Below are 133,016 nucleotides of genomic sequence, written 5' to 3' on the forward strand. Positions count from 1 at the left end.
GGGAGCAGCGTCGTCTCCGTGGCCAGCCGGGCCGATGCGCCGGGGAGCCTGGGTCCTGCTCTGTGCAGCGGGAACCGTAACCAGGGCCCCAGGGCGATGTCGGGGGCCCTTCCCCGTGTTGCCGCCTGCCTCAGAGTTCGGGGCAAAGCTGAGCACCCATGAGGAAAACCTCCGTGAGCCACAGTCACTCTCAGACTTCTGTGGGCTCCAGAACGAGGCGTTCGGGGCCTCACCTTCCCCCGCCCCCAAGCCTGAACCTCTGAGGGGAGGGGGGAGGCCTGGTTTTTTAAACGGCTTTACAGGTGTATTTCAGCCACAAAGTCGGCTCGAGTTTAAAAGAGCAGCCGCGTGGCCCGAGGCCGCTTCCCTTCTGCATCTGCAGCCAACGGAGTGCTCTCGAAGGGCTGTTCTGCCCCTCCGTGCGGTCGCCGAACTGCACTGAACCGGGAGCGGGCGAACCCCAGGGCACGCGCCAGCTCCGACCTGAGGCTGGGGACACCCAGGGAGCGACCCCACCCCCCGGGCCCGCAGCATCCCCTGGAGGAGGAGGCTGGTGTGAGAGGGCGAGACCCAGCGCGTGAACTCCACGCGGCCGTTATTGCCTCCGCAGACCTGCGCTGCTCCTGTTCCCGGGCCTGGGGCTCCCACGCCCTGAGTGGGAGCGGCTCCTGCCCCCTGCAAAGTACAGCAGCCAAAGGGCTGTGGGTGCAAAGGGACAGAGCAGGTGTTCTCGGTGGGGCGGCCTCGAAGGGGAAGGTGGAGCCCTGAAGCATGAGCCTGCAGAAGTAGCAGTCGTTCAGTAAATACGTGCTGATTTATTTATAGGGACAAGATGGTTTTAGGGGGGATAAATTCGAGAGGAGACGCAAGCATTTTATTCATCTGCAATGTCCCTTCCCTGGCAGCAAGGGCAGCCAGTTCTAGGACAAGCTAAAACCATCCTCTACTTAAAAAAAAAAGTTACCCCTAGTAGTCCCGAGGCAGAGATTAAATTAAAAAGAAAACACCCTCAATGATTCCTAATTATTTCTGAATACACAGGCTTGAGGAGTTTCTACTGGGTTCAGGAGGACGCTGTGACTTCTGCGTAGTGCTGGGGGGAGAAGGGTGGGAGCAGGGCCTATGCAGGCTGGCCTCAGCCAACAGACGCCAAAATGATGTCTACTGGCAGCTCCTCCGAACTTCTGGCTGTCACCTGCATTGTTACTGTATCCAAAAGCAGCAGCCGGGAGCGCACCAGGATGTCATGACCACCCCGGAACACACCTAGAAGGGAAGAGGCAATAATTACAGGAGTGTAAGGCAGAAGGGGCTGCAGAGGCTAGGCTGAGGGTGGCGTTTGCAGCCACTGATCCGGGCAGCTCTCGTGCAGTGAAATGGGAGTGGCCTGGAACCAGGAGAGCTGGGCTGAATCCCTGAGGCTCATGTGCCTTACTCCGCTTCTCTCAGCTGCAGTATCATCTACAAAGTGGAGGAGATAATACTAACCGTATTTCAAGCTTCTGCCAAGCTCAAATACATTAATAGACATACAAGCCTCGTCCCTGATGTCAGAGGCTCTCACACGTTGGCTGGATCTAAGAGCACGATGAAGGGACAGCCCCCACCATGACAAAACTGCAGAGCAGGTGTCTGCAAGACCCAAGGACTGAGGGGCTTCAGTGGGCTTGGGGGCTGTCAGCTGTGAGCAGGGCACCGAAGCAGAGCTCCCTTCCCAACCCTGTTTATAAACACTCAGCAAAAAGCATCTCCCATTTCCTTCTGTTCACTGTTTTACGTGTGATAACTGTATTGCCCCTCCCCTTAAATAAAGAGTCATTATCTCTTAGAGAAACATCCAGAAACAGAAACATTTATATACAAAATGCTTTATCTAGAATTTGCTTTAAAATAATCTAAGGGAGGGGCTGGCCCTGTGGCCGAGTGGTTAAGTTCACCTGCTCCACTTCAGTGGCCTAGGGTTCACCAGTTCGGATCCTGCATGCAGACCTATACACTGCTCAAGCCATGCTGTGGCGGCATCCCACACAGAAGAACTAGAATGACTTACAACTAGGATATACAACTATGTACTGGGGCTTTGGGGAGGGAAAACAAAAAAGAGGAAGATTGGCAACAGATGTTAGCTCAGGGCCAATCTTACTCACCCTCCCCTCCCCCCCAAAAAAATCTAAGGGAGAGAATGGGTGGGGATATAGATGCTATTAGGTGTTTTAGCTGGAAGATGGGCACTCAGAGGTTCATTGTACTATTCAATTTTTGTGTATGTTTGAAAATTTCCAAGATGAATGCTTAAAATTCCATTCCTATTAGAAAAGACCAACAACCCAGTAGAAAATTAGATGAGGGATATGAAAACAATTCATAGAAAAGGAAACACAATGGCACTTAACGTTTGACAAGATGCTTAACTTCATTCAATATACAAGAAATGTAAAATAAATCTACACTAAGACACCATTTTTCACTAAGGCTGATAAAGATCATAAAATCTGATAATACAGTGTGTTGTCCAGAGTGGAGAGGAAAGGCATACAATTCCTATGGAAGGCAAGTGGAAATATTTATCGAAATGAGAAATGCACTTTGACCTGGTAATGCCTTGGGAAACTTATCCTATAGATATTCTCAGTGCACACGTGAAAAATAAAGTATGTGTGTATATATGTATATGTGATGTCTGGGATCATTCACTGTAGCCCTGTCTGTAACAGCAAAAGACTGGAACAGTCTAAGTGTTCCTTGATACGGCCGGTTCTGTAATCTATGGAACATCCACATAGTGGGATACGAGGCAGCTATACACAGGAACGAGGATTCAGTTTGGGATGAGGAAGAAGTTCTGGAGAGGATGGTGGTGACAAGTGCACAACAGCGTGAATGTACTTAATGCCACTGAACTGTACAAATGGTTAAAATGGTAAATTTTATGTTATGTATATTTTACCACAGTCAAAAGAAAGAAAGAATGAGGAAAGTCTATGTACTGATAGGGCAGATCTCCAAGATGCACTGTTGAGTGAAAAGCCAGGTCCAGAGCAATGTACATACCATGTGTACATAAACATTTGAGTTAAAAAAGGGAAATGTGTCTGTATTCACTTTTCTAGCCACAAAATCCCTGGAGGACAGAGCGGCATTGCCTGTAATAGTGACACTGGCCGCCCGTGGAAGGGAACGGATGACTGGCAGCAAGGGTTGGGAGGGGGACATTTCACTGTGGGTCTTTTTGCCCCTGGTGAGCCATCGGCACTGTGAGTTGGGATCCCTGTGTCCCCAGTGGGCGTGCGTTCCCAGGATGCAGTGGCATCTGCACTGCGAGCTGCCTAGGCCCCTCCACTCAGAAATGCCACTTACCAGCCAGGAGCAGCGTGTGGGTGTTCTTGTTATCCGGCACTTTGTCCGACCTCTCACAAGGGTGCATTCCCAGGAATTTCACAATATTGCCCACAGCCTCTGCACGGAGAAATCCCAGTATCATTAACCCACAGATCTTGTCTCCCTTTGTGCCACCACCACTCCCCATCCCCTAACCCTGCTCTGAGGGGCTTTTAATGAAGTGGCGTCTGAAGTATGCATTCTAGACATTGGCCCTGGATCCTTGGGGGCAGGGGGCGGGGAGGAGAGAAAGGGGAGAGGCACGCCAACAGTAGCCAAGGATTTTACCTTCAAGTGTCTTGATGGTTGACAAGGTGAATGTTTCCTCCTTCTCAAACTCATCTCCTACCTCATCCCAGGCTGCTTCGAAGTTCAGCTTCATGACCTTCTGGATGTGGTCAGCTACAGCGACTTCCAGGTCTTCCAGCTGGGGAGAGGGAGGGGGCCGTTAGGCACGCACTTCCAGGGGAGAAACTCCCTGCTTGTGCACCTCTGGGCCTCTGCTCTGTACTCGCTGCTCATCCTTTCCTGCAACACATTCAGCAGCTGCTTGCTCGGTGCTGAGCACTGTGCTAGGCTCTGGGGACACACAGCAACTTGACTGGGTCCCTGTCCTCAAGGTGGTCACAGCCAAGTGGCGTCCCTTCAACGGAAAACACCCTGACCCAGTAGCCACCTTAGGGTGTCAGCTGCAAGATTGCACCCCCTCTAGAGCCCCTAGAGTCAGCGCCTCAAGGATCCAGGGCCTGTAGAGAGCACTCACAGAGGTCTGCCTCCTGTGGCTCAGTCACTCCTATGACTCAGCAGGTCCTCCCCCTACCTTAGCTGTGTCCTCTGGGCCTACCTGTCCTGGACGCCCACCTCCATCCTAGCTGTGTCGTCCCTGAACTTGACACATAATTCTTCCCCCTACTTCGGACTGAGTGTACCCAAAGCTTCCCCATCCATTTCCCCAACACATCTTCCCTGAGCCCCTGCTCTTGTGGATGTGCCAGGTGCACATAAGCAGGATGTGGCTCCTACACAGCAGCACTGCCTCAGACCCGCCTCTCCCAAGGAGCTCACCTGGTCCTGGGGCAGTTCCTGCCCTTAGGGTCATTGCTGACTCAGGGAGGCCCCTCCTCGACAGTGGCGCTAGGATGACACAACCGTGCGTGTCAGTTATATTCCACAGTGACTGTCCCTCTAGTCATGAGGAGTTCTAGCAATCTCCAACCCCAGGCCAAGCATAACAGTCTGCACTCAGATGGCACTGAGCCACTGCCCCATCGTCAAACCCCAGAACGATCCTGCACTCGGTTCCATCCAAGCTCAGACAGGTGGAATTTGAAGGGCTATTTCACTGCATCAAAGGACCACCCAGCAGACACAAACTGATCCAATTACTCTAGAAAGCAAGCTGACAAAATGAATCAAAGAGTCTTAAAATCATGCTTATCCTTTGACCCAATTATTCCACTTCCAGGAATCTATCCTAAGGAGATAATCTGAAATGCAAATAAAAATTTGCACCCAAAGGGATGTTTAATGTAGCATTTATAGTGAAAATTTGGAATCCCAAATGCCTAACGTTAAAGGAAGACAGAGTCTAGTGAGTTATGACATATTTATGTAATAGAGGATTTCAAACTCATTAAAAAGTGTGTTTATAAAGTATTTATAATGACACAAGAAAATACTTACACCATGGTACTAAGTGAAAACAGCAAGATGTATAATGTATAGAATGACCTCAGCTATACAACTCCCTCACTCCAAAACCTCCCAAAGACTATGGGGTAATGTCCTCCTGTTTGTTTATGCTTTGTTTTTCTATTTCCCAAGTTTTGTTCTGCACATGAGCATGTATTTTTTAAGTTAAAAAAAAGTTTCAAAGAGAGCTGTAAAGCCCAAAACAGCAAGAAAGCGCTTCACGTCTCGTCAGCTCCTGGAGGGAGTTGCTCTGCAGCCTCAGGCACAGAACTGAGCCTCCTGACACTAGCTTCTTACCACATATTCATCCTCATAGCCATCATCATCGGTCTCCCCAGTGGTGGGGTCGCAGTCCTTGACAGTGAACTTCATCATGCAGCTGAACGTGCAGGCCACTGCAGGGAAGACAGGCTGGGTGGTCAGGATGTCCCCAGCCACTGTGGGGACGAGCTCCTCCTAGGGCAGGTGGCCATAGCCTGCTCTCTGGGTGTCTGCTATGTTATCGGTAGCAGCAACACGCCATCCAACTCCACAAATCTGGACAGGGATGCCACCACGTAGAAGGCAGGAGAGTGAAACCACGGGTATGAGGAGTCTCCTCGTGGGGAAGGAAGAAAGAGGGAAGCAGAGATGCTGTGGGATGGCTATGTCCACATAGTAGTCACAGGCCCACTGTCCAAGGTCTGGGAAAAGCAGCTGGTGGTTTCCTTGGGAGGAGTGGATTTGGGATGGTTCAGTATCGTGCCTTTGTGCTTTCATGGTACAATGAGCACTGGTCTGAGGCCCAGAGAGACCTGGGTTCTGCCTCCTACCAGCCGTGTGAACTTAGACAAGTCATTCCACCTGAGTCTGTTTCCTCATCTGGGAACAGGGACAGCATTACTTATCCCCATAGGCCTTCAGTGAGAATGAAATCAGATAATGCATGAGAAGTACCCAGGACTTAGCCATCATGCTGCTTCTCAGGACTGAAATAAGAGTTGAAGCTCTCATAGGAGACCAACGGCTAGTGCACAAGCTGCCCACCTCATCCTGATCCCGAGGGCTCCCACAAGGCCAGGGTAGTGTCTGGAGAAGGGCTCACCAGCTGTGGGGTCTTCCTTGGGCAGTGCCACCAGTGTGTAGCAGGTCCCAGGCTGGTTGTAGGGAAGGCTCCGGGCAGGCACGTAACAGAGCACCTCGTAGGCCTCAGTGGGCTCCATCTGCACCGTGACATTCTCCAAGGTCTGGTCGTTGAGTGTGTTCGTACAGTCAAACTGGACCACAGCGGAGAGGGGTTGCTTAGACACCACTCTAGGTCCAAGCCCTGCTGCCAGGAGGTCCTACCTCTCACCCTGTGGGCCAAAATGACCCCATCCCAGTCCCCCAGCCCAGGCTCCCTGTCTCCATGCTGACACTCAGGAGCCAGAGAGGTCCTAGGTCAAGGGTGAAAGAGACATACCGGCTGGTGACAGATCCTGTCATCAAATTGGGCTCCCAACCAATTCAGTATGGGGGAACCATGACCCTACAGGACCCATCACCCTGGGACCACTGCCTGGGCCCAAGCCCCAGCAGGGCCTCAGCCCTCCCTGCTCACCTGGAACACCATGTGGTCAGTGAAGGTGTGTTTGGTGCAGCGGACAACGTACTCTGTCTCTGACTCAGTGAGGGCCACAGGCTCAGGCGACGACTTGAAGAGGGGCCCCAGCCCACAGAATTCTGGCACTGCCGCCAACTGCTCTGAAACCCACAGGCCACATGTCCACTCAGCTTTTCAATTCCCAAACCAACTTGTGATGGTTTCTAATAAATGTTCATGCCCAATTCTCAAGGTCTTTCACTCTAGTGAGATGGATGGATGTCTATACGACTGGGTTACTCGCTATTTCCTAAATATATCAGTGCATTTTCTCGTCTCCCTAACTTTAAATTGTACCACCCACCACAAATACTCTTCTCCCCTCCATCCCATGAAAGACCTCAGAAGCAATAAACTGACTGGGAGACCCCACTGTCCTAGGCCTAATCCATTTGGAGACTCCCTCAACTTTAGCTCAGCAAGGATTCTTAAAAGGAGGTAGAAATTAGGAAGGACTAAGACGATGAGATGAATGCTGTCACAGCTAAAGAATCAGGCAAAAGAACAAACTGGTCCTATACATTTGTCAGTTAAGACAAATGCCAATAAGGAAATGTTTCAGAGTGTTGCAGAAAACCCAACTCAGGTGGTCTGTGGGCATCTGGTAAAGCCTATCCCTACACCCTGTAGCCAGGTTCCAGCACTGGGCTGGGCCCTCTGACCCGTCCAGGGGAATGAGGTATCTGGCAGCTGTCTGCACACATGGTGTCTGCCTATGATGGCTAGAGCTGCTGTCCCCTTCCCTGTTCCACGGCAGGGCAAGATTCCTCAAGCTAAAGGCACAGATCACCTGTGTCAGAATTATCTGGGGGTGGGGGCTTGTTAAAAATTCAGATTCCTGGACCCATCCCAAATCTGCTCTCTCAGAATCTCTGGAGTCGGGACGCAGGAATCTGCATTTCTAACAAGTTTCTTTAGATGACTCTTACGTATCCCGATATTTGAAGACCACTATGCTAAGATTTTCAACTTGTTTTCCCAATGAAATTGAACTCTGTAAGGACAGGAATTTTGCCCTGAGGGCAGGGATCTGCTATTCCGCCCTGTACTTAGTAGGTACTCAACTCATGTTTCAGGGATAGAGACAAGGGAGGCATTACTGTTATTATTTTGTTTTCTCCCCCTACAAAATGTCAGCCAATGTGACTGCGTCAGCCATTTGCTGCCTGAAGGACTGTATCTGATGAACATGCCAGCAAAAAGAGCCCAGAAAGAACCAGCTTAGATATCAGGAGGAACCTTTGGGCCTCCATGATCATCGGTCATCAGAGTGCTTTTCTACGGGAATTTATTTCACTGGTCGTCAGGTCTCTAGACCTAACACTTACTACCTGGGGGGTTCTGCTAGTAGCTATCAGCTAATGCCTCTGAGCTTCAGACTCTTCGTCAATAAAACAGATACAATAGTCTTGCTCACAAGGTTGTTCTGAAGATAAATGAGGCAGTAAGTGTCAAGATCTAGCAAAGTTCGTAGCATTTAACATGTGATGATAAATGAGGCTTTAGAAGACAGTTTAAAAATAGAACTGAAACCCTGTACGAGGCTTAGGAGGAGTCTCCCATGGAAAGTGTGGCAGAATGATGGCCCCCAAGATGTCCACGAGCTAAGCTCCAACTCTGTGAATATGTTATGTCACATGGTAAAAGGGACTTTGCAGATATGATTAAGTTGGATCTTGAGATGGGAGATTACCCTGGACTGTTTGGGTGGGCCCAATGTAATCACAAGGGTCCTTATGAGAGGAGGCAGAAGGGTCATGAAGAGGCTACACTGCTTTGAAGATGGAGGAAGGGGTCACTAGGCAAAGAATGCAGGCAGCCTCCGGAAGCTAGAAAAGGCAAGGAAACGATTCTCCCATAAGCCTCCAGAGGGAGCACAGCACTGACAACACAGGGAAACCCACTTTGGACTTAGGACCTCAGAACTGTAAGATAACCAATTTGCGTTGTGTTAAGCCATGAAGTTTGTGGCGATTTGTGATAACAGCAAGAGGGGAACAAATACAGAAGGAAAAGTTTCAAATTAGAGTGATCCAAGTTAGCTCAGGATCCTAGTTTTGCTGAATCTGAAAGATAATACGTTGACAGAAGACAAGATTCTGGAATGGAATGGAAAAGGGGGGATTTACTCCAATTCAACAATAACTGGGAGCCTACTGTGAGGAAGAAAGGCACTGTGCTAGGTGCTGTGAGAGAACAACAAAAGAACATGTGAAGAACCACACAGAACTATTTACAAGAAGATGGAAGAGCTGAGTAGAAGTGATGAGCTTAGGAGATCGGGGGGGGGGGGGGGGGCGCTTCACGAAGGAAGAGGCTAGTCCTTAAAGGTAGGAAGTCAATGGATAAAATGGTCTGGCAGTGAGATACACAGCCCCTCCCCTTAAAAAACACAAGACCAGAGGAACGGATGAATCCCTAGACAAAACCTTATAAGGCAGCGTGGACTAAACACATCTGGAATCCGAAAAAAAGTACAGTGTCTTTGGACCCAACTGTGCTGAATCAGACATTCTGAACTGGCCTGGGCTCCAGCGACCTGAGCCCTGAAAACCAAGGCCAGGTGGCACTCTGAGCCAGTTTGATCTGGATCTTAATTCCAGACCCTCCACTTTCCTGCTGTGCAACCTTGGGCACGTCACTTTCTCTGAACTTCCAATTCCTCAGACACCAAATGGACCTCATACCTCCACCTGAGGGTCAAATGTGCCATCTAAAAGTCTTCTCAGGGCCCAGCACTCAGCACAGACCCCACAAATGACAGTTCTTACTCTTCCTTCCCCTGAGGAGAGCAGCTACCCCCCAAAGCTGAGGAGCCCAAGTCCAGGTCCTGAGAACCCCACTGCGCACTGCCACTCACCCTGGAAGATCTCCTGCCGGGTGGCTGCCACTTTCTCAGGCTGCTTGGCTGCTGTGATGGGGGTGCTTTCTGCAGGAGCAAATACACATGGTGATCAACAACTCCAGTTACGGGGCAGCATGGTGTTGACCACAGTGCTACTACTTAGGGATTATAATTTCCAACCCTCCTGAGAGTGTGAAGTACAGAATATATGAGAAAGAGAGCAAATCTTTGTGTGTATGTGTCTCAATTTCCTGGAGCCAGAGGCAGAAAGGATTATTCCCTCCTCCCAGCACAACCCCATCCCTCCTGATTGGGTTTAGTGGCTTCGTGGCCAATGCAGACCCCGCAACGGAGGCCTGGACCTGAGGGCCTCTGAAAGGAACACAGGTGTTACTTACCTGTTCTCTGCTCTGCCATAGGAGTGGTGGCCAGGGGCACAGACTTGAGGTCAAAAGGTTTTTCTGACGGTTCTAGAGTGTACTGCTGCAGAGCCCTCTCCAGACCAGGGATGGATACGGTCAGACCTAAAGGCCAGTAGGAGAGAGGTCACTCTGCCTGGCACACATGACAGAACGAGCACCAGGGATCCCCCATGGAAGACTGAGGCATGAGGTCTAGGCTGTATGACCCTGGGAAAACCACCTAACCCTCTGAGCCTCCACTTTCTCATCTACGTCCTCCTTCATAGAACTGGTGTGGGGAGTAAAGTATACACAAGAGTGACTCAAAAAGGGTAAAGTACTATGCAAATACGGCAGAGGTCTTTATGAACGACTAGCATTTCAATTCACTGGGCTGTTCCCACCCACAATGGTGTAAACTGCATGACCCTAGGTCTCCCGAGGTCACAGTGATGCCATGAAATTGCCGTCCAAGTCCAGCCAACAGCATCTTGCCTCAGATTTTCCCTGCCAACAGAGGGTGTGCCTGCTCTGAATTGATGAGAAGAGCCACAGGTCCGATAGGCACCCAGATCAAAGACAGCCAGGGAGACTCACCATTTAGGATATAGCCTGCATTGAGGGCCTTCTGCTTCTGTTCCAGGACATTGAGATAAAAGGTGGCTCGGTCCCTTACTTCATTGTCATCATCCATCACACACCTGCAGCCAGAAGACAAGGTAATCTTGACTGGGGCCCCACAGGGGTGGCAGAAAGGATCCTGCAGGGCTTCATCAGAAGGTGGTGAAAGGAAGCAGGTCTTCTGAAGCCGAGAGTTCAGTCCCTGGATGTGGTATCCGGGCATCAAACACACAGGGGGCCCAGAAGACTCGAAATAATTAACTAGGAGGTAGCCATATTCATATTCCCTGGACTCTTTCCCTAAAGCCTACACAGTGAGGGAGGGAATCTCCTGTATCCAACAGCATACATCAAAAAAAGAATTTAATATGACCCAACAACTCCACTCCGAGATACATCCCCAAGAGAACTGAAAACATGTCACACAAAAACTTGTACATGAATGTTCATAGCAGCATTGTTTGCAAGAGCCAAAAAGTGGACAACAACCTAAATGTCCATCAACTGATGAACGGATACATCAAACATGCAATAAAAGGTTATTTGTCAATAAGAAAGAATGAAGTACTAGTACATGCTGCAACATGGATGAAACTGAAAACACTGTGAAGAAGCCAGACACACAAAAGGCCAGACATCGTATGACTGCAATTATAGGAAACGTCTAGAATGCGCAAATCCATAGAGACACAAAGTAGATGAGCCTAGGCCTGGGGGGAGGAGGTTTGAGGGGAGGGAGAAGTGACTACTAAAGAATGTAGGGTTTCTTTTTGGGGTGATAATGTTTTAAGCTTAGATTGTGGTGATGATTGTACAACTCTATGAATATACTAAAAATCACTGTATTACACATTTTAAATGAGTAAATTAGGGGCCGGCCCCATGGCCGAGTGGTTAAGTTCGCGTGTTCCACTTTGGCAGCCCAGGGTTTCACCAGTTCGGATGCTGGGGTGCGGACATGGCACTGCTCATCAGGCCATGCTGAGGCGGTGTCCCACATGCCACAACTAGAAGGACCCACAACTAAAATATACAACTATGTGCTGGGGGGATTTGGGGAGGAAAAAAAAAAAGACTAGCAATAGTTGTCAGCTCAGGTGCCAATCTTTAAAACTAAATAAATAAATGAGTGAATTATATGGTTTGTGAATAATATCTCAATAAAGCTATTTTTTTTAAAAAAAAATAACCAAATTAATAATGGTCATGCCTGGGTGGAGGGATTTTTGCATGACTTTGTTTTTCATGCTTTTCTATGCTATTTTTATTTTATTTTTTGCTGAGGAAGATTCGCCCTGATCCAACATTGGCTGCCAACCTTCCTCTTTTTGTATGTGAGCTGCTGCTACAGCATGGTCTCTGACAGATGAGTGGTATAGTTCCACGCCCAGGAACCAAACCTGGGCCTCCAAAGTGGAACGCACCAAATTTAACCACTAGGCCACTGGGGCTGGCCCAGTGCTTTCTATTTTTTACTTAAAATTCACAATTGTATAACTTTTCTCCCCCTTTTTAGTTAAAAAGAAACTCACCCGGGCCCTATGGCCCAGACTCACCTCTTCAGCAACACCAAGATACTGGGTAACATCTCTTCATTCTGTGCTCCAAACTTGGCCAGAGCACTCACAGCACCTGTGTTTATGAACCACATATGATTTACCTGATGGATGGGACAGCTCACCGCCTGGCACTTCCAGCGCTTCGAATGGGTCTCCAAGCAGAAGAGCCCCAGAGCCAAGCAGTCCCTAGCCAGGAAGCCTGAGCCCACTGCCAACATGAGCGGCTCTCACATCACCAATGGTGGATCTTGGCACCACCCAGCCTCAACTTCCTCATCTGCTTCATGGAAAAGGCAGTCCCATTCAGGGACTGTTTTCAGCATTAAATATGATGAGGCCACAGAAGCTGGCCACAAGGTCAGGCTTCTCAGCTTCTGTATACAAATGGCCTCAATTCGCAGTTAAGTTTTAGGTTAACACAAATGAGAAAATGAACTAATACTTAATGAATATCAATTACTGAAAGAGGAAAATATATCCAGCGGACAAGAGAAGAACAGTAAATTAAAAGTAAAATTAAGAATATGATCGTTGCACACAGAATTGTACACTCATTTAAAAAAGTGAATTTTATGGTACGTGAATTATATCTCAATAAGGCTATTATTAAAGAGAAAAAGCTAAATAAAAAAAAAGCTTAACACCAACATATTTAAAAAAAAAAAATCAACAAATTAGAGAGGCTAAGAACCATTCAACTAGACAACATCTAAGCATTGGAGGTCCTTCCTACAATATTATAAAAAATTAACCCTGTGAGGCAAGAACACCAAGTGCCCTCGTCCCCACTGGAGGCTCCGGCCCCTCTGCTGGGGCAGTCTAATCAAGAATTAGCTAAGAGCCCAAGTTCAGCCCTGCTCAGACCTACCTGCTCGGACCTCTTCGTGCTCCAAGACCACTCGGTTATAGATGAAGCGGATGTACTTGGAGGGGTTGTTGGTCTTGGGCCCCTCCTGGCCCAGGAGATGCAGGATGCGAGTGGCCAGCACAGTGAACTCGCAGTCTTCAATGAATTCGCACAGGTGTGACAGCCCTGTCTCCTTGCTCTCCGAGTTCTCCTCAATGATGCTGATGATGCAGTCCACAATGGCCCGCTTGTACTCAAAGCCGCCCTGCAGCGGGAGGGATCAAGCTGAGCAAGGAGGCTGCTCTTGCCAGAAGTGAGCCATGAGGCCCAGAGCTTAACCAGGACCAGGCACAGTGGTCCAAATACAGAACCTAGAGGCAAGGAACCTAGCTCTCTGGGCCTCAATCTCCTTTTTGTGTAAAACAAAAGCCTTAGACTACACGCTCACTGGACGCTACTCAGACCTCAAGGTCAAGTGGGGCACTTTCAGTAGCTGGTTTGATAGAAAACATTTTGGGTCTTATTTTTCTTCCTAACTTTGAGATAAAAGGCAGAACGGGTGGTGTAGATGCTATGGAAAACAGTATGGTAGCTCCTTAAAAACTTTTAAAAAATAGAATTACTATGTGATTTGGCAATTCTACTTCTGGGTATATACCCCAAAGAATTGAAAGCAGAGTCTCAAATAGATATTTGCACACCCACGTTCATAGCAGCATTATTCACAATAGCCAAAACATGGAAGCAACCCAACTGTCCATTGATGGATTAATTCATAAAGGCAATGTGGTCTATACATACAATGGAATATTATTCAGCATTCAAAAGGAAAGAAATTCTGACTCATGTTACAAGATGGATGAACTTTGAGGGCATTACGCTAAGTGAAATAAGCCAGACATAAAAAGACAAATAGTATATGATTCCACTTATATAAAATATCTAGAGTAGTCAAATTCATAGAGACAGAAGGTAGAATGGAGGCTGCCAGATACTGGGGGTAGAAGGAACTATTTCTGTCCAAGGGACAGGAAGTTTCAGTTTTGCAGGATGAGAAAGTTCCGGAGATCAGCTGCACAACAACATGAATATACTTGTGCTGTGTGTATTTTACCATATGCTGTTTGTACACTGTGTGAATTCCTTGTGTGTGAGTTACATTTCAGTGAGGCTGCTGTGTGAGCAGGTACTCTGAGAACCTTCCAACACTACTCTCACTATCAGTTCTACGGCTAGCAAACCAGCCTGGGGGAGACCAAGAAGTTCAGAGTAACTGCGAGGCTTTGCTGGCAGCTGCTGTGACTAGAGGATGACGCCCCACTGTGGGAGTGACAAACCTCTTCCAGCAGACAAGGTGCCATGTTCAAGTGCGGCACTCTAAGGAGTCAAAGTCTTTCTTACACTTAAGGAACCATGTGTTGTTCTGGGAGCCAGGGAGGTTGAGAGAAAACCATGGGCTTTGGAGCCAGACAGATCTTGGCTCAGATACTCCAAGATCAGGTCACCTTGGTCAGATGACCACAGGCAGGTCACTTCACCTCTCTGAGTCTCAGATATCTGATTTCTAAAGGGAGAAAATAGTGTCTGATGACAAGGCCAGTCACTAGGATCACACACTGTACACTGTGAAGTGTCTCCGAAGTGCCAGGCCCATTAGCTGAAGGCTCCCTAGACGTTAGCGCCCTCTTCCCTTCTGACACTCCTGGGAAACCCAAAGACACACAAGGCAACGGTTCCTCTACTGCCTCAGTCCAAGGGCCACTCTGGGGTTGGGGCAAAGGGGTACCAAATATCTGGGGACCAAAGCTAGCCCTTGAGCACTCTGCTTCTGCTCCTCTGAATTAACCGGTTTTGTTGAGACATCTAAGAAAGGTGGCATAAGTGAATCAGGAACAAAAATAGAACCAATGTCACAGTATTAGCACCAGCTTCACAAGAAACCACCCCTAGAGCTCTTGGAATGGCCCAGAATATTTGTATGCTAGACAACACCAGTACAGAGCACGTGTTTTCCCATCTTCCCCACAAACATTGCCTCGGGGCATCTGCTGTGTCTGTAAAGCCAGGGAAGTGAGTCATTATCATAATTACTAGCAATTGCTGCACGTTTTTACTGTTGGTCTGTGAGGAGTTTAAAGGGCTGCTGGCACCACGGAATCCAGCCAGTTAACAGGCTGATTTGGGCACACCCAAGAAGAACAGGCTCTCGGCTCCAAGTTGAGCACGGAGCCAGGAGCCAGGTCACTCCTTGTATCAGGAGACCTGGCATGTCCTGAATGCCCCCTACTCTTACCTCTTCCCGAAGCATAGTGAACAGGAAGTTCATAAGGACGGCGTGTTTGCGAGGATACTTCTGACACAGAGCACTGATGGCCTGGACAACCACCACCTGAGTCAAACAGACATGTGTGAGGAGCAGACCCCTGCCACCAGGATCAAGTCATTTGGTTCACTAAGTGCCAAAGGAGTCCTTTCCAAGGCAAGGCCAGGCCCTGGATGTGACACAAGGGCAAGGAGATGAGAGGAACTCCATCACCACCCTCAGGGAGCACGCAGCCCCAGAGCCATGTGGGGCAGGGTGGCATGGAGAGCAGTCCGAACAGCCCCAGGTCCAGACTCTGAGTCCCCAAAACTCTGCTTTTCTACTCAGACCTCAAGGTAAGTCTGAGAGCCCCACTCCGGATGGGGCTCCTTGTCCTGCTTCTCTCCCCTCCCCCTATTCCCATGCTTCCCACCCACCAGCTTTTCTGACTCTTCTTTCATCACGCCTGCCTCTGGGTATTCTGTCCTTGGCCATCTTCTCTTCTCACACAGTCTCTTTGGCAATCTTATCTCTTCCCATGGTTTTAATCACTTCTTCTATGCCACTGACGCCCAAATCTTTCTTGTCTGAGCTCAAGTGTTTCAAATGTCTACCAGACAGCTCCACCTGCTGCCCACAGGCACCTCAAACTCAACACGTCTGCAATTACCTTCCCTCTTTCCTTATCCAAGACCTGACCCTCTCCCTCCTTCCCAAAACTCATTACCACCATCAACCCAAACTAGAAAACGGCATCATCTCTGACAAAATTCACTCCCTTGGCCTTCATACACGCCTGCTAGTTGGCTCTGTTCCTTGAAGAGCTCTCAAACCATCCCTCCTTGCCCACTTCTGCAGCCTGCTTTAGGTGCCATCATCTCTTTTCTGAACTCCTGCGATAATGTCTCACCCTAGCTGATCCTCCAAGCTGCTCCAGAAGGATCTTTCGAATATGCAAATCTCACTGTGTCATTTCAGTATACAAAGCATTCTTAAAAACCCATAGGCAGAATTTATTTCTGCCTGCTTTGCATAATCCACACTATAGAACTTACCATACTATATAATTACTCATATTACTGTCTGCCCTGATTAAAACTCTCCAATAACATACTACATAATCCCATTTATGTAACAATTGTGACACAACCTAATTACATAATTGAGAACACAGTAGTGGTTGCCAGGGGTTAGGGATGGGAAGGAGGGAAGAGGTGTGGCTATATAGGATAACAACACAAGAAAGTCTTCTGGCTATGGTACAGCTGAGTATCTTGACTGTGGTAGAAGTTTTGCAAGACTACACAATGTGACAAAATTGCATAGAGCTTCATACACACACAGAGGCACCTGCATAACTGGTGAATAAACTATGGATTGTGCCAATGCTGGTTGACATTATACTGTGGTTGTGTGGGTACTGGAGGAGAGAGTTGGGGAAGGGGGTGCACAAGACTTCTCAGTACATTTCTCTTTTTTTTTTTTTCCCTGCTTTTTCTTCCCAAATCCCCCAAGTATACAGTGTATATTTTAGTTGTGGGTCCCTCCAGTTGTGGCATGTGGGACACCGCCTCAATGTGACCTAATGAGTGGTGCCATGTCCGCTCCCAGGATCCGAACTGGCGAAACCCTGGACCCCCGAAGCGGAGCACGCGAACTTAACCACTCGGCCACGGGGCCGGCCCCAGTACATTTCTTCTCTTTTTCTTTTTCTTTTAAAGATTGGCACCTGAGATAGCATCTGTTGCCAATCTTTTTTTTTCCCCTTTCTTCTCCCCAAAGCCCCCAGTACACAGTTGTGTATTCTAGTGGCAGCTCCTTCTGACTGTGCTATGTGGGATGCCACCTCAGCACGGCCTGACAAGCTGTACCATGTCTGCACCCAGAATCCAAACCAGCAAAACCCTGGGCCACCAAAGCACAGCAAGTGAACTTAACCATTCGGCCACGGGGCCAGCCCCAGTACATTTCTTTGTAACCTCCTGTGAACTATTTCAAAACAAAAGTTAAAAGAGGGCCAGGTCAGGTGGCCTAGTGGTTAAGTTCAGCATGATCCACTTCAGCGGCCCAGGTTCAGCTCCTCGACATGGACCTATACCACTGTGTTATCAGCCATGCTGTGCTGGTGGCCCACATCCTAAAATACAGAGGAAGATTGGCACAGATGTTAGCTCAGGGCGAATCTTCCTCAGCAAAAAAATAAATAAAACAAAACTAAAAAAAATTAAAAACTAAAGATACTTCCGAAAAAACTCTACAATACCTTCCTTAAAATCAAAACTCTCTATCATGACCCACAAAGTCTTACATGACCTAGCGCCTCCCTACTCTCTGGCTTCATCACCTACGACTAGCCCCAAAGCTCCCAACCCCCTCACAGGCTGCCTCTCTCCCTCCTGTCCACAACAACTTGGTGCCTGCCTTTCATCCTGGATCTTCCCCCAGCCAGCCCTCTCACATTCCCAGACCATGCTTCTCCTTGGGAACCTCCACTGCATTTCCACTTCTCTGCTCTGCCAGTGTCTGAAACGATCTCATCGGAGCACTTATTTACTTGTTTACTGTTTACCTCCCCTCATTAGAAAGTAAGCTCCAGGACAGCAGATCCCTGTCTTGCTCACTCCTATGTTCCCCTCTCCAAACACTCTACATAGTATACAACAAGTGCACCAAAACACTTCAGGAATTAATACAGGAATCCAAATGGCCTGGAAGCTACTGGTCTTGCAGTATACAGGAATAATATGGACAAAGGCCTACAGGCAGGACTGTGTGCATCTCCCAAGACCAAACCCTGTGAAGGGCCACATGCCAGCCTTCTCCATGAGTCCTCCGGCATGACCAGCCCCTCAGGTCAATCCGGCACGGAGGGCAGGCACAGAGGCTCTTCCTTACTCCGGGAACTGAGGGTACCTTGAATTCATCCGAGATCTCTGACATAAAGGAGGAGATCTGCTTCATGAGGCGGTCAATGCTGCTCTCGCTGCCCGTCTTGAGGAGGGTGGTGATGGCCAGTGTGGCAATACTGCGATTCGAATCTGTAACCAGGTTCTCCAGGTCCAGATTACAGGCTGTCACTGCTGATGGATGCTTCATGGCAACCTATTTTAGGAAGAAAGAGATAAAGAGAATAGGGATGAGAGATTAAAAAAAGGACTGTCATTCCACTGGATGGGTTTGGCCTAGTCAGAGGTCCTTCAGATGAGCTCATCTCACCATCTGGAAGAAAATAAGTGACCAGGGCTACACCTTTCACAGTCCAGGTCAGGGGCTAGGAAACACCTCTAGCGGGATCAGACCACCTCCCCCAAGCCTCTCCAAAGGCCAGGCCCCCATTCCACCCACCCTTGGACTCTTACCTTATTGAGGGTGCGGACCGCGGCATAGCGGAGAGCAGCCTTGGGTGAGCTGCAGAAGAGCTGAAGCACTGTGGGGAGACAGATGCCACAGGTCAGGCTGTTTCACTGCCTGGCAGGTGGAAAAACCCAGGGAGGCCTCCAGGGAAGGGCAGGAACAGGGCCTCAAGGGCGTACAAGGGCTCTGAGGCTGCTCAGACTCAAACCCTCTGCTCAGTTCATTTCCCTGCTGGCACTCCCACCCCAACCAAGGAAGAGAGCTCTTTTCTCCCTGGTGCCAGGAGCAAAGAGGCCTTAATATGCTCATGAGAACCCAGTGGTTCTCACAACAGCTGCTGTTTGCTGAGCACCTGCTGTGTACCAGGCACTGTGTGGAGGAGCGGCCGTGCCTCGTCTCAATGACCCCTCACAACCCCACGACAGCTACTGTTCTTATCCCTGTTTGACAGACAAAGACTGAAGCACAAAGGGGTAAAGCAACACAAGTGACTCTGGGTTAGCAGCCAGCGAGTGGCAGGAGCAGGACTGAAGTCCAGGACTGCTGGCATCTAAAGCCTGAGTCCTTGACTCCCATGACGTGAAACTCTACTCCTCTCTTCGGGGGCATGTGCAGAAGCCAGAACTTCCTCAGTCCTGCCTTAAACAGGTGCCTCAGTTCCTCTCCTACATCAGCACACGGCAGGCAGCACGTCCCTCCCTGTGCTTTGGTTGTCAGGAAGCTCAGGGCTCCATTCTGCACTCCCTATGTCGTGAACAGGACTGTTGTTCTCTGCAGGATCCATGTTCCTTTCTTCATAACTTGGCTTTTGTTCCCTTAGACTTTTTCAGCACCTATTTGTTTTCCTTAAATAAGATAACCCTTATTTTGAACGCTCTGTCTTACTTATATCTTTTCTTATTCTGGAAACATGGGGACTATAATAAGAACAAATAAACACCCAAACCAGTGAATGGATTCATTTAGCTCTTTTGTGTTTGTCTCTGAAGAGGAAGGGAGACATCTCTCCTCAAACACAAGCCCCATCTCTCTGCCTGACCAGTTTTATAGTATTATTATGGACAATATTTGAAAAGCAGGAGGTCCAATCCTTCCTAAAAATCTGCAACTTGAGCTCTCCTGACATAAAATCTTGGCTTTCAATGGGTTTTCTTCTCTAGAATGCTCTCCCCCTCTCCCACTCTTTGAATCTGGGTTTAGAACCCAGAAGAATCTCCTCTTTTCTAACTTCTCAATGTACCCGCTTTCCAGTCCCAACTCCTTCACACATCCTCACATGCTTGCTATTCTAATACACAGTGAGATCTCAACACCCAGGGCAGGGTCCTGCACAAACCAGGCCCGATTACCCACACACTGGATCCCAACAACTTAACCCTGGTGGATCCTTCTGAATAACCAGAGAGAACACTTATGCTGTGTTCACCACGGTGTGAGGCACCGTTCTCAGCCATTTGTATAGATCACACAAGTTTACTGCCTACCCTGACCCTGCGTAACAGGCACAATTACCATGCACATTCTAGAGAAGAAGGTGGAGCACAGAGAGGGTAGATGACTTGTCCAGGCTCACCCAGCTGGTAAGTGGTAGAGCCGGGACTCCAACCTGGGCTATCGGGCTCCAGCGTGCAGGCTCCAAATGACTCCTATGTATTGCTGTCTCCTTGCCCTGAGATGGCTCAGGCCCTAGAGAGCACGTGCTGGCCATAAATCCTGGGTTCTTCCACCAGGCCCTCTTGCCATAGCTAGCCAGCCTGATAGGCCGCAGAATAGCTTTGAACTTCACCTCTGCCACTCGCCTCAGCCTCATCAGTGGTTAAGATGGAACTAAAAGTACCCTATCCCCCAATACGTAACCCATGGGAGAAGCCCTGGTCCAGTGCTGGGCAGAGAGTAGGGCTTACCAGGTACTGATGTCTTCTCTTACCATGAGACTGTGGCTTATTTGAGGGCATTTTCTTTCTTTCCCTCAACCCCCGGCCCAGGGCCCAGTTCCCAGCAGGCACAAACATGTGAGGCTGGGGTGAAGGAATGTCTGGTAACCTGACACAGCTGGGGCCAGCTCTTTGGCACTGCAGCCTGGCAGATTGACGATGGCCGAGGCGGCTTCATACACCACCATCTCATGCTTGTTGCGCAAGCAGCTCTCGATGAAGTCAAACAGTGGGCTGTCACGGCTACAAAAGAACAAGGGCGGCAAAAAGCAGCTGGGGATGGCCCAGCATGGTAAGCTGAATGAGGCAGCATCCTGCCAGAGGAGACAAAAGCTGTTACCTGCCATCCTCCTCTTCCAGCTGCTTGCTGGCCACCCGGATCATCATGCAATAGGCAAAGGGAGACTTGAGGCCATGCCGGGTGAACTTGCTGATCATCTTATTGACGGCCAGGCGGTCATTCTTACGCACATGGTACAGGAGCCCCAGGGCATGGTACTACAGGACAGGAGACAGCAGCAGAGCACAGGAATGTGAAGCTCAGGTCTTCCAGCTGTATGGCCCTGGGTGGCCACCCCATCTCTCTGGGCTTCAGCCTTCTCATTGCTAAGATGGGCATCGTAGCAGCTACCTAACAGAGTGGCTGTGACAATTCCCCCAGATGCTCTGTATGGAGAGCCCCCAGCACAAAGCTCAACAAACCACATGAGTGTGTCTGCAGTTCTCGTTCTCACCCCTTGATTTCAGCAACGGCCTCAATGGGCATCATGAGTACAGATGTGGAGGGGAACAGATGCCACAGAGAGAAACAGTGGGAGGAGACCAAGCGTCTTTTGACAAGAAAGGGAAAGTGTGAGCCAGGCCCCAAGCACGGACATGTGTTGTAAGGTGCTGTGCAGCACACCTCAGACATGAGACCTTACAACGTAGGGTAAGCCTTACGGAGGGCAGACCTTACATAGGGTAAACCCTACAACACCCTGATGGTAGATATTCTTATCCCCACTGACCTGCCCAAGGACTCGCGGCTGGTACTGGCAAAGCTAGGTCTGGAGGGCCTAAAGTCCAGGGACTGCCCTTCTGGAGATGCAAGGTGCGCAGACTTATTTCTTGTCCCCTCTGCTTTTTGGTTTCCTTGCCAGAGTGGCATTCAAAGGCTATGACATGGAAGCTGTGTGGGCCTTCTATGTGGGAAGCTCCTGTTACCCTAGGAAGTGTTCTGAGGGGCCACAGCTGGCCCTAGAGGCAAGAATCAGTACAAAGGCTGAGGAGAGAGGGGGCAGGTAAACACAAAGGAAGCACCTCCAGGGCTGTGGCAGATGAGTCAGATGTTATAGATGCCGCTGCATTTGACCTTCACGGCTTTGTGAGGCAGGGACTTTCACTCACATTTTACAGACAAGGAAATCAAGACTTGGAGAGATCAAAGGAATTCCTGGCCTAGGTCACTAAAGAAGAGTTATGTAGATGAAAGTCCGCCAAGATTATGTCCATGCATCACCAACAAAGCCAGCTTGGCAAAGGCCCTCTGCTTTCCTCAGTGAGGTTTGCTACATGGCATACCCCAAAACAATACTCAGCTGGTTATCAAAATACATGAATATCTTGGCACCAGCTGGTAAGCAGTCTCTAACCCAATCTCTCCCAGCTCCCACCTCCCACCCATCCCAAGTGGTACCCTGAATGCTTTTCTAAAACTCCCAAGTCTCCCCACAATCCAATGACAAAGGATTAAAGCCTGCTTTGGCTAGAGGCACCAGGATCTCCGTGGTGACTGTCCATTCTGGCCAGTGCCATGCTATCTGCCTAAGTATTGTAAATAACACTGCTCCACTCACATCTCACCTGGACCATGATGTTATCACTGGATGCTGCCTCCTGGGCCTCATTCACCCAGCGCTTGACCATGTCAAAGCTGCACTTCAGCAGGTGCTATGGGCAACAGGGCACATTAAGGACCAGGCAGGCAGAAGGCTCTCCCATCACACCTCCTGGGCTCAGCTCTCAGTTCAGCCCAGCTCTGGGTCTTCCCTCTCTATTGGCCTGGTCTTCTGACACAGTGCACAAACTCAGGACGGCTCCCACCCTCACTCTCCCCACCCTGGCAGAAGATTTCCTACCAGGCCCAAACTCCAACAACCTGTCACCCCAAGGGATGGGTCAAGGCCCCTCCTCAACCAACCCAGAGGTCCCCAGGTGCTTGTCACTGACAAGGCGGGTGGGACTCTCAGATGTGGGGATACAAAAACACTTCTCTTTTCTACTGGAAAGCAACTCATATTTTCTTCAGTTTCCCAATCCACCCCCTGCCCCTGGCCCCACAGGGCCCCAGCCACAGCTACACACCAGGGAAGACACCAGGGCGGAGCTGGAGACACTGGGCACCTTGTCCACGATAGCCTGTTTCATGTAGCGCTCAATAGCCTGCAGCATGGTGCTCTGTGGGGACAAGGCGGGGTGGGCAGGAGGAGGCCCAACTGGTCCTCAGCAGCCCTCAGGAGGGCAGGTGATGGGGTGTGGAGGAAGGAAGCAAATGTGTTTTCTGTATTCCTGCACCGCCCCCCACCCCATCTCCTGGCTCAGTGCTTTGCCCAGGAGACGAGACCACCTAAAGCGTGCAAAGGATGAGCCTGAGCCTCGATGAGAAGCGGGGAAAGAGAGGGCTGGCTTGGCGGGGCAGCAGACTCACGTCAGTGATCTGGCAGAGGGCTCGTACGGCCGGGCCCCGGTAGTTGTCTTCTTTCCCGGTCATGTCCTTTGTCAGGCTGCAGGGCAGGGGAGAAAGCCTTGTCCACACACAGTAGCTTGCCCTGCCCTGCCCAAGCCCAAATCCCCACCCAGCCCTCTCCAGCTCCCGTCACCTCATCACCTGCCTGGATCACTACACCATTGTCCTAACAAGCATTTTCTCTGTATTCTTAATCCTTCCAAGCCAAACTCCAGACAGCAGCCAAAGGAATTTTTATAAAACTCAAAACTGACCAGGTCATTCCTCTGCCTTGACTAAAACATCCCTTAGGCTTCTGACTGCCATTTCCCTCAAGTGCAAACTCCTTAACAGAGAAGTCCCCAAACTCTCTCCTCTCCCAGCCTTTGCACATGCTGTTTCCTCAGCCTGGAGCACGCCTCGCCCCTCACCTCCACCTCTGTCCTGCCATTTCTCATTCACCCCTCAGGACACCACTCCAACAGTTCTTGGAGGCCTTTCCTGATCAAATGCAAGCTGGGGGCCTTCTGGTCTGCTCTCACAGCCCATCATACTTCCTGTGATAATCCATATGATACCCGATCTTAAGGGCCGACTGCCTGGTTATTTCTCTGTAAATTTTCGGGCTGCAGAGGCCATGTCTCTCGTTTGCTGCTCTGTTCCCAGAAGTACACATAACGACTGGTAGACACTCAATAAATATTTTCTCAATGGACCTACAAACAAATATATAACATCCCCCTGCCCAAAAAAATGTGGCAGGAAGAAATAAGAGAACTGAGTCCCAGTTCTTAAGGGCAGAGACTATACCTCAGTCACCTCTGCACCCTGAGTCACTCAGCCTGATGCAGAAACCAACACTGGGTAAGCAAGCCTATTTGAACACTTCTATATTCTTTATGTCTGCTTTTCTTGTGTTCTCTCCGGGTACCCACTAAAGTCTTCATGAAAGTTCCAGGCTGGCTCAGTTGACTAAGAGGCATCAAGTGAAGGAAGGGTTTGTACCTGAGCAAAGGCCAGAGAATTAAAGGGGAAACAGCACACTCTGGAGGCTGTCATGCCATGGGCTGGGCAGCAGTAAGTGAATGATGAGAGAGAGAGAGAGGAAAGGACGCCTGGCAATATGTCAAACAAAGTCTCTCATCGCCAGGTACACATGAGAAAAAATGGCCTCTGTATCAATGGAACCCATCAGAGGAGCCATCCACAGACCCAAGATGCACCTGCTGGTGACGATGATGACATCCTCTGCGATGCAAGACATCTCCTTGATGGTCAAGTAGCACATGCGACGAAGGGTGGGCTGGGAAAGAAATGGGAAAAGCCCTATGACCCCTGGCTCAGCATGAGGGCGAGGGGAAGGAAAAGAAAACTCCACTCTTGGGGCTGGCCCTGTGGCATAGTGGTTAAATCCAGTGTGCTCCACTCTGGCAGCCCAGGTTTGCAAGTTCGGATCTCGGGCACGGACCTACACCACTTGTCAGTCATACTGTGGCAGCAACTCACATACAAAAGAGAGGAAGACCGGCACAGATGTTAGCTCAGTGACAATCTTCCTCAAGCCAAAAAAAAGAGGAAGACTGGCAACATATGTTAGTTCAGAGAATTCTCCTCACTAACAAAAGAAAACTCCAACCTACACAAAGGCAGTCCACACTGATAGGTGAGGTGACTTTCCCTTGGCCCTCCCACCACCCTGTCACAGCTGCCCCCTCTTGAGGAAAGCTAGGGGTGGCACACTTACATCATTGGACTGAAAGAGCTTGGTCATGGCAAAGAAGGCCTCCGTTGCTTCAGTGGTCCCTAGGTGCTCCCCCTATTGTAATCAAGAAAGAAGTCTCAGCCTGGGACAGAGGGGCCAGAAGGCCCTTCCTGCCAGATCAGTCCAGGCCAGATCTTCGGACCCTGCGGAGGGTCCATTAAAGGCAACATATCAGAGTTGGACGCTGAGGAGACCCAGAGGGGAGCCAGTGATTATAACCATACAGTGGCTGTCGAACAGCCTAATGGCTGTTTGACTTATACAACCCCCAACATGCCCCGACACCGTTTTCCCACCCCCAAGCCTCACTCTGTTACCTGGTTGATGAGGTAAAGGATCTTGGTGAGGATGTGGGCACATTTCCGAGGGTTGATGGGAGTTTCGTTAAATACACGGGCCTGAGAAGAAGCAACCAAGAATATTACCCTCCATCCCAGCTTATTTCCCTTCCATTGACTCCCTTCAAGCACACACAAGCTCTGAGAAGACTCAGAATAAATAAAGACACTTGCCTGGACAAGCTTATTGTCATAAGGAAAGAGTTTTGAGTTTTTCTCCTTAATTTATCTATTAACAACTCCTGCAATCTTCCCTAAGCATTACTTAGGAGTGTGCTGACTTATTGACTAACAGATACTAGTAAACACTTGTTAGCTAGAAAGAGAAATGAACAACAACAACAGAAGTGTAAGTACAAGGAACACTCTCCAGGAACAAAGTTTTCCTGTCTTTCTAAAAACAGGCTTCTCCTCTAGTGTTTTTTAAACCAGCACTTTGAATGTATTAGTATTCTGATCACATCAATCATGAATATTTATGATGGAAGATACAGGGGAGCAAATGACACTTGCCTCCTGGAGTACTGCACTCTTCTCAAGGTGCTGGAATGGGTTGGAGCCTCCACCTACAATCAGAGAACAGAAAACATTAAATAGAGGTTGTGACCCTGAGTTTCAGAAAGATGTCCCTATCATCTACCTACTCAAGTTGCAACTCCTCTGGAATGGCAATCAAAGCTTTACAATCTGCCTACAGATACCACTGCTGTCCCACAAGGGAGCTCCACTCTACCCAAAACCACTTATTCAGTCACCCAGGAGCCCTGCTACAGTCCTTCTGTGCCTCTCATAGCATCCTGTCTTGCATTCATTTATGCAACTGGTACTTAACTGAGTCCCTACTATGTGCAGGGACCACCATCTCCCCCACACCTGGGACTCCTTCACAGAACGTGTCACATTTGTAATTAGTTACAGGTGATTATCTGATGGATGTCCGTCTCCTCCATTATGCCTGTTACCATTCTAATATTTCCAGCCCAGGCACTGAGTGTCTCACTTGTTCTACCGCAGTATCAGAACATAGTACAGTTCCTGGCACGCAGTAAGCGATCAATACATGTTTGCTGAGAAAATGAATGAAAGAGTCACGGTTCTCAGCCACAGGACACTGGCTCCGAAAACTGCGCCCCAGTCTGGCCAACACCAACGCAGCCCCGGCGAATCCCAAGAGGTCGGACGGAGAAAGTAAAGGAACATCTGGCTCAGTTCCCTCCCTTGATAGATGGGGAAACTGAGGCCCAAAGAGGCACGTGACCCGCCCAAGGTCACCCAGCGAATCGGGGCCCGAGCTTACGAATGGGGCGTGGGGGGGAGAGCTGGAGAGCACGCTCGGGCTCTCCGAGGTCTGCCACTGACCAGTGGTGGACCTTAGGACAAGCCCCTGTCCCTCACTGGGCCTCGGCCCCGGGTCAGGACAGAAGCCCCAAAGGAGGGCTCCCACGGAGGGTGCCGAGAGCCTGCGCGGGGTTCCGGCCTCCCCCAGGCCAACGTACAGGCCTGGGCACCCTCACCCGATTCCTCGTCCTTCTTGTCGAATTTCTTCAGCATGGTGGTGCCAGCGGGGGCGCAACGCAGTAGCTCTGTACTGGACCGCGACAGCCAGCTACAGCAGTCGAGCGGCGACTCCACACAGCCCACTTCCGGCCGGCCACGTCGCCCTGCGCTTTGCGCAAGCGCACCCCGCGCCCTGCGCATGCGCACATTCCGGCCGCGCAGCCGCGTCCGGCGTTAACCCTGTCCCCGCCGGGCAGGGGCGGGGGAGGCTGGGGGCCGGGGCCGGGGCCGGGGCCGGGGTCTTGGGAGGAAGGTGAGCGCCCAGACTCGGCGCTGATCGGCGCCGCGGCGCCGCGCCTCGCGCTCTCCTTATCGTACAGTGTGAGGAGCAGTCGTCGCTGCCTCGCTGCGTTGTGGCGGGAGTTTAAACCGGCCTTCGGAGGTGAGGCCCGCAGCACACCGGCCTGGAGCAGACGCCCAGTTAGTTCATGTTACCTGTTGTTTGTATTGTCATTACTGTCACCTTCTCACGTGTGAGAAGCTGGCTGCTCCTCACTTTCAGTCCCCTTCCCCTGCCTGGTTTTCTTCCTAGCTCGAATCACCGCCTAACACATTATGTTTTTACTTTATTGCTTTTTACTGTCTTTATTCACTGCGGTGGATAACATTGGCATATAGCAGGTGCTCAGTAAATTCTTGGTATAATTCATATCTGTCTACGCCCTAGCACATCTGCTCCTGGTGCAAATTGTTTTGTATTTTATTAACTTCAGAGCTAACTAGAGTAAAAGATCAGCGTAGAAACTTCAGTGTTGCTGTTTAAGGGCTTTGGGTGTTTATGGAGCGCCGTAGTAGACCCGCCGCCTAGCGCTGGGGAGCGAAGGGACAGGAAGGGGAAAGAGAAACATCACGCGGGGTTTATCTTCCTAGGGACCTACGCGGGACACTTCGAGGCCAAGGTAAGGACGGTGTGTGCAGACTTGCCAAATTGCATCGGCTACGGCCAAGCCGAGTCAGGACGGCCCAGCGCTGCCACGCGTGGCACCAGCTTGCCTGGGGAGGGGACAGCCCGAAGCCTAGCGGGGAGGAGAAGGAGCCCTGGTGAGCCGGAGGTGGAGAGGAGCGGCAGGAGGCTGGGGCAGAGGCTGGCGAGTGAAGAAGGAGGGGCTGACAGCAAAGTGAGAGGAGAGGTGACGGCGGAGGGGCCAGCCTTTAGCGTCAGGCTTTGCAGAGGCTGAGTCTGGTGGCTGGGGGGAAGTAGGGAGGGGGAGGGAGATCTTGCGCCAAGGTGAAATCGTCGAGAGCCAGAAAGATGGTCAAAATCTTTACCGGAAACCCCACCCCTTATCTGGAGGAAATCAGCCAAAAGAAGAAAGTAAAATTGCCCACTGCAGCAGTTTGCTGCAAGATAACTGACAACACTCGAAATGCCCAGCAATAAGGAGATGATTAAGGGAATTATGGCACATCCATTGGATGAAATATTCCACACCCTTTATAAAGGGATAAATGAATTACTGACGACTTGTGAGGCGGTATGCAAGCTTCTTATAACAAATGAGACATTAAACAAGAAAAGCAGAGTGTAGAAGTACTCATAATTGAGATGAAATAAGTATGTCTCATGGTTAAAAACCAGAAGAGAACCCCAGAGACTTGAATTGTTGTGCTAAGATGATGAAATACAGATGAATTGTGTTGGGTTAATAACCTGTTATGATGTTAATTCTATAAAACTCTATACCAAGGACAATTTTGACAATACCTTGCTAAGAATGAGAATTGTGGGTTGTGACTCCAGGTCTAAGTATGGGCTTATCTATATAATTGTAGGGCTTTTATTATTTTTTAAATGTAATATATATTCTTCATGATAATCACTAAGTCCTTTTTAAAAACACAGAACACTGAAAGTTCAGGAAAAATAAGGGATATCTGAACACAATTGGGAGGTTTTACCAAGATCCATATCCTGGTTGTGATAGTATTTATTAATTTTACAAGTATTTAAAGATTGAGGGGCCGGCCCTGTGGCCAAGTGGTTAAGTTTGCACACTCTGCTTCAGCAGCCAAGGGTTTCGCATGTTTGGAACCTGGGCGCAGACATGGCACCGCTCATCAGGCCATGCTGAGGTGGCATCCCACATAGCAGAGCTAGAAGGACCTACAGCTAGAATATACAACTATGTACTGGGGGGCTTTGGGGAGAAGAAGAAATAAATAAAATAAAAGATTGGCAACAGATGTTAGCTCAGGTGCTAATCTTTAAAAAAAAAGTTGAAATATAATCCGCATACCATAAAATTCACCCCTTTAAAGTATACAATTCAGTGGTTCTTAGTATATTCAAAAAGTTGTGTACCCTTTATCGCTAATTCCAGAACATTTTCGTCACCCCCCAAAAGAAACCCATATCCATTAGCAATCATTCTCCTTTCCTTACTCCCCTCCCTGATGCCCCCAAAACTGAATCTACTTTCTGTCTCTATGGATCTGCCTATTCTGGATTTTTCGTATAAATGGAATCATACAGTATGTGGCCTATTGTGTGTCTGGCTTCTTTCACTTAGCATGATGTTTTCAAGGTCTGTCCATGTTGTAGCATGAATCAGTATTTCATTCCTTTTTATTGCTGAATAATATTCCATTTTATGGATGCACCACATTTTGTTTATTGTTTATCCATTCATCTGTTGAGGGACATTTGGATTCCCACTTTTGGCTCCTGTGAACAATGCTGCTATGAACATTCGTGTACAGGTTTTTGTGTAAGCTGTTTTCATTTCTCTTGGGCATATACCTAGGAGTAAAAATGCTGGGTCATATGATAACTATATTTAACTTTTGAGAAACTGCATCTGCACCACTTTACATTCCTACCAGCAATAAGGGTTCCAATTTCTCCACGTCCTCGCTCACACTTGTCATTGTCTTTTTGGTTGTAGCCATGCTACTGGGTGTGATGTAGTATGTCATTGTGGTTTTAATTCGCATTTCCCTGATGGTTAAAGATGTCGAGCATCTTTTCAGGTGCTTACTGGCCATTTGTGTATCTTTGAAGAAGTGTCTATTCACATCCTTTGCTCATTTTAAAATTGGGTTATTTATCTTTTTACCATAGAGTTGTAAGATTTCTTTATGTATTCTGGATGCTAGACCCTTATCAGATATATGATTTGAAAATATTCTCTCCCCTTCTGTGGGTTGTCTTTTCACTTTCTTTATAGTGCCCTTTGAAGCACAGGAGTTTTTTATTTTGATGAGGTCCAATTTATTTATTTTTCTTTGTTGCTGGTGCTTTTGGTGTTGTGTAAGAAATCATTGCTTAAGCCAAGGTCATGAAGATTTATCTCTATATTTTTTCCTAAGAGATTTATAGTTTTACCTCTTACACTTAGGTCTTCGGCCTGTTTTGAGTTGGTTTTGTACGTGGTATGAGGTAGGGGTCCAGCTTCATTCTTTTGCTTGTGGATATCCTGTTGTCCCAGCACCATTTGTAGAAAAGACTATTCTTTCCCCTATTAAATTGTGTCATCACCTTTGTCAAAAATCAAGTGACCATAATGTTTGGGTTTATTTCTGGACTCTCAATTATATTCCATGAATCTATATACCATAGTTTTGCAAGATGTTACCATTGGGGGAAACTGGGTAAAGGGTACAGCATCTCTCTGTATTATTTCTTACAACTGCTCATGAGTCTACAATTATCTCAAAATTTTAATTTAAAAAAAGCAGAAATTATTTTTATGGTACCTTCTCACCATCACTACTACCATCGCCGCCCTCACCCCACAACTAAAAGAGCTGTTCTATTCTAAGCATTTTTCATCTGAAGTACCCACTCTTGCCCTCCAGGTGGCACCAAGTCTTTTACCTCTAGTTTTTCAGAAGCCAGAGCAGGAAGAGAGTCTGCTGGGGCCTCTTGCCAAGAGCAGGGCCCCTTGCCAGGTTCTGGCTGTCCGCCAGAATGACTCAGGGCAGTTTCAGAGTCCTGGGCCTGCCCTGAGGGTCCCCTCCATATAACGGAGACTCAGGACTGCCTTTGCTTTAGGGGCAGCTTTGAGCCTCGTAAAATGAGTTCTCCAGGCACAGAAGCAGTCCTCTATTTCTTTGCTCACATCTACCTTTGAAAGCATTCATTCATTCCTGCAGCACTTACTGAGCACTATTACATAATTCTCATGAACATGTTACACTATTACATAATTACATATTTCTATTACATAATTCTTATGAACATAGCAAATACCTGTACTCTATGCATGTAAGCTATATTATTAATAAGAATGAGGCTTTTTTAGGATCAGATGATGAATATTGCCCCCCCCACCTTTGCAAACTGTAAAGGGCTACACTGTAATAAGGTATGATCATTATTGGGGCAGGGAGGTCACAATAAAAGTGCTGGCATTTGTCGCGTACTCACCAGGAGATGGACACAATGTATTTTAACCTTAACCCACCCAAAGAAAGTTCAAAGTAAACATCACTGTGCTTTTACAGTCATGAAAACTGAATCTCAGAGAAGTTACATACGTTGTCAAAGGACACACGGCTTCTGAATGACAGAGCTGGCATTCAAAACTAGGTTTCCAAGTTTGCAAAGGCCTCTGCTTCTCCTGAACCCCAAGCCATTAACTGAAATGAAATCTTGGGGTAAAGCCACCTTCAGGAAGGTTTGAGCTGGAGCACACGGTGGTTAGAAGATGACCTAGGGAATTGGGTCACCCCCTAAATATGCTTTCTTTACGCCTTTTCTTCTGAACATCATAACGCAATTCTACTTGTAAATGATTCCTGAATTCAGCACGTCGTTTCCCAGGTATTTTAATATATTTCTTTTTTTTTCCGATTAGAAAAACAAAAGCATTTATTTAGGGGGAGGGACCTTTTGAACAATACAGCAAAGTAAAAAGAAAAGGAGAAAATCAGCCATTCTTTTTTTTAATTACATTTTCATTTACAGTTGATGCATACAAAAGGATACATGTGATGCACATGTAAATTTTAGGGCATGAGAATGCAATGACACCCATGAACTCACCTCCCGAATGCAGACCTAGAACATTACCAGATACAGAGGCCCCCTGTATTATTATGCCCTGCCCAACCCCAGAGGTAACTTTTAGTTTATTGAAACTTGTGAAAAAAAATCAAGTATGTATGTATGCTTAAACAATGGACTGTATAGTTTTTGCTTGTTTTTGAGCTTTATAAAAATGGTGTCACAGGTAGCGTTCAAGGAATTTCTGTACTCAGCATTATCTAAGGTTCATTTTGAGGTTATGTAGCTGTAGTTCATCCTTTTCACTACTGCATAATATTCCATTGCGAATTACCACAATATATTTACCTGTTTTCTTCTTGTTGGGCATCTAAGTTGTTTCCAGTTTTTTTATTACAAAAAAATGCTGCTATGAACATTCTTGTGCCTGTCTTCTGATGCAGATATGCAGGAATGCCTCTTGGATATGCACAAGGAGAGGAATTGCTAGGATATTCAACCTTACGAGATAATGCCAACTGTTTCCCAGAATTTTTGTACTAATTTATATTCCCACCATGGACCCATATCCTCTCCAACTAGGTATTGTTAAACTTATTTTTTGCCAATCTAGTGGCTATAAATGGAATCTCATTGGGGTCTAATTTGCTTTTCCCTGAAATTGAAAATCTTTTATCTGTTTATTGGATAATCATGCTACTTCTCTGAAATGCCCATTCATGCCTTTTTTTTTTTTTTTAAGATTTTATTTTTTTTCTTTTTCTCCTCAAAGCCCCCTGGTACGTAGTTGTATGTTCCTCGTTGTGGGTCCTTCTATTTGTGGCATGTGGGACGCTGCCTCAGCATGGTTTGATAAGCAGTGCCATGTCCGCGCTCAGGATTCAAACCAACGAAACATTGGCCACCTGCAGCAGAGTGCGCGAACTTAACCACTCGGCCATGGGGCCAGCCCCCCTTTTGTTGTTTTTTGGTAGCCAATATGTAGGAGTTCTCTATTGTCAGTGCTGTCTTCTTTCAGTTTGTGATTTGTCTTTTCATTTTCTTAATAGTATATTTTGATAAATGGAAGTTTAAAATTTTAATGTTGTTGAATTATCAGTATTTTCTTTTGTGGATAGCATTTTTTGTCTTTTTAAAGAGATGTTTCTCTGTCCCAAGGTTGGAAAGATGTTCTGTATCAGTTCCGTCCAATAGAAGTTTCCGCAGTGATGGAAATGTTCCCTATCTGTGCTGTCCAGTACAGTAGCCATCAGCCACATGTGGCTGCCAAACGCTTGACCTGTGGCTAGTGTGACTTAGGGACTGCATTTTAAATTTTATTTAATTTTAATTACTTTAAAATTAAATTTAAATAGCCACATATGGCTAGTGCCTACAGTTTTATGTTTTCTTCTAAAGATTTAAAATTTTGCTTTTCACACTTAAGTTCTGACTTCGTCTGAAATTTTTTTATATGGTGTGAAGGAGCCAGCTGATTTTTCCCGTGTGAATAATCAATCGCCCCAGCACAATTTGTTGGATAATCCTTTCCTTCCACGCTGATCTGCAGTGCTGCTTTAGTCCTATATCAAACTTCCATTTATGTTCTGTTCGTATGTCATCCGTGAAAGGCCCACTTCAATGCATCTATTTCTGCGCTGCCTATTCTGTAGCACTGTCAGTCTGTCCATCCCCGTGTCAATGCCACTGTCTCATCATAGTCTTAGAATAAGGCTTGATATCAGTATCTACTAGGGTGAGTCCTTCCATCTTATTCTTCTTAGAGTGTGTCTTGCCTCTTCTTGGCTTTTCCTCCTCCACATAAATCCTCCAAATAAAACTTGTTCCATAAACAAATTGTGGGATTTTAATTAGAACTGCATTAAATCTACAGATCAACTTAAGCAATCTTTAGCATAGTGATCATTATATAAATATAACTTTGTGCTTTTTTAAAGTAGACAGCTCCCATGGATTGGAGGCCTGCTGGGCGCCAGGCACTGTGTGATGTGTTGCACGTACGCTCTCTTTTAATTCTCACACAACCCTAAGTGGTGGGCGTTGCTCTTGTTAGCCCCATTTTCTGAGTTGACTGAGAGTTACAGAATGGGATTACTTGCCAGAAGTTACCCAGGGGATGCGGAATAGCCAAAGTTTGAACCCAAGTCCATTTGACTCCAAAGCTCTTGTTTTAATGTACCCAAGTGTCTTTAAACCATCCCTTATCTCAGACACTCAGTTGTTTCCATGCGTAAATGATATTGTGATGAACATCCTTGGTATACGTTTTGTCCTTGTTTCCCATTGTTTCCCTAGGCTACAATCCTAGCAGAGGAGTCCCTTGTCAAAAGATGTGCTGTATACTGTCTTCCAGAAAATTCATGCCAGTTCCACTTCACCAGCTTGTTTTAGTGTCAGCATTTGCCAATCATTGCCCCTAGTGAACAACCAGGAAGAGAAACTGACATTTCTACAGCCACTTCTTTGGGCCAGACCCAGTACTAACTCATTCTCTTATATTATCTAATTTGATCCTGACTACAATGCTGGGAAACTAAAGCTCAGAGACCTACATTCATTTGCCCAAGATCACACAGCAAGCTAGGGATGCAAAGCAAGCGAGAGGGTTACACACATTCTTAAAACCTTCCAAAGGATTCCCCTTGCTCTCCGAATAACGTCCAAACTCATCCTCATGGACCATGAGGCCCTAATGCCCTGCATCCTGCCTTCCTCTCCCGCCACGCTCCCCTCAGCCATACTGGTATTCTTTCTGTTCCTCCAACTCCCCACAAGCCTGCCCACTGCAGGGCCTTTGCCCATCCATTCTCCCCCTCTTTTACATGGCTGTTGCTCTCCTGCTCTGGCTCAGCTGAAAGGCTGCCTCCTCAGGGAGGCAATCCTGACCTCCATAACTAAAGTACCACCCCCTCTCTTTTCCACGATCATGTTTTGTTTTCTTCATGGTAATTTATCACTGTCCAAATTGATGATTTGTTTGCTTGTTGTATTAGTCAGAGTTCTCCAGAGAAACAGAGACAATAGGATGTGTGTGTGCGCATGTGTGTGGAGAGAGAGATTTGTTATGTGGAAATGGCTCACAGGATTTTGGAAGAGGGCAAGGCCCAGGATCTGCAGGGCGAGTCAGCAATCTGGAGACACAAGAGAGCCGATGATTTAGTCCCAGTCTGAGTCCAAAGGTCCGAGAACCAGGGAGCCAATGGTGTAGTTCCCATCTGAAGACTGGCAGGCTCAGGAGTCAGGAAGAGCTGATGTTTCAGTTTGAGTCCAAAGGCAGGAAGACAGCTGATGTCTCAGATTGAAGGCAGTCAGGCAGGTGTTGTTCCTTCTTATTCAGCCCTTTTGTTTTATTCGGGCCTTCAACTGATTGGATGAGGCCCACCCACATTGGGGAGGGCAATCTGCTTTACTCAGTCTACTGATAAAATGTTAATCTCATCCAAATACACTCTCACAGAAACACCCAGAATAATATTTGACCGGACATCTGGGCACCCCATGACCCAGTCAAGTTGACACATGAAATTAACCATCACACTTGCTTATTGTCATCTTTCCACCTTTAGCTACTAAGGCAGCTCCTTGTCTGCCATATCCCTGGCACCTGGCACATAGTAGGTACAATGTAAATAGCAGTTGAATGAATGAATGACAAAGCCCAGATTTTAGCCCTGGTCTGGGCAACTCCACATTTATCTTTTTTTCTGCAATAGGAAATTCCTTCATGTTGATCACTGATGGTTTACTAAAAAGAAAACATAATATAATAGCTAAAGTCAAATCAATGTTCATGTGCAAATCCATGATTTTCTTGTCACGTGATGAAAGAGCCCTTGACTGGGAGTCTGAGGGCAGTATTTGGCTTCTTGTGGATCCTCAGTTCCCAAGCAACAAAATTAACACCCATCCTGCTCTCCTCTGAGTGTGTGACCGTGGGCCGAATAGGCACGCAACAAAGCTTCAGGGTTACTGAGGGATGGTTTTCCTGTCACTGCAAAGTAGGAGGAGAAGCAGCCACCTACAGGTTCTCTCCACCCTCCAGGGGGAGTCATGGGGCTGAATAGTTATTAGTGACTCATCAGGGGCTGGTGACAATGAATAGAAAGAGTCTAGAACATCTCCACGCTCTAGCAGACTGAAGAATAACGAGGACCCAATAAACTCAAAGGTGGTGTCTGTGATGAGTCCAGAGGCCTGTGCTCACCCCTCGGGGAGCTTCTTCATACAAACCATTACACCTGGGCCCGGTAAACACTGGCTTGTGCCCGGGCCTGGGGATTTTGTAGTCAGAAGGCCCTCAGAACAAGTCTGCCTTTACATAAACAGCTAAAATACACATGCACGATATGGTGGAGTGTCCATGAATCACACATGTGAATAAAGCAGGAACATATTCCATGTGCAAGGACCCAGTCCCAGCACCCCCCAGAGGGTGTTCATGGTGCAGTTTGTGAAGGGCCTTTGACTTGGAAACCCCCAGCAATTTTAGCCATAGGGGTGTTTTGTTTTCTCTTTCAAAAAATGTCATTAGAGGCTGGCCTGGTGGCGTAGTGGTTAAGTTCAGCATGTTCCACTTCAGCGGCCCAGGTTCATGGGGTCGGGTCCCAGGTGCAGACCTATGCCACTAATCAAGCCATGCTGTGGCAGTGACCCACATACAAAATAGAGGAAGACTGGCACAGATATTAGCTCAGGGCCAATCTCCTTCACCAAAAAAAAAGTCATTAGGGATCTACTATACATTGTGCTTTGCTCAGAAGAGTCCTGAGCAAGAGTTGATGCATGGGGGAGGAAGGACATGGAGCTGGACTGCCCAAGGGGCAGATTAAACATGTATCTTCACCCTGGCCACGCAGGACACTGCAGGGAGAGAGAGAGAATATTTGAAATAATTAAATATTTGATATTTACACCCAAGGAAGACTCAAAGTAGTCATCAAGGGGAAACAAAGCAGAATGTTGCTGGTTGATATTAGTCTTGTTTTTATTTTGCTTCGGAATTGGGCAAGCCAGCAAAGCATTCTGGTAAATGTGCGAGCTCAGGAGCCATTCAGCTGGGATTCTAGTCCCAGCCCTGCCAGAGGTGCCAGAGGTGCCAGAGGTGCCAGAGGTATTTAAATGTGATCAGTTCCTTTCCAGCTTCAAAATGAAGAGAATGCAACCCACCATCTGACTGCACCCCCTTCCATTTCTCTCTCCCTCACAGGAAAGAACATAGACAACCCATTAAAATTATATAGGTGACTCCTTTAAAAAGTTGCCCTTATTCTTCCTTGCTGCAAGTCTCGCCACCACTCCCCAACCCCACCCCCACCCCCGCCTCCACTGGATCTGCTCTGCCCAAGGTCCCCAGCCTTTGTTCTGTGATGACTCTGGAGGACTTTTGTTTCAGTTCTCCTCTTGCCCAATCTTTCAGCTGTATTTGAAACCAATAACCACTCCCTTCCTGGAACTCACAAAATGAAATGGTGTGTTACTTATGTATTGCCACGTAAAAGTCATTCCAAAAAATAGCTGCTTAAAACAACAGTGAGGTACCACCTCATTCATGCCCTTCCAGATGGCCACTGTCAAGAAACCCCAGAAAACAAGTGTTGGCAAGGATGTGGAGAAATGTGGAACACTTGTACATTGCTATTGGAAATGTAAAATGGTGCAGCCACTGTGGAAAATAGCATTGCAGTTCCTCAAAAGATTAAACAGATAGGGGCCAGCCCCACAGCCTAGTGGTTAAGTTCCAGGCATTCCACTTCAGTGGCCCAGGTTCAGTTCTGGGTGCAGACCTGGACCATGCTGTGGCGGTGACCCACATGCAAAATAGAGGAAGATCTGCAAAATGTCAGCCCAGCAAAAAAATAAATAAAAAAGAGGGCTGGCCCATGGCCAAGTGGTTCAGTTCATGCACTCTGCGTTGATGGCCCAGGGTTCACCAGTTCGGATCCTGGGCACGGACCTAGCACTGTTCATCAAGCCATGCTGTGGCAGCATCCCAAATAGAAGAACTAGAATGACCTACAACTAGGATATACAACTAGGTGTTGGGGCTTTGGGGAGGAAAAAAAAGAGGAAGATTGGCAACAGATGTTAGCTCAGGGCCAATCTTCCTCACCAAAAAGCATACTTAAAAGAAAAAAAACAGATTAAACAGAATTACCATATGATCCAGCAATTCCACCTCTGGGCATATAACCCAAAGAATTGAAAGCAAGGGCTCAAAGAGATATTTATACACCATGTTCATAGCAGTATTATTCATAATAGCCAAAGCAACTCAAGTGTCCATAGACAGGTGAATGGATAAACAAAGTGTGGTCTGTGCATACAATGGAATATTATTCAGCCTTGAGAAGGAAGGAAGTTCTGATTCATGCTATAACATGGATGAACCTTAAAGACATTATGCTACGTGAAATAAGCCAGTCACAAAAAGACAAATGCTGTCTTATCTCACTCATAGGTAAATATCTACCTACATGCTGACCGCTCCTAAACCCAGATCCACTGCCCAGACTGAGCGCCAGACCCAGTGCAGCCTAATAAGTGCCTTTCAGCTCCACACTCCCTAACCTGGCTCATTGCCGTCTCCAGTCCGCCCATCAGCTCCCTCTGCGGAGCGTCTCACCTCTGCTAATGGCACCACCCAGTTGCATAACCCGGAAACTGGGGGCCATCCTTGACATCTTCTTTCCCCTCATTCTCCACATTCAATCATCTACATTCTTCTTTGTCTCTTCAGCAAATACATACAGAGTTCCTCCTTAGGGACCAGGCTGTATGCTTGGCTTCTGGGGATCAGCAACAAACAGGACAGGCAAGATATCTGCCCTAATAATGTGCACAGTCTAGCTGAGGCAATAGTTTAAAACTTGTTTCCTTAGCTTTAAAATTAATTTAAGACAAAGTTGGGTAAGTGAGGACTAAATGAATTAATATAATGTAACATGCTTGGAACAGTGACTGGCACACTGTAAGTGTACGCAACAAATACTAGTTGTTGTTGTTAGAGTAAGAAAACCCATAAAGGAAGAACAAAAAGAGGATTCTGTGGAGAGAAGGAGAGAGCAGACCTCTCCCTGGGGTGGGCAGGGAAGGCTTCTCTGCAGAGGCCGCGTAATGGCTGAAACCGGAAGGATGAGAAGGGACCAGTCAGGCAGGCAGAGAGAACAACCAGCGCAAAGGCAAAAGGATGGTCTGGACGAAGGTGGAGGAAGTGAGAGAGAGGAGGAGGGAGAGAGAGAAAAGAGGACCCACGTCAGATATGTTTCCGAAATAGAATTCACATGATTTGCTGTGGGCAGGTGAAGCAGGGGAAATGGAGGGATCAGAGAGGATGCTGTATTTCTGGCTTTAGCCAATATCATTTATTGAAATGTGGACACCTGGGACACTCCCTAGTATGGCGGAGGGATGGAAAACAAGGTTCCCAGCGGAGATGTTCAGGAGATGTTCAATAGCCCATTTCCTGCCCGGTCGCTTGAGTCCACCCTGGCCCTCCTTCGCCCAGTCCGGGCTGCCAGCCTGCCTGCCTGGACTTCTGCAGTCCTCCACCCTGATCCGTTCCTCTGCAGTCCTCCCTCCCTCTGCAGCGAGGCTGGCCTTGCCCACACAGACCCTCTCCGCTCACTCCCCGGCAAGCAAATGACTGCTTAGTCCAAGAGTTCCATAGGTGTTTATTGACTTACAGATTTATAAGCTGTTGGAGCCAGAAGGGGCCTTCACAGCCATCTGCTTCCAATTTTCAATCAAGTGGTCTTTCTGCTCCCGTGTCCCTCACCCCCTGCCCTGTCCTTATGAAAGTCAGCGTGGCCTGGTGAGGGGGCCGGGGCTTTAGGGCCAAGTAGAACCGCATTCAGTTCAGGTAAGTTACTTAAACTCTGGGGGCCCTAGATGTTTTGTCTGTAAAAAAAAAGGTTCTTTTTCAATTGGTGTGTTGGGGGTCCCTAGGACCACCCTTAGGTTCAATGATTTGCTAGAAAGACTCCACTCAGAAAAGCTGTTATACTCATGGTTATAGTTTATTATAGCAAAAGAATAAAGATTAAAGTCAGGAAAGGACCGAGTGCCTCAGGCAGAGTCCAGGAGAGACCAGATGTGAGGTTCCAGCAGTCCTCGCCCAGAGGAGTCCTTCAGACAGTGTGTGATGCTCCCAGCAACAATGTGTGACAACATGTACAAAATGTGGCCAACCGGGGAAGCTCATGTGAGCCTTGGTGTTCAGGCTTTTTCTTGAGGGTCAGTCACGGAGGGTTGGAGCACCTGCATGGCTGACCACAGGTACTCAGTCTTCACTACTACCCCATCAGCCAAGTCAGGCTAAAACAGTGTGGCACAAGGCCCCAGGCAAACAGAAACAGGCGTTCTCTATAAATCCCATTGCGGGTGTTAGCCCAAGGCCCCAGGTATACAAAGACTCTCTTATCAGGCGGGATATTCTAAAAGTTTATAGGTTATCTCCCAGGAGCCAGTCAAGGGCCCATCCCTTCTCTGGAATGTGCAGCGTTTGAGCACTCCAAGCCTGCTGAGTTGTCCTTTTGCTGCATACTTGGTCTGAACAGTTATTGTGTGTATCAGCCAGAGTCCAGTCAGGAGAATCGAAACCGCTGTCATTCTATGAAACAGACAGAGTTAACAAGAGTTGGTTGCACAAGTGATAGAAGAGTTGGGAGCTAAGCAGCAGACAGCAAAGGAACCCAGAAAGCAGCAGCAGCAACAGGAAGCCTCTGCTGCCCCCAGGACCAGACGTGGTGTCACCAGAGCCCAGAGGCTAGAGTCGTCTCTAGGAACTGATGTGTGGGGGCACCTGGTGGACACTGGGACCACAGAGAGAGGAGCTGTCTGGCGGGGAGCTGGAACTACAGAGGAGGGTCAGCAACCATCCCACCCCCCAGCAGAGGGAGAGAGGGAGAAATACCCTTCCTCCTTCCCTCTTGCTTCTACCTGCCAAGCTTCCACTTGCATCTCCCATTGGCTGAGCCCAGCCATGAGCCAATGGGCAAGCCTGGGAAATGTAGTTTCCACAAGGGCAGGGGCTCCCCAGGAATGATTCAGACACCATTTACTTGGGACCTGTTCTAATGTTCCTGACACATTCACCCACACCGCTCCACCTAGCCCTGCCTGAGAACTGCCGTGCAAGCAGATGTGACCATCTACATTGTATGGATGAGGACACTTAGGGACTCAGGTGAAGAGAAACAGTTTGTGGGGAGTAGAGAGGGGGCGAGAAGAGTAGGGAAAGGAGGCAGGACTGCAGGCTCCGTCCTGTCTCAGAATGCCCAGCAGGGTTCTGCAAAACCTTTGGGGGCGGGAAGGCTCCCTGTGCCGGAGCCCGGCAGAGGTGGGAAGAGTGAAGTTCAGCACATTCTTTATTACTTTAACACAGCAAGGAATTTCCTCCTGCTGGAGCCTCCTTTCCTTCCTCAGTCAAACTGCCCCCACCCACATCTCCCCCTGGGAAGACCCAGGTTCATTCACAGCAGAAATTATTTGTGCTGAATCTTTTCTTTCTTTCTCCCCCCGTGCTTGCAAAGATGACTTGTGGCTACAATTTGTTTCATGTCTCAAGGACCCATTCACTTCTGTTTTTCATGCTATTTTCACGCTGGTGGTCAGTGAGGTCGGCCCAGGGCTGCTGCTACACAGGCAGGTAATTACTCGTGCTCACAATCCAGGCAGCTGGGAACTTCCCATAAATGGTTTTAAACACACCTTTGAATGATGCCAACTTCACACATTTGTCCGGGCCTTTGAGGATCAGAAAGCCCTTTTTTTCCCACCCCCCCCACATTTAGCCCAGCACCCTGGCCAACTTTCCTGTGCTCCCAGATAAGAAACAGAGATAAAAGTTATCATCTGTGTTCAAAGATTCTGTTCAAATTTTTAAATTTTTCTTTTTAAGATTTTATTTTTCCTTTTTCTCCCCAAAGCCCCCTGGTACATAGTTGTGTATTCTTTTAGTTGTAGGTCCTTCTAGTTGTGGCATGTGGGATGCCGCCTCAACATGGCCTGATGAGTGGTGCCATGTCAGCGCTCAGGATTCAAACCGGTGAAACCCTGGGCCGCCAAAGCAGAGTGCGTGGACTTAACCACTCGGCCACGGGCCGGCCCCAAAGATTCTGTTTAATTATAGTTAACCTTTTAGGTGTGAAAATGCTATGATGGTTACATAGGAGAATTGAAATTACCTCCAAATCTTTGAGGAAAACACACGCACCCACTTGTAAAGTGAATATGGCAACTTCTTCACAATTTTTGGATCTTTTAACTCTTCTGTTTATTTGACTTTTTTATTAGAAAAAGTTTGGCTGTAAAAGAATCCCCTCTTCCCCCTCAAACTTTTTTATGTATTTCTTTTTCATTGTAAAATTAATTTTTTTCTAGCCTCAAATAACCAATCATAGCTTCTAATCTACTTGAGATAAACTGTGACATAACTCTGAATTTTAATTTGCTTAATTCCATCCAAGAGGGGAAAAAAAAGGCAGAAGAAATAAGCCTTTCTATTTCAACTTGGACTTGGAGGCAGTATAGATAGGATTTTTTTGATCAAGGAGAGTGGCCCTGAGCTAACATCTGTGCATGTCCTCCTCCATTTTATGTGGGACACCACCACAGAGCGGTCTGACGAGCAGTGCTAGGTCCACGCCAGGGATCCATACCTGCAAACCCCGGACTGCCGAAGTGGAGCCCACGAACTTAACCACTACGCCACTGGGTTGGCCCCTTGTTTTGAGCTTCACGGTTAAGCACCTGCCTTATTCTCTCTCTCTCCCAAAGAGCACTGGTCCTGTGGAAAAGGGGGCCAGGAGGTCAGGTGGGTGTGTGCCTGCCCAGGGTCCAGGGACAGGGGTATGGCCCCCAAACCTCAGGGGCCAGGGAGAGGGCAGCGGAGTTGGCTTCAGGGTCTGCAGGGAGCTTAGTCATGTTAGCCTGGCTGTTGCGTCCTTCACAAGCTGTGTGACCAAGGACAAGCTGTAAAACGACCCCGCTAACACCTCACAGGATGGCCTTAAAGATCACATGAGAACATGACTGGGGTCACTTTGCCAACTTCCCCGAGCCTTCAAACAGCAGCTAGAACACAGCTGACGCTCAGCTCTAAAGCCGCTCCCTGGGTCTCCCGTATCCGGGGTGGCAGCCGTGCCCTCTCTGGCTCCCGGAGACCTTTGTCTTGACCTCTCTGGACACTGATCTTCACCTCCTGCACTTGGGCTGCTGTGCTGGGACTTGGGCATGATCTCTGACCTCAAGGAACAGCCTGTGATGTCTTTGCGCAGTGAATCTCCACGACTTCTTTCTGCACCTCTCCATCCCTGCCACACGAACACACAACTGGCCTCACACGAGTAGCACAGAGACTAGCGTGTAGGGGAGCTCAATACATCTTTGAATCAGTTATTGACCTAGTCTCTCGGATTGACTTCAATTTGTGCAGGATGCCATGCAAAGTGGGAAAGATACGGATAGTTATGTTGCAACCCTTTGCCTTGGGCTCACAGTCTAGTGGGGGAAGAGGGTCGACTCATACACAACCATTTATAATGGAAGATAAAGCGATGTTTCAGCCACCGATTGCCATGTAAGAAGCCATGCCAAACTTCTAAAAAAAATAATTGATTTCTTATTCCTCATAGTTCTGCAATCTGGCCTGAGCTCAGCTGGGCGGTTCTTCCGTTTACCTGGTATCTGCTGGGGCTGGAATGTCCAAGAGGGCTTCTTCAACTCACATTTCCAGCACTTCAGCTGGAATGGCTGGAACAGTGGGGGCTGGCTGGGCTCACCTATCTCTCCATGTGGTCTCTTCATCAGGGTAGCTGGGCCTCTTTACCAGGTAACTCAGGACGTCAAGAGACAGTGTCCCAAGAGGACAAACCTCAGCATTCAAGCACTTGTCAAGCCTCTGCTTGTGTCACTCTTGCTAATGTCTCATTGGCCAAAGCAAGTCACATGGCCAATCCCAGAGTTAATATGTGAGGGACTATAAAAGAGCATGGGGGCCGGCCCGGTGGTGCAGCAGTTAAGTTTGCGTGTTCTACTTCTCGGCGGCCTGGGGTTCGCTGGTTCAGATCCCGGGTGCGGACATGGCACCACTTGGCAAGCCATGCTGTGGTAGGCATCCCACATATAAAGTAGAGGAAGATGGGCATGGATGTTAGCTCAGGGCCAGTCTTCCTCAGCAAAAAGAGGAGCATTGCAGTAGTTAGCTCAGGGCTAATCTTCCTCAAAAAAAAAAAAAAAAAGAACATGAATACTGGATGCTCTGTTTCATTGGAGAGCACCAATGTATCAATCTACCATAACTAGGATAAGCACTGCATAAAGGAATAAATAAACTGCCATGGATCACCCAGGAGGAAGCTATTCATTTTGCTGTAAAGATGTCATACAGGCTTTCACTCATCCATTCATTTAACAAGTATTTCTTTTTTTTTACTGAGGTAAAATTGGTATATAATATTATATAAGCTTCAGGTGTACAACATTTTAGTTCGACATCTGTATACGCTATAAGGTGATCACCCCTAAAAGTCTGTCACCCTCCGTCACCATACAATCGACTCCCTTTGCCGATGTCACTCACCCCCTGACGAGTATTTTCTGAGTGTGGGGATGCAGTATGGACAAGACAGATGAGCTTCTGCTTCTGTGGGGTGTCAAATAATAAATTCGCAAAGAAGATAATTTCAGGTGATGGTAAGTGCTATAAAGAAAACAAAATAGCATAATAGGGTACAGAGTGGCTAGGAAGTGAGGTGTGGCTCTTTAGCTAAGGAGGGCAGGAGAGGCCTTCCTGGAAGGTAGGGCCTAGTGAAGATCTAAATGATGAGAGGAAGCGGGCCAGCCATGTGGGGATTCGGGGAAGAATGTTCTAGAAAGAGGGAACAAGAGCAAGGGAAGGAGGCAGGAATGCATCTTGACATGTTTTACAGACAGAAAGAAGGCCAGAGTGGCTGCAGTGTAAGAAAAGATGGGAGAGAGAGGGAGGGAAGGTCAGAGGGAGCAGGCAGGGACCTTGTTGGACATGTGGATGCAGCCTCGAAGCATTAATTGAGTGTCAGGAGCTGTGACCCATAGTTTCTTGCCCATGAACTCGCCCCTCTGCATTTCCAGAACCATTCTGAGAAGGCAGCTAGACCTGGGGACGGCCAAAAGGGGAGGGACTCAGAAGGAAGTTAAAAAGTATTCTAGCATTTGAGGTCTAATATCTGTGTCCGGGAAACTGGGAGTCAGAGACCTCCCACGACCACCATGTACACACAAACAGACATGCTGTCTTGACATAGTCTGAGGGCCCCTGTGACCCACTTCTAATTATAACCAGCCTTTGTTTTCACATGCGTCATCCAGTGTAGCCCTCACATTGAGCCAGGAAGAGGCAATCTAAGGAAGCAAACAGTTGAGCAATGTTTGTGCTAAGCCCTGTGCTGAGCATCATCCTATGCGCTATCTCATTTAATCTCCCCCACAACCCTGTCAAGAGGTTTTATTACTGTCTCCATCTCGCTGTGGAGGATATAGTCTCAGAGTTGACGCAAGAAATGGCACAATTGCAATTTCAGCTGACGTCCTTTGATTCCGCATCACAGGCTTGTCCACTCCCAGCGGCTCTGGCTGTCTCATAGCAGGGCTTGCCATGGGCGAGTGGCCAGGTTGCACATTCTCCAAGAGCCTCATCTCCATACAAGGGTGTGCATGAGTCAGAGACACATTGGCAGGATTAAAAGAAGATGCTTATCATATTACCTTGAATTGGTCTTCCTTTATCAAACCAGAACACCTGGAGTACACTATGAGTAGATAGATAGATAGGATATTATACATATATGTGTAAAATTTTCCCTTTGTATTTATTGTACTTTTTCAAATGAAAAATTGTATCTATTGCTTTAAATTTAGATGTTCTTTACCTGAAAATGTTGCTAGAGATTAAAGAAAAGATACTGAGCATATTTGAAATGTTCCTAATACACTATTAAAAAACAAATTTATCCTGTTTGCTGACTTTTCAAAATATCTGCTCATTCCAAAAAGAAAATATATGTATCTTCATCCATATCTATAAAATTCTGTAGCCGTCTTTAGAATAGCACTATTATAAATGCAATGTTTGTGTGTTGAAAGTGTTAATTATTTCAAGTAAACATTTAGAATATACTACAGCATATGGCCGAGTGGTTAAGTTCACGTGCTCCACTTCAGGGGCCAGGGTTTGCTGGTTTGGATCCTGGGCATGGACCTACACGCTGCTCATCAAGCTATGCTGTGGCGGCCTCCTGCGTAGACGATAGAAGGACCCACAACTAGGATATACAACTATGTACTGGGGCGCTTTGGGGAGAAAAAAAAATGAGGAAGATTGGCAACAGATTTAGTTTAAGGCAAATCTCAAAAAAATAAAATAAAGTATACTACAAATTTTAAACTTGATTTGATATTTCTTCATATTCAAAAACCAAATTAGAAGTGGCCCAAGTCTCTCTCAACCCCTGAGAAGCCCCCTGCTCCAGCTGACTTGAGCCATATCAAGTCTAGGATTGACTTTGTTTTTAAAATTGCAGAGAAAAGCGACCCCCTTGCATGATGTTCAATTTGCAGTCCACGTTTAGACACGGCAAAAAACATCCTTGGGGGCAGACATGGCAAAAACATCCTTGGGGGCAGATAACAGTCACTAGCCTGGCTGAGGCTGCCAAGGAGGTCCTGTGCCTCCTTCCCCAGAATCAGCCTGCTTCAGATCCTCTCCGCTTATGTCCCTTACACAGTGGCTGTCACATGTCCCAGTGACCCCGCTGGCCCCCAGGGCTGAGGCTGTACCTGAGCGTGAGCCTGCGTCCTAAGTAACTCCCCGCCGAGCCGAGCTGGGTCACAGTTCTTTCTCGATAGAATCTCTGATTCGCTTTCCCAAGGTCAGGAGCTTGAGCTCATGTGTTTCAGGGACAACCCAATCAGCTTGTATTTAAAACAGAGACTTTTTATAATTTGGAAAAGAAGGTAGAGCTTCTGGGAATAGGGAAAACACAAGTTAAAAGCTTTCCCCCCAATCTTGGTTTGTATATTTGCAGTATAACAATAAAGGAAATAAAAATTAGAAAACCCTCAATGATCTCAGCATGCTTCCCTTCTAATCCTCATCCCTAGAGGGGTATATTCTCACAAAGCTGTAGCTTTTTTTTTTTTGTAGCACAACTTTGTAGCACAATACAAATTTGTGTTCTGTCTTTTCTCCTGATGTCATTGATTCCAAAAAAGAGAACCTAGCTTTTTAGAGGGAAGGAGTTACTTTTTATTCCCAAGATGGTGTAATATTACATAAAGTTTAGGGAAATTGAAAAAATTTATTCATAAGCCTGCTCTCCTTGCTAAACAACTTTTTTTTTCTTCTGAGGAAGATTAGCCCTGAGCTAACATCTCTGCCAATCTTCCTCCACTTTATATGTGGGTTGCTGCCACAGCATGGCTGATGAGTGGTATAGGTCCGTGCCTGGGATCCCAACCTTCAAACCTGGGCCGCCAAAGCGGAGTGCGGAACTTAACCGCTACACCATGGAGCAGCCCCAAGAAATTTAACTTTTGCCTTTCCTATCTATACTTTGTTCACCGCATCCGTATTTTGCATATTTTACATAATAGAACTATTCTGGTTATTGCCCACAGCATTCACAGGTTTAAAAAAAAGAATACATACTCCTACACTCTAAAAAACTCTAGAGATCTGTGTTGAGTTCTCCTTACCAGTCCTCATCCGTGTGCGTATTTCACTTTTACAATTGTAATCGAAGCATGAGTCCAATGTAATCTTTTTGTTCTGTTATTTTATATTATAAAACATTCAATATTTCCTTATAGTCTTTGTCATTTTTTCTCTTAAATTTTCTTTAAGACTTGAAAGAATTATAAAGGTAATTTATGCTAATTTGGTACAAGCAAAATAATCCAAAAGTTTGTAAAAGAAAAATTCTATCTGCCCCACATCCTACTCGAATTCTGTCTGCGGAAGTAATAAATATTAACAGCCTGGAGGGCTCAATCTATATTTTTCCCCCTCTATCTTTCAGATAGAAACTAAATATAAACAAATATACACTGTTTGGGACAAAAATAGTATACTATGCACATTTCTTGACAACTCACTTTTTTTTTTTTTAACATGACATGCATATTCCTCCAGGTCAATAGATACCGATTTAACTTCTTCTTTTAAATAGGTTTATAATATTCTACGGTAAGAATCTACTGTGATTTATTCAGCTATTTTCCTAATGACAAACATTCCTATTGTTTCCAGTTTTTTGCCTCTAAAAACAATGCTGCGCTAAAACATCCATCTGCATATATTCTTCCATACGGTACTTTTATTTCTGTGGAAATGATTCTCCAAAATGGGATTTACAAAACCAACAAACATGTATATTTGTACTTTTAAATGTTTAAATCAACTTTATTGAGATATAATGTACATACAACAAAATGCTCCCATTTTCAGTGTATCACTCAAAGAGCTCCGGCACATGTGCACGCCAGTGTCCTTTCCCCTGAAGCTTTACAAGCACCGGGTGGTCTCATTCCGTCCACTCTTTGCCGGTCTCACACACGAGTGTCAGTGTCTCCTCCTTGCCTAGTTTGTGCTTCCCTGACCGCAGAGGTCGTGCTGCTGGGCTTTCCTCTTTTACGAGTTGTCTGTACATTCCATTTACCCCTTTTTCTATGGGATTTTAATTCCTAGAAACTGTTTTCTGGGGATATTAACCTTTGTTGTAGATATTATAATGTTTTCCTGCCATATCCTTTGTCCTCTGGCTTTTTAATAATGTTTTTGTCATAGAACTTTACGAATTTTCAGTGGTCAAACATGACTATCTGCCTTCACGGCTTCTAGATTCCCTGGTAAGCATAACGGATACGTATTTCGTGTCCTGTTTCTTCACTTAGGATATAAGTATTTCCCATTTGTTACAGTTCTCAAAATTATAATTGTTAACGGCTGCATAATATCCCACCCAGAGATGGCCCATAAATTATTTAAAATTATTCTCTTGCATACTTAAGTTGTCCTGATTTTTCATTTTTTATTGAAACGTCTTTGTGCACATGCCTTTTTCTCCTTATTCAATTAATTAATTTCAATAATTTCCCAGGAGTAATGTCTTTGGTTTTGAAGATTTCATGTAATTTAAAAAATATTTCAGTAATCTAAAGAAATACCAGCACAGGGGCCGGCCGGGTGGCGCAGCGGTTAAGTGTGCACATTCCACTTCGGCAGCCCGGGGTTTGCCGGTTCAGATCCCGGGTGCGGATGTGGCACCACTTGGCAAGCCATGCTGTGGTAGGCGTCCCACACATAAAGTAAAGGAAGATGGGCGTGGATGTTAGCTCAGGGCCAGTCTTCCTCAGCAAAAAGAGCAGGATTGGCAGCAGATGTCAGCTCAGGGCTAGTCTTCCTCAAAAAAAAATCAAAAAAAAAAAGAAAGAAAGAAAGAAATACCAGCACAGCATCATTAATGCTTTCATAGTTGAGTGTAAAACAGGGCCAGTAACAGACCTAGAGGTTCAAGGGATGACAAATCAACCCCAAATATGCCTAGAACCCACTGCCATCTGGTTCGTAGTGGAAAAGAAGCTGACGTTGGATGTTACCTGCTCTATGCTTTCGCATATCTCTCCCCTCCCATCTCCTCTTTACGCTGAGGAAACAAGCCCAGAGCTGAGCCGGTAGGGCCGAGATTGAATCCCACTCTGACTCTGCCTTGAATGCCTGGTCTCCACACTGTGCCTGTGAGTCAAGGAAAACTTGTAGAGCACAGAGCATGGCACAGTTTACACAAGCCCTTTTACGTCCTTTTCCACTGCGGTTCTTAGTCAGGTGAATGCCTTCTCACTCTTCAAGATGCAGATGAAGGGTCTCCTCCTCCAAGCCATCTTCCCCCACTCTTGGGATGGTCTTACCATTCACCACACTGTGTTTTAATCCATCATTTATGTCAGTCTCCCTGACTAAACCCAGCTCCGCTGCTCACTTTGGATCTCTCAGGAGAAGGGCAGGAAGCGCCTTTGTAGGGTGAGCATGGTGAGGCCACCAGCATGGTGAGACCAGTGTAGGGGTAGTATGGGGTGCGTGATGTTGTTGGTAAGCTTGGCTGGGGCCAGGTCGCCAGAGCCCTGGTTGCCATGCAAGAGGCGGGACTCACTCCCATGGCCAGTGTGGAGCTGATTGGAGGGGCTTAAATGTGAATAGACTTGGGTACGTGGTGCTTGTGTGCAGGCTGACAGAATGAGGGCCCAGCAGAGGCAGCTGGGACAAAGGAAAAGGATGAGTCTAGATTCTAGAGAAAAACTGGATTTTGAAGCAATAAGTCTTGGCCACTGTAGTGACTGCTGCTATTCAGGACTACCTGGATTGATTTCTCCCTTAAGAACTTTACAGGCCATGCAGGGCGGGGTGTACATGTGTATCGGGCGGGATATGGCAAAGCAAGGTGAGTGCTTCAGAGCTACGCCGTCTCTGGGGCTGGTCCATCTGGACTGAAATCCTGATGAGTGACCACGTGTAAGTTACCTGACCTCTTTATGTCTCAGATATTTTCAGCTTTAAAGTGAGAGTATGTATCTCATCACGTTGTTGGGAGGAGTAAGAGCTAAGGAATATAAAATGCTTGGTACATATGAGCACTCAATGAATATAATTGTAGCTATTATTGTCATGAGAATATTACCGGTTAGCCCAGAGAAAGGAGCGCTCACGTGGGCCTGGGGCAGCCACAAGACTTCATAAGAGTGGCTTAGGGGATGGGCAGGGGGCCCAGATCCCAAAGGCACAGACACAGAAAATCTTCCTTTGGGGAGAGTAGGGGGTGATCCTTATAGGGGAGAGTAGAGGAAAATGGATTTTCCAAATGCTGTAAGCACTATAAACTCAAGACGTAAATCTTTTCTTTTCCTCTTTGTAATCTGGCATGTGGTCAGCTCCCAAGTATCTGTTAAATAAACGAATGCTTCCAAAATATTTTTAAAATATTTTCAAAATTTTGTTAAAATTATTTTTTATTAAAAAACACTCATTGCAAAAATTTTACCCATTCATTAAAGAACCTTTGTAACACAGACATTGTCAAAACTGTCTAGTGAATTGAATTATAGTCACTCCACTGGCTTTGAGAGAATGATGTGGAAACTTAGGCAACATTTTCAAATTACTTATATTTACTATAAAATTGTTCAACGTAAGATTGTCCAATATAAAAATACCTAATCTATCCAAGCTTCCTATTAAAACAACCGCACACCCAGGCAAATTTCTGTGGGGCAGGGACAGAGGCCCTACACTGTGCCTTAAGTTCTAGGGGGGGTGTCACGCCCTCCCCACAGCTGCCTAGGTGCTCAGTGCGGACTGCAATCAGGGGTAAGGGCTCCCCCATCAGAGGGAGGGCCAGAGCCTACAGCCTGAGACTCCCTCCACCTTCAAGAATTAGAGAACAGGAGGGCAGCATACGACCCTGCCACCATGGGCACAAATGCCATCCAGCTCTGCAAGCTTAAGGCTCTAGAACTCTGGAGTGGGGAGTGGCTTTCTAAGATTGATTTCCAGGGGTACTGCCTCCCATCGCCTGATCTACTGGGCTACATGCAAATGAGCAAACCCTCGCATGTTGGTCCCAGGTACGACTGGTGCAAATCGGGCTCTGCTGTAGGTCTTGTGAATATGCAAATAGGCCAGGCCAATATGTTGATATTAATATGATATGTTGACCCTTCCTGGGATAGGGCGTGTGTTGGTAATTGATAAGATACAGTGCCCAGACCTGGGACTTAGAGTCATAGTTCATATACCCACCCATTCTATACACACAAACAAAAAGGAAGAAAATTACAATTTCTCAGAATCCCACCACTGCTAACATTTTGTTGAGGTTATGCCTGTGCTGAGTATGTATATATATGTGTTATGTTTTATATATCTGTGCAGATGTATTTTGAAAAAGTTAAAACAAAAACAATAAAAATGAGATAATATTATCCATACTATTGCATACCTTATTTTTCTCTTAAATGTAATAATAGATATATTTCTGAGTTTGGCATTTATTAACTAGATGGTCTTGAGCAAGTTACTTAACGCCCTCTGCTTCAGTGTTCTCATCTAGACAAATAAAAAAACGAGCATTTCATCACAGGGAGTTATGTTGTCAGGGTGAGATAAGATAACACAGACAGAGTGCTTCGTTAGGGTCCAGTAAATGTTAGTTATTACTATGAAGTGGTTAAATATTCTCCAGAATTTTAAATGGCTGTGTAGCATTCCTTTGTACTGATACACTGACATATGTTAAATGTATATTTATATGATATAAATATATTTACATGTTATTTATATTATATATTATTTATACATATGATATATATCTGGCCTATGTATTGAAATACTGATATAGTGGCATATGTATATACTGGCATACATTTATTTATACATATGCCTTAATATCAATACATATGTATTGTATATAAAACTAATTCCTTATCTTTAGACATTTAGATTGTGTCTTCTTTTTCAGTATTATAAACAATTGTCTTAGTCCATTTGGGCTGCTATAACAAATTATTACAGACTGAGTGGCTTACACAACAAACGTTTATTTCTCACAGTTCTAGAGGCTGGAAGTCCAAGGTCAAGGTGCGAGCAGATCCGGTGTCTGGTGATTGCCTGCTTCCTGGTTTGCAGGTGGCGGTCTTCTCAGTATGTCCTCACATGGCAGAAAAGGAGCAAGCTAGACCTGGCCTCTTCTTATAAGGACATGAATCCCCTTTTATGAGAGCTCCACCCTCATGAGCTAATTACCTCCGAAAGGCTCCCCTTCCAAATACCATCCCAGTGGGGATTAGTTTCAACATATGAATTTTGAGGGGACGCAAACATTCGGTCCATATCAACAATCCTTCAGTGACCATCTTTACAACAGCACGGTTGTGCACATCATTGAATATTTCATTAGGATAAATTCCCAGAAGTGAAGTTGATGAGTTAAATAAAATAACATCTTAAATATTTTTCCAGTTGTTACATATTTTATTTTAAATACCAAAGTGTTAATTCAGGCCCGAATTTGGTGAATCAGGAAGAGCACCATCGGTGAGTTCCATTCATTTCTGAAACTTTCAGAAGGGGAGTCCTGTAGCGTATATGATTTCAAGACATCCGCTTGGGAGCAGGGTGATGTGCTTAGTTTCTCGTCATCGCTGTATAATATTCCTCCACTACATCTGTGTTACTGCCTCCTTTTAGTTGCTTCTATGTTTAACTATGCATTATTAATATCCAGATTCTACTCAACATCTTAGGCTTAACATTTGTGGGCTAAAAGTGGAGAGAATAATTATTATTTCCCTTGGATAATTTTCTTTGTGAAAATCCTAATACCATAACAAACGCTAAAATTATTGGATAAGTCAGCCTCAGAACTCTTAACTTTGGTGTGTTAAATTTTTTTCATTTATCTCTCCAGAAATCTTTAAAGACTGCCCCAGGTGCCCCAATGAGAAGAAAATCATCAACTGAAATTTTAGGAAAACTTCCTCTCTTGAAGGTTATCTCTATCCTGCTGTGCTCTGTACCCAAGTTTAGTCCCCAAACCCTGGAACTGAAAGCACTCTTAGAGATACCAGTCCAGCCCTCTCATTTTACAGAAGAGGAAGCAGGTCCAGAGAGGGGCAGGGGCTCGTCCACGCTCACCCACTTAGCTGGTGGCAGAGGTGGACTAGAACCTCTGTCTTCTGACGCCAAGTTCACTGACCTTTCTGCTTGAGCACAGTTTCCTAAGGCATGACCTTGGCCAGCCCCTGCCTCTGCTTGCCCTCCTTCCACTCGGTCCATACAATTACTGAGCAGACAGTCCTGTGCGAGCCCAGATGACTCAGACTTGAGGCCTGGGAGGGGGCAGGGCAGGGTGGTGCAGGAGTGGCTGGTTACTCACAGGAGGGAGTGACACTCTCAGATGGGGAATTGGAGAAGGCCTGTGGCACTGGGCCAGTAGGATTAGGCGAGGAGCAGCCTAGAAGCTGTACAATAAGGACTAGTAGAAAAGAAGTCTGGAAAGGCAGAATGGAGGGGCCGGCCTGCCAGCCAAAGGGGTGTGGATTTTTAGTTCTGCAAAGCTGTGGAGCCACTGAAGGGTCTGTTTGCTTTGTGGGAGAAAATATAACATAAAATTTGCCCTTTTCACCACTTTAAAGCGTATAACTCAGTGGCATTAATTACAGTGTTGTATGACCATCGCCACTATCCATTTCCAAAACTTTTCCACCACCCTAAACAGAAACTCTGTACTCATTAAGCAATAACTCCTTATTCTCTCTTGCTCCCAGCCCTTGGTAACCTCTAATCTATTTTGTGCCTCTATGAATTTGCCTATTAAAGATATTTCATATAAGTGGAATCATACAGTATTTGTCCTTTTGTACCTGGCTTATTTCACCTGGAAATGTTTTAAAGATTCATCCATGTAGAATATCTCAAAAATTCATTCCATTTTTTTTTTTCGGGTGCTAAATATATCATGTTACTGTTTGCTTTTATTTTGATAATATATACATGACATAACATTAAACATTTTAACCATTTTTAAATGGACAGTTCAGTGGTATTAAATACTTTCACCTTGTTGTTCAGCCATCACCATTGGCCATCTCCAGAACTTTTTCATCACCCCCAATGGACACTCTGCCCCATTAAACACACCTCCCCATTCCCCTCCCCCACCCCTAGCAACTGCCATTCCACTTTCTGTCACTGTAACTTTGACTATTCTAGATACATCAAACAAGTAGAATCATACATTTGTCCTTATGTATCTCTCCTATTTTATTTAGCATAATGTTTTCACGGTTCACCCATGTTGTAGCACGTATCAGAATTTAATTCCTTTTCAAGGCTGAATAATATTCCACTGTACGTATAGACCACATTTCGTTTATCCAGTCATCCTTCCATGGGCCCTTGTGTTGCTTCCCCCTCCTGACTATTGTGAAGAAGCCTTCAGTGAACATTGGCATACAACTATCTGCTTGAGTCCCTGTTTTCAGTTCTTTGGCGTCTATACCTAGGGTGAAATTTCTGGCTAATATGGTAATTCTATGTTTAACTTTTTGAGGAACCGTCAAACTCTTTTTCCCAGTGGCTGCACCGTTTACATTCCCACCAGTACCGTACAAGGACCAATGGAGGGTTTCGAGTAAGGCTGGAATAAGATAACCTTTCCCAGGCCATCTCCCTCCTGGCCTGCTGTGGTATTCTTCAGGGTTAGGAAACCGCGTCTGTCTACACTGCCTGCTTCTGGGCTACTGCGGTGCCACCTCGGAGGGTCTCTTTTCTTTTTGGTATCAGTACTTAATTTTGTAACGATTACCTCTCTCCTTAATCCTAATACATCCCCACAGTATGAAAATTCTGAACAAAGCAACTAGATCTTTCTTATTCCAACATATTTCTGCTTTGTTATATATTTTCTCTTCTCCTTGAAGACTTTCTTATTAGAGGCTATTGGTTTCGGGGAAAGGGTTGGTTTCGTGGCTCTGTGACCATGAGCAAGTCACTGAAATCTTCTGAGCTTGTCACCTTGTGCAGGATGTTGGCAGATGTGATGCGTGAGTTATTTTTTCAGAAGGCTGTCTTGCTACCTGGAAAAAAAGGACATGGTTATATAGCATATCTTCACAATACTTCTGATATTCTCAAACTTGCTGTTGAGATTTTAAAACTGAGATCTTAATTATATTTAAAGTTTTATGTCCAGGGGTGGTTTATGTCTTAAAACATTTTTAAATGATATATAGAACCATTCAAGTTCATATTCCACATGCATTTGAAATATTATCTTTTATTCATTTTTAAATAACAATATTTGTCTTGTCTTGAATTTTCCTCCTATAGTAGATGCTGATAAAACCATCAAGGCAGCTTTTATTTGTCACAATTTATATTTATGGGAGTAATCTTTTAAATTTGTTCAAGATCAGTAAATACCATGTAATTTTACCTCTATGCCTATATATTTACCTTCTTTATAGTAATATAAATATATAAATATATTTTATTTATATTTTTATATTTTATATTATATTTATATTTTATAAACTTATAAATATAGAATAGGAATACATTCTTTCTGGTAATACAAGGTAAGAAAGCAGTGTTTTCTTGTTGGTGTTGTTTTCTAGATGCACCAGCAGTTATTGATTTGACTTCAGTTTGATAAATTTATAATAGGAAGAGGTGATAAAATTACTGTACTTAGAAAATATTATATGTAAAGAAGTATATATATTAGAATATTAAAATAAAGTACAAGAATAAAGCATTAAATATTTTATATATTGGCATTTCCTGATGTAAAAATTTCCTTACACCAGTTAATGCACAATTTTTATAAAGATTTGTATAATACAATAGCTTCCAAGATTTATATGAATTGCTTGTCCTAGATTGGAAAGTCCTAAGATATTATGTTTATGGACCCTGCTGACTCACTTGGATCTATTTCTCAGAAACACAGCTCCAGAACACAGGCTGATTATCTCAGAGCCTGCCGAATAAAGTGAAATATCTAGAAGCAAACAATGTTTATAGTTACTCTGATTCAGCACAATTTAGATTCTCTTTTGGCAAAGGAAACTAAATAATGCCCTGCTACTTCTCAGCCACAGCCAACAGAGAGAGCTTGGAGCTCCTTGTCCAAATGATCATCACAGCAAAGGCAGCCCCTGGAGAGAAGGGGGGGCGGGGGCAGTGTGGACACACCACACTAGATGGCCCTCTCTGGCAGCACCCTGTCTTCAGGTCACCCCCAAGTGGCATTTTTGTTTGCAACATCAGGACTGATTTGTACTGTTGTTGTTTTAATTTGAAACAAAATGAAAGAAACAAAAATTCAGATAGACACCTAAAAAAGACGGAAATTCTGACACGTGTGAAAATTAACAAAGGGAAACCTCATTTAAAATGGAGTCAGGAGGCCAAAAGGGAGAGCTCTCCTGCAGTACCACTTGAGGTCGATTATAGGAAAGAGAGTCAGTTACAGACCCCAACAGAAAGAAGTCAACAGGAAAGAATCATCAATTACAGGAAGAAAATGTACATTGCATCCCAAATAGACTACCTCAGCAACCGAGCCAATGAGAAGCCATCACTACCCTGAACTCTTGCTTTTCTCCAATGGACTTTTGTTCAAAACAACCCCTCCCAATTCCCTATAAAATAATGTTCTTCTTTGATTGTTGGATTTGCCTCTCGTCTGCCATAGCACGCATATCTTGAATTGCAATTCTTTGGCTATTCCTGAATCACCCCATTTTGCTGGTAAAATAATTGGCTGTTTCATTTTTAAGGTTCACATATATGGAGTCAGAAGTGGGATCTGAAGGAGGCGACTGCCAAGATAAAATGACCCCCAGAATCTAGCAAGTTACCTGCACTGAGCTCCTTGTGCTCATCGCTTCTGTGAGTGGCCACCCACTTTTGGTTTGGCGAGTCTCCTCACAGATTTTGACCCCCGCTTCCTTTGCATTCTGAGCTCTCTGACTTACTCAGGACCAAGAGAGGCTTTGTTCTCTCAGGGGATGGACTTTGTCCTCCCAGTTCAAGGCTCTGTCCTTGGGTTCAAGGTGTCATCCCTGGTGAGTACTCAGTAGTTTTCTGAAGGTGGCACAGTTCCTTTTGGGGCTTGGGCTTGCCAAAAACTCAGGTGTTTTCTTTGACTTTCAGATTCCAGCAACTTTCTTTTGTTTTTAGATTCCTTCAGGGATTAGGGCTAGGACTCTAGTAACTTTCTTGGTTTTCAGAGGAAATCTCATAAATGGGATCCCAGTGATCTAAATGTTCTGAGGGAAACCCTTCTTCAGGGACCCTGGCTGGGTTTATATCTGAGAACTTTGGGCCCCTACTTGGGCATTTAACTAAGTCGGCCAAACTGACCAAGAGTGGTTTGAAATTACAATGGCTATTATGGGGAACTTTAGATCTCCCCAAACTTTTTTTAAAAACCAAATTGGAAGACTTTAGCTCTAAAATTAAGCAAAATGAATGGTATGTTTATTTTATTTGGTACCTGGAGGCTTCCAAAAGTGCGCAATACTCTAAAATTGCCTTGTTACGAGTCCCATATCTAAAGTAGCCAAAAAACTAAAAAACTCAAGGAAACAAAAGGGCTTCTGAGGCCTCTCTTTCCTCTCCCCTGTTTTTTGTTTTTGTTTTTGTCTTATGCTCAGACTCCACCTCTGGTGCCGTCTTCTTCCTTCCCTTCTGCATCACCTCTATTGCTGAAACTTTGGCCACCTGAGCAAGTAAACAACTTAGTCCATCCACCAGAGACACAATTTGGATCCAACTATTCACTTGAATTTTGTACCTGAGAAATGGCTGAAGTTTTTGAAACAAAAGCTGTAAGGTCTCTGTGTCTGTCTATATGTTATGTCTGTCTATTTTCATACGTGACATTTTTCTACCTCCAGATTGTATTGCTAAGATTGATTTGTAAAAGAGCTCTATTTAATTAGCTTGCAATTAAGCACTTATAAATTAAGTATTCCTAAACCTCAGAAATATAATGGAAATTAACCCAATTGTTTTCAAGTTTACATGCTCTAGGATTAATCTTTAGTAAATAACATTTAGCTTAAGATTGTTGTTTTAATTGAAACAGTCATGTCTTTAGAGTTATCAATGCTGAATATAATGCAGACATACAACTTTCAATCTGCCTGAGTTTACTAAGCTCACGTTATCTCTGTTAGAAAATTTGTCAGCAAGAAAGTGACTTAACATGATGGTTGGTTGTTTAATGTCAAATCCAAGCATGATTGTTAAAAGCAAGTAACATAAATAAATATAAATAAGATCAAAGCTTATACTAGGTTAAACTAAATAATTGATCATTGAATAGCTAGATAACTTTTAAATAAGATGAACATTAATTACTGAACACAGGCTTATCTACTTTTGGCTTCCTATTCCAGAGAAACTAAAGATATTTGAATTTATTGGTGAACATGTTTTATGCAACACTGAGAAATTTTCTATAAGAAAAGGCACATTTCTAGAAATATATAAAAGATAGTTATAAGTTCTCCAAGCCACAAAATGCTAATATAGTTCACAATTGCTTACTTAGTTTTTCCCCAGAAATTAAGGATTCTAAGAGTTAGGAATTCTAATCAGGGCTTGTCCCAGTGGCCTAGTGGTCAAATTTGGCACACTCTGCTTCAGTGACCCAGGTTCAGTTCCCAGGCATGGACCTATACCACCTGTCTATCAGTGGCCATGCTGTGACAGCAGCTTCATACAAAATAGAGGAAGATTGGAAACAGATGTTACTCAAGGTGACTCTTCCTCAGCAAAAAAAAAAAAAAAAAAAAAAAACCAATCCTAAGTAATATGTGTGATAATAAGGGAAACGTCTACATATCTAAAGGCCTGCCCTGGAAAAGGAATTTTAATGTGTGGTCAAGCTGGCTAAAATTAAAATGAATTTATTAAAATGAGTTTTAACAATAAAATAAGCTGATGCAGGGGGCTGGCCCCATGGCCAAGTAGTTAAGTTCAGGTGCTCCGCTTTGATGGCCCAGGGTTTCACTGGTTCGTATCCTGGGTGCGGACATGGCACCGCTCATCAAGTATGCTAATGTGGCATCCCACAGAGCACAACCAGAAGGACCTACAATTAGAATATACAACTATGTACTGGGGGGCTTTGGGGAGAAGAAGAAGGGGGAAAAAAAAGAAGATTGGCAGGGGCTGGCCCCGTGGCCGAGTGGTTAAGTTTGCGCGCTCTGCTGCAGGTGGCCCAGTGTTTAGTCGGTTCGAATCCTGGGCGCGGACATGGCACTGCTCGTCAGACCACGCTGAGGCAGCGTCCCACATGCCACAACTAGAGGAACCCACAACGAAGAATACACAACTATGTACCGGGGGGCTTTGGGGAGAAAAAGGAAAAAATAAAATCTTAAAAAAAAAAAAAAAAGAAGATTGGCAACAGATGTTAGCTCAGGTGTCAATCAAAAAAAAAAGCTGATGCAAAATTAAATTTTGTCCTTATTTTCTGTTGAAAAGACAAGGTTTTCTTGGGCTATTGGTCTGCTTTTAACAACAGATTGTAAAAGCTTCTTTACCTTTAAGTAATATGCCTAGAAAACAGAAATTCTATATTTTATCAAAATTATTTTCTGTGCTTTCTGTTAAAGGCTAAGTCTTTTCTATTAAGAGGAACTAAGGCTTTTCACAGCTATGTAACCTTCTATATTTGTCTTTGAAATACTTCTGTCACTTTGGTTAAATGGATAATTAAATATTGTTTATAATTTTCTGTGATTCTACTTCACTAAATGTCCAAAACTTTTTGATATTTTTTATATACTTCTCCCAAATGAAATTCTAAATAAAGTCTTTTTGACCTGAAAGTAGCTTTGGGAATTTCCAGAGGGCTCCTGGGACTTCTCAAAGGATTTTGCTCTTTCCTCTTTTTTTTTTTAAGATTTTTTTTTCCTTTTTCTCCCAAAGCCCCCCAGTACATAGTTGTGTATTTTTTAGTTGTGGATCCCTTTAGGTGTGGGATGTGGGACACTGCCTCAGCATGGCCTGACGAGCAGTGCCATGTCCACGCCCAGGATTGTTTTACTCTAGTGTTTTTGCAAATATATTTTATCTTCCAGGAAATTCATGGGAAAGATCTTGACAAATACTCTAGAATGCAGGTGTGTGATAACTTGAAGATCATCATACTGAACTAGATTTAAAGGACCCCTTTTCTCCTCTCCTTTGAGAGAAATGTATCTTTACAAGGTTAAGCATTTATCTTTTTCTCCCTACCTGATCCCTCCAGAATTTAGAAGTTCTTAAGTGTGCTTTCCAAGGTAATATATGTATTTGCATAAATTCAATGAGAATCTGTTCTTATAACAGGACACAATTGGAAATACTGGCTACATTACCAAGTCTTTGACTAGAATGTCATATCCTAGAAAGACGTACATAGACTCAGAAATGACCAGAAAGCTTTGAGGAACTCTTGGCAATAAGGAACAGCAAAGCAATCTTTAAAAATCTTACGTGGTTAATCATTATTTTTGCTGTATTTGTAAAAGTAGTCAACCCAAGTTTAATAGAAATTAGTTAGTTTTACTATGATTATCTTTAATAAAAATGGGAGTTGGGCCAGCCCGGTGGCTCAGCAGTTAAGTGTGCATGTTCTGCTTCAGCAACCCGGGGTTCACCAGTTTGGATCCCGGGTATGGACATGGCACCGCTTGACAAGCCATGCTGTGGTAGGCGTCCCACATATAAAGTAGAGGAAGATGGGCATGGATGTTAGCTCAGGGCCAGTCTTCTTCAGCAAAAAAAAAGAGGAGGATTGGCGGCAGATGTTAACTCAGGGCTAATCTTCCTCAAAAAATGGGGGAGTTAATTGTGGAGGGAGAAATTATGTTTGCACCTTTATAGATATTAAATTATAGTCTTATTAATTGTCTTTAAGATTTTGTTATATACCTGTTAGCTGGACTGGATCCTAAATTCTTCCAGTTTCCTTAAATGTCTGGCTATGATACACCAAACTAACATTTCTCACTTTTACTACCCATGAAATCTCCTTGGAAGGACTGTACTAGGTCCTCCTCAGTACCCAGAGGGCAGCCAAACTTCAGAGCCTTGAGCTTTGGGTACACATCTCACAGTTAAACCAGGCTCTACCTAACATTTAGTCCTGAACAAACACTGGAAACCTCAAATCAAATTGACCAGAAAGAGAAGCAGCTGACATCTGAGGCAGACAGCTTTCCCAAGATGCCTGGAACAGGCCTGTATACTTTTCTTTTACTGCTATCTCTCACTTTGTTTCTTCTCTCCCTTCTAAGGAAGGATAATGCCCTTGTCCATATTTTCCAATCCCTGTCTGATTACTGAATCAGAAACCTCAGTCTGTTCAGGGCAATAATAACTCCTTAGTTCATCCTATAAGTGATTTCACCGGAATTCCAGATGCCACTGTATGTTTAAATTGTTCTGCAGGTCCATTTTATAAAGTTAGGGTACTAAGCCTGCCTGATTTCATTCCTTGCTTTAATTTAACCCAAGCTTGGGCGAGAAAGACAAGATCTTATGAATCTTATGATAAATTCTGTAGGATTAATTATGATAAATTCTGTAGGATGGCCAATGTAAATCAGATCATTTGTATAATTGTTGATATACCCATATGTTTAGGCAATCTCTCCTTATGTAACAACAGAATGTCTGAGTATGGTTAAATAGTGGTGATGCCTTTAAGCCAGTGAATGAGTCCATAGATACTGTCACCTATGCAGGAGGCTTATGTACATCCCCTGGTTACATTTTCATATGTGGAGGCTCCGACAATAGCCTTTATGCCTGGGCATCTCACTGCCTTGACAGCTGGAGAGTACGAGGACAGTGTGCCCTTGCCATATTCCTCACCCTGTTCTCCCTTCATAACCAGTCAGAAGCCCCTCATTGGTCAGTTATACTAAATCCCTGTAATCTCCTCAAACAAGAACTTGCAGGAGGCATGTATGATTCTCGGTTTGCCTCCACAAGGAGAGCTTTCTTTCCATAGATCCAAGAAAATGATCAGGAATCTTCCCCCAACACTAGAAGAGTTGGCCGATTCCAAAGCCAAAGCAGTTGTGACCCAACAATGGTCGCTTACCTCTTTGGCCGGGGTAGTTTAGAAAACTGTGTAGCTCTTGATTACCCACCTGCTGAGCAGGGAGGTGTCTGTGCAGCAACAAACACCTCCTGTTGCACATGGATAAACAAACACCTCTGGGGAAGTAGAGACCCAATTACATAGAATTAGACAGCAAGTGTGTTGGCTGCAACAAATTTCACTCAATAAGCCACTACCTTTTGCTTTATTCAGCTGGTTACCCTTAGGTCTGGGCTCCTGGTTTGGAACTATCTTACAAATTGGGCTCATTATATTGCTTTTAATCCTGCTTTGTGTACTTGTTGTTAAATTCTATACCTATTGCCTGTTGAAACTTTGTAAACATGATATACCTAATGTGATAATTCAACAGTTTGAAATGGTTTCCAACACTTACAACCTCAGACAACTACAGACTTTGAATAAGAGATGCCTGAGGGTTCTCCCTCCTAACTTCCTTGTTACTCAAATGCGGCCCAAATGGTTTCTACCCACTATGTACTTTCCTTCCACCATGGAACATGACAACCAGGAAAGGTCCTTCCTGGCACCAAGGGACAAAACCATTATGTGCAGAGAATCTGACTCTTGATCAGTGATGCTTTCAGAGAAAGATCTTGATCAAAAAGGGAGAATGTGAAAATTAATAAAGTGAAACCTCATTTAAAATAGAATCAGGAGGCCAGAAGGGAGAGCTCTCCTGCAGTACCACTTGAGGTCAATTACAGGAAAGATAGTCAATTACAGACCCCAACAGAAAGAAGTCAACAGGAAAGAATCATCAATTACAGGAAGAAAATGTACATTGCACCCCAAACAGAAGTCCATTAGCTCGCAACTCAGCCAGTAAGAAGACATCACCACCCTAAACTCTTGCTTTTCTCCAATGGACTTTTGTTCAAAACAACCCCTCCCAATTCCCTCCTTCTTCCCTATAAAATAACCTTCCTCTGCTTTGATTGTTGGATTTTCCTATGGTCTGCCATAGCACATGTATCTTAAATTGCAATTCGTGGGCTATTCCTGAATAAACGCATTTTGCTGGTAAAGTAACTGGCTGTTTAATCTTGAAAGTTGATGCATGTTACAACATGGATGAACCTTGAGGACATTGTGCCAAGTGAAATAAGCCAGTCTGAAAAGGACAAATACTGTATGATTCCACTTATACGAGGTATCTAGAATAGTCGAACTCATAGAGACAGAAAGTAGGATGGTGAGTGCCAGGAGCTGGGGGAAGGAGAGAATGGAGAGTTAGTGTTTCTTGGGGACAGATTTTCAGCTGGGGAAGATGAAAAAGTTCTGTAGCTGGATGGTGGGTGTTGGTTGCACAACAACGTGAATGTACTTAATGCTGCTGAACTGTACGCTTGAAAATAGTTGAGATTGTAAATTTTATGTTAGGTATATTTTACCACAATAAAAAACAATTCAGAGAATCTACCCCAAATCCACATAGCTTTGTACATTTAGGCCTTGGCTTGTTAAACAGAAATCTGCTTAGTCTTCCTTTACTGAACACTGAGGTTTTTTTTAAAAATTTTATAGATCATCGTAAATGTAAGGAAGTAGAGATTTTTTTTAGATGATTAATCCTTCCAGATTAAAGTTACAGTCAGGGCCAGTTCCAGGGGCCTAGTGGTTAACTTTGGCACGCTCTGCTTCAGCATCCCAGGTTTGGTTCCTGGGCACAGACCTACACTACTTGGCTGTCAGTGACCATGCTGTGGCAGCAGCTCACATACAAAAAGAGGAAGATTGGCAACAGATTCGCTCAGGGAGAATCTTCCTCAGCAAAAAGAAAGAAAGAAAGTTATAGTCAGACTTGGCTCAGATGCAGTGGATTCCATGGTGTCAGTCTTCAGGGCCATAACTCCACTGTGTAACACAAAGTGGCAAGGTAATCCTAGCCTGCATACAGACCACATGGAATTAAACTAGAAGTCAATAGCAGAAAGAGAGCTGGAAAGCCCCTCCCAAATACTTAGAGATTAAACAGTACACTAATTTTTTTTTTATTGCAGTAACATTGGTTTATCACATTATATGAATTTCAGGTGTACCTCGTAATATATGTCAAATTCTGCGTAGAATTTGTTCATGTTCACCACCCAAAGACTAATTACTATCTGTCACCACACACATATAAACAACACACTTCTAAATAACACATGGGTCAAAGAAGAAATCTCAAGAGAAATTTAAAAATATTTTGAATATTCAAAGAACTCTTAAAACTCAACAGTAAGAAAAGGAACAACCTGATTAAAAAATGAGCAAAACACCTGAATAGACACCTCACCAATGAAGATGTAGAGATGGCATATAAGCATATGAAAAGAGGCTCTACATCATATGCCATCACCAGGGAATTATAAATTAGAAAACAAAGAGATACCAATACACAAGTATCAGAATGGCCAAAATTCAAAACACTGACGTTAAATGCTGACAAGGATGTGGAGCAACATGCATTCATTGCTGGTGGGAATGCAAAATGGTAGACGCTCTGGAAGACAGTTTGGCAATTTCTTATAAAACTAAACATATTCTTACCAAATGATCTAGCAATCATACTCCTTGGTATTTACCCAAAGGAGTTGAAAACTTATGTCCACATAAAAACCTGCACGTGGATATTTATGGCAGCTTTATTCATAATTGCCCAAACTTGGAAGCAACCAAGATGTCCCTCACTAAGTGAATGCCTGTGGTACACCCAGGCAATGGAATATTATTCAGCACTAAAAAGAAATGAGCTACCAAGCCGCAAATACACAAAGGAAACATATATATATATATATAACTGAGTGAAAGAAGCCAATCCGAAAATGCTACGAACTATATGATTCCAACTATATGACATTCTGGCAAAAGCAAAACCATGGAGACAGCAAATGAGCAGTGCTTGCCAGGGTTTCTGGCAGAGGGATGTGGGAACTCTGTACTCTGCTCAGTTTTGCTATGAACCTAAAACTGCTGTAAAAAAAAAAATGTCTGGAATTAGATAGTGGTGATGGTTGCATGGCTCGGTGATGGTTGCATGGCTCTGTGAAGGTACTGAATTGTACACTGTAAAAGGGTAGCTTTTAAGGTATGTCAGTTATATCTCAAAGCTGTTATAAAAAAGATAACTATAAGGTTGTTTTGTAGATTAAAGAAGATCATGCAGCATTTTATACATCTATTATAACACTTAGTAAATATTGTTTTATAACTGCTTGTCCCTTTCCACATATGGACATAAACCTCTCCATTTTTTCATCTTTGTATTCTCAGTGCTTAGCAGTACCTTACACTTAGAAGTTGCTCAGTAAAGGTTTAATGAAGGAATTGGAGGTGAGAGATAAAGTGGAGAGAAGGATTACAGATGACTCCAGGGTTTCTAGTCTGGACAAATAGATGGATTGTGACCAACAGGGACTTCAATATGGGAAGCGGGTTTCATTTTGTTTGTTTATATGTTGAGTAAAGCACACTATATTTCAAACAAATTGTATTTGAGTAGTCTGTGGAATGTCCTGGTTAATTTATCCAAATAGTAATGATACTGACCCTGATATAAGGTTCCCTATATTAAACCCAGCATATATGGGGTTAAAACCAAAACACTCATTCCCTGCTTATTCCCTGGCTTCCTGCCTCCAGAATCCACTATCTTCCATGGAGACACACACCACCAAGGACAAGCACCTGAATTCATTATCTCCTCCCTGCAAAGAGATACAGCCTGTTGGGAAAGCTGCTGACCAGCAAGGTCATGGGTTCCCTCCTCTCTCAAGTAGTCTCAAGGCCAAAGACAGGCTGGTGGGAAAGCTTCAACCAGCAAGGCCATATGCTCCCCCTCCCCTACGTAAAACGCCAAATAAAAACCCTTCCTTTTAGCTTTTTGGGGAGCTTGAGATTTCAGCATTAGCTCCCCTCTCTCCTTGCTCAGCGCTGTGCAATAATGAAATTCCTACTTTCTTCCACTACCCCCGGTGTCAGAGATTGGCTTGCTGCACAACTGGTGAGCAAACTCACTTCAGGTTCGATATCAGTAATATGGTTTGTATACAGGTTTCAAGCTCAAGAAAGAGGTAAAGCCACAAAACATGCAGTCAGTCACAGGTTGCAAACCAGTGGTCTGTGGGCCAAATCCATACTACTAATGGGTTTCATTGGCCAGAGCAATTTTTTTAATTGGCAATTTTAGAGGAGTTTTAGCTTCCTGGGAAAATTGAGCAGGAGGTACAGGGAGTTCCCCTACACTCCCTGCCTCCCCACACACACAGCCTCCCCCACTATCAACATTCTCCCCCAGAGTGGCGCACTTGTTACAGTCGATAAGCCTACGTTGACACATTATTATCACCTGAGTCTATAATTTACATTAGGGTTCACTCTTGGCATTGTACATTCAGTGGGTTTGGAGAAATTTATAATGACATGTATCCACCACTATGGTATCCTACAGAGTAGTTTCACTCCCCTAAAAATCCTCTGTGCAATTTTTCAAATAAGTTGCCAACAGTTGAACACTGGGAGATTTGTCATAAAAAACAAGAATTTCAACTGTTGAAAAATGAGACATCTGGCAACCCTAATCCCATATTCTCCATGGGCAACAACTAGCTGGAGCTAAACAGGGGCTGCTCCCTTTGAGCAGGCGGGCTTGCATGCCAGGGTTTGTTTCATTTTCATTCTACCTGTCCCCTAGTTATCTTAGTTGGCTCCTTTCATCCAGGTAGGTGGTATTTGAAACAGGAAGATTAGGGAGTAGAGAGAGAAAGCAGCCAAAGACCAACCCTTCAGGACACCAACGATTAAAGATGAAGAGGTGAAGGCAGGCAGTGGTAGGTCTGTGTTTGATGATCCTTCCACCTCTGGGCCCTTTTCCCGTTTCCCTAATGCTTAGCTTAGCTTCTTGCCTTGTTGCTTCATCAAGAATCTAATCATAGTTGATCCTGGAAGGGTTTATAAAGAATCTAATCGTAGTTGATCTTGCACTTGGAATTCCTTTCCACAATTCTTTTATTCCTTTTTCCCACAAGAAGGTCATTAGAAATCAGAAATTAGGGGGCCGGTCCAGTGGCAGAGTTCACACGTTCTGCTTTGGCGGCCTAGGGTTCACCAGTTCGGATCCCGGGTGCAGACATGGCACTGCTTGGCAAAGCCATGCTGTGGCAGATGTCCCACATATAAAGTGGAGGAAGATGGGCATGGATGTTAGCTCAGGGCCAGTCTTCCTCAGCAAAAAAAGAGGAGGACTGACAGCAGATGTTAGCTCAGGGCTGATCTTCCTCAAAAAAAAAAAAAAAAAATCAGAAATTAACAGTAGCTTTATTCTTCCCATTTATTCTGGTAAAACTCTCAGACTGGATAGTAAGAGTGAATGACATAGCAAGTCTTGAGGTATTTTGCCAAAATGATTAACTGGCCAAAAATGTTGGAGAACCACTGCTTTGTCACATAGAGTAAAAATGACCTGGAATAATTACTCTTTGTAAGGTCATGTGGGTTGTTTTATGACATTCTAATAATAGCTAACATATGGATAGCATATTACAGTGTAAAAAGTGCTTCTCACATACATTTTCCTAAACTTATAACCCCCTGGTAAGGTAAGTATCAATTTTCCCTTTGTATGGTAGTTCCATTTAAAAACTGTTTGTATTAACATTGATTCTGGAGATTCTAGACTCTGTTTACTGCATCATTGCAAAAGCCAGCAGATTACTCAACAGTGTTCTTGCCATATTCAAGGGAGAAAGCAATCTCATGTTTTACTTCTTTTTTTTTTTTAGGAAGATCAGCCCTGAGCTAACATCTGCTGCCAATCCTCCTCTTTTTGCTGAGGAAGACTGGCCCTGAGCTAACATCCATGCTCATCTTCCTCTACTTTATATGTGGGACTCCTGCCACAGCATGGCTTGACAAGCCGTGCCATCTCCACACCCAGGATCTGAACCGGCGAACCCCAGGATGCCGAAGCGGAACGTGCAAACTTAACCGCTGCACCACCGGGCTGGCCCCTCATGTTTTACTTTTAAGAGCAATAGTGTATTTCTTGAGGATATTTTCTTCCACCATAGTTATCACACAAATTACTCCGACAGCTGACCCTCAAGGTGTGTCAGAGTCCAAAGGCAGATACCAAAATTGTATTAGGTAAGAGGCCCTGAAATGCTGCCCCCATGTACTTCCCTTCTCCTCTTCCACCATTAAATACTCCTCTGGATTTCATTGGCTTTCCCACGTTTGCTCCGCTTGCACGTCATCCACTCCATTTTTGCCGACTCTACCTACCACTGTGCACTATCCTTGTGATTGTTGTACTTCCTCTGCTCTTATTTACTTCATATTTATTTTTAAATTAATCACATTTTATTATTATTTTAAGAGGAAACTTTTGGAAGCAACCTAAGTGTTGACAAATGAATGGATAAAGAAAATGTGGTATACATATACAATGGAATATTATTCAGCCATAAAAAGAAGGAAATCTTGCCATTCACAACAACATGGATGGACCTTGAGGGCATTATGCTAAGTGAAATAAATCAGACTGAGAAAGACAAATACTGTATTATCTCATTTATGTGTAGAATTTAAAAAAAACAAAAACAAAAAATCGAACTCATGGATACTGAGAAGAACAGATTGATGGTTGCCAGAGGCAGGGCGTGGAGAGTGCGTGAAATGGGTGAAGGGAGTCAAAAGGTACAAATTTCCAGCTATAAAATGAATCAGTCCTGTGGATGTACTGTGCAGCCTGGTGACTATAGTTAACAATTCTATATTGTATATTTGAAAGTTGCTAAGAGAGTAGATCTTAAAAGTTCTCATCACAAGAAAGAAAATTTGTAACTGTGTGGTGATGGATGTTAACCAGATTTATTGTGGTGTTCATTTCACAATACATACAAATATCGAATCATTGTGTTGTATCTGAAACTAATGTTATATGTCAATTATATTTCTATTTTTTAAAATGTACAAAGTCTGTAAATTACTCTGAGATGGTTTAGCAATAAAATAAAATACGTATGTTAGTATGTACAAAAAAAGAAAGAGGAAACTTTACTACACAAGTGAGACAACAGTATAACTTGTATATTATATTATCATAAAATGATAACATTCTAGATGGCTACTTGACCTATGCTCTCCTCATTAAGAAAGGTTAAATACAGTGTAGCAGAGGAATTAAAGGCTGGTAAGCAGCAAATTGAGACTTTCTCCTTGAGACGGATTGAAGGATTGAAAGAGATTTGAAATGAGACTTTATTACCATATGATGCAAATTTAGTCGATGCTCTGCCATGTACCACCTAAAGCATTCCATGAATCTCACCCTGTGAAAAATACTAGGTTAGCACCTCCTAGTTAAATGCCTCCTAGATCTTACCTGGAGAGGTTTGCTTGAATCTATAAGGTTTCTGTAAGGACTAAATAAGATAAAGGTGACAATACTCTGGATATTGTGGCATATAATAATCTCACAATAAATTAGGGGGCCAGCCCGGTGGCACAGCAGTTAAGTTTGCACATTCTGCTCCGGTGGCCCGTGGTCCACTGGTTCGAATCCCGGGTGCGGACATGGAACTGCTCAGCAAGCCATGCTGTGGCAGGCGTCCCACATATAAAAGTAGAGGAAGATGGGCATGGATGTGTGCTCAGGGCCAGTCTTCCTCAGCAAAAAGAGGAGGATTTGGCAGCAGATGTTAGCTCAGGGCTAATCTTCCTCAAAAAAAGAAAAAAATATGCAGGTTTTCTCAGTAAGACTAATAGCTGAATTCTCATCAATGCCAGTATTGTGGTTGTGATATTTGGGCCGGCCTGGTGGCACAGCAGTTAAGTGTGCACGTTCCGCTTCTCAGTGGCCCAGGGTTCGCAGGTTTGGATCCCGGGTGTGGACATGGCACTGCTTGGCACACCATGCTGTGGTAGGCGTCCCACATATAAAGTAGAGGAAGATGGGCACGGATGTTAGCTCAGGTCCAGGCTTCCTCAGCAAAAAGAGGAGGATTGGCAGTAGTTAGCTCAGGGCTAATCTTCCTCGGAAGAAAAAAAATATATATATAATATATAATATATAATATAATAATCTCACAATAAATAAATGCTGGTTGAAATTTGATGTGCAAACTATAAAGTGCTATGTAAATGAGATTATTATTATTCCAGCATACATTGGTTGATAAAATCATAGTTCCTGATGGAATGGGACAGGTCAACCTGAAGAGAGAGAGAGGTGGGCCCTGACAGACTCAGGAAAACCCTAGGAAACTAGATGTGTGTTTGAAGTGTCCAAAAGGAGGAAAAGAGGAACCATAGAAAATATCAAATTAACCACCCACTTTAGTTTGGTCTTGAGCTGTCTTTTGACTTATGTGGCACAAAACGTGAACTTTATTTTGGATAAATATTCGGCACTGGTAATTTCCAGAGTTAGTTTTAGGCCCCTGAGACCTTTTATTGCATGAAATAGGGAAGCCACCATCTAAATAAAGGGGAAAAATTACTTCTAATCATTCTTCAGATGCAATAGCAAAACGATGATTGCCTATTCACGAGTCCAAAATACCTCCTTTATATGTAATAAATCAGTGTAGAAAAGGAATTTCATGACTTAGAAGTATCAGGCCCACAAAAACTGATCTTAGTAGTATTTTACCTTACTAAAACACTTTGGAATTTGCAAAGCATTTTCGTATATTATACTTATTTAATCCTCACCACAGTCCTTTGAAAATATCCAAAGCCTCTTTTCTTTAACATTTATCTGTATAGCATAGGTATAAATTTCATGCTCCTAGAAATCCTAGTACTTTATGTTTTTGCCGTGGTTTAAGGGGAAATTACAAGAAACTTTATATATCAGTTTCTCCATTGGCCATCTGGGGAATTGGAATGTTCATATAAATAAACTAGTCAAGATAATTTTGGTCACTGGATGTTTTATAAGGTAATTTATTGAAGTGAGAGCTGAATTTGGAATTGTTAACTCAGCTATGCAAACTGTTTCACTGCAAGCACCACACCCCAGCCGGAACTCTCAGTGCAGATGAGAAAGACAAGTCACTGAGCTCAGGACAGTACTGGCCGTGCCAGCTGGTACAATCCACAGCTTTATGGCCAAGACTGCAGAAGAGTGGCTTCCGCTTCCGTCAAGGGAGAAAGAACAAGTAGCAGATGGGAAAGTGAGCAAAGAAAAAGCTTCACTATTACCTGAAATTGCATTGGCTTTGGCTTGTCCAAAAGCTATTTCCCTTTTCAAAGTCACTTTGTGCGCATTGACCATACCAGAATAATCAGCATTCTCTGTGGCTGGCTGAATGGTGAGTCAGGATTCTAAATTCTGGCTGCAGTGCTGGGGAAAATGGAAACACCAGTGCAGGAGTACATCATGATGTCAGCAGTTTCTGAGGGCTGGTCAAAATGCTGAAACATATGGTTTTGTGATACAATAAGTGCATCTGAATGCCCCCCAAAAATGAGGCAAAGGTTTGCTAAAAGCAAATCTAAGGACTCATGGCATTTGCCCTCAAGTAGTTAGAAGTTGTGACATGCTCTGCCTGGCATCCAACATGCTACCAGTAAAGCATTTGTTGGCATTTCTCAAATACAAAGGAAATGCTACAAAGCATGAAGGGTGCAGCCGTCTCCCCAAACCCAGTGTGGGCAGCCCTGAATGACATTCCCTGAATGAAACTCCTCTGTCCCTTCATCAATGATTCAAATCCAAGTTTCAGAAATTCTTTATCAATTCCTAAACTTTACATGATGTTGAGAAACAATGATCACCAAAATGTCAACACAATCTTGTATAACTCACAAAAGATTGGTATTTAGAACCTATAAAGAACTCTTTGAATTCAGTAAGAAAAAGGAAAACAACAAAATAGAAAAAATGAGCAAAATTGGGCCCTTCTCAAAAGAGGAAACATTCTTGAATAGCCTACAAATACATATACGAAGAGATGTTCAACCTCACTGGTAATGTGGGAAATGCTAATTGAAAAAACGAGATACTGAATGAACATTTATGTTCACATAAAAATCTATACGTGAATGTTCACGGCAGCTTTATTTGTACTAGTCAACAACTGGAAACAGCACAGGGGGCCTTCCATGGATGCTGGTTAATCTGTGGTCCATCCGTACCATGGAATGCTACCCAGCAATAAGGAACAAGCTATTGATACATGCAACAACTTGAATGACTCTCCAGGGAATTATGCTGAGTGAAAAAAGCCAATCCCCAAAAGTTACATACTGCAAAATTCCATTTATATAACCTTTTTGAAAGGACAACATTTTGGAAATGGAGAGCAGGGATTAGGCAGGAGGGAGAAAGCAGGAGGAAAGCAGGTGTGGCTATAAAAGGGCAACAGGTGTGAATCTTGTGGTGCTGAAGCTGCTTTTTGCCTTGAGTGTACAGGTGGATACAGAGACCTATACATAAGATACAATTGTATAGAACTAAACAAAACACATACACAGAGTACAAGTAAAATTGGGGAAATAGGAACAAAACCCGTGGGCTGTATCAATTTCAATATCTTGGTTGTGACATTGTACCATACTTTTGCAAGATGTTACCATTCGGGGAAATTGGGTAAAGGTACATGGGATCTCTCTGTATTCTTTCTTTCAACCACATGTGAATGTACAATTGTCTCAATAAAAAGAAAAAAACGAGACACCATGTTTCACCCATCAGATTGGCAAAAAATGAAATAATCTCACAGTATAAAATGTTGGTAAAGATTTGAGAAACAATGGCGCCCTCATCCATGCTGCTGGGAGTATAATTTGGTATGGCAACTTTTGAGGGTAATACGGCAGGCAACAAGTGAAATATAAAATACACACCATTCATTGGCCAACCATTTTCCTTCTGGGTTTGTATACCCTACAGAAACTCTCCCACATGTGCCTGAAGAGACCTGTATAAAAGGGTGCTTATTACAATATTGTTTGTAATAGCAAAAGAGTGGAAGCAACATAAATATCCTACAATAGGGTAATGGATAAATATATTTATAGTACACAAAAGTAAAAAATAATGAACTAGATAAGATTATATATAATTATATTATATACGTATCAGAAACAATATCGAATTTAAAAAGCAAGATGCAGGGGCCGGCCTGCTGGCACAGAAGTTAAGTTCACTGGTTTGGATCCCGGGTGTGGACATGGCACGGCTTGGCAAACCATGCTGCAGCAGGTGTCCCACATATAAAGTAGAAGAAGATGGGCACAGACTGGCTCAGGGCGAGTCTTCCTCAGCAAAAAGAGGAGGATTGGCAGCAGATGTTAGCTCAGGACTAATCTTCCTCTAAATAAATAAATAAATAAATAAAAACAAATAAAAAGCAAGATACAGACTGATATTTATCCAGCAAATATTTGAGTGCCACCATGCATAAGGAGTTGTTCTAGGACCTGGAAGTACAGCAGAAAACAGAGAAAGTCCTTGCCTGTGGAGATTATGTTCTTGTTAGGGAACATAAACAAATAAGCAAATAGGTATGATACATTTACGTAAAATTTTTAATTGTTCATGTATGGTTTGAGATTATGCATATGTAGGTATATGTGTATATATAGTAATTTTATAATATATATGTATGCATTATAAAAAATAGACCAGAAGGATATACACCATTTCTATGATACTGGGAGGATGAGAAAGAAGCGGCACTTGGGTGAGGAGGTCAAAGGGAACATTGGCTGTGTCTGCGATATTTTAATTGCTTGGAAGCCATTCTTTTGCCACGTAGAAATTCAAATGTTCTCTTTTGTAGTTATAATTCATAACTGAAAGACATTTTCCTAGTATAAAAATTTCGAGTCTATAGTTAATGTTACTTAAATTGAAGTCTGAGAATGTTTCTTAAGATTGAGAAATTGATTATTGATTCATCCTTGCCAAACTCATAAGTAATTTATAAACTAGAATGGCCATTTGTGTTAATTTCCAAAGAAAAAGGCTGAAGATACATGCAACAAATGCACAGTATTAGATTTGGGCTCTCTTTTTCTTATCACCAATTAATTGGATCAATCAGGTCACAAGCACCTTCTGAGGTATGGGTGGCACCCTGGTTTAGTTTGTGTTAAAAACATCAGTTGTTTTTGGGACTTGTAGGAACTCTGTGCAACTCTATAGGTCTTCTTTACTCATTTAAAATGAGGGGATTAGATGAAATACTCTGAGATTAGACTAAATATTCTTCTAGATTTTAGACTCTAAATCACCCAATTACATAGTAGTTCTTTTTCAACTTTAACAATCAATTACATTATTTTTGTAGATTAGGGGAGCTACATGATCAAGTTTTACACTTTATAATGCTCTCTCAAAGAACAATTTAAGACATCTTGTAAAATACTATTTGGAAACAATTTACACACACCATTATTTTGCTATACACTACCTATTTCAAAGTTTAATGTAGATGCTTGATTCAAAATTACTTTTCTTTTTTAAATGAATGCATGTACTTCTCTTTTAAGGAAAAAAAGAATGGGTGGTTTTACTTCGAAACTTTCAAAACTATTTGCAAATAAAGTTTCTCTTACCAGTTAGTTTGCGGAAGTATAGACAGTTTCAATTTGAGGTCACAGAGGAGGAAGAATGGAATGCTCACTAAATTATTAGTCAGTGTTTCATATTTTCCTTATCACGAATTAGCATTCCTTTCACTTTAATGGGCCAATAGGAAATTGTAGGATTGGGTTTCAATAACTACTGGGAGGCAGGAAGCCTTGTGTTTAAGCACCTGGGCTGCCTAAGCATCTGGACCCGATTTCTTGTTGGGATAATAAACCTATAGGGGTTTTGTGAAAAGCACTCAATAAATAACAATAATGATAATAATGGATAACACTTTAGTAGTAATTACTCTATGCCAGGCATTGTTAAAAGAATTTTATATATATTAACTAATAGCTATTATCGGTATAACTGATGCCTATTTCAGGATTTAACTTAGTAAACCATGTTTCTGCTTCAGAAGAGGAGGGGAGAGTGGAAGCAATTGATTCTCCTTTAGTTGTATACTTTCTAAGTAAAGTCATAGACTATCTCCCTGCTGGCAGAGAAAACAACACACGGAAGGGTTTAGACAGATATATGCGATATCCTCTCCATTTAACAGCAGAAGTTAAGGCATGTACTATGCAGTTGGGCATTTTAGGGGAAATTAAGAGTTGACAGGTATTGCTCAACTGGTACTCATTTTAAAGAATTCTGAATCATGCTGAATCACAGCATTTTACCTGGTCTTCTCTCAGGACACTTAATACTTTCTTACGGCCCTTTTCGTCCTGCAAGATCTTCAAGGACAAGGTCTACGTCTTAACTAGTCACCTTTGTAACTCCTGCAATGCTGAGCACAACACCTCGGTAAGACTGAACACTAGACAGAAGGTGGGGGAGAAAACGCTTTTCTAGGGGAGGGAAATGTAATAGGAGCCTCTTTCTTCAAATATGGCTGGCAGTTTATCTTTCGAGTGGGTTGGCTTTTTCCTTTATCTTCAAACATCTCTAATGAAACAGGTGTACCCAAGGGGATATCCAGACAACACAAGCTACTGTAGTTATATTCCAGTATAGACTTTCTCTGGAGACAGTCATAATGCCTCATGATCAGTCTGGTTCTATTAATAATTGTCATTACAGAAAGCTGGATGCCAGGTAGAGAGGAGCCATTAGCTGTCACTACTCCCAGAGCCAAGCAGCAAAGATTACATTGTTTCCATTCCTTCCACTTACGTCTTTTAAAACCTATAGAAAAACATTACGCCCTGTGTCTCTAATTCACACCCACTCTCTCTCTCTCTCTTTTTTAATATTAGGAACATTCTGTCCCTGGATCTATAATGAATAGCAAACATTTTGTGCAGCACTGTGGTTGGAATGGCAAATAAAAATCAAGTCAGGAAATATGAACTTATAATTTTAACCTGTCCTCCTAATATGGCATGGATATACCAAGGGTGGACTTCCTACACAGCCTCTTACATTATACTGACTCACTGTTAGGGCTTAGGAAATCACTAAAGTGCCTGCGATTACCACACTACTGCTTACCTCAAGATATTACAAAAATTAATCAGTTAGGGAGGGGGAAGCCTATAAAGCTGCATAAGCTTCTTGGCAATAAAACTATAAATACAAAATACCATTTTACTATTGGTAACTCTGGTGTTAAAACTCAATACATAAACTGTTACGCAGTGCAATCTTATTGGAAATGGTGCCTTTTCATACTGAATTTAAAAATATGTTTACTTTAAAATTGTCTTGGTTGAAAAAAAGTTAAAGAAAAACTGGTCCTTGAAATAGTACATTCACTCTTTGATAACTGCTACCTTTTATTAAGCACTGTGTTGAGCACAATCTGCTAAATGCATTACAGTGATTAAGCACTACTGATGTGAACCCAAGTTGAACGCCTGATTCTCAGCACCTGCGCTCTTAAACCCTCCGCTATCCCACCTCCTCACAAACACGATTTCAAAAGTCGTACAGCCTTGGGACTCGGAGGATTCAACGAGAGCAAACTGGGAGCAAAACGATAGCTCGAGTCCACACAGCTACCAGCCGAACTAATGCTACAAACAGGGCCTGTGCGTTCCAGTTTTAACGTCTTAATAGATCTGTGCACTTAATTTCAGAATAGTCATTAAAGGAATGGAAAGTACATTCCTCGATACACCAGCCATGGGCTGCATGCTAACCTCAAAGAACATATTAAACTTAGTATGAGATTTTAGTAATTTCAGGGCCTTTTAGAACTGAAAAAACTGGAGACTTCCTTTTTTTTTTCATATTTCCAATAAAAGTCGTTCCAAAATGGTACATAAAATTTTCAGAAATTTTAGTTCATATTGAACAATTTAAATTGGTTTCATCCTGACAGAGTATCTATGACCACGCAACCTTTTGGAGAAAACACCAAATTTAAACCAAGGGCCATGCCTGAATGCACGAGCTCAGGCCCGAGGGCTCTCCTGGCATTCCCTCAGCCCTCGGGTCGCTGGGACGTCACTCCAGCGCGCTCAACAGGTCACAAGGTGTGCTGTGAGGCGCAGTCTCAGCGCCATCCTGGCCCGTCCTCACGCCGCCCGGAGCCGGCCCCCGTCCCTCAGCCCGCGTTCCCGTTTTGAGGGCGGTCTCCCAGTCCCGGAGGTGAAAGCAGCAAGGCCTTCCGGGCTCTCCTCTAGCTCACACAAAACCCAAAACTAATGTCAGAGCCGGCGGCCTACGGCCACAGTCCCTGCCGCGACTCGGCGGCCACGACTTCTCCCCAAACCGGGACGTGGGTATCGGGCAATGGGGCCTGGCTCCGCGCGTCCGAGCCAAGGCCTACGGGCACATGCTGTCTTCGGAGCCCGAGAAGGCGGAGGAGTCTTCCCGGTCCCACGCTAACCACAGCCACTTCCCTGAGACCCGTCCCCTGGCACCCCTCCTCGCTCGGTGTCGGGAGAACCCTCCGGGGCCAGGACGCCCAAATTGCCCCCGGCCGCGCGGAGCCGGGAAGAAGCAAGAGGCGCCGGAGCGCGCCCGGGAGCTGAGGCTACGAGCGGGAAAGGCCTCGCGCGGGGCACGACGGGACAGGCCGCGGCGCGCGGAAGAAGAGGCCCAGCCCACTCCGCTCCGCACTCGGTCTGGGCGGCCCTCCGGCTCTGATTGGACGCCCGATCCCAGCGCGCTGATTGGCCGCGTGGGCGAGGCGGAGGAGAGCCGTGCGCAGCGGCGTGTGTGGGGCCGTGTGCAGACCCGCGTGTGGCGCAGGCAAGGACCCTGAAAATAAACAGCCGCTACCTTGTGAGCGGTCTTCCTCGGGCCTGCGACAGAGTCTCCGCCGCTGCGGGTCTGCTCAGACGCCGAAGGTGAGGACCCGGAGTAGGGGCCGGGGTGGAGGCTGGGGGAGCCGCGGCGCGGGACCTGGCCCGGGGCGGACGGAGAGGGTAGGGAGCGGTGAGGCGGCGATGGCGGCCGCACTTTGGCCTGCTTTGCTGCTGCGTCAGGCGGGAAACTCGGCTGCCACCGCCGCCTCGGGCCCGGGTTTCCGGCCCCCAGCAGTCGGGAGACCCTTCTGCCCTTCCTTTCATCGTGGGAAGCTGGGCCGCCGCGCGTCCGGGCCTCTCCCGGGGCCAAGGCCGCACCCCAGGCCGCAGCCTGACAGCAAATGAGGCCCGGGCCCGTGCGCCCTTGGGACTGAGGCCCTGAGACGCGAGGGTCGCGGAGTGCTGGACGGAGGGTCGATTTGGCGGGAACTTACTGGAAGGAGGCCGGGTGGTGGGGAAAGGCCCCTGGTGCGGATGCAGTGGGGGATGGGGTTGGGTCCTTCTACGGGCCATGTGCTGGGGTAGTGGGCCTGGCGGGCCATGTGCCAAGGGTTCTGGTGGGCTTAGAAAACGGTCCTTGAAGAAGCACTTGTGTTTAGGATGGTGGGACACACTGCTGCAAGGCCTGAGAGTCTTTGGAATTCATACTTTCATACTTGATAGCTTCCCGTTTCTTGAATTTTTATCGTCATTCAAGTGCTAAATTATTTGGCTCACACTGTAATTCGGAAAGAGGCAGATAGAGCCAGCTTTCCGTGAATCGACGCTATCTGAGTTGGAGGGGCGTTTTAAAAACTCAATTATCAGAAGAAAACATGAATTTGTCAAACTTCCAAAATCATAGCAGCAGCAGTAGCCTTTGCATCATTTCTGGGGTTAATTAAACGAATGCAATTTAATCTAAAAAACGAGACAGGAAAGTCGATTCGCCAGCCTCCATCTAGATTTCCCAAACGTGAAAACCTATTTTAGAACGGTATAATCGCCCATATTTGGATTTGGGTGTTGATTTTATTATGGATAAGGATTATGCTTGTTGCCACATGTTAGCCGCATGGCGTCAGCCACAGGGCACTTCCCAAAGAAGTGACTACCTCTGGTCTTGGGGGGGGTCTTAGAAAAGGAAAACATTGCTTAGTAATCACCTGTGATTTCAGATAGTGTGTTTCACGCTTTGTTCTGAAGGGTCCGCAGAAAGGGTAAATAAAGAAGCCGAGACCAGTTTTTTGTTTGTTTTAAGGTAAAGGGAGACTCATTTATAGCCTCATCTTGCCCCCGAATTACAAGTTTTTAAAAATAAGTTTTCCTCTTTTATTGTTTGACCCAATTTTGGAGAGAAAACAGAACCAATTAACTTGTGCGTGAATGCCTTAACCTTAAGTTAATTAAATTAGCAACTTTGTTACGCTTGTTCAGGCACGCTTAAGTAAGGTTTTGAGACTTTTAAAAAGATGTGAGTGTCAAAGTTCCTACCTCTTAGGCCTTTTCTCTCCCCCCCAAAGCAGTTATTTTCAAGTGCTTCAAAAAAATTGCTCTCATCGTGGCTTAAACACCTACAAAGTGCCACGTACTTAGGTACATACTGTTTTTAGCTTGTTGAGCCTGATTCTTGTCTACAGGGTGCTCTCTGTACTGAAATCTAAAAGGAATAATTTATTAGATTCCCAAGGGCTGTATTGAATAATTTTTTTTCCAAATTGGAACTCTTGGTGACAGTTTTTCTAAAAAAGCTAGCAGTATACATTTGTGTACTTATCTATATATGTCACATTGGGAAACTTGGGTAAGTTTTTCTTAGCAACCAGAGGTCCACGTTCGTTTTCATATTAATAACAAGAGAGGTAATGTATTTCAAACAAATGTGCAGTCTGTAAAATAATTTTGAGTCAAATCAGTGGAAGACCAAAGGGTATTTATGACACTGGCATTTGAACATCTGGAACAGGCAGTCATATCTTTTTTTAAGGCATTATAAATGGGTTTTGTAATATGGTTTTTTGACTGGATCCTTTTTACCTTTCTTTTAAAATTTAATATGTGGTATGTACATGGGAAGGTACCCAATTGGTGCTCAAAAGCAATGGAACTGCAATTTGACTTATTGGAATGGTTGGTCTGTTGGCTACATACTTAACCACAAGAGGGATTTTGGTTTTGTTCGCTGTAGGAGTGAGAGGGTTTTTTAAAAAAAGATTTTGGCTTCTTTCCTCTTCCTAGCCTCCTGACAGTAAGTGGAGAGCCAGAAGACTGATGCCAAGGCATCCTGGCTGGCTGTGTGGAGAACCCTCTTTCCGTACTGTCGCACTTAATAGAACTCCTGTTCTGGCAGTGGCAAATGTTGCTGCAGTAAGGGCATGCTATTGAGGGATTCCAGTGAAGTATGCACCATTTTGATGTTGCAAAAAACTGGTGGGATAATAAAATGAAAGCTTGTGACGACCAACTTTAATTTATAAGTAGATGGATTCTGTTAGGAGAGGGTAGTACCGTGATCACCTGGAGTGGCTTATAATTAGAAATGAGGGTATTAACTAGTGACGTCAGGTGGCCAGTCTGGGTCTGTGGTGACACTCCTAAGTTCTGCCTCAAAGAAGGTTAAGAAAATCTATCTTGGCTTAAAATTCGGGAAAGCTATGAGATGGTATACTGTGAATAAATTCTTTTATGGCTGTGGTTTTTTAGAAAGTTATCAATTGTAATTTTATTTTTATTAAAGAGAATTATAGAACAAACGCTTTTTGCATTCAAATTAACGTGTGCTTTATATAATTATTTGCTATCTAGTGACAATGCCCTGTGTAAATTTTTGAAGTAAGCGGTGAATTGGTATACTCTTCTGATAATAGCATTTTCACTCGCTGTATCACTTAACCCTAACAAAAGCCTCTCTACAGAGGACTTAGAGCCAGACTGTTGAAATTTTCACTCTGGAACTTTCTAGCTATATGGCTTTGAGTAAGTCACTTGGTCTCAGATCTTCAGTTTCCATATCAGTAAAATGGAAACAAGAATACATAACCTGCAAGGTTGTAAGGAGTATAGATCATATGTTGTTTAACCCTTGGCTCATAGTAGATATTTAGTTGTTAATTAAAACCCTTCAGGGGTCAGGGGAGGCAGAAATGGATGTAAGTAACCAATGTCATGCAGTAAATGCAGGAACCGGGATAAGAATCCAGAATTGCTCCCAGTATTGTACTCTCTTTTTCACTGTTCTGGCCACAATGCAGGTAATGCACAATGTAACTTGCTTCCTTCCGGTCTATCTATAGTTTATTTTTATTACAACAGTCTGAAGTGTTTCAGTACTGTTGGAACACTAAACCCACTTATTAGAGCTTAACAGTGAGTGCATTGGGAGGGGGGCAAAAGCTCCACAGTGGTCTAAAGGCAAGTAGGTCAGCAACGCAGATGAGTCAGGAATAACCCTCAGCTTGGGGAAAATAGCTAGGGATACAGCAAATGTGATTATATACAGCTGTGTTAGGAAAAAACCATATAGAACAATAAAGCTAGATTCCCATCATACTTTGTCATCCCCCACCCCCAACTTGCTGTTGCTGTTTATTTTAAATGTAATATTTATAGAGTTATGGTCTTTTATTCATTGGCACTCTTATTGTTAGTTTTGACCATGTACTGTTTAGATTTAAGTAGTGTACTGGCTTTATTCTTGGTATCAAAAATGTGATACAATTACTGACATTATTGAAGACAAATTAATATAGCCATTTGAGTTTTGGTACCAATTCCAGGATTTGAGTGGTAAAGCCTACATGAGTGCAAAATCTGTTAATAGTCAGGCCTCTTAGCTTAGCATACATGGCCCTTCACAGTGAACCTTCCGTCTTTTTAAGACTGCCGTACTCCTGCTGCCTGGCATGCCTTGTGCTGCTACTGCATCTGTGAATGTGGTTTGTGTCATGAAAATTCAATACCGAAAAATTGAAATGGAAACAGATACCTGATCTCTGTTGAAAATGTGAAGTAATTTGAAATTCACCCATTTTTCTTTTCTTACCCCTTCTCCACTCCATTTATGAAACAGACTTTATGAGCTAGGCAACTTGAGTATAAGCAGACTTAGCCCCACTCTAAGCCTGCTCTCTAGACAGGGGAATGGTTTCTAACCTACCTGTAAGCAATCTAACTTAATTAGGGGAAGAGTAGAAAGGAAAGAATAACTATGTAAGCAAAAGAGATAAACCCTTGGAGTTTTTTAAATTGAGCATCAGGCACCTGGTAACAATTCTCACCACAGACCAGTTTTATTGTCTTCCTTTTCCAGATAAGGACAGGAGAGGGGTCAAGTGGTTGGTTAAGTGGTTAACCCAACCTTAGCTATGGTCGCCAAGTCTTTTTACTGTGTGAGGATGCATAAGTGTAGATGCAGCAGTGATTTTTAGCAGCAAAAGGAAGAAAATATATGCTCTCCTACTGCCTGGCAACAGCGAGAACACAGTATTTTGTCTTTTATCTTGAATTAGTATATAAGTTTTGTATCATTCCATAAAATATTACAGAGATCTAGTTGATTGTGAATTCTTGGAGTAGGAGGAAGAGCCTGGTTGCCAAGTTAGAGTCCTGTCTTGGTTGCTGACTTTTAGTGTGACTTTTCCAGTTACATGTGGGAATTTTATTAGATAATCTGAAATAAATACTAATTTACAGTGATTGTAGTCAATCCTTAATGAGTACATAATTGAAAATACATTGTTGCTTTAAATTAATTGGTGTAGTAACTCTTGTGATAGCAAGAATGTTTTGTTGTCAGTACTTGATTAGATTGAATTGGATCTATACAAGAAACGCAATTCAGTTCATTCAGCAAATGACTCTTAGCACTCCCTCTGCCAAAAAAGGGGCAGTTAAAATACTGAGTTACATAACTGCTGCTAAATGCTTAATTATATGGGGTGTTGTGATGATTCAAAGGTGAATAACTTGGTCTCTGCCCTCAAGGAATATGCTAAAACGCACTATGGTAGTGCCGTCAGACATATTAACAAAGTGCCCTGGGTCTATTATTTAACAGGAAGGAGAGTTCCAGGCTGGGAGATGTGGTCAGATTCTTTTATAGAGTTGGCATTTGAGTTGGCTCTTGAAGGTTGAAAGAGGTTGTGACAGGTGGAGAGGATGGAGGCAGGACAGTACAGCAAAATTCCAGCCAAGAGCAGTCATAGGCAGTGAGACTCACGGAGCCATAGTTCTCAGCTCTGCCTTACCTAACTGCCTTTAGTTTTCCTAAGGAATAACATGAAATCCTCTAAAGAGAATACATTTGTATATGAATATTAGAATGGGGCCCTGCCTCCTAGGATAAGTAGCATGCCTCTAAAACATAGTGGAAATCAGTTGGTTTAATGTTACTAAAGAGCAAATCTATCACAAGGGACTCAGTGAAAATGTAGACTTGGCCAAAGAGGGAGAAGGCAGATTGCATACGCATTACCTAAGCCCACTGTGAAGACATCTTTAAAAACATGTGACCTATTAATGATGAGTCTTTCGGATGTTAATAAAATTAATGTTTCTTTTCCCTTTAAGATTGTGGGTTTTTTTTTTTTTAACAGTAATTTACTCTAGTAAAAAAAATTATGTGAGACTAAAATTTGTTGATGGTAAAACAAACATCTAAAACTAGTTACAGTGTATAAACTTTTGCTTTTGCCACTGAACTGTGCATATCTGTTTTACAGATTGGTTTAATTGCAGTCTAAATGGAGAGAGACTGCTTTCCTAAATAATTTGCAGTTCATATGGAAATGATTGCATTTTAACCAACTTTCAGTTAGGAATTAGGGTTGGACAAAGTAGAGCTTAATGTTTAATCTTAAAGTGTTATTTTAGCTAATCGTTGTCTTTCCAGGAATACTTTTCCTGTCATTTCTTTTTCCTCTATTCACTTTGGATCTGGGTCCCATGAATAAAAGTAAGACAAAATGGGGAAAGAAATAGTTCATGAAAAATCTACACATAGGTTAATCAGTTCTTGAGTAGCTAAATTGTTTGAACTAGTATTTCTATGCTGAAAGTAAACCTAAAATTTTAAATGCTGGCTTCATTCTGCTGATAAACATTTGATGATTGATTATAACATATTTCCTTTGCACTTTACTATTATGAAATAAACAAGGTCCTTTAAAGCAGCAGTCCAGAGGGGAGATTGCCCAGAACTATTATTTCTTTAGCTTTAGAAATACATATTGAATATTGGATTGTCGTATTTTCTAAAAGATAAGTATCTTGTTTAAATATTAAATTATAAAATTTTAGGATTTGTCAGATTGCCTGGATTACCTTGTAAAAAGCAAGTGCTCTTTTCTGTACAAAGAACTCATCAAGAGCCATAGTGAGATATGCTCAAATTGGTCTGACTGTAAACTAGAGGAAGATGCAGATTGTATTTGTTTATCCTGACTGTTTTCTCTGGTGGAAACCAGCATTTCGTGTGATTGAGAATGCTAACACCAGTGTAAGAAAGCAAATGTAATCTCACATTTTACAGAAATGCATTTTTAATCCTCAATGGCTGATTTCTTCTGACTAGAAATGTGCATTATACTTCTGAAACCACTACAAGTGTCACAGGCTTCTCCCTCCCCACCCCCCGTTTTTTTTTTTTTTGGAATGTTTATATGGCAAGTGGCAAGGCAAGAGTTGGTAGAAAGATTCTTCTGAAAATTTATCCTGAATCTGATTGCAGAGAGTTGGAATAAGTAAGTATTGAGTTCTTTTTAGTCACTAGATGTCTCTTGAGCTTAAAGATGAACCAGTTACTGAGAGGAGGGAGGGAGGCCGTGCCATTTGAGTTTAGGTGCTGTGGTTGGTTTTCTAGTTCCACTAGCCAGTCTTACTCAATTGGAACAATATGTTTTGCCTAGGTCATGGTTCTTATGCTTGGCTTTGAGAAGGTATTTTTAAAACTTTGTGTACCATTGCTTAACAACTGGAATTCAGGGTAAAAATCTTTAGATATGGAAGTGTGGAAATTTAAAAGTTACCTTGTTTTTAGTAGCTAGTTTTTTTAAAGGCCACTTTACTAGGAGTTTGTCCTGCAACATTCCATTCCATTCTATTCCATTCCATTCTCTTCTATTCTAGGAAGAGCCCCTGTTTATTTTTAGATTGTTACATAAGTATAAAAGCCATTTGCTTTAGTGGGAACTTTGCTTTTATTTTGACACAATTTCCAATAAAGGAGTCTGTTATGAAATTCCAAGTGGCCTTGTTTTAAATGTAAAATTACAGAAAAATTGGAAAAGAGGAAAATAAAAGTAAATAAATGGTCCCGGTGCTTTAGATGCCATTAGCACTTGGGTAGTGTACCTCTTTGTCGCTTTTCTATTATTTTTAACACAGTGTATCTTCTGGAGACTAGTCAGAAAGCAAGTGCTACAGTATAACTAGGCACACTGTGTTAGATGCCAAGGTAACAGAAAATTATTTTTCTTCACTTACCCTTCACTCTCAGAAACTATACTACAGTTTCATGGGTCTGGGTTATTCCAATTTTATGACTAGTAAATGATTTCCAGTTGTCCAAAATAAAGTTTACTGGCTTATGACCATGAAAGTGTGTTCATTAAGTTGGACTTGAAATGAGGTATTACTAATTATTTCTGATGGCTGTTCTGTAAATCCCATCATCCCATCAATAACTGAATTAATGTCTGTATTTTAAAGATCAAAAATTGTATGAAAATATGTTTTACAACGTTTTTCACTTTTAATATATTTCATAATAGGCATTATAATGCCTAAGTATATAGTTGTGATTATTTTCTCACCAGTATATAGACTGGCTCCCCCCTGCCCCCCGAATAACTATATCCAGAAATACACTGTAAGGGGAGGAGAATAAAGGCTAAAAGTAATTTTAAGTGGTTTAACGTTTTCATTTTTAATATTTTGAAGATCTGACTGCAGCCATGAGCAGCAATGAGTGCTTCAAGTGTGGACGATCTGGCCACTGGGCCCGGGAATGCCCTACTGGCGGAGGCCGTGGTCGTGGAATGAGAAGCCGTGGCAGAGGTGGTTTTACCTCGGATAGAGGTATTTTTGTCGAATAAAAAATTTTGAAGTACTTCAGTATTCGTTAGTATCAAGACTGGTTTAATTAGCAAAATTCTTTTGTTTCTGCCCAAAATAGGTTTCCAGTTTGTTTCCTCATCTCTTCCAGACATCTGTTATCGCTGTGGTGAGTCTGGTCATCTTGCCAAGGATTGTGATCTTCAGGAGGATGGTAAGTGTTTAACACTTCCTTTCATACCCTTCTAGAACTTGGAGAGGTGAGCATGTGCTACTGCACATAGCATTGGAAAAGATTTTCTGTCTTTGAGGTTTTGTATGGTTTAAAACAGCAACGTTTTGTAAAGGTTTTATAGTCTTGGTCTGCTTCTTTTCCTTATTGTTGAAGCCTGCTATAACTGCGGTAGAGGTGGCCACATTGCCAAGGACTGCAAGGAGCCGAAGAGAGAGCGAGAGCAATGCTGCTACAACTGTGGCAAACCAGGCCATCTGGCTCGTGACTGTGACCACGCGGATGAGCAGAAGTGCTATTCTTGTGGAGAATTTGGGCACATTCAAAAAGACTGCACCAAAGTGAAATGCTATAGGTAAGTTGTTAGAATGTTGCTGGCGGAAAGCTCATTGCAGAGATTCTTTGAGATGAATTAACTATACAAACGGAAGGACCTTGTAAATCAGTACATTCAGTGACATTTGGCTGTGACCAGGTGAGACACATTTTAGGCATACATAGCTAGCAAGCAGCCTGTCTATACATTAGTTAGTATTCTGCCGTGATAGCTTATGGCAGCTGGACAGCTTATACAACTTTAGAATTTTTATTGTTTTAAAAATGAAAATGTAATGTTACAATACTTTGGAGTTTTCTGAGACTTTGTAGACAACTGTATAATTCATATACAGAAATCTTTTGTCGTGTAACCAGAAATCTTTGCCTATCTGTGAATGTGACATAGAATAAAATGAATATATTCAAAGTGTGAAATTTAAGTTTTGATGTATACATACCTGTGAAATCTTAAGAATTAATTTGTATGAGGATATGACATCTTTGCTAGTGTTTCGGTTTGGTGTTTCTCTCTTACGGCGAGTATTTTAATTTTATGGTTTAGGCTGCACAATAGCTAGTTGAATTAGCTAATTCTTCTTTCCTGCTGTTATTTTAGGGGTTAATAAGACTTAATGTCTTGAAAACAAGAATGTATTGCTTCACTTGTCATTACTTTTTGTTCTGCACTGACTAGTGCTTTAGTACAGTTTTACATATTCTGAGCACCATTGTGAAAACTATTAATTTTTCTTTTTAGGTGTGGTGAAACCGGTCATGTAGCCATCAACTGCAGCAAGACAAGTGAAGTCAACTGTTACCGCTGTGGCGAGTCAGGGCACCTTGCACGGGAATGCACGATTGAGGCTACAGCTTAATTATTTTCCTTTGTCGCCCCTCCTTTTTCTGATTGATGGTTGTATTATTTTCTCTGAATCCTCTTCACTGGCCAAAGGTTGGCAGATAGAGGCTACTCCCAGGCCAGTGAGCTTTACTTGCCGTGTAAAAGGAGGAAAGGGGTGGAAAAATATCGACTTTCTGCATTTAACTACAAAAAAAAAAGTTTATGTTTAGTTTGGTAGAGGTGTTATGTATAATGCTTTGTTAAAGAACCCCCTTTCCGTGCCACTGGTGAATAGGGATTGATGAATGGGAAGAGTTGAGTCAGACCAGTAAGCCCGTTCTGGGTTTCTTGAATATGTTCCCATGTAGGAGGTAAAACCAATTCTGGAAGTATCTTTGAGCTTCCATAAATAACTTTAATTTTAGCTTAATGATGGCCTTGGATTGTCTGACCTCAGTAGCTATTAAATAACATCAAGTAACATCTGTATCAGGCCCTACATAGAACGTACAGTTGAGTGGGAGTAAACAAAATAAAAAGACAAATGTGCGTGTTAATGGCTATGTGAGAAAAATCGGGATAAAAGCCTAAACAGGAACAACTTCATCACAGCGTTGATGCTGGATATACAGATGGTGATGGCAAAGGTTTAGAACACATTTTTTCAAAGACTAAATCTAAAACCCAGAGTAAACATCTATGCTCAGAGTTAGCATAATTTGGAGCTATTCAGGAATTGCAGAGAAATGCATTTTCACAGAAATCAAGATGTTATTTTTGTATACTATATCACTTAGACAACTGTGTTTCATTTGCTGTAATCAGTTTTTAAAAGTCAGATGGAAAAAGCAACTGAAGTCCTAGAAAATAGAAATGTAATTTTAAACTATCCAATAAAGCTGGAGGAGGAAGGGGAGTTTGACTAAAGTTCTTTTTGTTTGTTTCAAATTTTCATTAATGTATATAGTGCAAAATGCCATATTAAAGAGGGGAATGTGGAGGACTGAAAGCCGACGGTTTGGACTTGTCTCTTTGTACTGACTCAGTCATGTCCTCAGTAATGAAAAACAGCTGTTATAAGGAAGCATAGGCTTTAGATATTTTGGTGTCAGTTGTTTTGCAGTGATGGAGAAATTTAATTTTCTTTCTAATCCATTATAATGGTGCCCTCCTGTGTTCATTCTGCACAGTTTTAATACTATTGCTATGTTTTAACATTTCCTGGGCTTCACAAGGATCTGAAATGTTGGATTCCTTGTTTTTTTTCCTAGCATCAGGTCTGAAGTTGAGAAAGAAGTTAGAAATCATTTAGTTGAATAAACTCACTTTATAGATGAGTTACTAGAAGCTTAATCCAGAGCCTAGAACCTTAAACATCCTTCCTACCCTGTGCCCTCTGTACTTTTTTGTCTCCCCACTGGACTAAATACAGTTAGTGACATATGCTTTCCTGACTTAGTGTCCCCCCCACTGCTCTGTGATTTTTCACCTTGGATATATTGTGGATTTTTCATCGTAAATGTAGTCTGGTCAATTTGTTACGGTACATCACTGCAGTTGGTGTCTCAGCTGTGCTGTGTCAGTTCCAGTTTTGTCCAAAGCAGGCAAGAAAGTGAAGTCATGACGTAGGTTCATTTCCTTATGACTATAAGCTTACATACTTTCTTTTTTCATTTGAAATTTTTGCTGAGCAAATGGTATGCCTCAGTGTTAATTAAAGGCAGCACTGCTAAATTAATTAAGTTCGGGGTTGTAGGGGTGGTGCACATGGGATGTTTCCCCCCCCAAGGTTTCCAGCCTCAAGTACTAAAACAAAATATAGCAAATGAGATATTTAGAACTACTTTACTTCACAGTCTTTTTTTGCTGAGGAAGATTCACCCTGAGCTAACATCTGTTGCCAATCTTGCCCTTTTTGCTTGAGGGATATTTGCCCTGAGCTAATGTCAGTGCCAGTCTTCCTCTATTTTGTATTTGGGTCGCTGGCCCAGCATGGCTGCTGCTGAGTGGTGTAGGTCCACGTGCGGGAACCAAACCCTGGCCGCTGAAGTTGGGCGTGCCAAACTTAACCACTATGCCATGGGGCCGGCCCCTTCACACAGCCAATTTTTGTGCTGCGTTTGTAGTACCTAGCACCCTTTGCTGGGAGACTCTTTGAGTACATAATTAGGGACTTATTCACAGCAGACCACAAAATGTTCTTTGATAAGATAGTGTTTATTTTGTTGTCCTTGATGACTCTGAGCAAGTGCAACATGAAAGTGTGTTTTTTACAGGGAAATCAAACTACTGCCAATGAGCAGTTCATGTAAGAATTAATGCCTTGTATGACCTGTTTTTAAGGCAACTTTTTAAAAAGTTTTCAGATAGTAACGTTCCATTGATAGGTGATTGGTTTTGTTAGAAGTGAGGTTTGCCGGGGGCTTAGCAGCTTTCACTTTTGGGTAAGAAGCCTGGATTCTTAACTTGAAGTGAATTCTTCCTCCAGGACATAGGGCCTAGGAAGAGACCAGTCCCTTGTGTTTCTCCAGTATATGCTGAGATTCCCATCCAGCAAGATAGATAAAAGGTCAAAGGTTTCTCCTGTTAGTAACGTGGCTTGAGGGGATGAAGGAAAGATAAGTGGAGGTACTACAATGAATTTTGCATCGTCTAACGGATAAAACTTCATCTTGCTTTTGCATCTCTGTTGAGTTTTACTTCCTTTTTGCCGACTTTCTAGAATAGCTTTCTCAACGTCTTGAAGCTTCTTCATCAATGACTTAAATGAGTGGTTCACATGCAGCTCTTACCTACAAACTTATTTTGAAGAATTTCATCAAGAACAGTTAAAAAGAATAACCAGTACAGTGAACACTTAGGTATACTCCTAGATTTGACAGCAAACATTTGTTGCTGAGCCATTTGAAAGTAAGTTGTAGATGTGACACTTCACCCCTGAATGTTTTGGCATGCATCTCATAAGAATTAGGATGTTCTCTCTCATGATCACAATACCGTTATCATACTTAGGAAACTTAAGGGGCCTGCTTGGTGGCACAGCAGTTGTGTTTGCGTGCACTGCTTCGGCAGCTCAGGCCTCGCCGCTTCGGATCCCTGGCAAGGACCTACCACTGCTTACCAAGCCGTGCTATGGCAGGCGTCCCACATATAATGTAGGGGAAGATGGGCACAAATGTTAGCTCAGGGCCAATCTTCCTCAGCAAAAAGAGGAGGATTGGCAGTGGATGTTATAATCTTCCTCAGGGAGGAAAAATATTTAATGTTTCCCTAGTACCATCTGATACATAACAATATTCAGATAGCCCCACTTGTATCAAAAAAGTCTAAGCCAGTTTTTCCAAACCAGGATCCAGTTGGGGTTTATAAATTGGTATTTGGTTAATAAGTTTCTTTAGTCTCTTAATCTAATGGTTCCCTACTTTTTTCCCTCATAACCTTGATTTTTTAGACCAGAGCAGTTTTCTTGAATGTCTTATATTTACTGATTTTTTTTCCTTCATGGTGTCATTTAGCTTGTTTATATCCCCTGTATTTCCTGGCCTAGAGGCCTGATTATTAGGTTCGTCTTGAACTTGTTTTGGCAAGAATGTTTTAAAAGCGTGTAGTGTGGGGCCGGCCCTGTGGCCGAGCGGTTAAGTTTGCGTGCTCCACTTCAGCAGCCCGGGATTCGCTGGTTCAGATCTTGGGCGTGGACCTACACATCACTCATCAGGCTGTCCTATGGCGGCATCCCACATAGAAGAACTAGAAGGACTTACAGGTAGGGTATACAACTATGTATTGGGGCTTTGGGGAGGAGAAGAAAAAAAGGAAGATTGGCAACGGATGTTAGGTCAGGGCCAAACTTCCTCACCAAAAAAAAAAGTGTAAAGTTGCGTTACATCACTTTTACTGTTGATACAGGACTTGATCATTTAAGGCATTTTTTTCATTGTAGTGATAACCATTTCCTTGAAAACCTAGTCATCTCTTGGTCCTCAGTATCCTTTTATATACCCCTTATGCACATGTTGCTTTGAGTTTATAAAATTCTTACACAATTGATGGGAATGTAGAATTTTGCTGAACCCCACTGGTTCAGGAAAATCAAGTTATACTGAGAGTGATATAGTGCACTTCCATGGTTTTGAGGTTCTTTATAAATATTGAATAAAAACATGTGGCTAAAAAAGCTACGTAAGGAAAAGTTGGTTTTCTTAATAGAAATGGTCACATGTTGAGGTTGTGGGGAAAAAATTTCCAAAGTGAACGTTTATGGTATATAGTGCCTTGAAAGATTTTGTCTGAGAAGATTATAGCTATTGCAATGGAGTTATTTTGATTTTTTTATATGCTAAATTATTCATGGGACATGCTCTTAGCATGTGGCAATTCTAGGGTCAGGAGGTCAGACACTCGGTTTTCTAATCATGGCAGAGTATGAGACATTTTCTCTGGGAAAGGAAGTTGTCCACCTAATTGGAGGTGGAAAGCTTATTTAATACCATATTCCGATTGAGAATTCCATCTAATTTAGATGTGCATAGCAAAGAAAGCTACACTGTTAAGGTTTTTTAGCTATGACCTACCATGGAGTCTGCATTTTTTGCTTATTTAGCAAAGCAGTCTTTTAAAATGATCATTTGGTCTGTGCATTTTTGCTTTGGCACTTTAAAAAGAACTAAGAAGTTCCTCCTTTTCCCTACAATAGGTAGGTCAATAATTCCCCTCCTCCCCACAGACCCAATAGGCTGTATTGCAATGAAAGGTCACAGTGATGGAATTAACTTAGTGATGCATTGTTTACATCTGGGTACCTGTGCACATTGTGTTGTGTTTTCAGGAGTTCAGTGCAGCATTGCACTGCAATGTGCAAAAAACTGCATATTTGCCTTAGATCAGTGGCATAGGGTTTTGGGGTGGTTGGGTCTTTTCCAGAAAACATTTAGACTATGCTGTCTGGTACAAGTGCATTTATAACTTTGTCTACTTAAAATGCCAGAAGTAAAGCCTTGAGATTTGGGGGATGTCAAAGAAGTTTTTAGAGCTACTTTTACCATCTGTCTCTTCCTACTCCCTGTTTTGGATGTGTTTGTGTTAGTGTATATAATATTCATATTTGTTGTGATAGTCGAAGTGAAACCTCCATGATTTAAAAACTGGTAAAAATCGTAAATTCTATAGGAGATTTTGAGCACATTATTTTTGCAACAGACTATGATATGTAATAATGAGCATTAGGCATTCCATTTGCTGTAACTAACGTAAGTGTTGGGCTACTGTTGTGACCCTTAGATGCTTGCTATGTAAAGCATATAACTGCATAAATCCTAACAGTCTCAATGGAGTAGGAGTTAGTAACATCTTTGGTAGAATTAGAGATGCAGACCTTTGCATTGAATTTGTCAAAGTGGGTCCTGAGCATCAGTATTTTATAAGCCTCCAGGTGATTCTAGTGGCCACTGGATTGAAAACTATTGGGATAAGTAAGGTTTCCGCCTGACTGGTGCAGTTGGAATTTGAGAACAGCTCAGGCCAGTGTTTATCCTTTTAATTATAGTGGTTTAAGTTTAATTATCCTTTTTTGCTTTCCTTAGAAGTGAAAGCATTCATTAAACATAACTGCTTCACATCTAACCTTTTTCAACCCCACTACAAACCTTGACAAGGAACTTTAACTGCTACTTTCAATCTTTCAGTAAATGTTTTGATAGCAAGCTGTAGTATTGAACCTGTCTCCTAAGATAGCTGATATGTATCTGATGGCAAGGATGGTGGTAGTGGTTTCTTAAAAATAACAAACTTGGTCTTTTTTGCACCTCCATTTCTACTCTTTCACTTGTGAAGCATACTTCCTAAGTAGGCCTGAGGAGACCAAGGCAGTTTCGTTGAGTAGTGTTGGTGCATTTTAGTCCTGATATTTTCCAGTCTGTTTTCTCCCTGCTATTGTGGTTCTCAGTTTTCAGCACTGGATTGAAGATACTTTGCAGTATGACCCACAAAGCAGGGCCTAAAACCTCACTACTCTTGTCTCCCCAGCAGAACATTGCCAAGTGACCAAGCTTAGGCAGAAATAATTTGGTAGCCTAGAAAGAGGTAGTTAATTCAGTGACTTAGTAAGAATTTTTCCAGTTTATTGAGTTGAATTTCTTTCATAAGCATGGCTATCTGCTCTTCTGATCATCCCATCTCATGGCCTTGCCTTCACAGAGTAACCAATCTCTTTCCTTAGGTTCAGTTTAAACATTCTTACTTGCATTCAGCTTGCCCCCTTGTGCCCCCAGTAATGATAGTCACAGGAGCAAAGTGTTATCACAGTGGGGCTTCCACTTAAAGCGGATGTGTGTGTGGTGGGACAGGGGAGCGGTTCCCCAAAGGAGAATGAGGAACTCCAGTCATTCCACCTACTACATTTATACTTCCTGGATCAGGCCACAGAGTTTCATGCATTAGACACATGAACTCAGGATGTTTCTTGGTACTTGATACTTGGCTGATACATGTAGCATTTTATGAGGTAACCCTATATGATCATTGGAGCTGATAGGAGCCTTCTAATCAGGAATTGATTAGACCTGGATGAATGGTTCAAGGTCAGATTTCTGGCTCATTTAGGCATAAACCTGCTTAAAGGGATGGGCTTTTCATTCAGTGTTTCCAGTGGTGTTTTTAATTTGGAAAAGTCAGAAACACATATTTGTGCAAATGATATGGTCTGGCTGGCACAGATGAGGTGACATTTGTCTCTACACTGTGACCATTTGCTTGTCCACTAATGTTTTGGGTGATAGTTTCCACACAGTGATCCTGAACAGGTAATGGCAGAGGTCAGAGCTTGAGTCACAGACCCTTTTTCTGAAAAATTCAGAGGCAAGATTTTTGTTCTGATTTTTAAATAGTACACCTGAGAGCAAAAGTAAGAACTTGGTGTCTACTTTGAAAGCTTTGCTGGTTCTCTGCTGTAGGAGGAAAAGGGTCTGTTCACTCTAGTGATTTTCCTGCCAGTTTTCGGGATTAGATCACAGTCACTCTAGCTGCCAAGTTTACATCACTTTTTCTTCACTAGCTAGGTTTCTGAATGAAGTCAACTAAAAACTGCCTTGGAACTGGAATATTACTAAGATGATAAGTGGTCATGTATGGAAGAAACATGATTTTCCATTTGATTTCAGTTTAACTTTTAAAAACATTTTTTCACTATGGAAAATCTTGGGGGGCCAGCCCCGTGGCCGAGTGGTTAAGTGTGCACGCTCTACTTTGGCGGCCCAGGGCTTCACTGGTTGGGATCCTGCGCGCGGACATGGCACTGCTCATCAAGCCATGCTTAGGCGGCATCCCACATGCCACAACCAGAAGGACCTACAAGTAAAAATACACAACTTTGTACTGGGGGGCTTTGGGAGAAAAAAGAAATAAAATCTTTTAAAAAAATTAAAAAATCTTGGAGTAGAGGCAATAATAGTACAAATTGTGTTGCATCTATTACTCAACTTCAGCAACCATCAACTTCCTGCTCTCCCCTACCCCTTTTTTTGTTAGACTATTTTAAAGCAAATCTCAACCATCGTATAATTTCACCCATGAATGTTTGTAAAACAACCAGACTGTTAACATTTGACCAGCTTAATAATTCTTTTGTAGCATGAAAAACTCAGTCTTCTGTTTAGTTTTCTTCAGTGGATGCAAGAATATTTTTCTAATTTGTTTGTTTGGATCAGGATCCAAATACTCTGTATACATTGCATTTGGTAGTGTCTCTTATGTCTCAAATCTGTAACAGTTCCCTGTCTATATTGGAAAAAAAATTGAAGAATTCCCATTGACCTTTATTTGGCTGATTGTATCCTAGTAGTATTGTTTCGCATGGTTTTATCCCCCAGAGGTTCTGTAAAGTGGTATTTAGATCTAGAAACTTGATTATGTTTTGGTCTTTTTCTTTTCTTAGGCAAGATACATCATAGGGGGTGCTCTGTACTTCCTGTTAGATCTTATCAGGAGGTACGTGATGTCAGGTTGCCTCACTTTTGGTGATACTAAGCTCGACCAGTAGGTTCTGGTGATGTCAGTCTTTTCCATCCATTATAAATTCCCTCATCAGCCTTGCACCAAATGGTTTTGGTAGCCATGGATGATAAATATCTAGATTTGTGCTAATACTTCAGTCATGAAGAACAATTAGTGAGAGGACCCTAAAACCTTAAAAAGGCAAGCCGAGGGTAGAGGACCCCGGGAATTAACATGTGTGACTTCTGAAACCTGGCCAAGTAATCTTGGACTTTCTCCTCTGGGGTCTCGGTATTGCTGTACTGGGGCTTCCAAAACCCTTCTGATTTTAGCAGCAGAGGCTTGCTCATTCTTGAGGCTGTGTAGCATCATGCAAACAATATGGGCTGTGGTGTTGGAATCTCAGCTCCAAGTCAGTTGTGGGTTTAGATTTGAAACTGAGCAAGTGGCTCTCAGCTCCAGTTTTCTCATCTGTAAAGTGAAAAAAAAAAAAAAGACTCTTGATCTTGCAGGATCACTATGATGGATTTTTTTTTTTTTTAAAGATTGGCCCTGAACTAACATCTGTTGCCAATCTTCCACTTTTTTCTTCTTTTCCCCAAAGCCCCTCAGTACATAGTTGTATATTCTAGTTGTAGGTCCTTCTAGTTGAGCTATGTGGGACGCCACCTCAGTGTGGCCTGATGAGTGGTGCTAGGTCTGCACCCAGAATCCGAACTGGCAAAGCCCTGGGCCGCTGAAGCGGAGTGCATGAACTTAACCAGTTGGCCACGTGGCCGGCCCCAGTACCTGTTGTTTTAATTCAAGCTCTTCCTACATTGCCACCAGATTCTTTGCATGCCACCTGAGAGGAATGCCTCTCAGTACGTTGGGTAAGTCTGAAATGGGCCTGGTTGAACCTGTTCAGGGCTGCCTTTAATGTATGGCCACTAACTCCCGAGCCTTTGGAAGGCAGCAGATGGTAATAGGAGTGAAGCTGGTCAGCTGGGAAATGGAAGAGGTGGTGGTGTAGGGAACTGGAGAAGAACCCGTAGCCCTCCGCGGAGAACGACAGCTGCTTGGCTCTGCTGAACTGAGGAGAGATTCTCTGACGCTTTGGTGCATGGAGGGAGCTGTCTACTATTTCAAACTTTGTTTAACGCATAGTTTGTTAAACTTGAGCAGCATTTTGGAAATGAGTTTTTCCTGGGCATTTAGATCTTGTTTCCAAATTTGTTTGCAGTTTAAACTTTGGTTAGAAGTTTAATTTGGCTTTGAAAACTTGAAACAGAAACACTACAAATATAATGGTTTAAAGTTTTATTAATAACTTTAAATTTTTCTTAGACCTTTGTGATGTTCCAATCTACTTCTTCCTAAGGATTTTAATAATTCTCCAATGTTCTATTTTTATAGTTTTCTTGGGTGTTAATACTTTCATTAGACCTAAGAGAAAAAACGCCGTCTCAAATCAGGATGGGACTTTCTGGTACTTTTGGCTGGTTAACCCTAGGTTAAAACACAAGCCCAAAGGCAATTAAAACCTGAGATGCTACAAGTAACGTTGACTCCTCTTTCTTTCTTTTTTTTTTTTTTTATAATTTTTTGTTTTAAAATTTTATTTTTCCTTTTTCTCCCCAAAGCCCCCTGGCACATAGTCGTATATTTTTAGTTGTGGCATGTGGGATGCCGCCTCAGAGGGCTTGATGAGCGGTACCATGTCTGCACCCAGGATCCGAACCGGCGAAACCCTGGGCTGCCAAAGCGGAGCATGCAAACTTAACCACTTGGCCTTGGGGCCGGCCCCCCCGACTCCTCTTTCATAACAATTTCTCTTGGTATGATGGGTCTCTTAGCCCCTATCTTTCAAACATTTTAAATGTTTAGATTATTTTTTCCAGAAATGAAGTGTTTTTACAATATTTATATTAGGCCACAGGTGTTGATCAAGCCTTTTTTATCTTAGTATAGTTTATAAATTTTCTGGATTGTTTAGCTGATTTGGACATTTTTATTTACTTCTTCACAGGTGAAACTGGTACACATCTATATAATTAGAAGTGTCCTTAACAGAAGAACTTCATATTTATATCTTTACAACTTTTTGTGTGTGTGTGTGTGAGGAAGATTGGCCCTGAGCTAACGTCTGTTGCCAGTCTTCCTGTTTTTGCTTGAGGAAGATTGTTGCTGAGCTAACATCTGTGCCAATCTTCCTCTATTTTGTATGTGGGACACTGCCACAGTGTGGCTTGATAAGTGGTGTGCAGGTCCCCGCCTGGGATCTGAACCTGGAAGCCCCAGGCAGCCAGAGTGGAGTGGATGAACTTAACCACTGCGCCACTGGGCCAGCCCTAAACTATCTTTTGTACACTTTTAAGTTTTCTTAGCAAAATTATGATGGCCTTTTACAAATTTTTATTAATGTTTATATTGTCACATCCTTATTTTCTGCTAAGAACAGAATGTTCCAAGATCCATTCTGATTTTTTTCTTGACCTAAGACGGAATTGACCACTATATTAGTTTCCTATTGATGCTATAACTCAATCACATCCACAAGTGCTTGTGCCATGTAAGGTAACATTCCCAGCTTTTGGGGATTAGGACATGGACATCTTTGGGAGGGTATTCACCTTTCCACCTCAGTCTGGCCTCTGACCCCTTAAGATTCACACCTGTCTTGCATGCAAAACATGTTCACCTCATCTCAGCAGCACCAAACGTGTCAACCCATTACAGCTCATCAAAGTAAAATCTTATCAGCTTCAAAGTCCCAAATCTCATTATCTAAGTTGCCTAAATCAAATATCGGTGGGGTCTGGGTATGATCCATCCTGGGGCAAAATTCCTCCTCATCTGTGGTTTTATAACTTGTTTTTAAGTTATCTGCTCCCCACATTAAATAGTAGGATAGGCATAGAACACCAGTAACAGACATTGCCCTTCAAAATGGGAGAAAAGGGAAGGAAAAAGGGAGTCACTGGTCTCAACCAATTTAAAAATCAGCTGGGCAAACAGTATTAGTTTTTTTTTTTTTTTTTTTTTTTTTTTTTTAAAGATTTTATTTTATTTTTTCTCCCCAAAGCCCCCAGTACACAGTTGTACATTCTTCGTTGTGGGTCCTTGTAGTTGTGGCATGTGGGACGCTGCCTCAGCGTGGTTTGATGAGCAGTGCCATGTCCGCGCCCAGGATTCGAACTGACGAAACACTGGGCCGCCTGCATCGGAGTGCGCCAACTTAACCACTCGGCCACGGGGCCAGCCCCAAACAGTATTAGTTTTTAAGGACTGAATATCCTCTGGGCTTGAGCTGCCTCCCTAGGAGTCATCCATTCTTTCTTATGAAAGGTAGCACTTGTTTATAGCTGAGTAGGTGTGGTTTTTTTTTTGGTGAGGAAGACTGGCCCTGAGCTGACATCTGTTGCCAATCTTCCTCTTTTTGCTTGAGGAAGATTGTCACTGAGCTAATATCTGTGCCAATCTTCCTCTATTTTGTATGTGGGATGCCACCACAGCATGGCTTGATGAATGGTGTGGAGGTCTGTGCCTGGGGTCTGAACCTGCCAACTCTAGGCCACCAAAGCAGAACATGTGAACTTAACCACTACACTGCCAGGCTGGCCCTACAGCTGAGTAGTTTTATCAGCCTGTTTCTTACCTCTAGGATTTTAGGAGTTCAACAGCTTTCTTTGATTTTCTCCTCTCTCTGTCCCTTGCAGTCCAAGCTAGCAGTGTTTCTACTGGTGTAAAATTCTCAATCTTGTGAGTCTCCTGTGCATGCCATGGGAATTCACTCCATTAGACAAGAGGCTCCTCTGCAGATCTTTCCTGGATAACCCCATCTCCATTCCTAACTTCTGCTGAGATGATTGAGGTGATCCATGAGTCATACACCTAATCTCTTCAAAAAGCCCTCTGTGTGGATGAATATTCTGAACTTTTGGTCCTTCTGAGACACCAGAAAAAGGCTGTCCAACCACACCCTTGGCTTTTTATCCAGAGCACACTTCCCTTAACAGTGAATCTCCTAATTTTAGCATCTTTTGCATTGTGGATAGGCTGAGAATTTCTCAAATCAAGGTTTTTTTTTTTTTTTTTTTTTGAGGAAGATTAGCCCTGAGCTAACCGCTGCCAAGCCTCCTCTTTTTGCGAGGAAGACTGGCCCTGAGCTAACATCTGTGCCCATCTTCCTCTACTTTATATGTGGGATGCCTGCCACAGCATGGCTTGCCAAGCAGTGCCATGTCCACACCCGGGATCTGAACCGGCGAACCCCAGGCCACCAAAGCAGAACGTGCACACTTAACTGCTGCAACACCGGGCCATCCCTTTGATGTTACTTTTGAACAGTTCTTTCCTAGATTTATCTCTTTGCTCTTTCATTTTACTATAAGCTTCAAAAAGAAATCAGAAATTTCCCTCAGCTAAATATCCAAGTTGGTCATATACGAGTTCTGCTTTTGACATAACTGTCAGATACAATTCAGCTAAGTTTCTACCACTGTCTGAGGATTCTCCTTTTTTCCAATTTCCAATAACATCCCTCAGTTCTTTCTGAGCCCTCACCAGCAGTGCTTTTAGTGTTCATATTTATTAATAACCTGTTTATGATTACATACTGTCTAAGACTATAGATTTCCTCCATTGTGCTCTTCTGAGTCCTCACCGGCAGAGTTAACATCCGTGTTTCTACTGACAATTGCACAAAGCATTCTGGGTGTTTTTCTGTCATCCTCATATTTCTAGCCTCTGCCCATTGCCCAAATCCAAAACCACTTTTATGTTTTTAGGTATTTCTTACAGCAGCACTCCACTCATAGATAGCAAAATCTGTATTAGTTTCACGTTGCTGCTGTAACACATTATCACAAACTTTGTGGCTTAAAACAGCACAGATTTATAATTCTGAAGGTCAGAAGTTCAAAATGGGTCTTATAGGACTAAAAGTGTCAGCCGGGCTGATTTCCTTCTGGAAGCTCTGGGGAGAATCCTTTCCTTGCTTTTTCTAGCTTGGAGAGGCTGTCTGGATTCCTTGGCTCATGGCCACATTGCTTCCAGTCACACCTCTGACTCTGACCCTGGGCTGCTTATAAGGATCTTTGTGATGACATTGGGGCCGTCAGGTAATCCAAGATAATCTTTCCCATCCTAAGATCCTTAACTTAGTCACACCTGTAAAGTCTGTTTTGCCATGTGAGGTAATATATTCACAGGTGTCAGGGATTGGGATGTGGACGTCTTTGGGGGGCCAGTTTTCTGCCTACCATACCTGCTCTCCAATGAACCCTTGTTCATTTAGTGAACAATAATTGAGGCCCTTAGATGGGTGCTAGGGGACACATATATGAATGTTGCTAGGCAAGAGTACTGCCTCTTGCTTGTTGGGCCAGACAGAGTTGGAAAAGGTCTTTTTGAATATCAGGAGGTTTTTTCTACCCAGTTAAATGTATTACATTATTCTACCTTGCTTATAACATGGACTGATCTAACACTAGGATTTTTCACCTGTGTTAATAGTTACCGTGCAGGAGTATGGGTTTACTGTTGCCCCAAATCAGGATTTTTATGTGAGATTTTCCAGTTTTTATAACATGATGTAAGTCAAAGCAGCCCCGTAGGCCAAATTCAGACTGCTGGCCAGAAGTGTACAACTGCTGTCTTATGGACTAGTGATGTGATCTAATGCTAGGTCACAACTGTGGATGGACTGAGAGATAAGACATGGGTGACTGACACTGGCATGTGAACACATGAGTCTCAAAACTACAAAAATGCTGTTCAAACTTACAGGGTGGCTAGGAAACACAATATAAGTTGGGGCTGTTGGCACAGAAAGAAGGCAGGGCAGCACTATTGTCTCTGCTCCTTTACTCATTCAGCCATCAAACCTTCCATGCCAGGCGTGGGTGTGGGGATGGAGATAAAAAACAAGATAGGATTCCAGTAGGGTGAGGCCTGTAAATTTTAAATCTGGTGATTTTAAAACCGAATAGGGCTTTTACAAAGTCCTGCAAGCCCCTGAGCCTGGCCCAGCTGACTGTCCATGGGGGTTAGGTAAGGTCACATAATAGATCTGACTGTAGAGCATAGGGTTGTTTCTGAAATAATTATTGAGAACTTTACATAGATCTATTTTGAGCATTTTATATGTAGTGTCTCCTTTAGAACAACAGCTCTGTAAGGCAAATGTCCCAATTTCATGGATGAGGAAAAATGAGAAGAGAAAGATACATCCTATAAGCCAATTTCACAGCAGAGTAAAACTTAAACAGGTTGAGTAAGTCATCTAGGGCCACAGAGCTAATAAGTGGCAGAACCAGGTTATGAATCCAGGCTGTCTAAACTCTCAAATGATGAGTAGGTATAAAGAGGCAGGTTTGTTAGGTGGTAGGATGGAGGAAGGGTGCTGCGGGCAAAAAGAACAGTCTAGACAAAGCAGGATCAGTGTGAGCAGAGAAGGGACATTTAGCAGACTGTGGCAAGATAAATGGTATAATCTGGATTCTCTTAGTTTCAAGTATCAGTAAGTTTGACTTTTACAGGTTTCAACACTAAGAGGAATTTATTGGTTCATATAACTTAAGATTAAGTACTGGGCTCGAGGTAAGGCCTCATTGGGCAACTCAATGTCACCAAATACTGAGAATCATTTCCCCTTGGAGTCCAAAAGTGGCTCACATCAGCTTCTGGTATTCCATCTGTTCTGACATCCAATAGGATGTATTCCGTCCAGCATTGCAAACAAGTCCTGAGACTCACTCTGTGCCAGCTTGGGTTTAAGCGCACCAATCAGCACGCTCAGGGAGATGGGATGGATCGATTAGGTTAACCTAGCTCTCCCAGCCCACTCTGAAAGCTGGGCTTGCAGTTCCTTCCCCAGAACCGTAAGGTTCCCAAGTGGAATTCAGGTGGGGGGGGGGGGCGCGGAGGAGGGGAATGGATGCTGGAAGGACAATCAACATAGGTAATGCCTCTTGAATCCTTTTACGTATTATATCTGCATCCTAGAGTCAGGGATTTAGTGGATAAAGGTATAGAAGTGTGAGAAAGTCTCGTTTGAGTGAGGAATGACCCTCCTATATTAAGATTAGATTAAGTTGTAATAAAAGACCCTCAACTGCAGCAGCTTAAACAAGATTTCTCATTTTACAGAGGTAGGTGTTTCAGAGCTGGGAGGAGATCTGGCATCCTCACAATGCTTCCATTTCTGAGTTCCCAGTGCTCGTTCTCAGAGTCACCTCTAAGCAGAGAAGGGAAAAAGGCTCAGGGGAAAGCAAGTCTTTAACAGCACCACCTAAGTGGCACACATTCCTTTTATTCAATTCTCATTAGCCATTATTTAATCACAAACCGACACCTATCTACCAGAGAGGTGGGAAGATGGAGTCTAGTGGAATGGCCATATGCCAACCTAAAACTTGTAACGAGAAAACTTGTCCTTGTCATGGTTCAGACACGAGAAACTGGCATCTATTCTTCTAAGTACTTGTCTGTCCTGTCTGATCCTGAACCACATGTCAGCTGCTTCTGTCGCTGGCTTGTGCCTCCTGGCTGCAGCTAGAGTGCCCACCATTGGTTAGGTTCTCTGGTGGAGGAAGCCACCACGGCCGACGCCATGCTTGGGAAGGGAGAGCTGCTGTACCTGGCTGAATTTGCTACCGGCCCTCACCTCAATTCCACACCATAGCTCACTCCTTTGCTGACACCCCATGGGAGGAGCCAGCCACCAGAACCATTCCTATCAGTGGCCTCTACCCGGTCTTCCTGGTCCTTGCCTAAGGATCTTCTGACCAGCAATGTGCCCATGACACACTGACCACATCTCTCTGGGCAATGACTCACATACCACCTTTCTAACCATCCTCCTCCAAATAAGTGCCCTTTTTTCTCCGGGACCCTAAATTTCTTATTTTAAAAGAGGATGGAGGGGCCAGCCCTGTGGTCCAGTGGTTAAGTTTGCACGCTCTGCTTCTGCGGCCCAGGGTTTCGCTGGTTGGGATCCTGGGCGCCGACATGCCACCGCTCATCAGGCCACGCTGAGGTGGCATCCCACACGCCAAAACTAGAAGGACTCACAACAAAAATAAACAACTGTATCCTGGGGGGCTTTGGGGAGAAAAAGGAAAAATAAAATCTTTTTTTAAGAAAAGAGGGTGGAGCCAGCCCTGATGGCCTAGGGGTTATTAACGTTCGCTGCGCTGCGTGGAACCACACTACCCATCTGTCAGAGGCAATGCTCTGCAGAGGCTGACACACAAGAAGCAGAAGAACTTACAACTATACACAACTATGTACTGGGACCTTGTCAGGGGGAACGGAAGAAGAAAAAAGGAGGAAGACTGGCAACAGATGTTAGCTTAGGGCGAATCTTCCCCTTAAAAAAACCCCAAAAACCTGATGATTGTGCAGCCCTCTCTTAAATAAATAGATAAGTAAATAAAAAAGAGGGTGACCTCAAGTACTGGTCAGGGTCTGATAGGCCCCGTGATTCCAGGAGAAAATCGAAAAAGTACAGGCCCCAAGTAAATGACAGGGAAACGCGAAGGAGTTTACAAAGCCAGGCCAGCTCCGACTCCTGGAGAACAGGCTGTCGCCGCGATCTGCCCAGAGAGGCGTCTGGGCGCTGGGCAGCGGGAGACCGCAGCTTCCACTTCCGAAGCTGCCTCTCCACGCGGGCGGCTGATGCTGCGGTCCAGCGGCCCCGGACAGTTGTGAGGACTCGGTCCATTCAGAGGGATGACGACGAACTTCCAAAACGGCACGTTGGCTCTCACAGAAGCAGCAAACGGGGAGGCGAAGAGAAGCGTACGTAGAGCAGCAACCAGATCCCACCCAATTACAGTCGGCGTCGCCCGCGTCCACACAACCAATAGTTAACGCGAGAAATTTCGCGGTTCTTACCGCGAGAGCAAAACCAGCCGCGGGGCTGAGTCAGAGAACTGTCGGCCCCACTACGCAGGCGCAATCTTGCCCACGTACCTGCGCGTTGGTGCGACGTCCAGACGCCGAGGAAAGGCCGACTGCAGAAGCGCGCCTGCGTTTCCTCTTCTTACCCCAGCCGTTTCTCGGTTTCATTTCCGGTCCCCCTCCCGTATCTTCCCATTTGTCCTTCCGACAGAAAAATCGGTGGTGTGGTCAGTTAGAATCTTCAGTTCCCGTCAGGTTGACCTCGCCTGCGGCCGTGAAGCTCCCGGGGCTTGGGCCGCGCGGCCCACGGGCGGCGCCCGCCTCGCACCATGGTGAGTAGAGAGGGGGTGAGTGGGCGCGCTGCGAGGACCCCCACCCCCGGGCGGGGCTCGTGGCCCAGGGGTCTGCCCGGCGTCACTGCGGGCTTCGGGCTCCTTGGCTGTGACTGGGGGATTCCCTTCCTGCCTCGCTTTAGTTGGAGGAGGCGATGGAACCCCGGGATCCGGGTTACCACCTCCGACAGTGTTGTAATCTCGATGAAGCGCTTTACGTTATCGATGGGGAAAACTCAGGCGCAGAGAGGCTCAAGGATCGGCTCCGAGTCACGGTGCCTGGCGTGGGCCAGATCCTTTGCCCCCAGGTCCCGTAGGGGAGATGAGCAGCGGTTGTGACTGTATGTTTCTTGATTATTTGGTTTATGTCTCTTCTCGGTCTCCCTCAGAAGATTTCAGCTTCACGAGGATAGTCTTTTCTCCATTGCTTCCTTAATGTCTGACAGTGTCGCACGTTGTAGGTGTTCAGTAACAATTGAATGAATGGCGTAGTGTCATTGCATGAGGGTGTGATCTCTGTGGTCTTGCGCGGTTCATTGGCTTCTTCATTCGTTCGAGAAGTGCTAAGGATGTGTAAGTATGAGAATGCATGTAGTGCTGGTACAAAGAAGATACTCGTACATGTCGGCTGCTCTAATATTTTCATGAAGTGAAGCCCCATGAGAAAGCACGCGACGCTGTAGTGAGGTTATAGAAGATGCATTGGAAGCCGTTATAGATTCATGAGCACAAGATCCCGAGGAGAGAAACCAGTGGGCTAGAAGCAGCCCTTTTTGTGGGAGGATGTGCCCCAAATTACTGCTTCATACTGTCCTATTCAGCCTTGAGGATCTTCGTTTCTGAACTCTGACGAGCACAGAGAATCTCCTGTCTCCATTCCCTAGCAGGGAGAAAGATCCGTGGGCCTGGATATTTCTGGCTACAGGAATTACTGGGTATTTTATATATTGTCACCACCACACATTCATATTTGTGGGCTTCCATCACCCTGGGTTCATAACCCTATTACATTGATTCATTGTTTTGGGGTGAAGTTCCTATGAATTCCCTCAAAAGGAAGAATCATGGCCAAATTCTTAGCACCTAGCATGGTGTTTAAAGCATGGAGTAAGCATCGAGAAACGCTGAGTTAAATATTTAGAATCTATATGCTTTAATGAAATAGGTAGGACAGCCTCAGCCTTCAAGATGATGGCTTCCTTTGGGAGAGGCTCTCTGCTTTTTTTCTCGGTAGATATTGTGTTCCTTTATCCACCAAGCATTTGCCAAGTTTGTTTCTGTGTCCATTGAAAGGTAGGGTCAGAAAGGAGATTTAAATTGAGTTCACATTTGCTGAGCATCTATAAATTGCATACCTGATGTCTTCGTGTATTTATCTCATTAAATCATCATGACATCTCTGAGATAAGAGGTATGATACCTGCTGTGAAGATGGGGAAACTGAGGCTTAGGGAGACTACTTCTCAGGGATGGTAAGTGGAAGAGCTGGGAGTAAAATGCAAGTCCCTGACTCAGCAAGCACTCTTTCTACTTATACTACAACCCAGAAAATATGTTCCCTGCCTGACTCTGTGTTTCAGGGATAATTGATTTGACAGCGGTGTGACAGTACTTACACAAAACTCACTTTGTGAGAACCAGCCCCTCCTTCCTCAAATTCTGCTGACAGGGAACAGATAATTATAATGCTGGGTGGAAAGTGCCATGGTAGGTATAAACCCAGACAAAGGGCGACAGCCTACCTGGGAAGAAGGGGTCATGGAAGAACTTTCTGAATGGTGATGACACAGGTAAATTTTGAAAAATGAATAAGAGCCAGATCTAAGTGGGTGGGGATAGTGGAGAAGTAAACATTTTAGGTAGAGGGAGCAGCATAAAGTCAGTCACAGGATTTGAACATCTTTCCATTTTTTTGTTGTTACTGTGTTCATATACTAGGTTCAAGCATTCTGCTTGTGACTGTGTCCTTTTGAAATTTTAAAAGGTAAATGAAAAAAAAGGTGTTTTAAGCATTTTTCTTCTCTTCTCTCTCCTTTTAGGCCCGAAATGCAGAAAAGGCCATGTAAGTATCAACTCGATTTTGTCTGTAGATTTTATGTAACTTAATTACCACTACAGAACTCTTGTTGTGTTTGGTCCTTTTGGTGTTTGAGCCTTTTGGTAGCTGTTTCTTTCTCTACATGTGTTAAAATGGTATTCTCATATTTGCCCATTTGTTTTCCCCATAAGTGTTTTCGGTCAGCTCCCAGAACTTATACTGGATGAACATTCGTTCATCTGGGGATGGTGCAGGGGCTGTGAGAGTGACAGCTGGGGTACCCCATGATATTAGTCTTTAACATCTAGTTGTGTTGCTCACTACAATGTATGATAAGTAGAGTTTTCCCACAGTCCTTGAATGCAGTGTAAGTAAAATAGATGCTTGGGTGTTCAAAAACACAAATGGTCTTATGAGCCCTAATCTTTGGAACATGGAAGCCCATAACTTCTCTGTGGTTACTTAATTACTATATATATATGAAGGACATTAAGTGTGGTCATGAGCAGATTTAGCCCATCCAAGAACTTGGGTGATAAGAAATCTGTGAATAGGGTCTGATGGAGTCTTCTCTTTTCCTGGTAGGACGGCCTTAGCAAGATTTCGCCAAGCTCAGCTGGAAGAGGGAAAAGTGAAGGTTGGTGTAAATCTTCATGAACGTAAAGTATCCAGAGCAAATGCAGTGAAAGTCCCTCCTGAGCAGACTTCCAACTCCACATCTTCCTATTTCTCGTCTATACTTGCTGACACTCTTAGGAGTCTATACACTGGAATTTCAGGTGTATCTCTATAGCTGGGGCAGTGTGATGATCTGGCTGCTTGTTCTTCTGTCTCCTCTGTGATATGATGATTGGCTTCCCATATTATCCCAGCTCTGTCTAATATTGAATAATAGGAAGTGGAGTGTACTGTGGGGAACATCTCTAAGCTGAAACAAGTAAATGATCTCAACTAATGGAGACTCAGCCAGGTTAGGGATAATATATACCATTCTTTGAATATTTTTGTTTGTTTTTTTAAATTATGCACACACACATACATATATGCAGTCATGTATCACTTAACAATGGGGATCCATTCTGAGAAACACATTGTTAGGTGATTTTGTCATTGCGTGAATATCACAGAGTGTACTTACACAGACCTAGGTAGCATAGCCTATACTATCCTATACGGTAGTAATCTTATGGGACCACCATCATGTATGTGGTCTTTCATTTACCGAAACATTGTTATGTGGCGCGTGACTGTACATATGTTTCTTCTAAACACTGATAGCTATCTTTTTTTTTTTTTAAATTTGAGGTAATATTTGCTTATCACATTATATAAATTTCAGGTTTACATCATTATATTTCGATTTCTGTGAAAACTGTAGCATGTTCACCACCATCTAATTGCCATTCATCACTGTACACAGGTGCCCTTTTACCTCTTTTGCCCTACCCTCTCCTGCCTTCCTCTCTGATAGCCACCAATCTAATCTCGGTGTCTATGTGTTTGTTCATTGTCGTTGTTGTTGATCTTCCACGTATGAGTGAAATCATATGATACTTGGTTTTCTTCCTCTGACTTATTTTGCTTAACATAATGACCTCAGGGTCCATCTGTGTTGTCACAATGGCAAGATTTCATCTTTTTTTTTTTCCTAAGATTTTATTTTTCCTTCTCCGCAAAGGCCCCCAGTACATACTTGTATATTTTTTTTTAGTTCTGGGTCCTTCTAGTTGTGGCATGTGGGATGCCGCTTCAGCATGGCTCGATGAGCAGTACCAGATGCGCATCCAGAATCTGAACCCTGGCCCGCTGAAGCGGAGCACGTGAACTTAACCGCTTGGCCACGGGGCTGGCCCCACATCTTTTTTTTTGGCTGAGGAAGATTCGCCCTGAGGTAACATCTGTGCCCATCTTCCTCTATTGTTTATGTAGGTTGCTGCCACAGCACGGCCACTGACAGACAAGTCGTGTATGTCTGCACCTGGGAACCGAACCTGGGCCACCAAAGCGGGGCAGACCGAACTTAATCACTAGGCCATGGGGCTGGCCCCAAGATCTCATCTTTTTTTTATGGCTGAGTAGTAATCCATTGTGTATATATACCACATCTTCTTTTATCTATTCATCCATTTATGGACAGACACTTAGGTTCTTTCCAAGTGTTGGCTATTGTGAATAATGCTACAATGAAGGAGTGCATATATCTTTTCAAATTGGTGTTTTTCTGTTCTTTGGATAAATACCCAGAAGTGGAATAGCTGGATCACGTGATAGTTCTATTCTTGGTTTTTCAAAGAATCTCCATACTCTTTTCCATAGTGGCTGCACCAATTTGCATTCCCACCAGCGGTGTTGGAGGGTTCCCTTTTCTCCACACCCTTTCCAACACTTGTTATTTCTTGTCTTTTTAATAATAGCCATTCTGACTGGCGTAAGGTGATAGCTCACTGTCGTTTTGATTTGCATTTCCCTAATGATTAGTGCTGTTGAACATCTTTTTATGTGTCTGTTGGCCATCTGTATATCTTCTTTGGAAAAATGTTTTTTAAGATCCCCTGCCCATTTTTTAATTGGGTTTTTGTTTTTTGTTTTTGTTGAGTTGTTATGAGTTACTTATATATTTCAGATATTAAACTCTTATCAAATATATGATTTGCAAATATCTTCTCCCAGTTGTCAGGTTGTCTTCGTTTTGTTGATGGTTTCCTTTGCTGTGCAGAAGCTTTTTAGTTTGATGTAGTCCCATTTGTTTATTTTTTCTTTTATTTTCTCTGCTTGAGCAGATAGGGTATTCGAAAATATACTGCTAAGGCCAATCTCAGAGAGCTACTGCCTGTGTTTCCTTCTGGGAATTTTATGGTTTTATGTCTTAGATTCAAGTCTTTAATCCATTTTGAGTTAATTGTAGTGTATGGTTTAACGTAATGGTCTCCTTTTGCACATGGCTGTCTAGTTTTCCCAACAGCATTTATTAAAGAGACTTTCCTTTCTCCATTCTATGTTCCTGGCTCCTTTGTTGAAAATTAGCTGTCCGTAGATGTGTGGGTTTATTTCTGGGCCTTTGATTCCATTCCATTGATATGTGTGTTTTAAGTTGTTTATAGTTATTCAGTGTACTAGATACAATGCAATGAATGATTTTGCCTGATAGTTGTTTCCTAAGGAAAGATTGTAGAGTGAGGTTTAAGGCTTGATGAAGATCATCTGGAACTGCAACTTCAAATGTGTTTAGACCGTTAGACGCCTTAGACTTTAAGCCTGAATCAGTTGAATGTTGCATGAAGCTTGTAACTTCATATAGTACAGTGGCTACATGTATATTTTGCTTCTCCTTAGGAGCGAAGACCCTTTCTCGCCTCAGAATGTACTGAGCTGCCCAAAGCTGAGAAGTGGAGACGACAGGTAAATTCTGGGTGAATCTGATCTTAGTAGAAGTAACAACTCTCTCAATACTTATTATCTAAATGACTCTTAAACCAGAATTCTAAGTATTTTTAGTTACTAATTTTGAATTATATTTTTCCTGTGCTTTCAGATATATTCAGAAAGCATAAAAATGTATTACATTTTATTTTTTTCACAGATCATTGGAGAGATCTCTAAAAAAGTGGCTCAGATTCAAAATGGTAAGCAGTTTGTCTGCTTAAATTGCTTGATTGTCAAATCCACATTTAGACTTGGGAACTTGAGCATTCCTTTCTCAATAATCAATAGAACAAGTAGAAAATCAGTAAGGACATAGAAGAACTAAACAACAGTACCCATCAATTTGACCGAAGTGATGTTTATAGAACACTCCACCTAGCAACACTCCACCCAATGTGAAAGAATACACTTTCTTTTTTTAAGAGCACATGGAACATTCACCAAAATAGAATATATTCTTGACTATAAACCAATGTTAGCAAACTTAAAATAATTGAAGTCTGGGGCTGGCTCCGTGGCTGAGTGGTTAAGTTTGTGCGCTCCGCTGCAGGCGGCCCAGTGTTTCGTCGGTTCCAATCCTGGGCGCAGACATGGCACTGCTCATCAAACCACGCTGAGGCAGCATCCCACATGCCACAACTAGAAGGACCCACAGCTAAGAATATACAACTGTACTGGGGAGTTTTGGGGAGAAAAAGGAAAAAAATAAAATCTTAAAAAAAAAAAATTGAAGTCATACACAGTATGTTCTCTGATTACAGTACACTTAATGTAGAAGTCAACAACAGGAAGATATCTGGAAAATTCCTCAATACTTGGCCATTAAACAGTAAACTTCTATCCAACCCATGTGCCAAAGAGGAAATCACAAGGAGATTAAAGAACATTTTGAATTGAATGAGAATGAAAACATAATGTCAGAATTTAGGGGATGAAAAAATTTATGATATTTAGCTAAGCAGTGCTTAGATAAAAATTTATAGCACTAAAATAATAGGAAATAAGAAAGGTCTTAAATCGTTATCTAAGGTTCTACTCTAAGAAACTAAAAAAAGCAAATTAAGTCTGAAGTAAACAGAAGGAAATAATAAAGGTAAGAGCAGAAATTAATTAAATTGAAAACAGAAGATCAATAGAGAAAAGAAAAGCTGGTTCTTCCAAAAGATCAATAAAATTGATAAATTTGTAGTCAGACTAAAAAAACACAAATCACGAACATTAAGAATGAAATTGGGAACATCACTACAGATTTTACAGATATTAAAAGGACGATAAGGGAATATTACAAACAAGTTTATTCCCATAATTCAACCACTTAGATGAAACGGGCCATTCCTTGAAAAAGACAACCCGCTAAAGCTCACCTAAGAGAAGTGGTTCTTAGCCAGGCGTAATTTCACCCCCCAGGGGACATTTGGTAGCATGTGGAGAAATTTTGATGGTGACAACTGGAGGGGTGCTACTGGCATCTAGTGGATAGAGGCCAGGGAGCTGCTAAGCATCCTACAAAGAATTGACGCAAAACGTCAGTTGTGCTGCTGTTTAGAAACACTGTTCAAGAAGAAATAGAGAACCTGAGTAATCCTATATCTATTAAAGAAGTTGAATTCATGGTTAAAAGCTTTCCAACAAAGAAAACTCCAGGCTCATTTCGCTTCACTAGTCAGTTCCACCAAACATTTAAGGAGTATCAATTATATACAGTTTCTTCTAGCAAATTGAAGAAGGAACACTTCCTAATTCATCTTATAGGTTTTAGGATGTGTTACATTGATACTAAAATCAGAAAAAGACGTTATAAGAAAAGAAGAACTATAGACCAATATTCCTTATGAAGGTAACATAGAAGTTCTCAACAAAATATTAGTAAATCAAATTCAGCAATTTATAAAAAGGATAATACATCACAACCAAGTGGAATTTATCCTGGGAATGCAGGACCGACTCGACATTTAAAGATTAATTAATATAATTCACTATATCAGCATTCTAAAGAAGGAAAACCATATTATCATCTTAGTAGATGCAGAAAAACTATGTGACAAAACTTAACCTTCATTCATGACAAAACTCTCAGCTAACTGGGATTAAAAAGGAACTTCATTATCCTGATAAAGCACTTCTACAAAAAAGCCTGTAGCCAGAATCATACCTAATGGTGAAAGATTGAATGCTGTCCTTGTAATATCAGGAAGAAGGCAGAGACAACCATTCTCACCTCTTCTATTCAGTATTGTACTGGGATTCCTAGGCAGTGCAGTAAAGCAAGAAAAGGAAATAAAAGATACACAGATTGGAAAGGAAGAAATAAAATGCCATATTCTCAGGTGATATAATTTTCTGTGTAGAAAATTCCCAAGGAATTTACAGAAAGATTTCTTGAATGAATAATTGAGCTTAGCAAGGTCACAGAATAGAAGGTCAATACACAAAAATCAATTCTGTTTTTATATACTAGCAATGAAATTTGAAACTAGAACATTTTTTTAAGAGTGGTATTTACAAAAGCACCAAAATACAGAAATACTTAGATACAAATCTAACAAAATATATGTGTGATCCGTATGATGAAAACTGAAACACTGGTGAAGGAAATCAAAGAAGACCCAAAGAAATGGAGAGACATACAGTGTTCCTGGATGGGAAGACTCAACATAGGAAAGATGTCAGGTTCTTTTCTTTTCAACTACTGTCACAATCAAAATCCCAACAGGATTTTTTTGTATATATTGATGAACTGTTTCTAAAATTTAAATGGAAAGGCAGAGGAACTAGAATGGCCAAAACAATTTTGAAACAGAACAAAATTGTAGTAATCATACTGTTTAATTTCAAGATTTAATTAAAGCTACAGTATTTTTTTTTTAAGATTTTATTTTATTTCCTTTTTCTCCCCAAAGCACCCCAGTACATAGTTGTATATTCTTAGTTGTGTGTCCTTCTAGTTGTGGCATGTGGGACGCTGCCTCAGCGTGGTTTGATGAGCAGTGCCATGTCTGCGCCCAGGATTCGAACCGACGAAACACTGGGCTGCCTGCAGCGGAATGCGCGAACTTAACCACTTGGCCACAGGGCCAGCCCCAAAGCTACAGTATTAATGTGATTTGGTGAAAGAGACACATAGACCAATGGAACAGAATACAAAGTCCAGAAGTAGAGCCACGCATATGACTTTTGACAAAGGTACAAAAGCAATTCAGTGGAGAAAGGGAGGGATGCTCCCTTAGAAACAGCCGTACGGTGTTTCATTTCAATATCAGGGTTGTTTATTGTTTTCCCTCTGTGGTAAGTTGCCCCAGCTTCTCTCAGCTCTTGGCCTCCGTAAACAACACCTCAGCAAGATCCCTTGTGGACATCCCTTTAAATTAGTCCCTTCGCCGTGATTCTCAGGCTGTAGTCTTTGCCAAAAGATTTTCCCATTTAGCAACACATTGTTTTCCTGAAAGGACTATACCGACACAGAATGCTGCCAGGCACCAATGCCTATGCCAGCCTCACCACCTCTGCTGGCATTGGATGCTGAGTTTCCTGAGCTCCACGATTACGCTGTTTTAATTGTTGTGTAAATAGAACTGCAGGATTGCTTCAGTTTAAATTTCTTCTGTTGCTAATGTGGGAGTTTTCTTTGAGGATGTTTTTTCCCCTACGCTGGTGGGAACCATATTTATAATCCTTGTCCTATGATTTATTTGGGTGTTGATGGTTACTCTTGTAAATTTAAATGAGTATTTTCGTGTTGTGTACCTTTGTAGGTTTTAACATTCAATTTTAAGGGTATGACATTGAGTGGTATTTTGAAAAAATTATCATTTTGTTTTCTAGCTGGTTTAGGCGAATTCCGAATTCGTGACCTGAATGATGAAATTAACAAACTGCTAAGAGAGAAAGGACACTGGGAGGTCCGGATCAAGGAACTAGGCGGTCCTGATTATGGAGTAAGTGAGCAGCAGCCCAGAGGCTCTTGGGAGTGAGTGAGTGAGCTGCTTTGGCAAGCTGGGTAGGTCCTGTCCAACTTTGCATCCGCTGTAGCTCCCAGCCCTTGCCTGCCAGAGTAGGCACTCGGGAAATGAAAGAAGGCATAAAAGTGCCTGTTCCACGTAGACAGGAAACCTGTCCAGGGATGGGTCGGATGAGGCTTAAAGACTCCACAGCAAAGGCCTCAGAGCAGACTGGGCATCTGCCTTTACCAGCCAGATGTTCTTGAGTAAGCCACTTAATCTCTCTGGACCTCTTACGTAAAATGACATGACCCTCTCACATCCTTCTCTGAACTCCTTGGGAATTGGGGCAACCATTATTGGATCTTTACCTGAAGGGACGTTGGGGGCGCTCTCTTCTTTCCTTTCTTTGGACTCTTAGAAATGCGATACCCTAGAACAGTGGCTTTCAAGCTGTTAGGACCATGACCCATTGTAAAACAGACACACACAGGGGCCAGTCCCGTGGCCAGGTGGTTAAGTTTGCACACTCTGCTTCAGTGGCCTGGGGTTCGCCAGTTCGGATCCTGGGCGTGGACCTACACACCGCTCATCAAGCCGTGCTGTGGCAGCATCCCACATGGAGGAACTAGAATGACTTAAAACTAAGGTATGCGACTATGTACTGGGGCTTTGGGGAAAGAAAATAAAAAACAGGAAGATTGGCAACAGATCTTAACTCAGGGCCAGTCTTCCTCACCAAAAAGCATACCTTTAAAACACGCACACACACACTTTGGATCACAACCCAGTACACACAAAAATGTGTTGAAAAAATACTTAGTATGTGTTGATGCACTTTTATATTTTCTATTCTGTTCTATTTTGATTTTTAAAAAATTAATGATTATGACCCACTAATGAGTCTCAACTTTGAAAAATACTGCCCCACGTCCTGCCCCATCTACCCATTTGTGAAGAGATCTACCTCAGTTCATTTGAACAAGAAGTTCAATCAGTGGGCTGTAATATATTATGTAAGAAACACATGCAGTGTTTCTATGTGATTGTCTTTTTACCTTTATGAAAGTCTTAACACAAAACCGTGATTCTTAGTTTAGTATCTGATGTAAAAGAGAAGCATTTATTCTTCCTGTTGCAGTAGGAAAGGCACTCATGCTTCTTGAGCACCTGTTCTGTTCTAGGCACTGCCCTAGGAACTTTCTCATTTAACTTCTTCAGCAGTTCTGTGATGATGATTTTTTTTTTTTTTTGAGGAAGATTAGCCCTGAGCTAACATCTGCTGTGAATCCTCCTCTTTTTTGCTGAGAAAAACTGGCCCCGAACTAACATTCCTGCCCATCTTCCTCTACTCTATATGTGGGACGCTTCCACAGCATGGCTTGACAAGCAGTGCGTAAGTTCACACCCGGGATCCGAACCACTGAACCCCGGGCCTCCAAAGTGGAGCGTGTGCACTTAACCACTGCAGCTCCGGGCCGGCCCCTGTGATGGTGATTTCGTTTCCTGTCGGACTGCTTTACAGTAATGCAGAAGTTTATTAACCTTCCTAGAAAAGTGGCCTCAGAAGCATGACAAAATTAATTTGTAAGATATTCTTAAATTCCACCACCCAAAGTCAACATTAATGTTTTTATATGTTTCTTTCTAGACTTTTTTTAATGCTTAAGAATTTATTTCATTTTCTATGTATAAAAGTAATACATTTAGAGTTTCAGTTTTACAAGATGAGAAGAGTTATGGAAATGGATGGTGGTGATGGTTGCATGACATTAGGAATATATTTAATACCACTGAACTGTGCCCTTAAAAATGGTTGATGGTAAATTTTATGTGTATTTTACCACAATAAAAAAAAAGAAAAAGTTATACATTAAGTTGAGAAAAGTGTAAGCTGGAGAACAGCAGTGATAATCCCATTGCTTAGGTTCAGCCAGTTGGATATTGCCTTCCATCGTTTCCCTGTGAATGCCGTAATAGATCATACTGTGTGTATGGTTTTGGTTCTAGAGTTTGTATTTCTTTTCAAAATTGTAACATTGATTATATAAACAGTATGTACTTTTATGCAAAAAAAGAAAAATTATATAAAAATTATAAAATGTTAAAAATTTTGTGAATATTATATTCTACGTATGATATAGAATATATTATAGATTTTCTTACCAGCCCAAAATAACTGCTATTGACATTTTCTATTTGTCTTCCTGGCATTTTTTTCTATGCATATATATGTTTATTTTTACAGCTGTTGGTTCATATTCTGACTATATGCTTTGTTCACTTAATGGTATATCAGGAGCGTATTTTCATGTCAATATATAACCATTTATATAATTATTTTAAAAAGCATTTTTGAGCTCACAAAAAGTTGCAACAAAGTATGGAGAATTCCTATATACCCTTTATGCAGACTTAACCAGTTTTTAACATTTTGCTTACTTTCCTTTATCATTTTCTGTGTGTACCTTGAGATTTATCTTTTCTGAACCATTTGAAGCTTAATTACATCATGGTCCTTAATACTTAATAATTCTATGTGTATTTCTTAATCAGAACGCTCTCTTTTATAACCATGGTAAAGTTAGCAAGTTTAAGACATTTAACTTTGATACAGTCATTTTATCTAGTCCACTTGGCTGTTTTGTCAATTTTCCCAATAATGTCCTTTATAACATTTCCCCCTCAATCACAGGACCTAGTCCAGCATCACATACCACATGTAGTTGTCAACATTAATTTTTGTTTTTTTGTGGGTTTTTTTTGAGGAAGATTAGCCCTGAGCTAACATCCACTACCAATCCTCCTCTTTTTGTTGGAGAAGATTGGCCCTGAGCCAGCATCCATGCCCATCTTCGTATACTTTATATGTGGGACCCTTGCCACAGCATGGCTTAATAAGCAGTGCATAGGTCTGTGTCCAGGATCTGAACTGACAAATCCCAGGCCGCCAAAGCAGAGTGCATGAACTTAACTGCTACACCACTGGGCTGGCCCCCCAACATCATCATTTTTAATGGATAGATTTTCATCCTCTGGACATAAGTCAATATAAGAGTTTCATAAGAACCATCATCTTTAAGGTCTAGAATATATTCCATCTGTGACCATGCTACAGTTCACTTAAATCATCCTTCTACTGTTAGGTATTTAGGTTGATTTTTAAGGGATAAAAAAATGTATCTAAATATTTCTCTGTACATAAATATTTTCCATGGTTAGCATTATTATCTTAAAATATATTTGCAAATATGGAAATAAATAGTGGCTTTAAGGATCTGATCCACCTTCTCTTTTTCCTTCCCAATAAGAAAGTTGGCCCTAAAATGCTGGATCATGAAGGGAAAGAAGTCCCAGGAAATCGAGGTTACAAGTACTTTGGAGCAGCAAAAGATTTGCCTGGTGTTAGAGAGCTGTTTGAAAAAGAACGTAAGTAATTAATATTTGTGAAGGTTTTAGCCTCTAATTCTTGGTAATCATCATAACAGTAGACATGCTGTGTCCTAGGTGCTCTTCCTGTATTATTTCTTAGCTGCACAACAGCCCTGTAGTATCAGAATTATTATTCCCAGATTTTAAATGAGAAACCTTAAGCACCGGCAACTGAAGTCACAGACCCGGGATGCAGAACTGGAGCTAGAAAGTGAATCTAAAATTGACTGGTGCCGGATTCCACGCTCTTTGCACGTGCCAGTCTCTCAGTCTGAATGAAGAGTTTCTGTATTTGAAATTCCCCAAAATTATCTGGGCAGGGTCTGAAGTTCATTGAATCAAGTTCGTGTTTTAGTTATTATTTGAAAAAACTATAACTGAAGGACAAGCAAAACCTTGGGCCAAACCCCAGTATATAAAAATGGAGAAAAGTGGAGCTACTCTGTGTGAATCCAAGCCAGGCGCCCTCACGCTCCTGCCTTTTCCCTCCGTGGCCCTGGGAACTTCAGCCAAACCTCGGCCTTCCAACATGCAATTGGAAACCAGTAGTCTGGAGTTTTTGTGTATTTTAATTTTGCCTTTTAGAAAAGTAGTCTAAACACTTTATAGAAAAAAGTGTGAAAAGCAGAGAATGATAACAGTATTCTCACCACTGTTGGCATTCTGCTCCGTTTCCTTTCAGTGTTTTGTTTGTTTTTTTTTTAATTTATTTTTTTGAGGAAGATTAGCCCTGAGCTAACATCTGCTGCCAATCCTCCTCTTTTTCCTGAGGAAGACTGGCCCTGAGCTAACATCCGTGCCCATCTTCCTCTACTTTATATGTGGGACGCCTGCCACAGCATGGCTTGCCAAGTGGTGCCATGTCTGCACCCAGGAACCAAACCAGTCAACCCCGGGCCGCCAAGAAGCAGAAGTGCGAACTTAACCGTTGCGCCCCTGGGCTTGCCCCTCAGTGAGTTTTTCTATTTGTTTAAAAATATAATTCTACCTTTATTTAACTCTGCTTATTTTTAAATGCATTATGCCGCAACTGGTTTTGTATACATCGTTAACATCACTTAAAAATAGTTCATGGTTTAAATATCATGCCGTTCATTTTGAAAGCAATATAATTTTATTAGAAGTTGTAAAATACAGAAAGTCAGAAAAAAACCAGCCACATGTTCACAGCTTGTAGATGAAGATTGTTGACATGTTGGGGCAAATTGCCTTCCAGTTTTTAAAGGGCTATGCATGGGGGCTCCTAAATTGAAGTTATCCTGTATATGTTACTTTTTTTTTGCATACACATTTTTTCTAAATTTATTTTTATTCTAGCCATGGATCTTGTTTTTAATCAGGAAAGTGTATGAGTCAGTCTTAATGAGTATAATTCAGACAGCGCAGTCTCCTTGGTCCCCCATCCCTGTCTCCCTGCTAAAGATAACTGGTAACCGTTATTCTCTGGTCCGTTCCCTTCCAGGCCTTTTTCCATGCACTTCTGTGCTTATTGTATCAGCTAAACTTCATCATTGTAAGTGACAGATGACTCAACCCCAGTTCACATCAGGCAGAAAAATGGATTTATTGGCTCACATAACTGACAAGTGCATAGTTTGCTTTCAGGAGTGGCTGATTCCAGGTCACATTTCTCCATGTTGCAATTTTGACTTCCACTGTATAAACTTTTTTCTCTGTCTAGCGCTCTGCTTGTGGTGGCAAGTTGTCCATCATTGACTTAAACATTTTGTCTCTCTCAGCAAGAGATTTTTCCCCCCAAGCAGTTCAAGCAAAATTCCCAGAATTGAGTCTAGTTGGCTTTAACTGGATCATAGTTCCGTCCTTAAACCACTCCGTGTGGCTGGGAGGCATGCAGTGCTTCAAGCCAGCCAGGTTTCAGTTCTGTACCCTGTCCTGAGTGCAGCCAATAGAGTCTTGGGATGTGGACCCAGAGTGGCGGAGCTGTGGACAGAGTTGCTGTGACCAACATCAGGGTGACAGGTGGAGGCCTGCCAAAACACAGTGGCTCTCCCAGACCTGTTGTATTGTGATGTCCATTGACCCTCCCATGGTTCTGCTTAGAGCTCTGTTAGTGGATGTGAAGGATTAAGGAGTATCATGGTGTGGATTAATCATACTTCATGGAATCATTACTCCTTTGATACAACTTTAGTGATGTCCAGTTTTTCATACATATAAAATTTTTGCTGATCTGATGGGTGAAAGAAATATTATTTTTATTTTTTATTTCCCTGATTACTAAAGAAATTGATAATGAATTCAGCTGCTAATTGAAATTTTTATACATTTGAACTTTTTTCTTCTTAAATTATCAGCTTTTATTCTTTGACCAATCTATTGGGTTTTCATTTCCCTTTTGATTTTCAAGAATTACTGAAATATCCTGACTAGTAATCCTTAGTCTGAAAATATTTTCTTCAGGACTTTCTCATTTTATCTTTTTTGTTTTTTTATAGTTTCTTTTTTCTCATCTATATACTTAGGTTTTCCCATCATAATGTCACTAGACATTATGGCATTTCCTATGTTATCAAAGCACCTTGTGAAACAGCACTCTTGGGGCTGTGGGATACCCTGCAACTTACAATCGTAAGATATTCCAAGTTTTTAGTACTATGTAAATAATGCTATGATGCACATCTCTGTGCATAAAGCTTTGACAGCTTCTTTTTTTCCTTAGGATAGATTCTTTTTTTTTTTTTTTTTTTGGAGGAAGATTAGCCCTGAGCTAACTCCTGCCAATCCTCTTTTTGCCGAGGAAGACTGGCCCTGAGCTAACATCCATGCCTATCTTCCTCTACTTTACATGTGGGACGCCTGCTACAACATGGTGTGCCAAGTGGTGTCATGTCCGCACCCGGGATCCGAACTGGCAAACCCCGGGCTGCCAAAGTGGAATGTGTGCACCTAACTGCTGGGCCACTGGACCGGCCCCCAAGGGTAGATTCGTAATGGACTATATGGGTCACAGTTTTCAATGTTGATGTAAAAAAGGTTGGTATCATTTACATAATCCTACTACTAGTATAGAGCAGTGCCTGTTTCATGGTATTTTCACGAATACACGTACTACGTGCCTGTGTAACACTGTGTAGGGAGAAGGCTTGAGTGTGATTGTGATGAGGCATTCAGCTAAGTTGGTGCTGTTTTTTTTTAGCTCTTCCTCCTCCAAGAAAGACACGCGCTGAACTCATGAAGGCGATTGATTTTGAATACTATGGGTACCTAGATGAAGACGATGGTGTTATTGTACCTTTGGAACAAGAATATGAAAAGAAACGTAGGTCTCCGGGCATTTCACTTCATCGTCGATGGCACCTAGTTTCTGTTCTCTCCTTTGAAAACGGGTTTTTCAATAGTGCTTTATGCCAGAAGGGAGTTTTCTTCGTTGCTAGTGGTTTTTAGAGGGAGTGGTCTGCTAGTGACCTAACCTCCAATAACTCTGAAGCAGTCAGATCCGTCTTGGGTCAGAAGCAGCAGGTTGGGGAAGCCACAAGAGCAGCATCTGATGTGGTCCCTGTGCGCCAGAGTTCACTATCTAAACTCCTTCCCAAACTGGCCTTTCTTGAAATCATGAAATGGTGCCCATTTAGGTACCTTTTAGATCTGCTTTAAACACAGCTGACAGGTTGTCACTGTAGAGCAAGATGGGTGTCCCTCTCTGAGTGCCTCCTCTGTGCCAAGCACTGTGCTAAGCCTTTAGTGGACATTCTCTCAAAGCCTCATGACGACCCTGTGAGGCATCAGTGATTGCTGATTGTCATGTAGTGCATCGAGCTGGGGCTTTGCAAGCAGGTGTTCAGGAGTCTGAGCTCTTTTCCAGCATGCTGTGCCACTGCATCTCCATTTTCATGTGGGTGTGCAGGAACCCACTCAGGTGGTTGAACTGGGAGGGGATCTGGGGACGTCCCCTAAAAAGCTGCCTTGTAGCTGTTGTAAGACCACACTGCTGTTCACGTCCGATTCCCACCCACCAGGGCAGAATGAAGGGTGTCCCTTTCCAGAGAGGACGTCTTGGCCTTGCCCTGCATAGTATTTAAAGCTTATTTAGAGACCAGAGTAAATAACACCTGCTCTCCCCTGTCTTCAGTCAGAGCTGAATTAGTGGAAAAGTGGAAAGCAGAGAGAGAGGCCCGGCTAGCAAGAGGAGAAAAGGAAGAGGAGGAGGAAGAGGAGGAAGAGATCAACATCTATGCTGTTACGGAGGAGGAGGTACTGGGTGGGCAGCGAGGGTCTCCCTGGCACTCAACTGTCCTCTGCTCACTCTCTGAAGCCTGTGCCTCAGGAGGATTGGGTGGAGTGGTAGGGAAGAATGTCAGCTTACAGACCAGGGGTCACTGTCAAAGCCCAGGTCTGCCCCTACCTCCAGCTGTGGCCTCAGCCTCTCCTGGAAGATAGAGATGAAGATCACCTCCTAGGAACACAGGGAGGGTTCCAGAAAGGAATGGCTGTGAGACCAGTTGGTAAACTGTGATTTACACCAGGATTACTTTCTTGTTTCTTGGAGATAGGCCCTATGGACTATACTGGAATTAGGTTTATAAACACATTTGAAGCCATATGAGTTTTAGCCCGTGACTTCATCATTTCTTTTTAAATGGCAGTGCCAGTAGCTCTTTTCTAGTCTTAACACCCCGTTTTACAGACAGAAACCAGCCCAGAGTAGAGAAGGGACTTACTCAGAGTCACAGTTGGGAATGGAGCTGTGATCCTTGCCTCTCAGGCAGAGCCTATGGCTTCTGCCTCCTCTGCAGGGCCTGTTGTATGCAGGCCTGGCTCCTTGGATAGGTCCAAAATGGAGCTGATTTGCTGGACTGAGAAAGGGGAGTGGAATCACCCATGTATAGACAATGGGTCAGGTCCTAGTGAGGGGCTTGCCATGACATCACTGGCAAGGAAGCAGGCTCAGAGAGGTTCAGTGACTTAGTTAATATCACACAGAATATAGCAGACCTGAGGTTCATGCTCAGGTCTGGCTGATGAGCGGTGGGACAGTGATGCATTTGAAGCAGGATGGCAGCATGCCCTAGCAGGATTTTCTTTAGGTGCAAGTATCCATCTGCTTTTTCAGTGGATTTTTGTTTAGTTAGTGGCTGCTGTGAGCCAGGCTCATGCTGGCGCACGGCAGTGAACAAGCTCTGCTTGTAGCTCAAAGTCCGGGGGAAGACAGTTCCGTAAGCAGACACAGTGGAAACTGCAGCTGTGACGGGAGCTCTGAGATAGGAGCATAGTGCAGGGAGAGCCTGTGAAGGCTTTCCTGGGGAGGTGACCCTTCAGCTGAAATCTGGAAGACGAGGAAGGGTTAACCAAGTAAAGAGTCAGTAAGAAAAAAGTGTCCAGGCAGGGGGAACAGTGTCTTCCAAAAGACTCCTTGGGCATGTGAGGAACAGGTGATAGGCCAGTGTGGCTGGAGCTTAGTGTGTGGGCTGTTGGGTCTGAGAGGAGGTGAGAGAGGATTGAGGTGGGGTGAGCTAGAGTTGGTGAAGAGAGTTTTTCTTTATCGTAAGAGCAATGGAAAGCCACTAAGGATTTTTTTTCCTTAAATAATTATAGATTTACAGGAAGTTGCAAGGGTAATAGAGAGAAGGCCTGTGCATCGTTCACCTAGTTTCCCCCAGTGGTTACATCGTACATAGTTATGGTCCAATACCAAACTAGGAAATTGACTTGGTGTAATGAGCGTGTAGAGTTCTGTCTTTCATCACATGTGGATTCCTGTAAGCACCACTGCGATCAAGATATAGAACTGTGCGCCCCTCAAGCTGCCCCTTTATAGTCCCACCTCCTCCACCTGCCATCCCTCACTCCTGGCAGACTCTAATCTGTTCTCCATCTCTATAATTCTGTCATTTTGAGAATGTTTTATAAATGGAATCATACTGTGTGTCACCTTCTGAGATGGCCTTTACTCTCAGCACAGTGCCCTTGAGATCCACCCAAGTTGTTGAATTCAAGAATTCATTCCTTTTTATTGCTGAGTAGTCCATATACTGAAAAGTACGTAAGTTGTAAGTGTTTAGGTCAGTGAATTTTCACAAGCTGAACATCTCCATATAGCAAATAGCAGGTGAAGAAACAATACGACCAGCACCCCACAAGCTTGCTTCTGCCCCTGGGTGTCACTCTTCTGAACTCTGATAACCCTTACGTTTTCACCTGTTTCTGAACTTGATATATCAGTGGAATCACGCATATGCTTTTGTGTCGAACGGTCATGGGTATTTGCTTAGTGTCCAGTTTGGGGCTCTGGCCAGTAGGGCTGCTGTGGATTTCCTTGCTCACTGCTGCTGTTTGAGTCGACACTAAGGCGTGGAATTTCCAGGTCGTAGGGTGGGCATGTGTTTAGCTTCAGTGGATACAGCCAAATGGTTTCCCAAAGTGTTTGGACCAGTTTCGCTCCCGCCAGCAGCGATCTGAGTTTCCACCACAGAGTTTCTAGCCAGCGCCCCTGGCAGCTGGTGGGGAAGAGGATGCCACAGGGCATCTGGCACTGGCACAGTAGCCCCACCACCTCACAGAGTCCTCGCTCCTCCTATTTCCAGTATTATTTCCGTGTTATTTCCTTAGGTCATTAGTAATTGCTGTTGACTCATGTAGCCTCTGAGTTGATCTTTTTTTATGTATGGTACATTTTTAAAATTTAATTAAAAAAATAATGTATTCAGAAGATTCAAAAACCAAAAAGTATATAAAAATGTTCAACAAAGATTCTCTTTCCTAGCCCCGTCCTCCACCCACTGAGCTCTCACTGCTGTCACTAGTTTCTGTCCTTATTTTCTCTCCTCATATAAAAGGCGGCAGAGTGCACACAGTGCTCTGCCGCTTGTTGTCTTTAATGACGTGTCTTGGGTGTCTTTCTGTGTGAGTGCAGAGCTTACTCATTCCCTTTGTTCCTGTTAAGCGGCTGCGGGGTAGTGAATGTTATAGTGGTACCAACATTTATTTAACGGTCTCCTACTCACAGAAATTTGGTTGTTCTCTGTTTGTAGTCCGATGAGGAAGGCATCCAGGAGAAAGGAGGGGAAGACGGGCAGCAGAAGTTCATCGCTCACGTCCCAGTGCCATCTCAGCAAGAGGTAGGGGAGAGGCCAGGAGTTCCCTTATAGGTGGAGCTTCCCAGGTGCCAGGGGCCTTGCCTCTGAAGGAGGCTGCACGGAGTGCTTTAGTGGGTTTTCTTTTGTTTTGTTTTTTGTGGGGTTTTTGGTGATGAAGATTGGCCCTGAGCTAACATCTGTTGCCAATCTTCCTCTTTTTGCTGAGGAAGTTTGTTGCTGAACTAAATCTGTGCCAATCTCTCTCTGTTTTGTGTGTGGGACATGACCACAGCATTACTTGATGAGCAGTGTGTAAGTCCACACCCAGAATCCGAACCTGCGAACCCTGGGCCACTGAAGCAGAGCATGTGAACTTAACCACTATGCCACCAGTCCGGCTCCTTTAGCTGGTTTTCTTTGTCCTTCCTCTCCGTTAGGGCAGCTCTGACTCCTGACCACATGGGACTGGTCACTGTGCTCATAATGGGGTGTGGAATCCAGAGAAGGCAGGATTTCATCTGCTTTAGAAGAACCAGACACGCAGTCTGTTGTTCACATGCTTCCAGTGGGATAGTGGGCCTCTTGAGACCACTCTGGATAGTGGGCAGCTCGGTGGCCTCCCTCACCAGGACTCCCTCCTAGCTAGGTTCTGGCAGGACACAGAGGACCTTGCTGGGAAGTGAAACATGAGCCCTTTACTCTTGCTGTCCACAGATCGAGGAGGCACTTGTTCGAAGGAAGAAGATGGAACTCCTCCAGAAGTATGCAAGTGAGACCCTGCAGGCCCAGAGTGAAGAGGCCAAAAGACTCCTGGGATATTAGGGCCAAGCTGGGACCCTCCTTGGGGTCTGGAAATCTGCGGGAGTTCTTCATCCCCTGCTGGCCCTTGCGTTCACCCACAGGGCTCTGCCATCCTAGGACTGCAGACGGGCTGATCAGCGATATGAGGCTTCCTGCTGCTTCTCACCATTCATCCTCCACTGACCTTTTCTCACCTCATCTGAACTGAGGGAAGGGTCTGCCCTGCATCTCCCCAGCAGACCATCTGCCTGCTGCACACTCGGCCATCGCCTTGATACAAATGTTTGCCTACTGGATCAACTCACTTATGTTTATCTTGCGTGTGTAAAACAGGCTGCTAACTGGCTGCCTTTAAGTGTTTTATTTAGCCTTCTACTGTCATTTGGTGGGCAGGATGATAATTAGTGACCACCATTAAAAATTTGCAGTTTTTCCTAAAAAGACATGTTTGTAAGTGTCATCATTGTGAAGTTTCAGTTGTATGTTATTTCTTGTCTGTCACCATGTAAGTGCTCCCCTTCCCCTGCTGTGCCCCCCTACCCCGTGACCACTGAACCATTTTCTTTGTCTATGTGTTTGTTTATATTCCACATATGAGTGAAATCATCTGGTGTTTGTCTTTCTCAGTCTGGCTTATTTTGCTAAGCATAATTCCCTCCAGGTCTTTCCATGTTGTTGCAAATGAGATGAATTTGTCTTTTTTTATGGCCGAGTAGTATTCCATTCAGTCATCAGTTGATGGGCACTTAGTTGGTTCCATGTCTTGGCTATTGTGAATGGTGCTGCAGTGAACATAGGGGAGCATATGTTACTTTGGATTGTTGATGTCAAGTTGTTGGAGTAGATACCCAGTATTGGGATAGCTGGGTCATATGGTGTATCTATTTCTGGTTTTTTGAGAAACCTCCATACTGTTGTCCATAGTGGCTGCACCAGTTTACATTCCCACCAGCAGTGTATGAGGGTTCCCTTCTCTCCATACCCTCTCCAACATTTGTTAATTTTAGTCTTAGTGATTATAGCCATTTTAACAGGAGTACGATGGTATCTTAGTGTAGTTTTCATTTACATTTCCCTGATGATTAGTGATGTTGAACATCTTTTCATATGTTTATTGGCCATCTGTATATCTTTGGGAAAATGTTCATATCCTCTACCCATTTTTTGATTGGGCCGTTTGTTTTTTTATTGTTCAGTTGTGTGAGTTCCTTATATATTATGGAGATTAACCCCCTGTCAGATATAGGATTTGCAAATATTTTCTCCCAGTTGATCGGTTGTCTTTTTGTTTTGATCCTAGTTTCTTTTGCCTTGCAGAAGCTCTTTAGTCTGATGAAGTCCCACTTGTTTATTTTTTCTTTTGTTTCCCTTGTCTGAGAATACCTGGTATTCAGAGATCCTTTTAAGATCAGTGTCAAAGAGTGTACTACCTATATTATCTTCCAGGAGTTTTATGGTTTCAGGACTTATCTTCGAGTCTTTGATCCATTTTGAGTTTAATTTTGTGTATGGCCTACTTTTGTGAGGTAATGGTCTACTTCATTCTTTTGCGTGTGACTGTCCAGTTTTCCCAACACCATTTAGTGAAGAGACTGTCTTTTCTCCATTGTATGTTCTTGGCTCCTTTGTCAAAGATTAGCCATCCGTAGATGTGTGGTTTTATTTCTGGGCTTTCAGTTCTGATCCATTGATCTATGTGCCTGTTTTTGTACCAGTACCATGCTGTTTTGATCACTATGACTTTGTAGTACATTTTGAATTTAGGGGTTGTGATACCTCCAGCTTTGTTCTTTTTTCTCAGGATTGCCTTAGCAAGTCGGGGTCTTTGGTTGCCCATATGAATTTTAGGATTCTTTGTTCTATTTCCATGAAGAATGTCATTGGGATTCTGATTGGGATTGCACTGAATCTGTAGATTGCTTTGGGTAGTATAGACATTTTAGCTATATTTATTCTTCCAATCTATGTGCATGGAATCTCTTTCCATCTCTTCAAGTCATCATCTATTTCTTTTAATGATGTTTTATGGTTTTCATTGTATAAGTCCTTCACCTCCTTAAATTTATTCCTAGGTACTTTATTCCTTTTGTGATTGTAAATGAAATTGTATTCTTGAGTTCTCTTTCTGTAAGTTCATTATTAGAGTTCAGAAACACATATGATTTTTGTAAGTTCATTTTGTACCCTGCAACTTTACTGTAGTTAATTATTTCTAATAGTTTTCCAGTGGATTCTTTAGGATTTTTCTATATTTAAGATCATGTCATCTGCAAACAGCAAGAGTTTCACTTCTTCGCTCCCTATTTGGATTCCTTTTATTCCTTTCTGTTGCCTAATTGCTGTGGCCAAAACTTCCGGTACTATGTCAAATAAGTGGTGATAGTGGGCATCCTTGTCTTGTTCCTGTTCTCAGAGGGGTGGAATTCAGTTTTTGCCCATTGAGTATGATGTTGGCTGTGGGTTTGTCATATATGGCCTTTATGTTGAGGTAATTTCCTTCTATCCCCGTTTTAAGAGTTTTTATCATAATTGGCTGTTGGATCTTGTCATCTGCTTTCTCTGCATCTGTTGAGATGATCATGTAGTTTTTATTCCTCATTTTGTTAATGTGGTGTATCACATTGATGTGTGGATGTAACCATCCCTGTGTCCCAGAAATAAATCCCACTTGATCATGATGTATGATCTTTTTGATGTATTGTTGTATTTGATTTGCTAATATTTTGTTGAGGATTTTTACATCTGTGTTAATCAGCAATATTGGCCTGTAGTTTTCCTTTTTTGTGTTGTCCTTGTCGGGCTTTGGTATCAGAGTGATGTTGGCCTCACGGAATGTGTTAGGAAGCGTTCAATCTTCCCTAATTTTTTGGAATAGCTTGAGAAGGATAGGTATTAAATCCTCTCTGAAAGTTTGGTAGAATTCCCCAGGGAAGCCATCCGGTCCTGGGCTTTTATTCTTTGGGATGCTTTTGATGGCTGTTTCAATCTCTTTCCTTGTGATTTGTCTATTTAGATTCTCTATTTCTTCTTCATTCAGCTTTGGAAGGTTGTAAGAGAGTAAGAATTTATCCATTTCCTCTAGATTGTCCATTTTGTTGGCATATAGTTTTTTTTGTAGTATTCTCTTATAATCTGTTGTATTTCTGTGGTATCTGTTGTTATTTCTCCTCTTTCATTTCTAATTTTCTTTATCTGAGCTTTCTCTCTTTTTTTCCTTAAAGTTTGGCTAGGGTTTTTGTCAGTTTTATTTGTCTTCTCAAAGAACCAGCTCTTTATTACACTGATCCTTTGTACTTCCTTTTTTGTTTCAATAGGATTTATTTCTGCTCTGATTTTTATTATTTCCCTCCTTTTGCTGACTTTGGGCTTTGTTTGTTCTTTTTCTAATTCAGTTAGTTATAGTTTGAGATTGCTTATTTGGGTTTTTTCTTGTTTGGTAACGTGAGCCTTATTGTGATGAATTTCCCTCTTAATCTGGCTTTTGCTGCATCCCATATGAGTTGGTATGGTATGTTTTCATTTTCATTTGTCTCCAGATATTTTTTTATTTCTCCTTTAATTTCTTCAGTGATCCATTGGTTGTTCAGTAGCCTGTTTTTAATCTCCACATCTGTGTCCTTTTCTCAGCTTTTTTCTTGTAATTAATTTCTAGCTTCATAGCATTGTGATCGGAAAAGATGCTTGTTATTATCTTAATCTTCTTAAATTTATTGAGGCTTGCCTTATTTCCCAACACATAGTCTATTCTTGAGAATGTTCCATGCGCACTTGAGAAGAATGTGTATTCTGCTGTTTTTGGATGGAGTGTTCTATATATGTCTAGTAAGTCCATCTGGTCTAGGTTTTCATTTAATTCCACTGTTTCCTTGTTGATTTGCTGTCTGGATGTTCTATCCATTGATGTGAATGGAATGTTGAGGTCCCCTAGTATTATTGTGTTGTAATTAATATCTTTTTTTAGGTTTGTTAATAGTTGCTTTATGTACTTTGGTGCTCCTGTGTTGGGTGCATAGATATTTATAAGTTTTATGTCTTCTTGATGAAATGTCCCTTTGATGATTATATTCTGCCCCTTTTTGTCTCTCTTTATCTGTCTTATCTTGAAGTCTGCTTTGTCTGATGTAAGTATTGCAGCACCTGCTTTCTTTTGTTTGCCATTAGCTTGGAGTATTGTCTTCCATCCCTTCACTCTGAGCCTGTGTTTGTCATGGGAGCTGAGATGTGTTTCCTGGAGGCAGCATATTGTTGGGTCTTGTTCTTTAATCCATGTCGCCACTCTGTGTCTTTTTATTGGAGAATTCAATCCATTTACATTTAGGGTGATTGTTGATATATGAGGGCTTAATGCTGCCATTTTATTACTCATTTTCCAGTTCTCCTGCTTTTCCTTTGTTTCTCGTCCTGTGTATTTTGGTCTACCAATGAAGTTATGTAGTTTTTTAATGTTCTGTTTCTTTGTTTTCTCCTTATTTATTATTTGTATCTCTGTTGTGCTTTTTTGTTTAGTGGTTACCCTGAGGTTTGTATTCAAGATGTTATGGATAAGATAGTCCCTTTTCTGAACTCCTCTAATTTCCTTAGACTAAACCGATTCAGTCCTTTCCTCTTCCCCTCCTAAGTTGTTTTTTCTCAAATCTTATTCCATCTTGTGTTATGAATTTGTGGTTAATGACAAGATTATCTTTGTTTTTGGTGTTTTCTTTCCCTTTGTCTTTAATGCTACACTTGAGTATTTGCTATCCTGCTCTGATTCTGTCTACCATTTAACTCCTTACTCCATGCTTTGTAACTCCTTTCTCCCTTTTTTTTTTTTTCAGGTATGAGGGCCTTCTTGAGGATTTCTTGTAGGGGGGTCAGTCTCATGGCTACAAACTCCCATAGCTTATGTTTGTCTGGGAAAGTTTTTATTTCTCCATCATATCTGAAGGGTGTTTTCACTGGATAGAGTATTCTTGACTGAAAGTTTTTGTCCTTCAATGATTTGAATACGTCATTCCAGTCTCTTCTAGCCTGTAAGGTTTCTGCAGAGAAATCCACTGAAAGCCTGATGAGGGTTCCTTTGTAGATTATTTTCTTCTGCCTTGCTGCCCTTAGTATTCTTTCTTTGTCATTCAGTTTTGCCAGTTTCACTACTATATGCCTTGCAGTAGGTCTTTTTACATTGACATATTTAGGAGATCTGGCAGTGTCTTCCACATGGATTTCCTTTCCTAGGTTTGGGAAGTTCTCTGCTGTTATTTCTTTGAACAAGCTTTCTGCTCCATTCTCCTTCTCTTCTCCTTCTCCTTCTGAAATACCTATAATTCTTATGCTGCATTTCGTAATTGAGTTGGATATTTCTTGGAGACTTTCTTTGTTTCTTTTTAGTCTTAATTCTCTCTCCTCCTCTATCTGGACCATTTCAACATGTCTGTCTTTGATTATGCTGATGTGCTCCTCTGTGATGTCTGCTCAAGTGTTCAGGAAACCTGTATTTTGGTTTTTTTATTCCATTGTGTCTTTCATCTGTAATATTTCTGATTGATTCCTCTTTATCGTTTCACTCTCTTTTGTGAAGCAGCTTCTGAGCTCGTTGAATTGTTTCTCTACATTCTCTTTTACCTCACTGAGTTTATTGATTATAGCTGTTTTGAATTCTTTGTCATTTAGATTACATATTTCTGTGTCCTCAGGACTGATTTCTGGGTTCTTGTCATTTTCTCTCTGGTGTGGAGATCTAATAGAGTGTTGTTTTTTTGTTTTGTGTTTTTTAAAGATTTTATTTTTTTGCTTTTTCTCCCCAAAGTCCCCCTGGTACATAGTTGTATATTCTTAGTTGTGGGTCCTTCTAGTTGTGGCATGTGGGATGCTGCCTCAGTGTGGCTTGATGAGCAGTGCCATGTCTGCGCCCAGGACTCGAGCTGATGAAACACTGGGCTGCCTGCAGCAGAATGCGCCAACTTAACCACTCGGCCACGGGGCCAGCCCCTAATATGTTTGCTACTGCTATAGGGAGTGGCTCTGTTCTTTCGCATCCTGGTGTTATTTGTTGGCAGTTACCACCTGTTGCCACTGGGTGGGGGTCAAGAGCCATGTATTCTGAGCCCTCTGCTTTCAGTGGAAATCTGAGGGGCTGGAGCTGCGGTGAGTGGGTGGGGGGAGGGGCACTTTCTCATGCATGCTCTCTGGGTTTTCTCCCTCTGCTCTTGCTATCTGCTCTCCTGGGGTGTTGGCTTGATATGGTCACCCCCTGCGAAAGCTTTCGCCCTCATAGAGGGCTTTCCTCTAGTCTGCAAAGGCCCCTGGGAATCCTTGATGTTCCTGTGAACGAATGTCCCCTGCCCTGTTTTGTTCCCCCTTTGAGGCCTCCTGCTGTCCCGTTCGCAGTCCTTAAGGGGAGGAGCGAAGATTTCTCTTACCCTGTGCCACCTCCTCCTAGGTGGAGCGCCAGTCTCTCCGCCCTCTGTTGTATGGCTGTGTGGGTCTCTCTGACATTTTTTGTGTTGTGTTTGGATGTCTTCTGTTGGATTCTGGTTGTTTTTTTTGTTGTGTATTGGAGGGAAAATATTTCTGAAGGACCTCACTCCACCATGATGCTAACATCACTCTTAGGGATTTTTATATGAAAGGGAAACCCTCACTCAATGTCTGCAGCTTGTTCCCTGGGCTACCTGTACTCAGGCAATGGTAGCACTTGGATGTGAGGTTCACAATCACTACAGGGGAGAGAGTCCTGAAACACGTAGCCTGGGTGTGGAGGGATGGGACCAGTCCCGGGCTCTGGGAGCTGAGGCAGGTGGGCAGAGAACAGGGCTAATGGGGGCAGGGCCTCCAGTGCTGGCCTGGGTGAAAAGCACACTGTAGATGCCCGGGAAGCCAAGCTGAGTCCAGACCTGCCTTCGGAGCTGGTTCTCTTCTTTCCTGTGGGGACAACCAACAGCAGAGGCTGCAGCCTCCAGGCCCGCATCTGTAGGGGCTTCTCCAAGCTCAGAGGGTGCTGGGAGTGTCCGGGAGTCAGTGTCAGGACCAGGTGGTTGTGGTTTGGGGTCAGGGCCCCAGCTCGGTCTCTTTGTGAACAGGAGCCCCTGCTTGGAGAAGCCCATCACACAGCAGGGGTTCCAGTTCTTCAGGTGGGTGGGGGATGGTCTGCCTGCCCGGGGGCAGCACATTCTGGAAATGGCAGAGCCCTGTGTGGCTGGGGTGGCGAGTGTCAGGGGACAGGGCAGCTGGGCCGTGGAAGATCCTGGCAGGCCTCCTGCAGGAGACTGAGGGCAGCAGGGAGCCGTGCAGAGCTCTGAGCAAGGCAGTGACCTGGTCAGTGTGGGG

General features: G+C 43.4%; 3 protein-coding genes and 2 long non-coding RNA genes across 10 annotated transcripts; 3 read left to right on the forward strand and 2 right to left on the reverse strand.

The window, feature by feature from the left end:
* Positions 1-795: 795 nt before the first annotated feature.
* Positions 796-27,139, reverse strand: COPG1 (COPI coat complex subunit gamma 1). Its single transcript, XM_008541213.2, has 24 exons — positions 26,876-27,139; positions 25,875-25,927; positions 25,341-25,421; positions 25,006-25,077; positions 24,485-24,564; positions 23,244-23,319; positions 22,901-22,993; positions 22,400-22,486; positions 20,895-21,052; positions 20,664-20,797; positions 18,626-18,693; positions 18,180-18,368; positions 15,258-15,353; positions 12,986-13,229; positions 12,115-12,190; positions 10,535-10,638; positions 9,935-10,060; positions 9,552-9,620; positions 6,650-6,792; positions 6,155-6,326; positions 5,368-5,465; positions 3,667-3,805; positions 3,358-3,456; positions 796-1,266 (listed from the first exon to the last, which is right to left on the reverse strand). Exons 1-24 carry the CDS (start codon positions 27,057-27,059, stop codon positions 1,136-1,138), a joined length of 2,772 nt encoding a protein of 923 aa, XP_008539435.2. The 5' UTR covers positions 27,060-27,139; the 3' UTR covers positions 796-1,135.
* A 48-nt stretch (positions 27,140-27,187) lies between these two features.
* Positions 27,188-69,620, forward strand: LOC139075895 (uncharacterized). 2 transcript variants are annotated; one of them, XR_011526804.1, is made up of 4 exons: positions 27,188-27,300; positions 57,238-57,349; positions 58,117-58,295; positions 68,354-69,620. It is a non-coding gene; the product is annotated as an uncharacterized lncRNA (long non-coding RNA). The 2 variants fall into 2 exon arrangements; XR_011526805.1 differs by lacking the exon at positions 27,188-27,300 and adding an exon at positions 27,557-27,817.
* An 8,068-nt stretch (positions 69,621-77,688) lies between these two features.
* On the forward strand, positions 77,689-88,757 carry CNBP (CCHC-type zinc finger nucleic acid binding protein). 4 transcript variants are annotated; one of them, XM_008541209.2, is made up of 5 exons: positions 77,689-78,461; positions 86,337-86,474; positions 86,572-86,664; positions 86,839-87,037; positions 87,758-88,757. In XM_008541209.2, exons 2-5 carry the CDS (start codon positions 86,351-86,353, stop codon positions 87,873-87,875), a joined length of 534 nt encoding a protein of 177 aa, XP_008539431.1. In that variant the 5' UTR covers positions 77,689-78,461; positions 86,337-86,350; the 3' UTR covers positions 87,876-88,757. The 4 variants fall into 4 exon arrangements, with proteins under 4 accessions (XP_008539431.1, XP_070430683.1, XP_008539433.1 ...); XM_070574582.1 differs by having other exon boundaries at positions 86,572-86,662; positions 86,834-87,037; XM_008541211.2 differs by having other exon boundaries at positions 86,337-86,453.
* Positions 88,758-94,977: 6,220 nt separating this feature from the next.
* On the reverse strand, positions 94,978-104,924 carry LOC139075897 (uncharacterized). Its single transcript, XR_011526807.1, has 2 exons — positions 104,786-104,924; positions 94,978-96,298 (listed from the first exon to the last, which is right to left on the reverse strand). It is a non-coding gene; the product is annotated as an uncharacterized lncRNA (long non-coding RNA).
* On the forward strand, positions 104,788-126,152 carry ISY1 (ISY1 splicing factor homolog). 2 transcript variants are annotated; one of them, XM_070574574.1, is made up of 11 exons: positions 104,788-105,045; positions 107,085-107,107; positions 107,669-107,720; positions 110,417-110,482; positions 110,664-110,706; positions 114,329-114,441; positions 117,756-117,873; positions 121,034-121,156; positions 121,967-122,088; positions 124,866-124,952; positions 125,625-126,152. In XM_070574574.1, exons 1-11 carry the CDS (start codon positions 105,043-105,045, stop codon positions 125,730-125,732), a joined length of 858 nt encoding a protein of 285 aa, XP_070430675.1. In that variant the 5' UTR covers positions 104,788-105,042; the 3' UTR covers positions 125,733-126,152. The 2 variants fall into 2 exon arrangements, with proteins under 2 accessions (XP_070430675.1, XP_070430676.1); XM_070574575.1 differs by lacking the exon at positions 104,788-105,045 and adding an exon at positions 105,262-105,386.
* The last annotated feature ends 6,864 nt before the right edge of the window (positions 126,153-133,016 follow it).

Source organism: Equus przewalskii, chromosome 15 (assembly GCF_037783145.1).
Source record: "Equus przewalskii isolate Varuska chromosome 15, EquPr2, whole genome shotgun sequence".
NCBI lineage: Eukaryota > Metazoa > Chordata > Mammalia > Perissodactyla > Equidae > Equus > Equus przewalskii.

Excerpts from the sequence above, each read along its gene's own strand:
- COPG1 (XM_008541213.2), bottom strand. The coding sequence starts at position 27,059 with ATGCGCAGGGCGCGGGGTGCGCTTGCGCAAAGCGCAGGGCGACGTGGC. Across the intron at positions 12,191-12,985 it reads GCACGAAGAGGTCCGAGCAG|GTGCTGTGAGTGCTCTGGCC; the intron begins GTAGGTCTGAGC and ends TCATAAACACAG. Across the intron at positions 1,267-3,357 it reads CCACACGCTGCTCCTGGCTG|GTGTGTTCCGGGGTGGTCAT; the intron begins GTAAGTGGCATT and ends CTTCCCTTCTAG.
- CNBP (XM_070574582.1), top strand. The coding sequence starts at position 86,351 with ATGAGCAGCAATGAGTGCTTCAAGTGTGGACGATCTGGCCACTGGGCC. Across the intron at positions 86,475-86,571 it reads TGGTTTTACCTCGGATAGAG|GTTTCCAGTTTGTTTCCTCA; the intron begins GTATTTTTGTCG and ends TGCCCAAAATAG. Across the intron at positions 86,663-86,833 it reads GATTGTGATCTTCAGGAGGA|TGAAGCCTGCTATAACTGCG; the intron begins TGGTAAGTGTTT and ends TTTCCTTATTGT.
- ISY1 (XM_070574574.1), top strand. Across the intron at positions 107,721-110,416 it reads TGGAAGAGGGAAAAGTGAAG|GAGCGAAGACCCTTTCTCGC; the intron begins GTTGGTGTAAAT and ends GCTTCTCCTTAG. Across the intron at positions 122,089-124,865 it reads ATGCTGTTACGGAGGAGGAG|TCCGATGAGGAAGGCATCCA; the intron begins GTACTGGGTGGG and ends CTCTGTTTGTAG.